The sequence below is a fragment of the Perognathus longimembris genome, chromosome 5, assembly GCF_023159225.1.
Source record: "Perognathus longimembris pacificus isolate PPM17 chromosome 5, ASM2315922v1, whole genome shotgun sequence".
Taxonomy (NCBI): Eukaryota; Metazoa; Chordata; class Mammalia; order Rodentia; family Heteromyidae; genus Perognathus; species Perognathus longimembris.
The window spans coordinates 36,588,756-36,732,934 of NC_063165.1; the positions used below are offsets into that span (position 1 = coordinate 36,588,756).

The window sequence follows — 144,179 nt, forward strand, 5'->3', positions numbered from 1 at the left end:
TAAAACATTTTCTAATCTTACACGTCCTTGCATACCTGAACTAAACTTATTTGACCATTACTTTATATGTGCATATGTTCTTAACTAGATTTGATCAGTACAAAGAGTTTTGCCTCTATGTTCATACCAGAAATTGGGCAGCAAATCTTATACAAATGTTTCAGCTATTTATTGCTCATATCAAGCTACTTCCAAACACAGACATAAACTGACAATAACTATTTATCTCCTAGTTTTGTGGGAAATTTGAGCAAGATTTCTCTTAGACATTTTTCAGTTTTTAGGTATTTGTGTTGTTTTAATGCTACTCTAAGTACTATCATATTTTATTTTCTAACTCACTATTGACATATGAAAGTATATTTTCCTACTGGAATTCATGTAAAAAACTTGATGAGAATTTATTACTGTCTTAAAACATTAGTGATTTTTTTTTAGTTTCTAAATACAAACTTATGCATGCATGAATGAAATTCTTCTCTTAATTATGGTATCTTTTTTTCTTTCTTCTTGATTTATTGCACTAACTAGAATCTATTGCATGGTGATTGAAAGTAATGGTGTCTAATACTTTTACACTGTTTCCTATCTTAAAATCTTTTCAATTAACCATTGAATTTGATGTTTACTATAATTGTTTTGTTGTTATTTTAGAACTTCTGCTATCATATTAAGGAAGTTTCAATACAAATTTAGATAAGAATTTTTAGCATCAGAATCATTAAACTTAATAAAATAGTTTTCCACATTTATTGAGATAGCCAAGCCATTTTTTATGCTACTCTTTAGAAGTAGAGACAATTTCAAGCTTGTTTCAGTCCCTACAAGGATTTACTTCATTTCTAGTTAACCTCTCATCCTATTAAGCTGTTTAGGGTCATAGCCCAAAACATTCTACCACTTCCATGAATCTACCACTTCCAAAATCCTTAGCTAGAAGAAACAAATAAGAACCTAAACTTAACACGCTACCGTCTATAGAAGGATTAAATTTATTTCTTCCAAAACATCTAGTACTATTGACTGGTTATTTTGGCAGTTCAAAGAACCAAGCTAAATCTGGGACCTGGAATCAATAACCCAACATTATTGCATACCTAAGGCATAGTCTTCTTATCTTGGCTCAGCATTGGCTTTACCGTCAGGGTAACTCCTCCTTTTTGCAAGAGCTTACTCCTCATTGCTTTAGTTTTATTTCCCACATTATATTTAGTGTTTTCTTTGTCATGGTTGGACTACCAGACATTTTTCTTCTCTTGTTGTGATCCTAGTGATATGAGAAAATTTCTAATACCCAAAAGTCTCTAACTTCTTTGTTCCAAGTTATCCTTTTCTAAGCTTTTTGAGAACAATAAGGTTCTTAAGGTATTTAATATACTGGTCAAGTTTAGACTTGGAATAATTATGAGAAACAAACTATTAATGATGAAAAGCACACACTTTTGTTAATGATAAATGCATGTTTTTAATGCTTTAGGAGTAAACAAAACCACTAATCCCCTCTGCTTTTTCCTTACATTCTAGTAGCATTGCTGATGACTAATGAGTCTCAGATGAGTCTTTGACATAAGATTAGATCTCCTCTTGGAGATCTATAGGTTACCTAAAGGAAAGATTGGCATAATGCTAGCCATCCCAATGTTCTTATTCACAAGCTTTAGAATTGCCTGCCTGTACAACGAATCAACTGACTCAACATGATTGGCATTTTTCAGGAGGTGTTAAGTGGATGTGAAAATAAAAAAGCTATTCTACAGTCTATGGAACAAATTATGCATTTTTTAGGTTGCAGAGAAACATTTTCTTTTCAAGATTAAGACAACCGGAGAGTTGGAATATGTAGAAAAAAAAAAAGGGAGGTATTTCAATATCCTTGCAGCAAAGTTTCAAATGGCTTCCTGTGACAATAGTACCACCATATCCAAAATTATGGATAACAAGTGGCATAAGGTAGAGGTTTGAACTACCACTCCTGTCGGGGGTTTTTAGCCACCCCCCACCCATGCTCCCCTGACGCGGGAGAGACGGAGGAAGGCACACCCTGACCAGATGAGCCAAGAAAGGAAAGCATAGACAGACCGCCCATACCCAGCCCTCCCTCACCGGAGGACAATCAGAAGTGTCTGGGAGTCAAGTCAGTGCAAGATCTCATTTATTGAGGGGAACACATGTAACTAATATAAGGCACAGGAACCAATCAGATCAAAGATCGGCAGGAAGGGGAGGGGTGTATGTGCACCTATAAGAGCCGAGGACCAATCCTAGAGGTGGGCAGATTAGCCACATGTGGAAACAGGCAGGGCCAGCTAGTTGGCTTTCTCTTTCTGATCCAGGTGTGTCCCACAAACTCCCATCAAGGTGGAGCTGCAGACTTACTTCAGTGTTCAACTCATTGCTAGTAACATAACTGGATGAGTTCCTTAACTTCCATAGTCTTCAATTTTCCTGTTAAAATGGTGTTAGCACTTGCCTTGTGAGATTTATGAAGCTTGACCAAGTTCCTGAATACATTCAGGACTCTGGAGAATCAAGTTATTTCTTCCTTCACTAAAATGTTCTTGTCCAGGAACAGTAATAGTATTCTGAGGGGCAAGTGCTCCAGCCAACTTCCAGAACAGACTTCATGGCGTGTGAGACCACTACAACCATAAGGAATACTAAACATAATAGTATTAAGCTTCAAAAACTTGTTACTTGAGAGAAATAAATACTGAATTACAGGAGAAACAAAACACCGAGAGAATGGAAATGTTCAGAAAGCAATTAAACCATATGTGGCACGTTTAACTCTGGCAACTCAGGAGGATGACACCAGAAGATCTTGGGTCCAAGATCAACTTTGTTACAACAGTGAGACTCTCATCTCCTAAAGAAAATAGCAATTAAACAAATTTTTGCTGAAACAGTTAATATATACACTAAGGGAAGCTTTAAGAAAATATGCAAAGTTCTAATATATATAGAGATAGAGAGAGAGAGAGAGAGAGAGAGAGAGAGAGAAACATTCAGAGATCTAGCCAGAAAATATACCCTTGTTTTACTAAAACAGGCCAGTTGTTCCTTAATGTATAATCACATTTGGAAGCTATTTGCTCATTTTTAATATTTACATTTTCATTTGAAAAATATAGTATTTAAATACAATATTTAATAAGAATTCACTGAGCATTTAGCTGCTATCATGTAGCAGCATACTAATATTTTGCTGGCTCAGCAAGTCCCAAAAAGTATAGGACACAGTTTTGCCCTCAAGCAAAGATGTGCATAGCAACATGATTTTAATGGATGTACAGGCTAAGGGCTTACACTGCCATGAAAGACACAGTAGATAGAAAGGATATAAAAACTGAGAAAGAAAAAGACATCTGAAAACATCAAGGTAAAAAGGTTGGTACCAAATTGTTATCTGAAAGCACAAAGATCTGTTTTTCTAATCCACCCTAGCAAAAATAATAGATTACATGTATTGATTTCTGCCCAATATGTGAAGCAGACACTGTCAAATTCTTCAGATATCTTATTTAATGTCCACAATAACCTTATAGTATCAGCACTTTTAAAATTCCATTTTCTAGATAAAAGGGATTAAGAGATTGACTTGAGCTCATGCAGCAAGTAGCCCAGCTAAATCCTGAACTTAGGCAGTCAAATCCAGGAAAGAGCACTTCACCGTGCACTGTACCATTGCACAAGCAGCCAAGCGTAGTCCACTTCAGTCCAGATGAAAACTCATTAGAAAACCAAAGGCAACACTTACTGTCCTGTTCTTGTTCATCTTATTTCATTCTTTCTTGCTGCAACATAGCCACATTATCTGTATTTTAAAGTTGACTCGAGAGCCACTAGGCTCCTCCATTCCTTAGCATCCTCATCTGTCGTGTGTAGCATCCTTATTCTGTGTGGAATAAATGCTAATGTATTTCTTAATGACATGCTGAGTGCTGAGAATATGCTGGTGAGTCTGTGATATATCTAGAGCACATTCTTACTCTGGTTAACTTAGTTGACATACATAATGAGATTCAGTGTATACAGCACTGATTTGGATTCTATGAGAGACCAATGTTTAGGATATAGTTGCTGTTCTCAAGTTTATAGTTCAGCTGCAGAGAGATGTAAAACAAACACGTAAAAGGTAAATAATTCAAGACTTATTCTACACAAAAGAATAAAACAAGGCTCATCATAGAGTATTGTGTGTTGAGCAGCCTGTTATGATGTTATGGAAAACAAAGAGGTTCTGTAGACTTTTTTTTAAAATGTGAAGTTACTGGCTTATATTTATTCAAGCAAATTTCTTAAAATCTTTATTATGGCTGTGTGCATTGGGATGTTCCAGAGGAATCTTCATATTTTGCAGCATTTTCTAAAATTGATTTAAAAACTGGTAGGGCCTAAATGCTCTCACCCAAACTCCCTGCTAGCTCTCACCCCAAATCCAGCTATTGTAACCATAATCCCTAAAGGGGTAGATGATATGAGAAGGTGGAGCTTTGTAGGGTATGATTAGAGTTCTGCTAACAGATCAATGCCATTATAAAATATGTTCAAGTGAGCTCCTTTGCCCCTTCCAGCATGAGAAAACCCAAGGAGTAGGTATCTTTCTGTGAAGCAAGAAATGGGCCTCAGCCTGACAATGATTCTGCTAATGACTTGATTATGGATTTTCCAGCATTGAGACATAAATTTCTGCTGTTGATAAGCTGCTCAGCTAAAGATATTTTGATATAGTATATCCAACAAATCAAGATAAACAACTACTTGTTTTGTACGATTGCATTACTTCTTTGGAACAAAAGCTATTTATTGTGGAGAATTTTTCTTTAAAAACTTAGTACACATACATGTATACATATATACATATATGTATATATTCATATACACATAGCATATTACATATAATATAATGTTTTATATAATATTGTCTTATATTACATAACTGTGTTTATATTAGGCATGTTATTTATTATATTATGAGATTATATTATATGTCCATTTTGCATATTACATGGTATATATTATAATAAAACAATGCATATTATGGTATCTATATTATAATATATTATAATACACGTGACAACCTCTATACACTAAATTTGTTAGCCATGTTGCTCATTTGCACAGGAGTTTGGACATGAAGTCAGATTCAGAGTTCCCAACACATCACTCTTGGTGGAATAAAAGGCATGTGAAAAAAAAAAAAAACAAAAAACAACATTTTGTCATCTCCAGACCCAGACAATTAGTTGTAGGAGTTGAAGAAGGAAGAAACTCCTGTGATCTGGAATGAATCAGCTTCAAAGAAGAGAAAATGTTGAACTGAGCTTTGTAAGAAATTCCCTTACCAAGAAGAACATTTTTTAACCTAGACAAAATTATTTGCATACTCGGTCTTTCTTTAAGTTAGGTATTAAGGAGGAAAGAAAACTAAAGGGGGAGAGGGGAGGGCCAGAAATAGATACAGTATCAACTATAATTTGGTTAAAGCAGAATTATGGAATATAAGCATTTGCCTACTGGTAGGGAAATTAATAGTCCAATCTCAAATTTCTTCCCTCAATTCTATATAAGGAAAACTCCAGTCCCATGCAAATATCAGCCCCCATATCCCTAACTTAACAGGTTCCAAAAAGTTATCTCAGCATTTTCACCTCATCATTTGGCCGTGGCCCAACTTCCTATAGTCAAACACCAAGAAAAGCCAGTGAAAATACTGATTCTCATGCCAATGCTGTGTCTTAGTACTCTTTAGATTTCAAACACTTGAATTGCCTACATGGTTTTGCCTCAGGAATTCTAAGTTAAAGCACAGCTTTGGGTCTTCGCATTGTGCTCCTTCTGTTTCAAAGTCATTAATGAAAATATTTCCTTGTGTTTCCATTTGAAACACCTTCTTAGAAAGTGATTCTCCCTGAAGACTTGCTTTTCTGCATCCCTTGTGAGCAGAAGCAATGTCTACTTTCCTTCTGGATTATCACTTTAAGGATATTTGTATGGCCAACAGCCTTGTGAAATATTGTATCTCCCTAGGAACAAAAATTTCATTTGTTTATTGCCTTTTGGGGCAAAGGTCAGGAAGGTGGTCTGTTCTTTATAAAAGATTAAAATACTGTAAGTTCTGGGTTCTGAATATTACCCATTGAATGTGCAGGCTTGACCTAGCTCCTTTTGCATCTGCTTAGAGCAGAGGAATCACTGTGCCATTGTGTAATACTGTAACACCTTTTATCTCTCTGACCTAGCTGTCCCAAGTCTTCCATCAGCAACCACAAACTTGTTCCAGGCTATCTTCTCAGCTTGTGAGAAGAATCTCAGATCCTTCCAAGTTGTTGACATTCTCATTACATGATTCTGACATAAGTCCTTAGACAAGAAGCACTAAGACAGACATTGCTGTCCTGAGTTAGTGTTCACTAATAGCATCCAACAAGCCTAATCACATGACTGACCAGTTTGCCTACTAGAGGACTTGTGAATAACTTTTGCTCCAGAAATCCTTGGCTGAGACTGTCAGACCTCTAGACTTTCTTTATCCAGTATATTTCTTCTGCCCTTTATCTTTCTCAGTGTGAAACTGTTTCTAAGTCAAACTTTGTCTCCAGAACCCAGAACCCAGCTGATAACCTGTGTCCACTTACAAACAAAGCTTCCTTTCATCTCTATGAACCAATTTACAAAGATTGGCATGCTACAGACAGAACTAACCTGTCCAGACATGTTAAATCCTAGTTTGGGCCCTAGTTTTGTAACTTTCATTCAATAAACATGCATGGCATAACTTTGTGTCACAAAATAATTAAGATATAACAGGCTCACTAAACACTCATTTAAAATGAAAGGTTAACATACATAATGCACATATTTAAGGGTAGGAAACCAGTCCTAAATTTAGGTATTTATTATACATTATATGCATGTATTTCAAATGTAAGGTGCCATTACTGAAAGCATCCTCTCAGTTTAAGTATTAAGAAAAGCATCCCTGACAGGTGCTGGTAACTCACACCTGTAATCCTAGCTACTCAGGAGGCTGAGATCTGAGGATCATAGTTCAAAGTCAGTCTGGGCAGGAAAGTCCATGAAATTCTCATGTCTAATTATCCACTGAAAAGTTAGAAGTAGAGGGCTAATTTTGAGCAAAAATGCTTAGGGACAGCACCAGGCCCCAAGTTCAAGTCCTAGGAAGGGTGGCGGATGGAGAAGAATGAGGAAGGAAAGAGAGATAATGAAAATGAGGAAGGAAAGAGAGATAATGAAAAAAATAGAGATGTGTTTTTAAAAATAAAGCTTGGAAACCTCCATTTCTGGGAAGGCATTGGGACTATTAGAAAGAGGAAAAAGTATAAATTGATTTTAGACAATGACCTTTCTTCTTCCCAATGCATCCCAAGGAAGAACCAACAAAATCAATTATAATAAAGATATTGTGAAATCAGAGAAGTGGTGACTCAAAGAACCAACTCTAATCTCTACTCTCTATTCTCCAAACCCATAGCTCAGGCATCCTTAAGAAGTTTGGTAATGCTGTGGGAATTTACATAAAAGAAAATAGGGAAATTGTGTGAAGGTTTGTTTTAGCTTCAAGATGAGCAAGAGAGAAAATCAGGAATGATCTTCAAACATTTTTACATCTCTCCTTTTGCCCCTCAAACTCAGTTTCAACTAGTTTGACAACAATGAGCCATCTTCAATTCCTCCCCCTTTGAACTGGAATCAGTTATTTTCACAGAACAATGAGGAGGCTACCAAAATATCTAGATAACACTTAGCTTTCCTTCTTTCTTAAAGCTCTAATCGCAGTTTTGAAAGGACATTCTAGCACCCAGAAATGAAAAACTATTTCCTACAAGATAAAATTTCTCAAGTGAAAAGTCATCACAATCAGTTAAACTATGTGCACAGAAGAGTAATGTCATATCCATAAAAATAAAACAATTATTAAAGTATATCATTGGTTTAATTAAAAATAAAAGACAGCTGGGTAATGGTGGTCTACTATCTTAGCTACTCATGAGGCTAAAATTTGAAAAGCCAGAAACAGCAGAAAAGTTCATGAGACTCCTATCACCTATTAACTGTCAAAGCGCCAGACTCGGGGCATTGCTTGAGGTGCGGCTCTAGTGTTAGAGTGCCAGCCATGAGCAATAAAAACTGAGTGAAAGTCCAGGCCCTAGCACAAAAATATATTCATACACATGTATATGAAGAGGTAAATGCACACATACACATTACATAAACATGTAGGAAAAATTTAGAGAATAAATATGTTTAAAAAGATGAGATCATGTACAGTTAAGTGATTTCTATTCCCCACCATTACAATTGCTCTATCTTGAACAGCAAAATGCAGGGTTATGTTTATCAGTTCATAGTACCTAACATGTGATAGTAGTTATTTGTTAAATAGATTTCCAAAATGAATCAGATAATGACCTATTTCCCATGTATATTTCTCATTTAATCTCCTTGACAACTTTGTGAAGTACTAGCATTCCTGTATCAAGCTAAAAAACTAGAGTATATGAGATTTACAGATGGAAGTGTCCACAACTGGCCATTCCAATTAACTACTTATATACAGCGGCCTATTCAAAATGCAAGTGTAGGTATTTTTTCTCTCATGTTTATGGTAGAAATGATAAAAAAAAAGATGCATGGCTAAATCTAAATTATGAACATGAGGCTTGAAATTACAATTTGAAACTCATAGGCTACTCCAAATGTAGCCCATAACTAAACAGGATTTATTCCTGGCTTCTCCCAAGTAATACCATCCAAAATGTGTTGACTACTCAGGAGCCTATTTTGTTGAATGTATGAGAAAGTGAACAAACTTCACTGTTTTTCTCGCTCCCATTTCCTACAGAAATGAAAATAGGCAGAAAAGTATAGCAGAACAGAGATCAACATTTCACCCTATGATGAATGTGGATGAGACCTGTGGCTGCCATTATACCCAATGCCAGAACTGAATTGAAGCTCCAAACCTCAGCCCCATCTGACCCCTGATTTGTAGGTGCAGCTTTCTCTGGCTTAGCTGATGACACGGAGGGTAAGATGAAGAGCCTTCTTCACAGACTGGGAAAGGCCAGAGGTGAAGGAAAGGAGGAAAGAAATCAGGTACATACACCTAGCTCCCAATCCCAAACTCAAAAAACAAAGCAATGGTTAGGCCTCCTCATCTAGGGGATGGAGAAATAACACTAGTAATACATTAATTCTTGTCCTTCCCAGTAGACCTAAAAAGTCTCAGAAAGGACATACTGTCATCCCACCCCACTCACTATTACTACTACTACTACTACTACAACACACACACAATCATGTGACTAAGCCATAATTTTCTGCACTTGATACATGCTGATATTCAGGCATTTCAGTACATGTTCATCTTCTTCATTACAATCCACAAGAAATAAGAAATGAAATGACACAGTTTTGATATGGGTAAAGTCAAGACTGAAAAAATGAAGTGCTTCATTGGTACTTATATTCTATGTATGAAACAAATATATATACCCATATGTAAAGCAAATACCCAACAGTTACTCAGGATTAAGTGAATTAATTGAATGAAAGCAAGCCTCAAGCTGCCTCATTACCCCTAGAGGTGACTCAGCCAGTAGGAGCCCACGTGCTTATAGGTAGGAAGAGGAAGGAGTAGGAAGGGGTGAGGGGAGGAAGCAGGTTCTGTGTTTGATAATAACACCCCTTGTAAAATGTGACTGAAAGGCAGAGAAGAAAAGTCAAAATTAAAAATAACTTAGTCGCCCCAGAAAGCCTCTCTTTCCCTCCCCACGCTGGGAAATTAGGCTCAGGGCTGGGTGACAAGTACAAGCTGGAGGAGCCTCTGTGAAAATGTTAGCTCCCCACAGCTACAGGGGATTTAGGTCTGAGGGTTAATTTAGTAGATTTAAAGTCACTGTTACCAAGTTCTATACCTATGGGCTATCCAAATTTCATAATAAAATACTGCATATATCACTTGGGTTGTTTCTTAGCTCCTTAGCAATAAAATCAAGATAAAGAATTTTGCAGTCTGACCCCCTGCATAGTTCTTCTAAAAATATTTACCATGTTCCCAGCTGGTTATCAGATGTCTAGACCAGCCACAGATAGGCATAGCAGTTGCTCTACTTCAGATGCTCAGGGAGAATTCCTGACCTGGGTTTATACCATTTTTCTTTCCTCAAACTCTTTACCAGAAACCATATAGAGAACACTGTATAAATATTTACCAAAAGCCTAGTGGCTGGTAGCTTGCACAAGCCAAATGAGGTCCTCAATTTCATGTTGAGAGAAGTGAAGACTCTTAATTTCCTGTGTTATACATCCCTCCCTCCTCCCTGCCTCTTCTCTTCTCTCATTCCCTTCTTCCTTCCTTCCTTTCTTCCTTGCCTCCTTTATTCTCTTTTATTTTCATTTTTTGCACTACAGAAATTTTGAACTCAAGACCTCATACCAGCTAGGCAGGCCCCCTCCTCCTCCTCCTCTTCCTCCTTCTCCTCCTCCTCCTCTTCCTCCTCCTCCTCCTTCTTCTTCTTCTTTTGCTTTAGTTATGTTTCAGATAGGACTTCATGGTTTTTCTCCTGAGGTCAGCCTCAGATAGTGATCCTCCTACCTATGCCTCCAGCATAGCTAGAATGACAGGAGTGTACCACCAGACCCAGATCCATTGTTCCCACTGGAACCATCCCCATGCCTGTTTTCCATGTTTGAAATCTACCCCCACCCCCGCCTGCCCACCCAATCATTTTCCTTTACTCTGTGTACTTTATACATTCTAAATTCTTGAACCAAAATATCTAAAGGCTCTAAGCCCCTTCAAAGCAAAATACCCATAAAATGAATCCTGGAACTTGAATAGTCCTTCATCCTCCCTCCTTTAGTGTCAAATTTTAATCAGAGAAATAAATTATAGTGTCATAGATGGTTTGGGGATGAGGTTTTGAGAGACCTCTGAATCCTCTGAAATTATGGCAAATCTATATGTATATGCTATTTTCTAAGAATGAATGCAAGGCTTCTTACAGATTCTTAAAAAAAAAAAAAGGAAGAAAGAACCAGAGAAGTTCAATTCCTCTGTGTTACCAGGTCTTTAAGTAATTGTCACTGTCTGGGTCATAAAAAATGAGCTTGTGAATTCATTTTACTTCAACTCAACTTTCTAACAACAAAGAATGTGATTTCCAGCAGTGCTTTTAAGTGTTATTTAACATTTTCAATGCAAATTCCCAGTAGAGGTTATGGTAGAAATTTTAACCTATTTTAAGATGTAAATTGCCCAAGAGTTTAAGCCAGCTTGCTATCATTGTGAAGGAGAAAGTTGAACACCTCCGTAGGAGTGGTAATAAATTCTCACAAGTTACAGTGAGAATTACAGTCAGTAATACCCAACACAGATGCTGATAATTATTAAAATATGTATTTCATAGAACTGCCTTGTTGCTCTACATTTCTGTTATTTGATACTTAAGAGTACTTTAAGACCATTTCAAGAAAAAGCTGGATCAAAATAAATAAATAGAATTATCAATATTGCAGTTTAATTTTCCCAAGTAACTTTGATATTATAGTTGCTTTTGACATACTAGAAACATCCGCAGTAGTGTAACTGTTATACAGGAATTTGGTCTCAAGAAACAGAGAAGCCACATTTTGAGAGGTTGAGTTAGAAATCTTTATTAGAAAGCCAGCAACTGCAGGCAGACACGTGTCCCCAGAAAGCTTGCAGCCTCAAATCCACATAGCACCATTAGAAAACTGAGCCAAGAGAATAGTAAAGTAACGAACGAGCAAAAAAGCAATACCAACAAACCAGATCAACTCCAATGGAGAGTCACAGTGGGATGCCATATTCACCTGAGAGTCAGCAGACATGAGCACAAATAGGTGCCTGAGCTGATCTGGGGGCCTACATTGGGTGGTGGTCAGGGAGCAATGCTACAGAGAGCTGGAGAGTCTCCTGAGTTCATGGCTCAAGATTGGCAGGTCCAATAACCTACTATCCAAGTCCCACCCCTTCCTCTAGGAATTCAGCCACACCCATCACCTGTAGGTGCCTCTAAGAAGAAGACAAGATGGTGCTAGTTAAACTTCATTTCGTATCACCAACCACATTGCCAAAATGGTGCTGGTTAAACCCAGTATCCTTATTTCATAACCATTTGATGAGTCCATGTCAGAAGAAGACATACTTAATCTCTAACTTCCTGGTCAGTGTGCCGAATACATTACTAGAACGTTTAGGGCAGCTAAACTACCTCAGTCCTGTGGCAAGAGAAGAATTCAGGAGAGACACAAACATTGTAAAGGTAATAGGAAAGTTAATTAATAAAGAAATATGGCAGAGCTTTGGCATGCAGCATAGTCAATTTAAACTTGCCCTTTCACAATTAATCAGAGCCGGGAGATCAAGAGGAATAGTTGTTTACCCACCTAGAGGAATAGTTGTTTACCCACCTAGAGGAATAGTTGTTTACCCACCTAATGTCCATACCTGTCCATTTTCCATCTGGACAGAAACTTGCATTCTTGCCTTTGTTACTTGCTATTTGTATATGTATATATACATTAGCCTCTGACTTGTTACTCCCAACCAGTCCACTATCCCTAAACACTTCCTTCCTAACCTCAGTCCAGTTATTCCTCCTTCCTTGTAATGGGCCACAATTGGGTTTATGTTCCAAATGGAACGTTTCTGGCTTGTGCCCAGGGTGTGTTCTCCCATGTTGTTCATGTTAACTGGTCCTGTGAACTTGTCAGCCTTTTGCCTGACCTTTTCAAAAGTCTCTTTTAACAGGATAACATCCCTCACCGAGGTCGCCACCTGGGAACTTGCAGTTCAAGGCCATCCTCTTACTACACTGCTCTGCCCAGTGCAGATCTGGACCCTGAAGACCCCAGGCCCAGGGACTCCTTGATGTGCCCAAGCTGCAGGAGGCAGCCAGAGGAGACCATGACACCCATGGGCCCTGATAACCATTTTCATGGAAATGATGAGGACTTTTACCAACCAAACTGGATGGTACCAAGCCAAATGACAAATCAGGGACCCCTGACTACTTCACCCCTTTTCAGCAGGAAGTAGTTCCAGAAGAGACAACCTCCGCCCATACTCCCAGCCTGGTACCCCTCCTATGTTATTAATAAACAACAAATGGGGGAATGTTAGCATTTCCCTAGCCTCAGGTCCTCAGTTTCTCCCACTAGCCCCCAGATCTACCCATACCTAATGAGCCAGTCCTACTCACTACTTCTCCTTTACCCCCAGAGAGAAGCTGCCACCTGGATAAGGTGCAGATGCCATGTAGCTCCCTCTCCCGTGGGAACTATGGCCCCACTAATAAACCTCTTTATGAACCTTCTTCTCCTGTCTGTGATTATCTCCGTATGGTCCTCTGGGATGGCTGATACCTATGCTTTCACTCCAAACCCATGTAAAGGAAAGAATTGTAAGATCAAAACACTGAAGAATAAAACTATAGAAACAGTTTGTAAAAAATAATAACTTATTGTTCTTAAAGATGTGGTGTATTATAACTTTAAAAATTAAGTGCCATACACTCATGTTGATCCTTATGACCCCCTTCAGTATCTGCCCATGTACTGTTGGTATAAAGTGGTGCCTGAGCTGGTTGGGGCTCGAAATGGGTCCTGGTCGGGGGCCAAGGTCACAGGGAGCTAGAGAGTCTGGAAAGTTCATAGCACAGGATTGGTAATTACATACATATATATATATATATATATATATATTTATTTACTTCATAGAGATAATGGTGTAAACTCCCTTGGAAATGAAAATGTCATAATAACAGGTGCCTTCAAAGGTGAACACTATTAAGAAAAAAACATCACAACTTTTTATGCATCTTTTACATTTTACAGTAAGGAAGAATATGTCTCCTTGGATTTTATAGTCTAAAGTATGATGAGGTGTTATGACAAGTGAAATCCCAAACAAAGAATTGTTGTTAAATCAAAGCCCCATTAACATATTTACATACTCAGCTAATATGCTGCAGAGTATTTCTAATTAAAAGGGTAAAAACTAATTTCTCAAATTTTTATGGCTTATGATTTCTATAATCATTTGACTCATAGCTTTTCATTTTTGTTGTTATCTAAATGAAGTACAGGATAATTCAGAAACAAGACAGAGAGCTAATACTCTGCTATAGTCATCATATAATGGTTTCTCAAAAATTTTCTGCTAATAATAAGAATCTCATGACATAGAGATATTTAAATAGACTGACTCACTACATTTATTCACCAGTTTCATCAAAGGAGGAAAGAGGGGTGAATGCTTATGCAAAAATACTTCTCTTTGATTTTCTCCTCTTTTTACAGCAATTTCTTTGTATGAGTACATCATGTGTTCACATCAGGATTTATAAAGCACTGTAAGTGGACTGTCAATCATAAGCTAAGGGAGCAGAGGTCTGAAGATAATATTTGAGAAGGGAAACCAAGAGATGAAGCTGAGAATTACAGAAACCAGGCAACCTCATGTAATATATTACTAGGGAGAGCCAAGCATAACAGAAAACTGGAGGGAGACAACAGGGGGAGAGATTGCATATAATACTAATGTGACCCTAGGGTTTGGGAACTAAATGGTGAAAAGTATGTTTAGATAAGCAAAAGAGAGTTCATTTAAATGTGGAGTGCAGAGTATAAAATGACATTAATAGAGACAAGTACTGGAGTACTAAACTGAATGTAAATGCATTCCAAGGCTAGGAAAGCTGGGAGAATTCACTGATTTCTTGTGGTTCTCTGGAGGCCTGAAAGACTTAATATGTTGCACAGGGGATATTTGCTAGGTACTTCAGTCACCTCTAGGATCAGGTCATTAACATCAGCCCTGTTACCATCATTACTATGTTCTGTCTCTTACCCCCATGCCACAGCTGTTTCTAGGCACATAATTACCTTCTTCTCCCAGATCTCCATTTACCTCTCCTGCCACTTAACTGCTTCAGGTCTTTGGGGAAGCAATTATTAAATCTCCATTCTGAAATTGCTAAATAATCCCTCAGGAACTAAGAAAAGTCATTTCCTTTCTGAGGTGAGCAAGATATTTTCTGCCACCCACAGAAGTAGGTTGAGGAAAGAGACCTCACCAGATGCCTTGACAATCAATCACTGGCACATTCATTCATTCTTTGAATAAAGATTGATTAAGCAACGGTATTGGACCGGTTTGCATCCTGATGACAACATAACATACCTGCCCCATAAACAACTTAAGGGAAGACTTCTTTTAGCTCTTGGTTTCAGAGATTTCAGTAGAAAGTCAGCTGGGATCCATGGATTTGTGTCTGAGGTGAGGCAGAATATCATGGTGATGTAGGAATGAGGAGACTAATCTTATGGCAATCGGAAAGCAGGAAGAAAGAGGAAAAGCTGAGATTAAGATACACCCTTCAAAGGCACCTTCCCTCAAGCAAGCTGATCTTCTCTCTCTCATCAGGCCTCACCCTCCACACTTTCTACCACTTCCCAATATCCCATTCAATTGTGAATTCATGGATGGATTAGCTCATTGATTAGGCCACCTCCCTCATAATATAATCACTCTCCAAAACCTATGGGCTGACAACAGAAGACTTAACCATGTAAGCCTTTTTAGAGGAATGATTTATATCCAAAACACAAGTATTAACCATATGCTAAGCTTTTTGACATTGGGGACACAAAAGCATTTAAAGAAAATCTTGCCTGTCTAGGAGCTTATATTCTAGGTGTTCACCAAAATCAGTGCATTATGTGAGCCAAGCCTAAGTAGAGACTCAGAATGGTTGGAAGCATTGCTAAGATAGGAGAATCAAAACAAATGGGAAAAGTAAGTGTTATGGATGTCTGGAGGACTCCTAAAAGACAGGGAGATAGATATCTGCCAGAGTGATAAATAGAAGAAAGCAATTCCAGAAAACAACTGCACAGGTTTATCCATAGTGAAAAGATAAACCATCATTACCAAGTATTATATAAAAGAAAAATATCACCACTTCATCATTCACCATGTTCTTTTGACTTGTGGTTTTGTAGGATTTTAAATGTCATTATTTTCAATGACATTTTTGATACCATATATGTCCCATGTATCTTTAGAATTAGTCTGTCTTATCAACATCACTGGGCTCTAATATTTCTTTTGATTGATCATGTCATCTCTACTTCAGAGTGTGTTTGCCATACAAACAACATGCCTTTGTTTTCTTTTCCTTCCCTTTATCCCATATAGCAGATCTATTTCAACCTTATTCTCTATATTTCTCATGGCTAAATAAAAAAGTATAAGTAAAAGATGGTTTCACCTTTGAGCCCTTCATAAATATCTGCCTTGTGTAACAGAAGATTTAAACTCTCCGATTAAGGTATTCTAATTCCCTGGAGGGGTCAACCACTCTAATTAAATTTGAAAAACTTCCTGTTTCTTGTTCCCTTAGTCTGTTATCCTATCTTGCATCAGACAGGTAATATTTGATTGAAGTGGACAGGTTCTTGTAAACCAATCTCCAAAGTTTAGTGGGGAAAGAAAAAGACTCAATAACTGTTTATAATTGCAACTACTAAAGGCACACAATGATAAGAGATCACTACAGGTGTAGTATGAAGGCTCTAATTAATGCCCAATGCTACTAGGATATCCAACTACCTTACTCTCTCCCACTTGTGAAAACTTATTGTCAAAATGCAAGTTAGGGTAACTTTCAATAGATAATCTTGACTTTACCAATTGCTATGCCCAAACACAGTAGCATTTAGGAAAAATATATTACTTATTATGCCATCTCTCCCATCTCTTCCATGCTAGTGTACCTGAGCCAATAACTAATATAGGAACTGTGCTAGGAGACAAGAGTATTGGTTTGTCATCCCTGTTTGATGCTTTCTGGAGTGCTTCTAATTCTAAATGCTCTCTCTGTGGCCTACTGGACAGTGAGCATCACATGCTTTATATCTTGGTCATATTGAGAGAGGGGGTGGAAGAAGAGAGAAAATACAAAGTGGAGTCAGAGTGAGCTGAACACACAAAGCTCTGGATAATTTTTTCTTTAGTTTGGAAGAAAGAAAGTGAGAAGGAATTGATTAGAGAGGGGAGGAAATTGGTTTGCCCTTCTGTAGAGCACTGGAATGTCCAAAACTGCTCTATAAAACAGGTGCTATTATTATCTCATTTTACAAGCTCATGGGACATCAGTAACTTGCAAAAGAGCAGGTAGTCATGGGATAGCCTTGAACTCCAACTCTTCTGGCTGCAAACACCATTCCTGGGAAAGCTGACCTTCCAGAGAACACTTTACCTCAGGATATTCCCCATGAGGCTCAGTGTATGATGCTATTTTATTTCTAAATGTTTGTACCCCTGGCTGGAGCCCTAAGAGAGCAAGTTAGTTATTTCCCAATTTCCACTCCCTTTTTTACTGCTCTCCTAACTTCTTCAAGATGGGCTGGCATGGGTCTTCCTGTGACATGCCCAAGGTTCCAGGGTTCCTTTCAGTGATATTGAAGTGCCAGACTTTGAAGTCAGGCCCCACTTCACCACGCGAACCCCACTTTACCACGTGAAACTGAGATAAGCAGGCTCTGTGAGCAAACCCAGGACAAGCTTATTAGGGCCCAGTCGGTCAAGAACTCTAACCACTGGGAATGCTTAACTCTAACTGCCCCCAGAATTCCTCGAGCCCTGAGCCAATCAGATTTGTACCTGTGTCCTAATCTTGCTTGCTTGAACACCTCATTGTTGTAACTTTGTTTTTTGCCTTTATAAGCCCTGTGTAATCGCAGCTCGAGGCTTCCTCCTAACCTCCGTTGTGTTGGTGGGTAGGACGAGGCCTGAGTTGCAGCTTGCTTGAATAAACCCTTGCCTTGCTTTTGCATTTCGGAACCTCTGGCTCTAGGTGGTCTTCTTGGTGGTCTTTTCGCGACTTGGCATAACAATATATACACAGGAACTATAGGGAGACACCCAGATGGATTTGTGCTTGTGTTATACTTACTAATGTTTCATAGAAATAATCAGCACACATGAATATTTTACTAAAATTTTAAACAAACTACTGGTGTGTGTGTGTGTGTGTGTGTGTGTGTGTGTGTGTGTGTGTTCATTGTTACTTATCAATTAGAGATCAACTTCTAAATTTGTGCTTTAAACAGTCTTGGCAAATAAAATAACCAGCTTTTCTTATATTTCTAAATAAATAAAATTTTAATTAAGAGAAATCTGTAAGTGTATAGTGCAATTTTTTTTTTAAAGAATGCTCATCTCTTTCTGGGTTGTGGCAAATAAACTTTTTTTTATCATATTGAAGTGCCAGACTTTGAAGTCAGGCCCCATTTTACCACGTGAACTCCATTTTACCACGTGAACCCCATTTAAGAATTGAACCCTGAGCCAATCAGATTTGTACCTGTGTCCTAATCTTGCTTGCTTGAACACCTGATTGTTGTAACCTTGTTCTTTGCCATTATAAGCCCTGTGTAATCACAGCTCAGGGCTCCCTCCTAACCTCCGCTGTGTAGGTGGGTAGGACGAGGCCCGAGTTGCAGCTCGCCTAAATAAAGCCTTGCCTTGCTTTTGCATTTTGGAACCTCTGGCTCTAGGTGGCCTTCTTGGTGGTGGTCTTGCGACTTGGCACAACAATATGACAGTAAAAATCAATTTTTTCCTTTTTCAGGAACTCCAGAATATAAGCATGTAAGTTCATATCTGCCTAAGTTTTATCTACATCATCATAATAAATTTCTTCACTTCTCTGAACCTCAGTTAAATAAGTTACAAGTTAAATACTTGAAACTGTGTCTGGTAGACACCAAATAAGACCTGCCTGTTATTAACCTGGAGGGAGTAATTACTACAAGCAATTGCTCTAATTTAATTAGGAATTCATGTAAAGCAAGAATATCTTATCTGTAAAGCTCCTCCAAATGTAACAGAATACTAATAATACTAAATTTAATAATTAATGAAGATGATAGTGTACATTTGAAAGATAGTTAATTAAACATTTATTGTTTCAATCTTTCAGCTTTCTTTCGATGTTCTGAGTGCCCCCACCTTCCTTGCTTTCTGGTCTGAGATTTTTTTTTATTATTGACCCTTGAAATTTTTACAGGCCCTAAAGATTGTACCTGTGGAAGCTAATATATGAAATGGCTTTGGCCAGCTTTGAACCTTCACCTTTTGTGCCTTGACTACTTTTCCTGTAGTAGCTTGATTTCTAGAAGGCAGAAAAAGTTTCAAAAGGAACTTGGGGAAAACTACAAAATCCTAGATAGTGTTCAAATGCCAATATTCTTAAACTACTTTTGGCTAAGTATAGAAATTATACCAAAAGTTGGACACTAAGATTGACCCTTCAGTTTGGCAAAAATATGACAAATATTGATTTAACAGAATTTTGAAACTGTCAGTAATATCCTCAAAAGAATTATAAAGACATCCTCTGGATAGAAAGTGATCGCTCTGTAAAAGATATATGGGTATCATGACATTTTTAATTCCAAAATACTCAGTCTTAGAATTTCAAAGAATAAAATAATGGAGAAAGTATTTAGTATTTCAAAGATGCTATTTAGAAAGACCTATAAGAAGACAAATGATAAATTTATGATGTTATTTTTTTGATTTGCATTTTATTAGCATAAATGAATTATACAAGAGTTCATTATGATATTTGCATACATGCATCTAATATACTTTGATTAAATTCACCTCTATATTATTGTTTCTTAACCCCTTTCTCATGTCTTTTCCCTTTAACAGTTCTCAGTGGATTTCATCATATTTATATAATGTGTGTAATGTATTCCAGTCATATTTATTCTTTATAACCCTTTCCTTGCTTCACCCCCATTGATTCCTCCATCTAACTGTAGCCTTTTATAATCATGTCATTATTAATGTAGTTGCTGTTATTGATTTAAGGGGTCTAGATTCCACATGAGTAAATGTGATATTTGTGTTTCTGAATTTGTCTTAGTACTAGGTTATTTTTAGACTCTAAGGCAGTGGTTCTCAAAGTGTAGCATGTGGTAGACTTTTGTAGTACTAAAGACTGAACAAGGCCTTGTGCTTGCTAGGTTGGCACTCTTCCACTTGAACCATGCCCTCAACTCCTTTTACATTGGCTTTCATGTGTGTGTTTGTATTTTTATATGTGTGTGTGTCCATTTGAATTCAGGGCTTGAACTCAGGGGCTTCACATTCTCACTCAGCTTTTTTGATCATAGCTATTGTTCTACTACTTGAGCCACATCTCCACTTCTGGATTTTTTTCTGGTTAATTGGAGATAGGAGTCTCACAGGTTTGTCTACTCTGGCTGATTTTCAGCCTTGATCACAGCCTCCTGAATTTCTAGGATTATAGGCAGGAACCATCAGAGCCATCTTACATTGATTATTTCTGAGTCTGGCTTGGTCTATAATCCACTTAACATATACTTCTCCCTATCCCTGTATCACCATGCCCAGCTATTGATTGAAATGGAGTCTCAATGACCTTTCTTTAGTCCTTTTCCCTTGAATTGCTATCCTAAGTAACTAGGAGCACAAGCTTGATCCACATAAATAATTTTAAATGAGACTAGAACCAGGCAACAATACTCTACGCTGGAAATGAACTTTACAACTTGTGGGGGAGGGGATCCAGGGGGAAGGGAAAGCAGTAGAAAAATGAGGGAGGAGGTAACACTGTTCGAAAAGAAATGTACCCATTATCTTAGTTATGTAACTATAACCCCTCTGTACATCACCTTTACAAATAAAATTTGAAAAAAATTACATCAAAACAAAAAAAAGAGAAAGAAAAGACTAGAGCCACTTGCCTCTCTACTCCGTATTTTTAAAACTGTATCCCAAAAGCAATGGTGAAATAAACTGGTGGTGCCTTAGGCTATACATACATAAAGAAGTTCCACTTAGAAAGGTTCTTGATGAAACAAGGAATGCTGGTGGTAATCCTAGTTATTTAGGAGATTGAGTTCTAAGCATTGCCATTCAAAGCTGGCTTGGGTAAAACAGTCCATTGTTATGCCAAGTCGCGAAAAGACCACCAAGAAGGCCACCTAGAGGCAGAGGTTCCAAAATGCAAAAGCAAGGAAAGGCTTTATTCAAGTGAGATGCAACTCAGGCCTCGTCCTACCCACCAACACAACGGAGGTTAGGAGGAAGCCTCGAGCTGCGATTACACAGGGCTTATAAAGGCAAAAAACAAAGTTACAACAATGAGGTGTTCAAGCAAGCAAGATTAGGACACAGGTACAAATCTGATTGGCTCAGGGCTCGAGGAATTCTGGGGGCAGTTAGAGTTAAGCATTCCCAGTGGTTAGAGTTCTTGACCCACTGGGCCTTAATAAGCTTGTCCTGGGTTTGCTCACAGGGCCTGCTTATCTCAGTTTCACGTGGTAAAGTGGGGTTTGCGTGGAAAAGTGGGGCCTGACTTCAAAGTCTGGCACTTCATCCATGAGGCTCTAACCTCCAATTAATACCCAGAAAACCGAAGTGATGCTGTGGCTCAAAGTGGTAAAGTGCTAGCTTTAAGCAAAAAAGTTCAGGAAGGTACACAGGCCCTGAGGTCAATCCCCATGACCAAAACAACAACAACCAAAAAAACCAAACAAAACAAAAAACTCACACAAAACATTAAATCTCAACCCTTCAAAACAGAATGTATAGTATAGTTTCTTTAATATTATAAGTGATATATGTATACAACTCTCCTGCTGCATACCAAAGTAAGATGGGTGACTTCAGACAAAAGACACATGTTTGAGCTACAAATGGAAATGGCTGCTTTTTTGTTGGGAGATGCCATTTATACTTGAAAAACTAGCTAGCAACAAACTGGTATTCATAACTGGGCATTCATCAAGCATTTTCTTGAAAACAGGTATTGGATACTTGTCACTTCAAGGAAAACAAACTTGATAAACTTCAAGCTTCAAAGCCAAAACTAGAGTTCTAGAAAATTTATATTGACCACACTGAGGTTAGATACTTCCCAATATACAAAGACCTTTCTGATGAAATTGGTGGTGATATTAATGTAACTGACATTTTGATACTCAATTATAAAATAAATTAATATTTAGAAGATCTGCATAATTCAGTGAACTATTATTTTTCTAATGATCCATGCCTGTTGTCATTTGTCTATTCAGATGAAATGTAGGCCAATGAATTTTAATATAATGGAGTATGCAACTTCATTGATCTGTCCTAAGAGTACACTGTGCACTGATTTCTAATAAGTTAGCCTCTGTCAATTTTGGTAGAAGAGGAAAGTATAATAACAATAATTATCTGAGAAGTGTGGTAATATACTTACTGTCCCCTTTTTACTTATATGGACACAGAGCCACATTTTGAGGGGGGGGGTACTTCAAGGAACAATTATATTATCACCAAGTACAGAAACAGGTATGAGAATGTACCTATCATCCATTAATCTAGGTACCTAAGCCAATAAGCCATTCTTCTATTGTTCTATAGAAAACAGAATCATTTTTAATAAAAATATGTCCTTTATGTTAGCATGTAATAAATGTTTACTTACCTTAATAAATAAATATCTGGAGGCAGGTTCTTACCTTTAATTTCTCACATGGATTATTAATAAATGCAACTCATGTAAACAAAAGCTCTGTGGTATAAGTGAATAAAAGAATCCTGTGGGGAAAGTTTGAGAACTACTATGTGATGTCTATGTGTATTCTAAGCCAAGAGCCATTGTGACATCAGAGTCAAATGTACAGCTAACACAGGCAGAATTCCATGTCATGTACAGAGCTCTCTACCTGGTCTTCCTTAGAGGAAACTAACCACATAAGGATTCTTGTTTCTGCTTATGATGCTTGCCTAAGGGAATTTTATGATGTTCCCAATATTGCTTCTTCCTATGATTATAGTCTCATTTGTCAACACCTTGTGTTTTGTTTCAAAAGGAAAAATGTAAAAATTTTATACCAAAAGGGCAAAATCTACGGAAAATATGTGGAATACAAAATTTGTACAAGATCTTAAAAGGGTTTGCCAAAAATGAAGATTCCACATCTGTATTCAACAATGGCTTCTCATGGTTGTGACAAACCTGATCCTAACTTGGACAAAGAAATAAATATTAAAGTAATATTCCAAGATATTAAAACACCACAAGTTGAACTCCTCAATCAAATGAGTGACATCACTATAATATCAAAAGTCCCAAGTTATGAGAAGCAAATGGAGATCCTAAAAACCATAACAAATGTTAACAAAGACAAATAAGCCACAACCACCAAAGATCTCCCTCCATGAGGAAAGACTGATGTTTGGCAGAAAGAAGGTGACATGTTCTGGAGGGAGGAACAGACAAAGAAATTATAGAACTGCTTCATAAATTTGTGCAACTAGAAACTCAGAAGAACATATCAGCTTCAGCATCCTCTGAAATCCCTTTAGCAAACCCAGAAAAAGTTCCAAGTTATCAAGAGGCCACTGATTATTACCTTGAGGGAAAAAACAATTTCCACCAAAATTAAACCTCTCGAAGTAAACAAAGACATACATCAAGAAACTTTATAAGGGCAAAATCAAATATTTACAATTACCCAGACTTTGGAGCATGGGTCAATTTAGCTTTTGTTGATGGTGGAAAGCTTTTCTTCAATACTACCATGTTAGAAGAACTCAAGAAGTGGCTTTTTTTTAGGCCATGCATCTGTTCTGAGGAACCACAAATAATACCCCAGGGAGCCTATCCCTTCACTACACTTGCTGCAAGCTTAACCACAATCCTTTTGTTTTCAGCTATAGTTCCTGCCTTTTGGATTCCTCTAAAGTGGAAGTAATTCAACCATAGAGTTGTCTTCTTCTTAGCTTGGAACAAAATTTAAAGCATTCACACTTCTTTGTGGTGGCTGTGAACTACTTGGTAATTTTTTCCTTGTGGGCCCACTATCTTCAAGGTGTGTGTGTGTGTGTGTGTGTGTGTGTGTGTGTGTGTGTGTGCACATACAATAAGTCCAGGCACATCATCCCTTTGGATGATTTAGTAGGAGCCACTTTCTGTCCCTGTTCATGTTCTCTCAAAGGCAATTTATGAGGGCTTCCCTCATATCTATTCTCACACATAATTGGAATCAAATAATGAAAGGGTCAAAGGAAATGTGAAACATGTGGAAGTCCCCAAGACAGGAGTGTGTGTGTGTGTGTGTGTGTGTGTGTGTGTGTGTGTGTGTGTGTGTGCACATATTGGTATATTGGTACCCAGGTCTGAACTCTGGGCCTTGCACTCTTGCTCAGCATTTTTGTTCACAGCAATACCACTTGAGCCACGCCCTCCAGGTCCAAATTTGCTAGAAATGGAGTCATAAGGACTTTTTTACTTGAACTGACTTTGAACCATGATTCCCTAGGTTTCAGCCTCCTGATCAGCTAGAATTATAGGAAAAAGTCTCCAGCACCAAGTCTGAGTCAGTTCTCTACATATTTCTGTCTGGTGCCTTTTATAGATAAAATTTGTAATGAACAAACTTTTTTCTGGTACTGGGACTTGAACCCAGGACTGGGACTCTGCCCTTGGGCTTCTTTTGCTCAAGGTTAGCACTCTACCACTTGAGCCACAGATCCACTTCCAGCCTTTTCTGAGTAGTTTATTGGCAATAAGAGTCTCACTTTCCTGTCCAGGCTACTTTCAAACCAAGATCCTCAGATCTCAGCTTGCTGAATAGCAAGGATTAAAGCCATGAGCCACCAGCTCATAGCTATATTAAAAAATTTGTAAACAGTGTACAGTGAAAAAGACTACTGAATTTAAGCAGTATGAAGATGATGGAAATTGAAAGGCTATGTTATTGCAAGGAAAATATTAATTGCAAAAATGAGATTTTTCTTTCAAATTCAGCTTCATTTCTACCAGACAACTTAGGCAAGAAAGAAAAGGCTGAATATGGCTCTGTATAACTTTTAGTTTCATGAAAGGAAACAAATACTGTATCCTATACATATGTGATAGATGAAAAGGAAAAATCAAAGGAAAGATGTGTAAAACAAATCTTAATAGCATAATATTATATGTGCTTATATGACAAGGTATTTTGTGTAAATGATTTATCTATATTAAAATTCATTTTTAGGGCTGGGAATGTGGCTTAGCGGTAGAGTGTTTGCTTAGCATGCATGAAGCCCTGGGTTTGATTCGTCAGCACCACATAAACAGAAAAAGCCAGAAGTGGTGCTGTGGCTCAAGAGATAGAGTGCTAGCCTTGAGCAAAAAGAAGCCAGGGACAGTGCTCAGGCCCTGAGTTCACTCCCCAGGACTGGCAAAAAAAAAAAAAAAAAAAAAAAAGAATTCATTTTTAGACATAAGAAGTGCTTGCCACTGGAGCGATTTAGGGAAGACGGCGGAGGAGCGGCTGAGCCCTGCAGAGCTCCCTCCGATATCGTAGTTTTCTCACCTCATAGAAACTGTTTCTCCGAGAAAGACAGTCTAAGTAAGTTCTAACAGTACAGGGATTCTGAACAGGAAGGAAAAATCGACTTTGCTGGTCTGAAAACACAGTTTTGAGCTCCAGGCGGCGTCCCGCCGCGGCGCCAGCGCCAGCTCCGGCACAGTGCCGGGCACAGCCCCCCGCACTCCGCGCAGCTAAAGCGAGAAATACTCCAGACGGCAGCCGAGCACGGAGGACCTGACATCGCAGAGACAGCGTGAGTACCCCGCAAAAAAAAAAATTATTCTCGCTTGTGCCCACAGTCCAGCTTCTGGAAGGCATCCCTGTCCCCACCGCCAGAGCAAAGCGCCATCTTTGCCACTGGCATAGGGTCAGACCAGAATGGAAGTGAAGCGGGCCTGGGGAAAGCGAGGTCAAAAAAGCCATCTTTGAAAAGGGCAGGAGGGGCGGAATCAGTGAGAACCAGCTCCGCCCAGAAGAACGCCCCCTGCCCTGGCGGGAGGCGAGTCCGGGGATTATCCAGAGATGCCCCGCCCTGCCCGCCGGAACTTCTAAACTTAAAGCAAAAGCTTCGAGCAGCTACCAGGGGCACGGAAACAACAGAAGGAGGAACAAACAGTTCCGGGGACAGCTAAACGGTCCCGTCACAGAGGAAACTAATTCCCAGCCCAAAACGGAGCTGCATTCCATAGCTACCTATGCCAAAGAGGCCGCCTCCCTCAGGCAAGCAACTCTTAGTGGAGCAAAACAGGCCAGAGGCACCACACTCTGCTGAGTTCACAGTCTAGTCAAGTCCAGGCATCAAAGGCAGCGGCCCCACAGCAGACAGAGGAGCCACAGTTCCTGTGACTGCCCACGTCCCCATCGAAAGAGGACGCCCAAGGCCTGCCTGCAAGCTGTGCGAACCTCAGAGACCCACGATTGCACCAACAGGGGAGAAGGTCAGAACAGATCCACCACTTGCCAACTGAAATCAAGTCAAACCAGCCAATCAGGAAAATAGACTGCAGTCCATTGCAGAACCAGAGACTGGTTTCTTTTTCTTTTCAAACATTTTTTTTTAACTTTTCTTTTAAATTTTCTTTTTAATTTTTTCACACCTGAAACATCATTGGCTGTTTTTTTTTTTGTTTTTTTTGTTTGTTTGTTTGTTTTCCATTTTTACTGGTTTGTTTTATCAAGTTTTTTTTTTGTGTTTGTTTATTTGCTTGGGTTGTCCCTTTTCTGTTATTTTCCTTTTTATTTACTTATGCTTCCTTGTTAAATAATTTTTCTCTGTTTTGTGTATCTGTGTTCCAGTATTTTTACTTCATTTCTCTCGTTGCGTCCTCTTCCTTTAAAAATTACTTTCCTATAAATAACACCTACACCCTTTTCTGCTAACTCTCCAGTGTCTGTCATTTTATCAATGTGCTTTCTACTGATTCTACTCTTCTCCATATTTCCACGTCACTGAAACTAAACCAAAATCACCACCACCCCCCAATACACTTTACTCTATTCTCTTTACTAACTCCAACTTACCCTCCTGACTTACTGCCTGGACCTCCAGGCTCCAATGACTCCTGGTTATTGGATAGAGGATATCCCAGCTTAATACGAGTGAATCAAAGGGGTTCATAGAGAAAGCCAGTCCTAAAAGAACTTAATATAAAAACAAGAATTGCGTATAAGGTTGTAACAGTAAATAAGTAACTACTGAATACAGGGCCCAGGATCAGATGTTATATTGAAATTGTATTCTTTAGGAACCCCAAATCTAACTTTATAGACAGGTATACAAGTTATCTGTATATAATTGTGAAATTGTAAGATTTACACAACAGTGCTTGGTAAGGGCTGCTTTGGGTCTTAAACAGTGCTCACAGGTGCTGGTAGACTGGCATTCCCAATTCAAATGGGCAGAAGAAACACAAGAAAGATGGCAAATAATGAAGTCTTATCCCCCACCCAAAACAAGCAGGAAGCAGAGCAGTCAATCAAAAACATAGAAGAAAACCCCCAAAATGCTCTACAAAGTTTACTGATAAACATGATAAATGAAAAGTTTGAATCTCTTCAGTCAATTATGTTAGAGCGTGAGGAGGCAAGGCAAAAATTAATGGAGAATTTCATGGCATCCACAAATAGAAAGATAAGTGAGCTTCAAGAGTCAAATGAAAAGATAGCTACCCAACTTAAAGATTTGAGAGACAACACTCAAAACCAAAGTAATGAAGTTAATGAAGTAAAGAAGTCCATACAGGACCTAAGAAATGACATGGAAATCATCAGGAAAGACCAGTCAGAAGGAAAAGAGATTCGAAATCAAGTAGCTAGCCTACAGTCCCGACTAACTGAAGCAGAGGATCGAATCTCAGGAGCTGAAGATTCCTTAGATTCTATGGAGAAAGATCAAAAATCAATACAAATCCAGTCCAAGCAACAAAACAGATCGCTACAGGAGATTCAAGACACAATCAGGAAGCCCAATTTAAGGATAATAGGTATTGAGGAAAACTTGGAGAAAGAGGTTAATGGGATAGGCAACCTATTTAACAGAATATTAGCTGAGAACTTCCCAAACATCCAGAAGGAAAGGCCTATACAGATACAAGAAGCATTTAGAACCCCAAATCGACCAGACCAGAATAGGACTTCCCACCGACACATTGTGATCAAAACAGCTTCAGCAGAGTGCAAGGAAAAAATACTCAAAGCTGTTAGGGCAAAGAAAACAATCACATATAAAGGAAAAGCAATCAGAATTACCCCAGACTTCTCAGCAGAGACCATGAAAGCAAGGAGAGCCTGGAATGAAGTATACCAAACTCTAAATAAAAATAACTACCAACCAAGAATTCTGTACCCCGCCAAACTCTCCTTCATAGCCGAAGGTCAAATAAAAGTCTTCCACAATAAGGAAAAACTGAAACAATATATCTCCACCAAACCAGCTTTACACAAAATCCTTAAAGATGTACTATACAGGGAAAATAATCAAGATCCCAACACAGACAGAGAAATGAACCCTAATTAGTAAACACTAGATCAAGAAATGGGAAGACACAGCTTTAAACAAGACAGTGATAATGAAAGGAACAAATGATCACCTCTCAATCCTAACTGTCAACATTAATGGACTTAATTCTCCAATCAAACGACATAGGCTCATAACTTGGATCAAAAATGAAGATCCATCTTTCTGCTGCCTCCAAGAGACACATCTATCCAGCAAAAGTAAACATCTTCTAAAAGTGAAAGGCTGGAAACAAATCTATCAAGCAAATGGCCCCCATAAGCAGGCTGGAGTTGCAATCCTAAGACAAAATTGACTTCAAATTAAAAAAGGTAAGAAGAGACAAAGAAGGTTACTACATACTAGTAAAAGGATCTCTCCAACAGGAAGAAATAACCATCCTAAATATCTACACGCCAAATGCAGGAGCACCCAACTTCATCAAACAAACACTACTGGCTCTAAAAACATTCATAGACCCAAACACAATGATAGTGGGGGACTTTAACACTCCACTATCACCTCTGGACAGATCAACATGCCAAAAACTGAACAAAGAAACCACAGAACTAAACAATTGCATAGACCAACTAGACTTAATCGACATCTACAGAATATTCCACCCAGCAAGGACAGAATACACATTCTTTTCGGCAGCACACGGAACATTCTCCAAAATACATCACATCTTAGGGCACAAAGAAAATCTGTACAAATTCAGAAGTATCAAAATCATTCCCTGCATTCTTTCAGACCACAATGGAATAAAATTAGAGCTCAACTCATTCAGCCACCACAGAAAATCCCACAATTCATGGAGACTAAAGAACACACTGCTGAACCATCAGTGGATCATTGAAGAAATTAAAACAGAAATTCAAATGTTTATGGACTTCAACCAAGTTGAGGGCACAAAGTACCAGCTCCTTTGGGACACAGCAAAGGCAGTACTCAGAGGAAAATTTATATCTCTGAGTACATACATCAACAAACTGGAGAAACAGCAACTCAGTAATTTAAGGAAGCACCTTAATTTTCTGGAGAGAGAACAGCAAGCCAAACCCCAAGTCAATAAACGGAAGCAAATAATTAAAATCAAATCAGAATTAAATCAATTAGAGACGAAAAAAACCATCGAAAGAATCAACAAAACAAAGAGTTGGTTCTTTGAAAAAATCAACAAGATAGACAGACCCCTGGCAAACCTGACCAAAGAACGAAGGCAGCACACTCAAATAAACAAGATAAGAGATGAAACAGGTAGCATCACCACAGAAATAACTGAAATTCAGAAAATAATAAGGGACTATTTTGCAAACCTTTATGCCAACAAATTCGAGAACTTGGAAGAAATGGATGATTTCCTAGAAAAAATTGATACCCCCAAACTCAACTATGAAGACTTAAACCTTCTAAACAGACCCATATCCAGTATTGAAATAGAAACAGCAATAAATGATCTCCCATCCAAGAAAAGCCCAGGTCCAGATGGATTCACCGCAGAATTCTACAAGGCCTTCAAAACAGAACTCACTCCAATATTTCTCAAACTCTTCAATGAAATTGAAAGAGAACGTTCACTGCCAGACTCATTTTATGAAGCCAGTATAACCCTCATCCCAAAACCAGGCAGAGACTCATCACGGAAAGAGGACTACAGACCAATCTCCCTGATGAACATAGATGCAAAAATTCTCAACAAAATTCTCGCCAATCGACTTCAACAGGTCATCAAAAAAATCATACACCACGATCAAACTGGATTCATCCCAGGGATGCAAAGCTGGTTTAATATACGCAAGTCAATTAATGTAATCCACCACATCAACCGGAGCAAGGTAAAGAACTACATGGTTTTATCGCTGGATGCGGAAAAAGCATTCGATAAAATCCAGCACCCATTTATGCTAAAAGCCCTGGAAAAACTGGGATTCCAGGGAACATTCCTGAATATAATCAAAGCAGTTTATGACAAACCAACAGCAAGCATAACTCTAAATGGTGAAAAACTAAAGCCATTCCCTTTAAAATCAGGAACAAGGCAGGGATGTCCACTCTCTCCCCTGCTCTTCAACATAGTACTAGAATTCCTAGCCAGAGCAATTAGGCAAGAAGAGAATATAAAGGGGATCCAAATAGGAAAAGATGAAGTTAAACTTTCTCTCTTCGCAGATGACATGATCCTATACCTAAAGAATCCCATAGACTCTACCCCCAAGCTACTAGAGCTGATACAAAACTTTGGCAAAGTTGCAGGATATAAAATAAACCTTCAAAAATCAACGGCCTTTCTCTATGCTAACAACCCGAAGACCGAGGCTGAAATCAGGAAAGCAACTCCTTTTGCAATAGCCCCCAAAAACATAAAATACCTAGGAATAACCTTAACCAAAGAAGTGAAAGACCTCTTTGAAGAGAACTTTAAAAGCTTGAAAAATGAAATTAAGTCAGAACTAAGAAAATGGAAAAACCTCCCATGCTCCTGGATTGGGAGGATTAATGTAATCAAAATGGCAATATTGCCAAAGGCTATCTACAAATTCAATGCAATACCCATTAATATCCCAACACCTTTCTTTAATGAAATAGAGGAAGCAATCCAGAAATTCATATGGAACAATAAAAGACCTAGAATAGCAAAAACAATCCTAAGCAGAAAGAACAGTGCTGGAGGAATTACAATACCCAACTTCAAGCTGTATTATAAAGCTATAGTAATAAAAACAGCTTGGTATTGGCACCGGAACAGGCCTGAAGACCAATGGAACAGAATTGAAGACCCAGAATTAAACCCACAGAACTATGCCTACTTAATCTTTGATAAAGGAGCTAAAACAATAGTATGGAAGAAAGATAGCCTCTTTAACAAGTGGTGCTGGCAAAACTGGCTCAACACATGCAACAAACTAAAACTAGATCCTTATATATCACCCTGCACCAAAATCAATTCCAAATGGATTAAAGACCTTGAAATCAAAACAGGCACCCTGAAGACACTAAAGGAAGGAGTAGGAGAAACACTTGGGCTCCTTGGCACAGGACAGAACTTCCTTAACAAAGACCCTGAAAGGCTACAAATCAAAGAAAGGTTGGACAAATGGGACTGCATCAAACTCCAGAGCTTCTGCACGGCAAAGGACATAGCTCTCAAGATAAACAGAAAGCCCACAGACTGGGAGAAGATCTTTACCGGACATTCAACAGACAAAGGCCTCATCTCTAAAACATATGCAGAACTAAAAAAATTACCTTCTTCCAAAACAAAACTGCAAAGAACCAATAGCCCCCTCATCAAGTGGGCTAAAGAATTACAAAGAAACTTCTCTGATGAGGAAATGAGAATGGCCAATAGACATATGAAAAAATGCTCTACATCACTGGCCATAAAGGAAATGCAAATCAAAACAACATTGAGATTCCATCTCACCCCAGCAAGAATGTCATATATCAAGAAAACCAATAATAACAATTGTTGGAGGGGATGTGGCCAAAAGGGAACCCTACTTCATTGTTGGTGGGAATGTAAACTGGTTCAGCCACTCTGGCAAGCAGTATGGAGATTCCTCAGAAGGCTCAATATAGATCTCCCCTATGACCCTGCAGCCCCACTGTTGGGTATCTATCCAAAAGCCCACAAACAAAATCACAGTAATGCCACCAGCACAACAATGTTCATCGCAGCACAATTTGTCATAGCGAGAAGCTGGAACCAACCCAGATGCCCCTCCATAGATGAATGGATCAGGAAAATGTGGTACATTTACACAATGGAATTTTATGCCTCTATCAGAAAGAATGACATTGTTCCATTTGTAAGGAAATGGAAGGACTTGGAAAAAGTTATACTAAGTGAAGTGAGCCAGACCCAAAGAAACATGGACTCTATGGCCTCCCTTATTGGGAATAATTAGTACAGGTTTAGGCAAGCCATAGCAGAGCATCACAAGGCCCAATAGCTATACCCTTAGAAACACATAAGATGATGCTAATTGAAATGAACTCCATGTTATGGAAACAAGTGATATATCACAGTTGTAACCACTTTCAACGTCCTATGTGTATGTGTAGTTTCTATTATAGATAATGTTTTGTATCACCTTCCTATGTTTGTACCTACACTATCTCTGTAATCTTATCTGAGTATATTGGACACCGTGTTTACTGGTATTGGAAGTAGGAAATTCAAAGGGAATACCAAATTCGAGAGACACAGGGTAAAAAAAGAGAAATAACTACAAAAGCAATACTTGCAAAACTGTTTGGTGTAAGTGAACTGAACACCTGGGGGGGAGGGAAGGGGGGAGGGAGGGGGGCATGAGGGACAAGGCAACAAACAGTACAAGAAATGTATCCAATGCCCAACGTATGATACTGTAACCTCTCTGTACGTCAGTTTGATAATAAAAATTTGAGAAAAAAAAAAAAAAGAAGTGCTTGCCACTGTAATATAATTGTTCTAAATATGCAGAATAATTATTTAAATAATGTTTCCCTCACTACTTAATGCATGAAATCTACCTATAGTCATTCCTTTGGGATCCTAGGCTGTTAAAGTACAAATATTCTTAGCAAATGCACTAGTTTTAATTATTCTTGGTTAACAATTTGAAACAAGGGCTTTGGCAAGAAGCTAAGAACAACTAAGTTTCAAAGAAAAGGAAAGAGCTAATGCAAGTATAGCAAAATCTCAGGGAGAAAAACATAAGACACAATGTTTTCTGGTACTCAATCAAATCTGTACCCAACAATTTTTTCATTTCCAAATTCATTTTATTTGATTCTACAAATATGCAGAAATGGCATGTACACAGTCAATATGTGAGATATCTAATAAAAGTCAAGATATTATTAAATGGTTTTGCTTTGAGTAAGATAACTGTGTTTACAAAGTGAACTGTGGTTCTGGTAATGGCATTAGTAAGCTTTTTGTTGTAGTCACTCTCAGAGAGAGATCACTAGTTCAGCATGTCAGCTCTGATACTCATATCAGACAGGTAGTAAGAGAAGGTGGGCCATGGCATAGACAGCTGACATTTAAATGATTTTCACAAGAGAAAACAGTGATTCCTCTCCTGTAAGCTTGGGTCACCTAAGCCACTCTGTGTTATGATCATGCACACTGTCACCTTTCTCTCACGTGTCCTCTCAGCTAGGTTTCAAAAAGGACAGCAGGAAGAAAAAAACAGGCTCAGAATCACAAGTTATACATTCTGAACCTAAAGTTCTAAATTATTTCTAGTACATAATCACAATTGGATTCCTTTTGTCCCTGTAACTACACTGTTGTGCACATACAGCAGCAAAGAGAGATAAATGTGTTTACAAATAGCCCCCCCACCCATCCATGACAGATGGGCAGCAGTCAGAAATGTTCAAAGTCCAGCCAGGATCTGAGGAGAAAGAGTGGACAGAGCTGATCTTGGAGAGGTGAGAAGCCAGGTGAGGGAAATAGATCAGGCAGAGAAAAAAAGCAAGAGCATGGGAGTGAGGGCTGATAGGAAACAAGGGAAATAAAAGCCACCAAGTCTTACACACATGTCAGGTACTGACAGACTACTATTTCAAACCTCTTGTAGATTTCATTTTCTCTTCACAGATCCCTACCATGTTCATTTTAACCCTTTTTTTTTAACCTACATAAGATTATTAGAGGGACAAAGATGACTCTACTTTCTCAGACTTTGCCTAAAGATCCTTCTGTTTGTCCTAGTAATGACAAACATTCCCTGTAAGCAAAGGGAGGATTTTCCTTTTGAGTCAGTCATCAACAAGTAGACAAGTTCTCACATGACTTCTTAAAATTATAACTCAGTTTATATGTGAGCAAATAATTGTTTCCGAAGTCTTTATTTTAATTCACCTACATCTTCATAATTCACCTCCATCACTCCTGCTTCAGAGAAAGTGATGTCTCTTGTCCACATTCCCTCTGTGGTATTGATTCAAATGACTACTTTTCTTCTTTATTTGAATATCTACAAAAATATTAGATACAAATGTAGCTAGGTAATGGTCTACTGTGTTCATAAGCCAGACACACAAAAACAAATGCAAACCATTGTTTCTGTGAAGGTCATTTATTGGGAAGGCAGAAGTCAACTGAGAAAAGACCTAGACTTTGGAAGCAGAATAGATCTCAGTATAGTTACGATGGAACATATATTATGCAGTGGGCACTGTGCTAGCTGTTGAGTGCACAATGGTGAAGCTCATAACTATGTGATTCTGTCAAAATCCATGCTCTTGACATTCTCCAAGGATTCTTTTTTTAATTAAATTTGTTTATTAATTGAACACAAATTTTTTGACAAGGTGTTGTGCAAAAAGGGTACAGTTACATAGTAGGGCAGTGTGTACATTTCTTGTGATATCTTACGTCCTGTTTTTCTATCTCTTCTCTAGGTCAGGTAGACATATATACAATATACAATGTATCAAGAACATATACAGTAGCCACGTGGCCATGCCCAAGAAAGTTCGCCTAGGGCTTTAAATGTAATGTCGATATTAGACCATATGTCGACAGTAGTCTTATATGAACGTACATACCTAGCTTTTGAGCTATTGTATTCCACTGAGAGGTCAATTTTTGACCTTTACATGTTGAGTAATTGTTTGGTTTTAGTTACATACTGTTGGGTCGCTGCCCCAATCCTGTGGGAAATACTATTTGACAAGCAGTTTTTGGTTTCACAGACTTGGTCTCTACTGTCTCTCCATCTCCCTTTGTTAACAGTCATATATCAGGGAGATCATGCCCCTTTGTTTTCTGTGTTCTAGGCTTGTCTCGCTCAACATTATTTGTTCGAGTTCTGACCATTTCCCTGCGAATAACAATATTTCACCATTCCTAATCGCTATGTAGTATTCTATTGTGTGTAAGTACCATATTTTTTGGATCCATTCGTCTGTGGAGGGGCATCTGGGTTGTTTCCATATTTTGGCTATTGTGAATTGTGCCGCGATAAACATGGAAGTACAAATGTCTTTTTGATACCTTCTCCAAGGATTCTTATTTCACTCTGAGTTAAGAACAAATTATCTCCTCAGACTTTTGTGGTAATTTAGTGGGACAGCGTATATAATCTGCCCATAACAGTGCTTAATTGAGTAGATGCTTAACAAATGGTGATCATTTTACTTCCCTCTTGAAGTATGTGCTAAAGGGGATTGATAGGACGCACAGATTTAAATGGGAGAGGGGCCTTCCTCAAAGAGCTCCCATTCAGAAACTCTAACTCCTTTTATCAGCCACAAAGGACTACAGACAAATAATGAACAAAGCAACATACTAAACACAAAAGCTTTAAACCAACTCTTGACTCCTTCATCCAAAGATAGTGTGATAAGAATAAGACAGGGTGTGCATCTCTCCTCCTGGTCTGGGCATTCAACCAATATTCCATCATCTACAACAGTCATTTGCCAACCTTTAATTGCACACTATATAAATAAGCAAGCAAAGGACTTGGAGGATATGAGGAAGGCTGAGTTTAATATAAATAATTTAGTTCCGTTAGGAATACTTGCTTGAATAGACACAGACACCAACAGCATTCTGTTTATTTAAAAAAACAACATTTATCAACATTTTAGTGAAATTTGACTCTGTGCCAGGAACCTAGCTGAGCTGGGCATGAACAAATTGAGATGAAGAGACATTAATCTTGTCCTGGAAGGAGCATAATTTCAAATGGTGTTCTTTCCAGTTGCCAGTCCTGTTGGCTAATTACTTAGATTTGGATTTCAAAAATCCACACATACCATGTAAAATCCAGTTTTCTTACATGACACAAGTTAAGTCTTATATACAAAAAAAAATCACTATTCCTTAAAATCTCCCTTTTCCATATTGTTCCCTGATCTCCCAATATATAAACCAAGCCCCACATACCAATGGATATGATTTGAGTCTTCAGTTGTGAATCTTTAGTTTTCAACTTAGAACATAAATCATAAAGTAGTGTTAGAGTTGGATTTTTACCAACCTGTGAAAATCGATCGAACTAATAGAGGTACTGATATGATAGTTTCATTAATGAATGAAACCACAGAACCAAGTCTATGTGTATTACAAAGACAGTGTGGGTCAGGGCCCCCCTATCTTTGCTCTGACTATATCTGATTGTAGAGTAAAAATTCCACAGATTTATAACCCCAGTAGAGGACACTGAGGATCAAAGAACATAGACAGGAACTAAGTGGTGACCCTAGAGATGAGAAGTTGAACTGAGGAACTCTTGGTACTGAGAATGTCCATAGAATAAGGGCTTCTGGGGGCTCTATCTCCTTTACAGTAATATAGAATTAAAGGAGAGACAGAAAGAGAGAGATAGAGGTGTATACATGTAAAACCCATAGCACATAGTTGTTTCCAATAAATTGGGATGGTGGTATTGGAAATAATGGGGTAAAGCAAAACATGGAGGCTTTACTCCCTCATTTGTCTTTTGGAATTCAACCTTGCACCAGCCAATTTTGACAAAAATTACCTGAGATAATCAAACTGTAAAGAAGTTTGTTTTGGCTCATAGTCTCAGAGATTTCAGTCTGTGTCTCTCCACCTTGGGTTTTTTTGTTGTTGTTGTTTGTTTTTTTCCAGAGCTGAGGACTCGGGGCCTTGTGCTTGCCAGGCAGGCACTCTTCCGCTGAGCCAAATCCCCAGCCTCCACCTTGTATTCTTTTATCCATTTTCAAGGATGTTGTTATAGTGGTGCAGTAAATCATGGCAGGGAGTAGGTACGTGGTAGAGCAAAGCTGCTCACCTCTTGATGGCTGGAGAAAAAAAAGACAGAACAGAGCCTTATCTAAAACTTTCAGGGACTCTTTAAAAAATGGGGCTGGGGATATGGCCTAGTGGCAAGAGTGCCTGCCTCATATACATGAGGCCCTGGGTTCGATTCCCCAGCACCACATATACAGAAAATGGCCAGAAGTGGCGCTGTGGCTCAAGTGGCAGAGTGCTAGCCTTGAGCAAAAAGAAGCCAGGGACAGTGCTCAGGCCCTGAGTCCAAGCCCCAGGACTGACCAAAAAAAAAAAATTAAAAAAAATATTTTCATTGTCTTTAAGTAGTTACACAAAGGAGTTACCATTCAACAGAGCACGGGGGAAATTTAATTTTCAAATATAAAAAAGAATGTTTGGAAGATAACTATTTTTGAGAAGCACAAAACCCCAAGGTTTTCTGAGCTTTCAAATAGGAATGGCAGACTGTGTTGGTGGAGCAGGCAGTGTTGGGCTCAAGGAATGGTATGGATAGAATAGTGTTGCTCTAGTGGAGCTCTCTCAACAACACTGTATACTTGTGCTTATTCTCTCATCTGTCCCATTGCTACCTCACTTTTTCCACCTAAATCTTTTTTTTTTCTCTTCAGAATAAGGTTTTATGTTTTAATTGTCAAAATGATATACAGAGGGGTTACAGTTATATACTTAAGGTAGTTAGTACTTTTCTTGCCATACTTGTTACCCCCTTCCTCATTTCCTCCCCACCTTCCCTCTCCCCAACCCCCACCCCCTGATTCCATCATTTTTTTCACCTTCCCAATGATGGATCCACCTGAATCTTGGGTAAAGATGTGGAATATGTAGAGATGCATTCCAGCAAGAACAGGGATAGGAGATAGATGGAATACAAGGGAAATAGGCAAGAAAACACCTAAAAAGATGAAGAATCACCTGAGGTCTGAGTTCAGTGCTTCCATCTGTGAGGATGTTTCTACCAGTGAGAGGAAGTATATTCAAGGAAATAACTACAGGAGTGATAGACCTGATAGCAGGAAGAGAACACACCATGCTCTCTGAAAACACTACAAATAAGCTAGTACCTCTTCTCACAAGTGTCATCCCTTTTCTACCTTTGGTTATGTTTTAGCTCTGAGGAATCTACCCAAACTTCTAAGAAGTTTTCAACAGGACTCTCCCAATCTCTTCCTTTATTCAAGTCTTCCCCCTATATTTAGACATTCTCCTCTCCTCTAGGATAGAAAGCAAAATGCATGAAAACAGGGCCAGGCAACAGTCTGATGATGTATTCTTTCCTCTAGTTCTTTTGGAAGGTTTTTTTTTTCTTTCACAAGCTAATACAGTGATGAAATGTGTGATCTTCCAGATATCAAAAAATTAAAATGTGGGCACTACACTCACTTGCAATGACCCTCAGTCAACTTACATTTGTCAGCTATAACAAGAATAATTGCTTGATTTTCAGACTGTAATTAGATTACAGCCATCAGTGGCATGGTTATTTGTTGTTAGCATACTGTTAAGGAAATCATGCCAGTGGCAGCCTAATTAGAGGATCACCATTGGTGACCCAGCTGGCATTTTCACTGTGTTACACAGAGGTCTGACTAAAAGACAAATCAGAGCCAACTTCATAAGTTTCCAATCAGAGGCTGCTCTGAAAATAATGAGTTACTGAAGAAGACAAAGAGAAACTAATGATTGGTAAAAATAATGTATGATATCAGAGAACAACAAAAAGCAATGGGATTTACTAGATTCAACCTAATGCAGGTGGTAGTCATGAAAGATCAGCTTTGAAAAGAAGCTTACATATTACTTAATATTGTAATATTCAAATGAAAGGGCCCTAAATCACGCTTTAAAAAATCTCCTGGTTGTAAGGGGAGCTCTATGTTTAGTGTTCTGAGGAACCTCAACACTGCTTTCCAGAGTGGATGAACAAGTTTACATTCCCACCATCAATGTAGTAGGGTTCCCTTTTGGCCACATCCCCTCCAACATTTGTTATTATTAGTTTTCCTTATAATGGACATTCTTACTGGGGTGAGGAGGAATTTCAGTGATGTTTTGATTCGCATTTCTCTTATGGCCAGTGATGTAGAGCATTTCTTTGTGTGTCTCTTGGCCATTCTCATTTCCCTTTCAGAGAAGTCTCTTTTTAGGAGGCCATTGGTTCCTTGAGGATTTGTTTTGGAGGAATTTAATTTTTTGAGTTCTACATATATTTTAAATATGAGGCCTTCGTTCGTTGTATGGCTGGTAAAGATCTTCTCCCAATCTGTGGGTTTTCTGTTTATCTTGCAAGCTATGTACTTTGCCATGCAGAAGCTCTGCAGTTTGATGCAGTCCCATTTGTCCAACCTTTCTTTGGTTTGTTGTGTTTCTGGGCCTTTATTAAGGAAGTTTCATTCTGTGTCAAGGAGCTTAGCAGTCCCACTTTTGGGCATCTACCCAAAAAGATTATAAGCAAGATCACACTAAAGCCACCACCACAACTATGTTCATCACAGCACAGTTTGTCATTGCTAAAATAGGGAACCAACCCAGATGCCCCTCAGTAGATGAGTGGACAAAGAAAATGTGGTACATATACATGATGGAATTCCATGCCTTTATCAGAAAGAATGATACTGCCCCATTCATAAGGAAATGGAAGGTCTTAGAAAAAATCATACTAAGTGAAGTGAGCCGGACCCAAAGAAATATGAACTCTATGGTTTCCCTCATAGGGAATAATTAGTACATCTCTAGGATAGTCATAGCAGAAGATCACAATAGCTCAATAGCTATGCCCATATGAACAAATAAGATAATGCTAAGCAGAATGAACTCCAAGTTATGGAAATAATTGGTATATCATTGTTGTAGTTATCTTCAACATGCCATGTGAAACCATACCTTTTTTTTTTTTTTCTCTTGTATTCCTTTCCTGTGGTTTAACGTCTGCTGTTACTGTAACTGATCTTAGTACCCCGGATACTATATACATGTATTAGAATTAGGGAAGGGAAAGGGAATACTGAAATCAAGAGACAAAGTATAACAAGACCAACCATTGCAATAGGGAAACTTACAAAACCAATTGGTGAAAACCAACTGTACAACTCATGGAGGAGGGAAGGAAGTGGGGAGGAGGAGACGGGAAAAATGAGGGAGGAGGTAACAAGTTGGATAAGAAATGTACTTGCCTTACATATGAAACTGTAACCCCTCTGCACTTCACTTTGACAATAAAGAAGGAAAAATAAATAAATAAATAACCTCCTGGTAGTAGGCACCCATGGCTCATGCCTATAATCCTATCTATTCATGAGGCTGAGATTTAAGGATTGCAACTTGAAGCCTGCCCAGGGCAGCTTTATATCCAGCAAAAAGCTGGAAGAGGAAGTGTGGCTCCAGTGGTATAGTGCTAGCCTATCAAGCAAAAGAGCTCAGGGACAGTGCCCAAGCCCTGAGTTCAAGCCCTAGGAGTGTCACATACACACGCATGCCCCCCCCGGCACACATATGTGAACACACATATTCACACACACAATCTCCTGCCAAACCACTAGGAATTAAACATATTAATCATCTCATCAATATCATGATATATGCATGGGTGGGTGAGACTTGACCATGTCTCTCTCCATTTGATAATCACAACTACAAGGCGCAGCACAATGTAGAGACTGAGTACAAACCCCTAGGTATTGAATAGATCCAAATTCATGGATAATATGTTACTCACTGAGTTTCTTAAATTCCTTGAGCCAGTTTTCTTAAGTAGGGACAACAGACTCTAATGCAGAATTATGTCCTAAAGATGAAATGAAAAAATGCTTAACTCCTGATACATAGTAAGAACTCAGAGTTCTATATAATTCTACTATTACTAGTCCTACTGAATAACTGAGCTGCAGGTATATATTCCATATGCTGAGGTAGAAAAGACACCAAGAATCAAAATGCTGGTCCGATTCTCTGAGAAAGAACCTGAGATTCAGAGGCAGTAGTGACTTTCCTAAATTTACCCAGGTTATGAGTTCAGACCAAATTCCACGACTCCTGATGGTGGGTCTTGTGCCTTTCAGACCACACTGAATAGACTACATTGAATCCCTGAATTCTTATAGTTAAACAAAGAGCCAGAGTAGGAGGGAAAACACTGGTCGAGCAGCCAAAGACACATTTAACAATGCCCTCACCCTCCACTCATCCTCTGAGTGGACTCTATGATACGCTGTAAAGGACAAAACTGCATTGATCAAAAATAGGAATCTGGGCATGGCTCTGGTGGCTCACACCTATAATCCTAGCTACTCAGGAGGCTGAGGCAGAAATATGGGGATCATGGTTCAAAGCCACCCTGGGCAGGAAAGTCCATGAAACTCCTGTCTCCAATTAACTACCAGAAAACTGGAAGTGGCACTGTGGCTCAAAGTGGTAGAGTACTAGCCTTGAACTGAAATGCTTAGGGACAACACCCAGGCCCAGAGTTCAAGGCCCATGACTGACAAAAAAAAAAAAAAAAGAATCTTAGCCAGGTTGTGGTAGTGAACATCTATAATCCCAGCTACTCCAGAACTAGAGGAAGGAGGATGAAAATTGGAGGCCAGCCCAGGCAACGGCAGTAGAAGACCCTACCTCAAAGGGAAATTGAAAAATAAATAAATAAATGAATAGAAGAATGAAAGAACTGGAGCTTTAACCAAGTTTGCCTAGCATGCTTGTTATCCTAGGTTCAATTCCCAATACTACAAAAAGAAAAAAGCAGAAAAATGTCATTATTACTACTCCAAAAATACTTCCTCCTAGCTCATACAGTCCCTGTCCCACAATCTTTGGAACTTTGCTCATTATCACCCCAGATTTTTGCACACTAATCTTTCATTATCTGAGTTTTAGATTAGTTGCTAATATTATGTAGCAATTAACCATGTGTGTATGTGCACACATATGAGTGATTATATGTACATACACACATGCACATATGAACAAAAATAGATCAAATGCTCATGAATAAATATTAGAAACAGAGGTTTATACTGTTTTATTGACTTCCTTACCTAGTGACAGAAATGTTGATCTCATAATATATAGGTTAAAAATAGTAATAATAACCAGACACACATGAATGCACACTTCCAGTAGAAGCTTCAGATGATACCTCTGAATGTCATTTTTTAAAAAGCAGCCATGAGTAATTTTCAAGCTGTTTATACAAATTGTAAAGGACAACTGAAACCCACTTCAAGAACTGTCATTTGTGGGAATGTTAGAATGTGACAGAAGACATTATTAATATAGTTAACATAAAACCTAGTGAGCCTTCCTTACCTGACTTCTTTCTCACCATCTTTTTTACAACAGCAAGGTCTCTCTTCTCACTTTTCCTGGGGTTTTGATAAGGTTTTACTATTTCTTTTTTGTTTTGTTTTGTTTTTTTGCCAGTCCTGGGGCTTGAACTCAGGGCCTGAGCACTGTCCCTGGCTTCCTTTTGTTCAAGGCTAGCACTTTACCTCTTGAGCCACAGTGCCACTTTCAGCTTTTGTGTGTGTGTGTGTGTGTGTGTGTGTGTGTGTGTGTGTGTGTGTGTGTGTGGTGCTGAGGAATCAAACCCAGGGCTTCATGTATATGAGGTGAGCACTTTACCACTAGGACATATTTCCAGCCCCAAGTTTTACTACTTCTACTGATGGGTTTCTCATACCCTTTTGTCTCTTCCTCTCTATATCTGGCCCTGTGTCTCTCTCCCCCAGCCCTATATCTTCCTTCCCTGCTAAGTTTTCCTCAGGAAGGTGAGGTAACTCCTGTGGTCACACAGGTCTCGTTTGCCTGTCAAGAGCACAAGCAGGTGTGCTTGCTCTATCCTTCATTTATATTGCCGTTTTGAACTTCATTGTTGACCTGCCCTTTTAAAAATCCTGATTGTGTTCTAGTTAGTCCTGACTTCCTGTTCCAACTTCCTATTTCATCCTAAATCCATTCCCCAAGTCTTTTCCCCAAAATCCTAATTTCTGTGTCTAATTCAACCCAGCAGTCACACTTTACCCAAGTTGTCCTCTTCATGTGGCTGCTTCCACGTACACAGCAGATCCTAGGTACATCTCCACCCTGATCAGATATTTTGACTGATCCTCTATGGTATTTTTCAAACACCATTCCTCTTCTTTTTTTGTCCTTATTTCCTAGGCTACATATTTACTCCAATCCCAACTTTTTCAATTGAATTGATCATATACAAAACAAAATCTGCAGAATTTATGTTGTGTAATAGAGACTATATATTCCTTAGTCTGAATTTCAAAAGCAAAGGAGTAAAACGAACTATAATTTGCTGAGAAAATGACTTTACCTGTAGGTTTACATAGTTATTATTTTTCTCATAGCCCATAAACTAACTGTCTACTCTGAGAAAATATGTGAGAAGGGGTCTTAATATAATGTTCTTTTTTACTTGCTCTTATATTCTGGTCTCTCTGTGATTTCAAATAAGTGGATTTTTTGAATTCTTAACAGAAGGTGGGATTTTTTTTAATTATAATTAACTAAAAATGACTTTTAGACTAGGCCTGTTTTGCAGAAATATGAATTATATAACTGTCATCTGCAACAATGAAATGTAGGAAAGTCAAGAATAAGGTTGAAAAATAATCATACAAACATTTCAGGTTGTTACAGGTTACCAAGTCTGACACAAAATAGCTTTCATAGCTCCACTTTATGCTCTGTGTAAAACAAAACAATTTTTAAGTTTTTCAAATTAATTTCAGTGTACTTAAAACTTTGGGACTTCTGCCATGAGTCAGCAGCCTAAGGCAGAAAAAAAAATCAAAGATTCAATTCACTATGACTCACCTAAATGAGGCAAAGGACTAGGTAGGCTCAGAGTAATTTCTCTTTCACTTTATTGAAACAAGCTCAGCTCAGAGACAAATGGAATTTTTAATCAGGAGTGAAATTTCCTCAGCCAAGTATTCTGGTCCCTCATTAACTGAAAGTGCAGAATACTCTTTAAGGACAAGGACCAGCACACATAGTCATGATGGAGCTGATCAGCACCTGCCTTTTCTGAGCTGAAGTCTTTCACAATTACTGAGTAAGGATTAGCATGGCAAAGCCCTGTAACTGAACTCCATCCCAAACTCCTCAGTTCTATGTTTCTTTTAAACAGGTCCCTTTCCAAAATATACATTGGAAAGGTCATGAAGATAAATCTTCCTCCCAGTCTATGAAAATTAACCTTTTTTTTCCCCTTCTGGGGACCAGGACTTGAACTCAATGTCTGATATTTCCACTGAAAGATGGGTGCTTTACCACCTGAGCTATGCCTGTAGCCCTGAAAATTGATCCTTTCTTTTGCCAGTCCTGGGGCTTGAACTCTAGGCCTGGGCGCTTTCCCTAAGCTTCTTTTGCTCAAGACTAATTCTACCACTTCAGTTAGAGCTGAAGGATTGACCCCTACCCTGTTATCCCAGGCCCATAAGGACTCAGGCAAATCCTAGGAATGCACTGACATGTTTGGAGCAGGCAGGGCAACCTGACCTAAGCCTGGTGACCTAAGCCTGGAGGAAAACATTCCATTGTGGACCTAATCTGTAGGGAACTCTGAGGTCGAGCTGTGAGACCAGTAAAGGGTTAGGAGGTTGGAGTAGGCTGAGAACTGGACCCAGAAAAGGTCGAACAGTCAAGGCAAGACAGCTATGTAAGTTACTACCCTAAGTGTGTTTAAGTTGGAAATGTTTGGACAATAAAAGCTTGAGACCTTGAGAATAAGATCTCTCCCCTCTGCTCCCTAATGATAAGGGACTCAGTGATCACTATGTATACAAACTGTACCCCAACCACAAGATAGATTGATACCCTATTTTCTGCCTGTACCTGTAGTTACCTCCCCTGTACTGAACTAAATAACTTCTGTCTCCTTGCTCAGACCACATAAAAGCTTAACTCCCACCCCACCTCCTTGCACAACCTCCATTCCTGCAAGAAGGTTGCTAGCACCTCACTGCTGTACTATCCAACGAACAGACCTCACCCGTTGCCATCAAGTTGGGCTTGTTCTTTCTCCTCCACTTTCCTAAAATAGCATCACTTCTCACTTTTTCTGAGTATTTAATTAGAGATTGAAGAGTCTCACTGACTTTTCTGCCCAGGCTGGCTTCGAACGGTGATCCTGAGATCTCTTGCCTACTGAGTGGCTAGGATTACAGTGATCCCTCACCCATTGAGGGAGTTATGTTCCAGGGACCCCTGCGACAGGTGAAAATCCACCAAGAAGCAGTTAGTCGTCCCTCATTATACCACAGTTCACTTATTGCTACTTCATGCATTTTTACCTATAGCCAAGGTCTTTGGAATGTAACTCCCCCGATAGGTGAGGGATCACAGTTTCTGTATTTAAAATTAAAAAACAAAACAAAACAAAACTGAGGCCTAGTGGCAAGAGTGCTTGGCTCATATGCTTGAAGCCCTAGGTTCAATTTCTCAGCACCACATATATAGAAAAGGCCAGAAGAGGCGCTGTGGCTCAAGTTGGTGGAGTGCTAGCCTTGAGCAAAAAGAAGCCAGGGACAGTGCTCAGCCCCTGAGTTCAAGCCTCAGGACTGGCCAAAAAAAAAAAAAAAAAATCTGCCATACAATGAAGCCACAATAAATGAACCATGATATAGCGAGAGACAGTTGTACAGGTGTGAACTGCCAGTGCCAGGCCAGAAAATTTACCATTTTGATATGCCAGAACAGTCATAACTCCAATGAAATAATCCCAAATTGAGCAAGGAAGCACCAAGTTCCTATTTCTGCCATCTTGGGTCTATCTCACCATATTTTTTTTAAATTAATGCTACATTTGGTTGATAAATCATAATTATATACATTTATGGGCTATAAAAGTCATGTTTGCATAGGTATATGCAATGTGGAACAATTAAGTCAAGCTAATTAACATATTTCTCTCCTTACTTGTTCATTTTGTTTCTATAGTGAGACATCTGAAATTTATTCTCTAAGTTATTTTGAACTATGTTCGTATGTCAAATAGTTGAGAAACCTCCATGCTGTTTCTGTGATGGCTTTAGTGACTTAAACCTGTGATGATAGTGTCCAAGTTTTCCCTTATCTCTTGCCAAGACTTACTCTTTGGTACATTTTTAACAGGGCTGAGATAATACCTCATTGTACTAAAGTATGATATTTCATTTCATTTGTACTTCCCTGATGGTCAGTGACATGAAGCATTGAACATTAAGCGTTGTTCATGTACTTGTTGCCATTGGTATGTCTGCTTTGTAGAAATGCCTGTTGAAAGTCTACAAATCCCTTTTAGTAATTGTTTTTATATTAACTCTTTACGGCGAACATTTTATTAACTCTTTGCATGATTTGTAAATTTGGCATGAGAGAGTTCTTCACTTTGTTGGTTGTTTCCTTTCTCACTAAGTTCTGAGATGTGTCATTTTTTCATTAATTAATTTAACATTCATTGAAAGTCTAGTATAAAATAGGCAATATGCTGAATTCTTGATAATGTATTGACAAAAAATAAAACAGATACAAGACTGATCATGTCTTCCATTTGCCCTTATTACAAAGTTCAGTGATTTTACTTTCCTTGAACACTGTTCCATTCCCTTAGCATGCTTACTTGGCCTGTAGTTGTTAAGTGCTACTGTTGTTCTCTATGCTACCCAAAGATTATTTCCCACTTTCTTCAACTATGCCTGTAGCTACAGTGACCATGTAGTCAAATAAGTCAAATATTATACTTTTAACCTCCTTTTATCCTCTGGCCCCAGATGTAAGCACTACCACTGATCTGCTGGGAAATTCTTGAAATCTTGCCTTCTTGATTTAAAAAAAAGGGGGGGGCAGTAATAATTTTGTTTCAAGTTTCTTCTTCATGCCATCAAAACAGAAGAAACATCTGATACTTTAACATTTCATCACAGACAAAAGGAAAGGCAAAAGAACCACAAAGGCATTCACTGAGCCACTAAAACACCAATAACTTGAACATCAGTATGTATCATTTTGGAAGAAATAACCTTGTACTGACTGAGTCAATGCAGTTGGATTTTTTGTTCCTAGGTGATCCTGGGGCTTGAACTCTGGGCCTGGGCCGGGGCTCCATTTGCTCAATGCTAATGCACTACCACTTGAGCCACAGCACCACTTCTGGCTTTTTCTGTGATTAATTGGAGATAAGAGTCGCTCAGACTTTCCTGCCCATGCTGGCTTCAAACCATGATCCTTAGATCTCAACCTCCTGAGTAGCTAGGATTGCAGGCATGAGCCACTGGCGCCCTGCTCAAAGGTAATTCTTACAGACACAACACCATTGCTGCTATGACAGCCATAATTGCCTCTGCCTTCCAGATTTAGTGCATCATAGAGATTTACTGGATCTATCTACTCCTACAAGGTCCAGAACACAGGGTGAAATCTGATCACCAAATGCCCTCAGTTCCTAAGTCTACTGACACTTTAAGAGTCTCATAGTTTTCTGGTGCTCACCAACTTTTATTTTGGTTTGTTTAGCTGGAGTTCTTAGGCAAAGTCTCTGATAGAGAAGGCAAGATAAATGAAAACAGCATGTGTATCCACTATACTGAGTGCAATATGTGATGTCCAGCTATGTCAATCCCCATGCCAGTGAAATGATATATGCCAACCCAATGCAAATAAGTTTATGGCACATTGTCTATTAGTCATAAGGCATCCACGGTGCTTAATCTCCCAGTATTTGTGGAGATGTATGTACAAATGAACTCATATCACTAAGATTATTTATTTGAAAGAAAAATCACACTTGAATAACCTATATTTCATACTAATTATCGCTTTCTCTCCTGTTGCAAAATGGAAGTGTTTTCTATCACAGAAAAAGCTTTTGCTATGTTCTGTGAAGTTTCTGGGCATTTCTGGGAGTTTCTGGGAGTTTCAGGAGAAACTCCCCTCTGAGTGATACCCATCTTCTCTTACGTAACCCATCCTTCTTTACTGAACCTTTTTCTTTTATCACCAAAGCATATGATTGCCTCTAAGCCTTTTCGCTCTGGCTATTATTTGAGATAACGTCTTGCTTTTTGCCCAGACTGGCCTGGACTGTGATCTTCCTATTTGCATTTCTCATAGTCACTGGAATGACAGTTACACAATTATCATGCCCAGCTTCTTCTGTTGAGATACTGTCTCTGAAACATCTCCCTCACCCCTAGGGATAGCCTCAAACTATGATTCTTCTACAAGCTCCACATAGCTAGGATCACAAGCATGAACCACCATCCCCAACTATTAGATGAGATATGGATCTTACAGATTCTTGCCTGGGCTGGTCACAAATTGTGATCCTCCTGACCTCATACTTCTCAGTGGCTAAGACTATAGGCATGAGCCACCATAGCCCAGCAAGAGAAATCATGTTAAACTTAAATCTCATCAAATAATTTCTATACTTAATTAATTCAATGAATTCTCAATACTAAAACTAAAATTCTTCTTTGCATATCCTGAGCAAAACAAGCAGTTTCTTGCCTGAGGACATTACATATGCCTCTGGCAGGAATGCTGTTTCTCCCACACTGTGCAGTTAACTCTTATTCATCTTTCAGGTATGAGCTTAATTACTAATTTCTTACGGAAATCTACACTGATTAGAGTATAAATAATACAAGGTCCCTGTTTACTTTCCTACCACCTTGTGGTTTTCAATAATAAGATCTGTCACCATAACAATAAAGTCTCACTTAAGTGATTACCTACTAAAAGAAACCTAACCAAAAAAGGTAAGCTCCATGAGGGTAAACTGAGTATAATGTATTCACTAGTGCCATCTCAAAGGCTAGCAGAGGAGATATAGATCATCCTTAGCAGCACAAACTTGAGTTTTATGTAGTTTTAGCAATGAAACCTATGCTGACTTCCTGTTCTGATCCCAGACATGACATATTTGACTATATGCTAAGTACTTGTTTTAATTATGACAAGTATTTAATCACGATAATTATTTAATTTATTCATTTAATAGTGATAATTTTACAATTATTGTACTTATTCTTCCAGAAGTATTTAGGGTGAATAAATTTGTAATAACAAAGAAATTCTAAGAAATTTATTTTAGGAAATATTATTATTTATCACTGGCTATACAGCTGCCATGTATTTTTAAAAGAAAAAAATGAAAATTCAAATACCAACTTCTTCAGTAAAACAAGCTTATTGCCCTTCAAAATATATTAGAATAACATCTTTCACTTTATTGAGGCATTGTCTAAATGGAATAAAATTTTAATTTCAAATCCACAAGTGTGAGATTAAGTAAAAAAAAAAGAGGTTGAACAGTGACAGTTCCAATATTTCTACTCCTACAAAGACTTAAAGGCCAACCTGTGTCCCTAAGGTCCATGATTAATACATGTGGGAATAGAATGATTAGCTTATAATCAGAGATATGGGGGAAACCCTACCAAAGAGGAAAAAGTCTGATGAGGACTTAATTTCTGAGCAAGTCCAAATTCTCAAGGGCTCTGATTTATTGACGCATGACTATTTTGGCAGATAGAGTTAGAGGAAAAGGTAATTAGAACTGATTCTCAACATCAGCTCTCCTGACATTTTATACTGGGTAATTCTTTGTTGCAGGAGATAATGTGCATTGCAGGATACTTAAGAATATCCAGATCTTTACCTAAGAGACATCAGCAGAAATACACACACACACACACACACACACACACACACACACACACACACACACACTCCTTCTTCCAAAGAGTGACACTCCTACCTTGAGAAAGAAAGCAACACCGTTGCCCTTGGGCAATCTTCTGAAAGCATCTTAAATCCCTAGTATTCTTACAAATGTATATGAAACTTATTTCTTGTATCACAGCTCATCACACTTAAAATAGAGTCAGTTCTACTTCTTGTACACTAAGGCCAGCAACTCTACATAACAAAGTGTAATAGCTCAGTAAAACTATCATATGCACTGAGATCACACACCCACTGTACTGAAACAGATCCTAAGTTTCCTCAGTTAAGCACCAGATGAAGAATTTGGCTCCCATGTATGGGCCAGGCTGCATGAGAAATATGTTTGCTTTTGTTTGTGTGTTGTAGAACTGACACAAGTAAAAATATAAGACTGCACTGCAAGTACAGTGCCAGAGATAACCACAGGGTACAATATGGAGTTGGTAGAGAGTCAGGGAAGATTTGTTAGAGGACTGATGTCTGAGCTGGATCTTGAAGTCGAAGTAGGAGTGAGCCAGGAAAGTTGTATTTATGTATGGAAAAAAGAAAGAGCAGACTAAGCAAGGATGTGTATTAGTATAGAAAGCATAGTGTCTTCCCAGAGGTGGAAATTGTTCATTGAAGCTGGATTGTATTTTGAGAAGAAAGGAAGATGGCAGAATTCTTTGCAAAGCAAAAACAAGATCATGAAGGATGGAAGCAATACAGCCTTCCTTAATTAACAGGCCATTGATTAGAAGATACACCATCCATTTTTATAAGAGCATTTCAGGAGAAAATAGAAGCACTAATCTAAGTATACACACTGCATTTTAAATTAACTAAAAATGCCATTCATTTATCATTCTACACTCTTCATTTTTAATACCTAAATGAGTTTGTATTTAAACCTTCTGGATAAATGTGAAATGTAGAGATCCTTTCAAGTCACTGTTGGTCATTGGGCAGCTATATTTAGCTTTTTACAATGCCTGTGGTCTTGACTTTTTTTAAGACTGACAGTAAATTTCAAGACATATCAAATTTTATTAGGATTTCTTTCTCTGCATTTCTTATTTGATTAAACTCAGAGTTTTGGTTTTTTCATAATTGAATTGCACATTACTGTAGGTCAAATAACTTCCCTGAAAAGTTAGCTGAATACTTGACAAATGGATACCTCATAACTGAGTAATGGTCCTACATGAATGCAAAATTACCACAGTAATTTCTCACTACATTAAAAAATCTACAGAATTACAAAGCTAGCTCACTTATAGATACTTGACTAACAAAATCAAGGTCTTATATTCAGTCCCAGTGCCAAAGAAGAGAAGAAGAAAGAGAGGAAAGAAGGAAGTGAGGGAGGAAGGGAGGACCAGGTAGGGATGGAAAGAGGGAAGAATGGAGGGAAGGAAAAGAGTGGAGTTTATTTATAAAGTATTGGAAGAGATTTGGTAACTTCAATACTCTGAATGTAACTGTCTGGCATACATATAATAGGCTATCTTTTGTGTCCAAAACACATTTTCATTTCAGTCAGTGCTGTATCATAAACGTAGATGAGAGATAAATTAGAGAGCCAAATTCAAGTTTTAGTTCCCATTTATTATCATTGCAAAAATGTGTAGCTAGAAAGGAAAGAGAATGAGGAAAAACCTCAAAGCACAGCTGAGTTTCTATATACTCAAGAAGTGACAACTGTCATCATCCCACACTCTCTCTGGCCGGAATGTTTAACATTTTTTTGACTAAGAATTTTCCTTTCTTCAGAAATCATCAACCCAAAGGGGAAAAGTTGGGAAAGTGGAATCTGAAATAAAGTCTACTGTGGGCTCCCTCCATACAGCAACAGTGAAACTTAGCAACTAATTTTGCATCCTTTCTCCTTCAAACCAGGAGATCTGAGCAAGATTGCACAAGAGGATGGCTTTGTATGAGAGGTAAGAGCAGAGAATAAGGAAAAGAAAGTGGCAGGAGGCCTTTTACTTGCAAGAAGGGATGATTTTGTTTAAAAGGAAATAAATAGAGGAAGGATTGTTAGGGTCTAGAAGTGGACAGGAAGAAGAGAGAAGTGAGGAGGTACAGAGAAAGTAGAGCAAGTCTAAATGAACATGAGCAATGCACAGTGTATGTAATACAAAATACAAGAGATCACATTTATTTTCACAATCAATATTTATTAAGTGTAATAAATATCAAGAAAGAAAAACAGGGCAAGTAGCTAACCACAGAGCACTCAGATATATTGCAATGCATGGTTTGTTTCTTTGATCTCTACAACATATTTAATATTCCTTTTGAACTATCATTCTGCTAAGCAGAGGCAACAATGTAAGCTTGTTATTCTTATAATGTCTTTATTTTCCTGACTTAAACTATCACCATATACTTTACATACTCAGCCTACCAGAAATTTCTTCCCTTGTCTGATTTGTTTCATAATATCCTGGATGGCTTAGTTTTCTGTCTTTCAGATTCCCTCTTTTTCCTAAAATGACATCCAGAGCATGTTGTAAAGGAACTCAGTCAAAAGAAACAGTTGCTACCACTTAAGAGATCAAATTGGGAGTCCTTATCGGATAGCTAATGGACTGTGGACTCTTGTCTCAAAAACCAGCAGCCAAACATGCTACTAGCACAAAGTTTATATAGGACAAGGAACATAATGTGTGAGGAATCCATCTGTACAAAAGTGTTATACATAAGCAAAGAAAATCAAATGAGGACAGATAAACATAATAAAAGTATTAAATAGGGGCTGGGAAAGTGGCTTAGTGGTAGAGAGCTTGCCTAGCATGCAAGAAGCCCTGGGTTAGATTCCTCAGCATTACATACACAGAAAAAGCCGGAATTGGTGCTGTGGCTCAAGAGGTAGAGTGCTAGCCTTGAGCAAAAAGAAGCCAGGGACAGTGCTCAGGCCCTGAGTTCAAGCCCCGGGACTGGCCAAAAAAAAAAGGGGGGGGGGTTAAATATAAGCAAAGCAAACCATCTAAGGAAACCATCAGGGGAAATCAAGGGCCAATTATCTAAGGGAAGTAAAACTTTCCTGGAATTTAACAACTCAGGACACATTTGTAATCTAAAAAATGCCCTCTATTACTTCTAGAGTTTTTCAGAAAGTCCCCTATACCCAGCAAGACACCAAGATGGCTGTAAGGACAAGTCATATTGCTTAGACCCAGTCTCCTTCAATATATAATATGATAAAAAAAAAATCTCCCAAAATAGGAGTAGAATGTTCCTCTAATCATCTCTGTGTCTGCTGTCTGTCTCCATAGAAAAATTTGAATTGCACATAAATAAATAAATAAACATATTAATACTTTCAAAAGATTTCCCTTCATGCAAAATTATTAAAATGATGGATGCTGCACTAAATACTTCTAACAGTGCTCAAGAATGTTGACGAACTGAGCCTGAAGGAGACACCATATTCCTCACAATAAATTGGGCTCAAATAGAAGCTGAAACCCTGAGCTCTTAGGTCAGATCAATATTAATCAAATCTATCCTTATCTAACAGCCTTTGGCCTTAGCAAGATCATCCTAACCATGCTTACCTCTGACCTCAGAGTGGTTCATGTAGGAGCTTGAGATTTTCATCTCACGATATACTGGGAAAGTATATTTACATTACTGAGAAACATGGGTATTAGCTTAGGAATTCTGATACCCTGTTTATAAGAGTGTTTCATTCAAGGAAGAAATGGCATCAGAATTGTATTGATAACAAAAAATATTGATTAGCATACTAATTGGATATGAGAAAGGAGCAAAGACCACATGGATGATTATCATATGCCTAAACTGAAAGAGTGAGAAATGATGTGACATTCTTCATGACAATAAAGAAGTAAAAGTTTCAATAAATATTATGTTGTATGGTCATATGCACATAGATACTGAGCCTTTGTAATCCTCTCCTAAGAATATGCTCCTTTGGTCTCATTGTATGAATGTGTAGAGACCTGTATAATTTATCATGTCCTAGTGTGTTTTTTGTTTTTTGCCATCCAGTGTGTCTACTTGTAGATTTATAGGCACATTCTAGTTACCATAAGTGAGGGAAACCATGCAGCCTATCACTATACACTATGCTGAAAATGAACTATACCACTTGTGGGTGAGGATGGAAGGAAAAACCTGGGAGAGAGGGAGGGAAGAGGTGACACAGTTCAAAAAGAAATGTACTCATTACCAGACTTACTGTAACTGTAACCCCTCTGTACATCACCTTTACAATAACAATATATATACATATATATATAAAGAAAGGGAGGAAGAAAGAATATAATAACAAATGTAGATTAAAAGAACAGTTTTTTTTAAAGAAGTAAAAATTGAGAGTGAAGACTTTGGATAAGTTTATCTGTCCAGAAACATATGTGGTATATCAAAGAAGAACTGTTCATTGAGCAATTCAGTATGTGGATTTGGAGCTTAGAATTGCCCTGGAGTAACTAGATGGATTTGAAAATCTGTACAGTATTAATGGTAGTCAATGTTATGAGACCAGAGGAGCTCAGTCCTCATAAGTATATGTAAATGAAAAAAAGAAGAGGTAGGAAAGAGAGTATAAAAGTCATCAATAATAAAGAATTTGCAGGGGAAAAGAAGCAAAGACTGATAAAAAAAATCCACAAAGTAAAGAGATAAATGAAACAGAGTTATATAGTTATCAGGTGAGGTATATACTTAGATTAAAGAAGCAAACAAGAATATGAACTTTATATCATATACCTTTCTGGGGTTTGGGTGAGTCTCTGGAGGTATTGAACTAGTCTCATTCAGATTTTCCATTCCTTTAACCTGATCAGAGTTTTCAAAGACTTGCTCTTCTATTATAGATACTAGGAACTGTAGGGAATGAGGGCTTGTTCATAGAATGAGAATATACAGAGTTTGAGTTTCAGCAAAGACTGCAAATGCAGTATGGTCACCAGGAAAAATCTAAGGCTGGACCAAGACACTCCCTAGATACCAATGGAAAAGACAGCTAGTAAAGTCTCTGGGAGACAAGTAGACAGACTCCATTGTCCAGTGGTTGATAAATACTTGACAGTGTGTCACCTACAGCTGCGGAGAGGAGAAAGTCTCATGTTGGTTGTAGCTGGATTGCCCTCTTGGATATTATCCCACTTGGATATTTTCCCCATTTCTTCCTTCTATCTCTCTCCATCTTCAGTTACAGATTCAGGGGTAACATATTTTCCTTTGGGGAGTCATGGGAAGAAAGCCTTCTCTTCACTGATGATATTTCCCTAAAGAACCATAGGAATTTTTAACAAATCCAAGAAGCCATTTTTGTATAATCTCTTTTTTTTTCTCATTATGCTCATCCCCTGAGACAATGTCCTTGAAGAAAATAGCTGATGAATTTAGAGTAGGGGAGGGGAGGGGGAAGGGGAGGGGAGGAAAGAATTCCCTATTTGTGAAGAAAAAACAGCTCTCTATATCAAATGTGATTCACATTCTAATTAGTTCGAACAACCTTATTTTATAATTGAGTTTGCTCCAGAATGCTCATTTCACAGACACAGGAAGATATCATTTGTCATAATATAAAACTTATTATCATGTTTCTTCATAACAAGATAGGAAGTCAATTAATCTAACAAATTCATTACAATAAAAAATAGGGATTAGTAATAATCTGTCATCACCAAAAATCATTTTAAAAAATTTTTTAAGAAAAAGTCAACTCATAATAAAAGTAGATCAGACAACATACTCTAGGGCCAAAGATTATGCTCAGAATGTTACTCTAATGGAATTTATTGTGATGAGTGAAGAAGAATATAGAATTTGTAACACAAAGAGATAACCACTCTGACACTTAGACCCAAAAGGCTAAAGAGAAATATCCTTATATTAACTGAACATAGTGACCTCATTATGCCTTTAGTCAGTGTGATCTTTAGCCATTAGCTGAGATATAGATTTTTATACGAGGGTATTGTTCTCCCTAGGAAAGAGATGCCTTTAGAAACATTTCAGATAATTTATTATAAAAGCTTTTGAGTATAGCTGTGGGGTAGTGGTAAGAATGTGGAGGTAGAGAGAATGCTATTTTTAAGACTCTAAAATGACTTTTGATGTTGAGTATAAAATAGCCTGGTTTGAACTTGAGATTTCAAGAAGAGTTTTCTCTTGAGTAATTCTGTATTTAGTTGAAAGACAAAAGCAGTTGGTGGCTGTCAAAGTTCTGCATAAGGAGTAATAAGCTGTATGTGTATAGTGTGTACATATATGTATACATGCATGCTGATACTTGTGTTTGAATCTGGGAGTGTATATATACAGCAGGAAGCCATACAGATCCACCTTTCATGACCCAGGTACAAATATTTCTGGAGGTATTAGGGTAGAACTCAGGGCTCTGAGTTTATTTTTATTTTTTTATTTTTTATTTTTTGGCCAGTCCTGGGCCTTGTACTCAGGGCCTGAACACTGTCCCTGGCTTCTCTTTGCCCAAGGCTAGCACTGAGCCACAGCGCCACTCTTGGCCATTTTCTGTATATGTGGTGCTGGGGAATCGAACCCAGGGCTTCATGTATACGAGGCAAGCACTCTTGCCACTAGGCCATATTCCCAGCCCAGGGCTCTGAGTTTATTAGGCAGGCACTATACCACTTGAGCCATACCCTAAGCCCTGTTTGGGGGGTGGGGGATTTAGTTCTTTTTCATAAAAGATCTTTTTTTTTTTTTTTTGGTACTGGGGATCGAACCCAGGACGTTGCACTTGCAAGACAAGCACTTTGCCACTGAGCTACCTCCCAGCTTCATATAAGGTCTTGTAGTTTCACGCACAGTTGGTTTCAGACCATGATACTCCTATTATCTGCACCTCCCACAACAAATGTTATTCACCACAATGTTGATTTGGCTCCTTCCAATCCACCCTCTGAAATTGGGACAACAGGTATAAATCACAATACCAATCCCCAGCTACATGCTGAGGGAGCTTTGAGGGAGAAACTGTAGATTACTCACAGCGCAGGCCTCACTGGCATTTTCCTTCAGGGCAAGAAAGATGCATCACTGGGGCAGCCGACCTCAAGGACTGTTCAAGATGTGGGCAGAAAGACCAGATTCCACTCCCTCAGTGCAGATCAACGATAAGACTGGTCTCAGCTCCAGTGCTCTCTGGAAAGGAGCCTTTTTTGCATCATCATGCCTTCTCACTCCCTCGCGGGTTACTTTATTCTGGACAGCATGCCCCAAACAACTTCCTGAACACAACACTCCATCTTAGAGTCTATGTTCAAAGTTAGTGCCACTGTGAACAAAAATAATTAATTTGTGGATAAATTATTGATGGAAATCAGTAAATAACTAAAATGAAGAGATGATGGCTTAACATTTTGCTAGCCTGATACCTTATGCATCTTGTCCCAGGGCAAATTCCCAAACAATTGCCTAAATAATTAAAAAATAAAAATCCTTTTAGTCTAATCATGCCCATCTTCCTCTACCCATCTACACTACCCCCATCTTTGCCTTTCAAAGGTAGTAATATGGTAGTTCAATGATCCTTTGATTGTGAAAGAGTTTAGGTTTGGGCCAGGAAGAAAACACTGCAAGGAGGCTCCTGGAGATAAGAAAACTTGTTCTCCAACATAGTGATGGGCACACTATGTGATATAGATAAGACAAAGGTGACAAGAGGCCCAGCAATATATATCAAACAGACCAACCACTGAATCTAAGTTCAGAGCATGAATAACCTAGAGATCAAAGGAGTTAGGCAGTCAATATCAGAAACATCAGGAAGCCATGCAGCTGAGATTCAGAGCTGGGGTCTAGAACAGTGCACATAGAAAGCCTTGAGATCTAGCTTGTTGGGAGAATAAGGGGCAAGAAAAGAGCAACTATTTGGCTCTCCCACCTGCTCAATATTTCAAGTTGCCTCTATTCTCACCATGTATTTTCAGCATAACAACAGTCATACCTTTAAAAAATGTGTACAACTTCCAGTTCCCAGTAGATCAAACTATAATCCTAGTCAGGAGGCTGAGACCTGGAGATCATGATTCAAAGTCAACACAGATATTCAAATCCATGAGACTCTTATCTCTAATTAGCCACCAAAATGCCACAAGTAGAAGTGTGGTTCAAGTGGTAGCATAATAGCCTTGAGCAAAAAAATCTGAAGGACAGAGCCAATTCCCTCAGTTCAGTCTACAGTACCAGCACACAAAAGAAAAACTGGACAATTTATAATCCTTGTAGAATATTTTTATGGAAAGGACTTCAGTATAGCTTGGCAACTTAGGGTCCAGCAAGACAGAGTCCAGTGGCCACAAATATAAATAACAAGAATGAACAGATCTTTAATCAAGTTTCTTTGTCTAAAAACAGGGCTGATTGATTGCAGATGCTGCAGCAGGCCACACAGATAGGGGTAAAGGATATCACAACTTTGGAAAAGCAAGTCTATGAAAAATAGCAGGAAAGTAACACTTAACCCAAGTTCAGAGCATGCATAACATAGAGATCAAAGCAGATAGGCAGCCAATCTCAAAAGCCTCAGCAAGCCATAGAGTTGAGGCTCAGAACTAAAGTCTAAGATGAGGACAAGTCTTTAGATAGTGAGCACTTGTCGGGTACTGAGAAGCATTTGTGTCCCCTTCAAATTCACACATGGACATTTAGTCATCAGCCTGATGTTATTAGAAAATGGGGCTTATCTTTGGAGGTGATTAGAAATGGGTTTAGTGCCTGCATAAAAAAGGCCCTGAGATCTGCCTTTCTCCTTACAACTACATGAGATGCAGTCAAACTCCTGTATCAGTGAACCAGAGACTAGGTCCTGACCACACAACATAGCTGCAGGTCCCTTGATCTTGTGTGTGTGTGTGTGTGTGTGTGTGTGTGTGTGCGCACATGTACCCTTACTCTCACTTGGCTTTCTTGTTCATGGCTGGCACTCTACTACTTAGCTTCTGCTTCATGCTTCTGCTTCAGCCCAGCATTTATGCTGGCTAGTTAGAGATGGAGTCTCACAGACTTTTCTGCCCAGGCTGGCTTTGAACCATGATCCTCCAGGTCAGGCCTCCTGAGTAGCTAGGATTACAGGTGTGACCCACTGATACCTGGTAATACTAAGGCAAAGCAGAGATGGCTATTTCAAGAAAAGAAGAGCATGAAACTTCAGTTGTACATACAAGACAAAATGATATTTGTAACATAATGATTACTTATTTATTTGTGAAAACTAAATTTACTCACAAGCATATAGAGTGGGTAGATCCTCTTCCATGTAAACCTCTGGAGTTCTTCACTAAAGATTTAGAATATATTATTTATACTTATTCACCAGCCAGAAGAGAGTTAGATCATTCAGGATTTCTTTCCATCTGTGGTTCTGATAAGTCCAAAAAACACTGGTAAACTTAATCTACTTTGCCCTAAATATATCTAATACATTTGGTCTAAATGTATCTAAAAATTGCTTCAAAAGACAATGATTCTTGATAAATTATACTTGATAAAACTGGATCATATACTCTAGCACTTGAGACATTGTTGTTATTTTATAGACAATGAGGCTATAAGTGTTTTAAGTAGCAGACATTTTGCCATGTCCTGTTGGGGGCAAAAAAAGGGGGGGGGCATCAGGACTCCTAGGTTAATTCTCCTCAAACAATGCCAGAAAAGCTCTCTAAATCTCTAATGCCAAGACAGAGTCACAGAACCTGACCTATGCAATCCATGTTAATTAAAGGCACATGCTGCGATTAGAATTGCTTACTTGGGGCATGACATTTTCTGCCACCTAGTGGTTTGCTAGACCTGAGCATATGAGGCACTTTCTGGGGTTCTGGCTCTAAAGTGTAAAATGAAGAGCTCTGGATAGCTTTCTAAGACTCTACAAGTGGGCTGAGAATGTGGCTTAGCAGTAGAGTGCTTGCCTCGTGTATATGAAGCCCTGGGTTCAAATCTTCAGGACCACATATATAGAAAAAGCCAGAAGTGGGGCTGTGACTTAAGTGGAAAAGTGCTAGCCTTGAGCAAAAAGAAGCCTGGGGCAGTGCTCAGGCCCTGAGTTCAAGCCCTAGGACTGGAAAAAAAAAAAAAAAAGAAAGAAAGAAAGAAAGAAAGAAAAACTTTAGGAGTACAACATCTAACAGGTTTTACCTCTAATGCACAGGCTTTTACTATGTGATACCCTGTGGAGATGAAGGGGTGTGTGTGTGTGTGTGTGTGTGTGTGTGTGTGTGTGTGTGTGTGTGTGTGTGTGTGTGTGTGTGTGAAAACCCACAGCAAAACTTCTTTATATCACAGGTGTAAGCTATCTCATAAATAAAAAAGTATATGTCATAATTACCCGGCCATGAAAATGGCCTTGATTGTCCTCTAACATACAATTGGGCCATGGAGGAGAGGTAGGGAAGGGACATACCCTGTGCTACTGCTCAGTTTATTGAACTCTGACTCTTATGAGTGCCAGTGGCTCATTCCTGTAATCCTAGCTATACTCAAGCAGCTGAGAGCTGAAGGATCACAGTTCAAAGTCAACCAAGGCAGGAAAAATCCATGAGATTCTTATCTGCAACTAACCACAAAAAGGCAGAAGTGAAGTAGTGCTGTGTCTCAAGTGGTAGAGTGCTAGCCTTGAGCACAAAAGCTCAGGACAGCACCCAGAACCTATGGTAGTGCTCCTCGTAATCCCAGCTGCTCGAGAGGAAGCAATCTGGAGGATCATGATTCTAGGCTAGCTTCAGCCAATAGTTGATCTCCAAATAGAAGCCATGCATGGTAGTTACAGAGAAGCATAGATAGGAAGGCTAAACCTTAGCAAGTTTGAGGCTGAGTTCAAACCCAAGCTCCTCCTAACCACCCTCCACCACAAAAAGAAAAGAAAAGAAAAACCACGTTGCCTACATTTCTAATATTCTCAGACATTTTTCCTACTATGACTTTCCTCATGTATGCTTAGGGGCTAACTTGGTTAATAAGGCTTTCTAGTCATAGTCATTTTAAGGCATATCTTACACAATTGTTAATAATCAATCACTTAATGGCACTGATATGATCTATGAACCAGGCTTTACGAAAACTTATTAAAGTATATCTAGATTAGTACTTATAAGACAATTGTGTCATAAATATAACCACTCAATTGCAACCATATATGTAAAAACATTGAAACAGATAAACTGTAAAACACTTGAGTCATGCAATTTTACAGTATGGTGCATTTCGATGCAATCACAGTACATTTGTTCAACATTTATGTGACTTTTGAGTCATTCCACATAATTCTTTGCCTAGGCCATTGAAGGATTCTAGCTGTCATAAATTCTTTCCTCAGTTTGATGTTCTTTTTACAAACAACATCCATGAATTTTAGAAATATGTCTACTACCTAGATGATTGAGCATGATGCCTTACAAAAATCTAAAAATGGAGACAAGTAAGTGACCTCAATTATCTGAAGTATTCCAGATTCCAAAACCATTCAGCTCTTTGTAGAACAGACCATTTGTCTTCATGAGACAGATGGACTGTGGCATTCATTTGACAGAGTCATGTTACTGATGGAGCAGCCTGTTTAGTAACAGGAAATTTAGCTTTAGGAGATTCCGGAAAATAGGGATTAGAACACATAACACTGTTTCTGTTCCATTGCTGCTATTCTAATAAAAATGTGTTCATTCCAAGAAATCACTGAGAGGCTGTACTCATGCAGGAGTTAGGACTGGCTTTCAATCTACTGATACTGCCTATGTGAAATCCAGTTACAATTTACAGTCAAACTAACTGTTCATGTATTTCTTTACATATGCCCAATCATTTTTAGTGCACATACATTTGTTCTAATTTTTCTTCTTTTTCAGACTTGGTTTATTCTTATTAATCTTGTCATTTTCATGGGTTCTTTTTAATTTAATATTCTTATTTCTGCAGTCTTGCATAGTTACAAACCAAAAAAAAAAACTTTTTGCTGAAAATAATGCATTTATCCATGGATCCATGTTTAAAGATTTTTTTGTGGTACTATAGTTTGAACTCAGGGTTTTATGCTTGCAAGACATTTATTCTATCTTGTGAGTCAAAGCACCAATGGTTTTTCAACTTATTTTTCAGTTTTTCAGTTTAAGTTTTAAGTTTTTGCTTTCTTTTTTGTCAGGGGCTAGCCTTAGGACATGATCCTCCAGTATAGCACTAATCTAAACTCTCAGTATAGCTTGGATGACAGGTGTTTACCACTATGTAGAGCTTTTAGTTGAAATAGGATCTCACTAACATTTTCTCCAGCTGGACTTAAAACATTATTTTACTTATCTCTGGTTCCCAATTAACTGGAGTTACAGGTGTGACTACCATGACCTGTCTTAAACTTTTGTAGGATATTATCCTTTATTATTTACTTTGTCTGAATTTGATCTTCAATTACTGAAGTTACTTTAACTTATCCTAATTGTTTTCACAACCTGATTTTTATTTTGCCGCCACTTCAATTTCCTTGCTTCCTCTATTGACTTTTGTCCAAAATCAATTATTTATTTAACTAGTGCAAAAGATACAAAATCTTTTCTGTACAATTTACCTAGCTGGTATACAACAAAAGATAAAATCAGCCCACTTATAAGTCAAAAAAAATGGTAATGTCCTTAGAGCCCATTTTATACAGTTTTAAAATAGAAAAATATCTTTTAGTATCTTTATGTAAACTAAAATTAGTATATAATCTAATCATCCATTTATGTTAGCATTGAAATAAATCTAAAAGCTCAAAAAACAAGGAGAAAGAAATAAATGGCTTTTATGGTGTCACAAAGATAGAATTATTTTGCTGTCTTACTTAGTTATCACTGAGATGAATTTCTCTATTATACCATGAGCTGGGGCAAGATACCATATATATATATATATGAATGAATTGTCATCTTGCATTAATATTCCTACAAAGAATGTCTCAGAAACTTGGGGGAAACCCTGAAAGACTCAAAACATTAAAAAAAAAAGAAAGAACAATTGAGTGAAAATGTAATTCCTCAAGCAACATAGAAGAAATTAATTTCAAGGGGAATTCTTTTCTGTCCAAAATATTTTAAAAGATTCTCTGCTTTGAGAAATCATTGTACTCATATTCATTGCATTTATTGTTAATGTATTTCTACATAGTGGAACTGGGATTATCTAGAAAGTATCCTCTCCATATATTTCTGAAAAATGAACTGACAGCTATTGAGAGGCAAATATTCCCAACTGCCCTAGAAATACTTCTGGAAATGTTTCCTCATAAACTTCACTTCTGATCAATGTCAAAGTCCAGTGAGCAGAAAAATACATGATTTAAGCCAAATTAAACCTTTGATTAAGGTCCTATGGGCCCAGAAACAGGAGACTATGAAATTATAGGATATGGTGTAACATCCCATCTTCCTATTGCTCCCTCTTGGCCCTTGGTCCTCCATCACATGTAATCTGGTAAGAATGTGATTTCCCATGTGTATGTTCACTTGATCCAATTTCAGACTTCTAAGAGCTTATCCAAGATCATCACAGAGATCAATCTCAGCTTCACTTCCTAAAATGACTCTTGATGGAACCATGGATACGTAAGCTGCAATGGCTTATGCACAGAACAAAGATAGAATCTATTTCCAAACAAGGCTATTTTTGAGAGTATAAAAGAGTTCAGGGAGGGGGGAGGGGGGAATGAGGGACGAGGTAACAAACAGTACAAGAAATGTATACAATGCCTAATGTATGAAACTGTAACCTCTCTGTAATTCAGTTTGATAATAAAAAATACATAATAAAAAAAAAGTTCAGTGTTAGTAGCTACTCTACTACTTGCCTGCTGTTACTGTGACAAATTACCACAAACCTAAAGATGTAAGGCACGCATTTATTATCTTAAAATTCTGGAGTTCAGCAGTCCAAAATCTTGGGCTAAAGTCAAGGTGTTTGCAAGGCTTGTTCCTTCTAGAAGGATGGGAGGTGAAAGAATGTTCTCTTGACATGTTAGGCCTCTAGAGACCACCAGCAAAGCTTGGCGCAATGCCTCTTGTCTTGTCATTCCAATCTCATGCTACCATTCCTTATCTCCTACTACTACCTTGGAGCTGCCTGCCTTTTTGCATAGATATTCTTGTGATTACAATGGGTCCACCCAAATAATCCCAAATAATCTCTCTAGCTCAAGTACCCTAATTAAGCATATCTGTTACCTATATAAGATAACAAATTCACAGGCTGCAGGAATTATGATATAGGTATATTTGAGAGAGATTATCCAAGCCTAACATCCATAGCATAGGGTCACATGTATAAACTGGAAAACACCAACAAGACTAGAATATGGGATCACTTTTGGTCATGAGAGATCAGAAGGACATCAAGTTATTTTAGTCTTCATTTACTCAGAGGCAGGAGAAGGGAGTGGGAGAAGGGAAGATTGGCATACTTAAAACATCTGGAGGAAGCCACCAGCCCTGGGTCTTTACTGGTGGACCCAAAGGTGCTGTTGAAGACCTCGATCATTCCTACAGACACCATGAACATCGCACAGCTCTCACCAGAAAGGATCACACCATTGTCAATGTCATACATCACAGCCACCTGACTGATAACACACTGTGCCCTCTGAACCCAAGGCTTCCACATATCTCCATACCTAGTGCCCTAGCCCCTGGGTTCACTGCAGACACACACTTTAGTGTGCCTCTATCCTATAGATAAAATGCTTTTTTCATCACTGGTGAAATTCTCTTATCAACGGTAATCCATAAAGTCTAGAAGAAGTGACAGTGTCTTTAAATGCGCAGAAAACCACAAAAAAAGCTATAAGAATCATAGATAATCAGAAAAAAGAAACTTACAATCACCAACCTCAAAGAAATAGAGGTCTGCAAACTATCTGACAATGAATTCAAAATCATTATCCTAGGGGCTGGGGATATAGCCTAGTGGCAAGAGTGCCTGCCTCGGATACACGAGGCCCTAGGTTTGATTCCCCAGCACCACATATATAGAAAACGGCCAGAAGCGGCGCTGTGGCTCAAGTGGCAGAGTGCTAGCCTTGAGCAAAAGGAAGCCAGGGACAGTGCTCAGGCCCTGAGTCCAAGGCCCAGGACTGCCCCCCCACCAAAAAAAAAATCATTATCCTAAAAAAGTTTAATGAGCTTATGAGAAGACACTGATAGATAATTTAACAATATGATGGAAACCATACATCAATAAAATTAAAAGTTCAACAAAGAGATGGAAAGTAAAAACAAACTAATTTAGAAACTGACCAATACAATGACTGAACTAAAAAGAGCTTCAACAGCTGATTTGGTCAAACAAAGGAAAAGACAAGCAAACTCAAAGACAGGATAATTGAAATTGTTCAGAGAAGATTAAAAAAGAAAAGGAAAAAAGTAAAGAAAGCTTGCGGGACTTATTTGACACCACTGATAGAACCAAAGTATGAATTATGAATTCTAAAAGGAGAAAGAAGAGGTGAAAAACAGAAGGTTCATCTAAAGAAATAATGGCTAAAAATTCCTCAAATCTAAGAAGCAATCTGCACATGAAATTGAAGTGCCAGACTTTGAAGTCAGGCCCCATTTTACCACGTGAACCCCATTTTACCATGTGAACCCTATTTTAGAATCGAACCCTGAGCCAATCAGATTTGTACCTGTGTCCTAATCTTGCTTGCTTGAACACCTGATTGTTGTAACCTTGTTCTTTGCCTTTATAAGCCCTGTGTAATCACAGCCCAGGGCTCCCTCCTAACCTCCGCTGTGTCAGTGGGTAGGACGAGGCCCGAGTTGCAGCTCGCTTAAATAAAGCCTTGCCTTGCTTTTGCATTTCAGGATGTCTGAGTCTCGGTGGTCTTCTTAGTGGTGGTCTCACGACTTGGCACAACAAAATGACCACAGTAGGAGCAATAGCACATGAAATTCAGAAGTACCCAAACCAATTCAATGTAAAGAAGGTCTCACTGGGACACATTAAAATCAAAAAATAAATCAACAATCAAAAATAAAGAGATTCTGAAAACAGTAAGAGAAAAAAAGGTTTCTACAAACAAGGGAATCTGAGTAACATCATCAGCAGATTTCTCAGCAGAAACCCTAAGGGCCAGGAGAGTGGATAGAAAGAAAAAAAATCTGTCAGCCAAAATATTTTGTCCACAAAGCTGTGCTTCAGAAATGAAAGAAGGAGGGGGGTGGGAGAGAGAGGAGAAAGAGAAAGACTTCTCCAGATTAAAGACTTCCTCAGATTAAAAAAAAAAAAAAAAGAGGAAGAATTTTGTTATTTGACATGTCTTACAAGTACCCTAAAGTGAGCTCTTCAAACTATATAAAGCAGACACTAATTAATAACATATGAAAGACTCAGAGCAATTATGTAAGCAGGATGTCAGTGGTTCACAGCTCTAATCTTATCTATTCAGGAGGCTGAGATCTGAAATGTCTGAGAGACTCAACTCCAATCAACCACCAAAAAGCAGGAAGTAGAGCTGTGGCTCAAATGATAAAGAATTCTAACTGAGACAGTACCTAGGCCGTGAGTTCAAGCCTTAGGCACCACGGGGGGAAAGTGTACATACTTATACAGTCAAAATTAAGAGTGCTTTAAGTATTATATAAATGGCATATAACTCCAGTAGAAAGGTTCAAACTATTTTTAAAATACTGTAACTACAATAATACATTAATGAATAGAAACAATGAAATTACATAAATTTTGACACAAAATAGATAATGTGGAGATGGGTAAAATTATACGACTTTTGTATGTGACTGAAATATGGTTGTCAAGTTAAAATAAATTATCACAATAATATGTCTTATAAGTCTCACAATAACCACAAAATCCAAACTTGTAATAGAAAAGAAACAGAAAGGCAGCAGAGTGTGCTAGTGCAGAAAAATCATCAAATAATAAAGGACAGCAAAAGAAGAAAAGACACAAGCAACTAGAAAACAATGAATGAAATGGCAATAAGTCCTCATCTACAAATAGTTACTTTAAATCTAATGAAAAGTCAGAGAAAGAATTGATGGATGGAGCACCTGTTGCCTGCTACCCTCCAAGTTTATGTGCAATGCCACTCCAAGTCCCTAATACTTTCCCTTTCCCTACCTGTAACCGCATGTCTGCTTTTTGAACAGTTCAAAAACTGTTCAAGGCCCATTTCCAAAGCCACTATTGTCATGAAAACAACCTAACTCAGATTAACCTTATCCTTCCCTGCTTTTTCAACAGGAATTTATATCATCTCACACTGCACTTGCCACACAGCCTGAGGAACTTGATAGAAATATATTTGTGAGTTGGCCTTTCTCTCCAATACCAGAAATGATAGCCTCTCCAGACATTAAGCCAAACTAGAGCAATGAGTCTTTAATACCTGAAGTGCAAATACGTCTTCCAAATGTGTCTCTCAGGCCTGTACCATTAGTGCAGCTTCCCCAAGCCAAATTCCCACCAGCTTGTCTTGCTTACTAAGAGTAGGAAGTCACTGGACAATTAAAAAGAGGTCTCCACAGCACGAATAAAAACATTTCACCACATCTACCTTCAGAGCAAATTAAAGCCAACATTCATTAAATTATGTTTACCAACCAGAGTGATTTTAATTAGTAGGATGTTGCTATCCACAACTGTTTATTCTGATTATTCACTGTAGAAACAAAAATAAAAATTAATTTTGGAAATTTTATTTGTAAACTAAGTACTTGGAGATGTTCATCAACAATTAAAACTCAGTGACATTGCTTTCTGGTTTGGCTTGGAGCTTTTTGTTTTGTTGGTTTTTGTTTTGTTTTGTTTTGTTAATGACTAAAGGTGATAGAAATGTCTTTTTGCTAAGGGGAAAGATAACAAAGCTGTTAGGACCCCATTCATTTAGCCATCCCTCTAGAAATTATGTGTTATAACAGGAGTCACAAAAAGTCATATTATTTAGCAGACACTAACCAAAATAAGTTTATAAACAAAAATAGCCCTTAAGTATTTGCTTTATATAGTCTTTATAGCAAAGATCCCCAATAATATTTTTCTTCCCGATTCAGAACTTTCTCTTGACATAAATTAAATTATACATACAAAGGCATTTCATCATGATATTTCCATATCTATAATGTACTTTGATTATGTTCAACCCCACTGTTACTCCTTTTTATCCTTTCCTACTATACATTTTTGGCCAGATATTGGTGTGTTTAAAAGTAGGAAAGCAGTAGACATGCATAATGACGTTATGAAAAAGGCCCTAGAATTAATTCAGACCACTTTTTCTCTTTGCATTAATAGTCATTCCTGGGTTTCTTTACACCCAAAATAGCCATCAAATCAATCCTACCATGAAGCAGCTGTTTCTGGTGCATCAAGTCAAGCAGACAATTGGAATTCCAAGTACCGATAGTAAATAAAGATTGTAGTACAACAGTAATCATGCTAATCACCATTTTGTTAGCAAATGTGATGTATTTCATATGTTCAAATCATTGTGTCATCATTAATTAATTAATCAGTCATCTGTAATCATTACTGCAGCAGCACACAAAATTATGAGCAAGATTGAAAAGAAATTGTTTTGTATAGAGTACACTGTATGAGTGAAATATGAGGGGTTTTTTTTCTGATCTGTTGGCTTCTAATTTGTTTGCTCTTTCATCGAACAGGCTGTACCATGTTCTCACTCACTCATCTGACTGAGCTATGCTGTTCCTTCTATCTAGAGCATCTCCCCAGATAAGGCCTAGCCGTCTATTAGATGTTATCATTTTAAGGACTCCTGCAGTCCCTGTTCATATAAATTTTTACCCTCTGTTAAACATCCTGTTTAATCCTGACACTCATGCTGTGCTGCAGGGTATACAAGAACAGAGCCATACATGCTCAACAATGTATCCCTAGCATAGTGCTGGTAAATCAGCATTACCCAATAAGTAGTTGTTAAATCAATTTTAAAAAGCCCTCTCTCTCATTAGTTCTCCATGAGAGAGAGAGAGAGAGAGAGCACGCGTGAGAGAGAGAGAGAGAGAGAGAGAGAGAGCTAATGAGTCAATTATTTCTAACATGACTTCTCACTCTAGAAGAAATCATCGGCTCTGCTGTCTAGATGGTTTATCTCACTTAATGCTCACTGTGTACCTTAGAGGAACGAACATGTTCCCTGTTGCATATAAACAATCTCACAGAACATCAACATCCAACAAGTACGATCTGACACCATTATAAAGTGAGATAGAACAAGACCACTTCATTATTTTGTCTAAAAGGCCAAAATAAGATCACAGTGGAAACTCCACAAGAAACCTCTCCTCATTAATAGAAGCTCCTTCTCATTTTCCTTTACCCACTGTACTTTTAGGCTTGCTTTGCTTTTATCTGCCCTCTCTGCAGATGGAAGATTTATTGAGATATTCTGCTATAAAACTGACCTCACTTCCCAACAACAATCATGTACAACAAATTCTGTTTCTTCGGATCCTTCTCCAAATGACCCATCCACAAACTAAATCCTTGGATAAGTCTCTCTCAATATCCTCTGCACCGCATCCCTTGCTACCGTGAGAAACAACTTGATCAACTTATAGGTATGTTCCCAATGATTCCTAGCTAGACAGGATTGTCATGGCATTATACAGCACAATAAATTAGATGGGAGGAAGAAAACATGAGAATTTTTACTTACAAGGTATTGTTTTAAGAAATTAAGAAAAGTAATTTTAATCAATGTTTAGCATATCCTGTAAACATGTCTCCGCGCCCTCAGCTGCCCCTCTGTAAGGTAGCTTCTTGGTGATGAGTCATCCCATAATTGGAAGGCTACAAGAGGACATATTACTCCATTTATATGTGACAGCTGGAGTTATCCTAATCATGGAAATAAAACAGTGAATGGTGGCTTCCTGGAGCTAAGGAGAGGGGAAAATAGGAAATAACTGGAAAAAAATGGCATAACTTTTTCTATTGTTAGTACTATTGCTGGCCTTAAGACACCCATCTTCAATGACATCAGCTTCATCGACTCTATGGTTTCAATAACATGATTGATCATTCAACCAGAGGTAATTTCACTCATGTATGAATGTTATAGCAATAATAAAAGTTTTCATAGGAAACAAGAGCCTCAAAAACAATTTTCTGAGATTTTTGTTATGCTACTCCTTGAAGAAAAATAGACATCTATTAGTGAAATATTTTATAGCTTAGGAAGATTTTGTTATTTCAAAAACTTTTTAAAATATTTGAGGAATTTTAGGAGAAGAAAAGAAAAAAGAAATGTAATCTAGGGTTGGTAGACAAAGGGTTAGTGAGATCTCATCTCAAAACAAACAAAAACAAAAAAACTGACCATGGTGACATGTCCCTGTCATACCAGCTACTACATGGAATACATAAACTACGAGAGTCACAGTCTATGTTTGTGGGGTGCGAGAAGCATATCCTATCTGAAAAATAACTAGACCAAACAGGGCTAGGGTGTGATTCAAGTGGTAATGCACCTGTCTAACAATCACATAGAGAACACCCTGAGTTCAAACTTAATTACTGAAAGAAAAATTCAAGTTTTTCTACCTTAGGATTTATTTACCAGTATAAATATATCTTCCTGCTCTTGCTGTGCTTTACCTCAGAGGAATATAAGTATGATACTGAATTGTTTTCTCCAAATGTCTTAAAGTATTAGGTATAAGGAGTAAATGGATATTGTTTCATTTTCCCTATGTATCTATGGTTAAAAAGAAATTGTGGAGGGCTGGAGATATGGCCTAGTGGCAAGAGTGCTTGCCTCGTATACATGAGGCCCTGGGTTCAATTTCCCAGCACCACATATACAGAAAACGGCCAGAAGTGGCGCTGTGGCTCAAGTGGCAGAGTACTAGCCTTGAGCAAAAAGAAGCCAGGGACAGTGCTCAGGCCCTGAGTCCAAGCCCCAGGACTGGCCAAAAAATGTAGAATTTCCATTTCTATTTGGGCCTAGAAACAACTCAAAACTTGCTATCATCCCTAATAAGAAGTGAAAAGCTGACCAACATGAAAAATCAACAACTCTTCTTAGGTTATTCAGAGAAATAGGAAATAGGGTCACAGGGCAAACCACTGCCCTCCCAAATTAGAGAAATAGAAAAATTCAGAGAACTAGAATTTATAAGAGCTCAAACCACAATAGCAAGAGTAGGGAAATCTAAAATTCTATCCCCTACATCTTCCCACTACACCGCTAAAGGAATATTTACTTCCTTTTCACTCTACATACCAAGTACAGATTTCAACAAAACATTATAAAGCATCAGCTGGGTAAGGTGGTACATGCCTATAATCCTAGCACTGGGGAGGCTGAGAAAAATTGCAGGTTCAAGATCAGTGTAGGCTAAATAACAAATTCTATCTGACATTTTACTTTGAAGTAAAATAAAATAAAAATAAGACTGAGCTTCAGCTGCTCATACCTCTAATACTAGCTACTCAGAAGGCTAAGATTCACAGTTTGAAGCTATCCAGGGCAGAAAAGTCTGAAAGACTGTCAATTAATAAACAGTAAAAAACCAGAGCTACAGGCATGGCTCAAGTGGTAGGGCATCAGTGGAGCAAGCAAGACAAGCAAGTGTGAAGCTCTAAGCTCAAATCTGAGTAACACTAAAAACAATTTAAATATTAAAAAATAAATAAAATAATGGGCTGGGCTCTGGTGGCTCACAACTGTAATCCTAGCTACTCAAGAGACTGAGAGTTGGGGATCACAGTTCAAAGCCAGTCCAGCCAGGAAAGTCTTATCTTCAAATAACTACTCAGAAAAAGGCAGAAGTTGTATTATGCAGGAATTCAATTGCGAGAAACAGAGAAGCCACATTTTGAGAGGTTGAAGTGGAAGTCTTTATTACAAAGCTGGCAACTGCTGTGGTCACATGTCCCCAGAAAGCTTGCAGCCTCCAATACACTTAACACTGTTAGAAAACTGAGCCATAAGGGTAGTAAAGCAAGGAAAGAGCAGAAAAGTAATACCAACAAACCACATCAACTCCAATGCAGAGCCGAAGTGGAACACAGTGGTGACCTGAGAAGAGTCAACATACATGAGGCATGGCTCAAAGTAACACTTGAGCAGGTCAGGGCCTAAATAAGGTCAAGGGCAAGGACCTCAAGAGTCTCCTGAGTTCGTAGCACAGGATTGGCAGGTCCAGTAACCTATTTTCCAAGTCCCTGTCTCTGCTTCTAGAAATTCAGGCATGCCCATCGCCTGGAGATGGGACTTCACCTTCCTCCACCATGAAGACAAGATGGTGCCAGTTAAACCCAATTCCTTATCATCCAGTGTATGGCCAAGACAGCACCAGTTAGACCCAGTATCCTTATTTCAGTGGTGTTGTGGCTCAAGTGGTAAAGTACTAGCCTTGAGCAAAAAGAAAAAAAAAATGCCCAGGAACTGTCCAGAATTTGGAGGAAAAAGGAACAGACTGGATATTCAACAGGTGAGAACTGTTCATTGAAGAACAATGAGCGGGGCAACCTCTGATCCTGCAGGAAGTTTGCTGTCCCTCACTGTTCCTCAACAAGCAGTCCTCACCTGTTGAAGACTGAGTCCAGCCTGTTCCTCCCCCCCCCCACCAGAGTCCATGGAGCACAGGCCCTCCCCACCCCTCCAGCCCCCTGCCTTCCATCAGGGGCCTCTCCACCTCCTGACCACCTCTCCCCAAACTTCAGTCTCTGCCTCTCTAATCTCTTTCTCTTTTTTCTGTACCTGGACTCTTGATCTCCACGTAGAAGGCCCATCTACCATCCAAAAGCCATCAGGACAAGCTAACTAGCTGCAGTCCATGGTGAAGGCACCCCAACACAGACCTGAGTTCAAGCTCCAGGACCAGCAAATAAACAGACAGACAGACAAACAAATAAATAAAATAATGGATGGTAAAAACAGTTTGGAGATAGAGAGCAAGCATCAGGATGAGTTGAGTATAGTAGACACCATGGAAGCATCAGGGAAGAAATGTAAAACATTTATGAGTAATATGCTACAAGTTAATGGCTAAAATAAACAGTATGCAAGAAGAGATAGACAATGTAAGCAGAGATAGAAATTCTAAGAATCTAACAAGAAATGCTGTAGAACAAAAACACTATAACAGATGTAATAGAGGACTTTAATGGGTTCGTTTGTGGATTAGATACAGTGGATGAAAAAATCCTCTGAAACTGGGGCTATAACAATAGAATCTTACATAACTGAAAATCAAAGAAAGAAGAACAATCAAGGAACATACCATTCCACTGTGGGGTGTTGACAGTGTAATAGTGTATACAGGTGTGGGGTACAGAAAGCATATGGGATTTCTTTGTGCTTTCTGCTCAATTATGCTGGGAACCTAAAAATGAAAGTATTAAGTTGAATGCTTTAATACATGCTTTCTATGGAAGAAAAGTGAGTATCAATCTTGCAGAAATCAATAGTAGACAGTGAAAACTACGGGAAAAGGTTACATACAGTAACTACTTATGATGCAACAAAAAAAGCACTACTTCACGACGGAGACTAAGAAAATACCTGCAAGGTATCTATAAATATAAGAATGAAATCTTTGAAAAAGTAGCACAACTTTTTTAGGACTCTACTCATGAATGGAATGTCAGTGTAAATTAGCATCATTTATTTAGTTAGAACAGAAAAGAATTTTGAAGGTGATATTATTATACATAAAAGCATTTGTAGTTCCACAGGGGTATATTTTGACACTGCATTCATACAAAATCTAAAGGAGAAATATTTAACGAGAATTTCTATGAATATTACAAACTGATAAAATACCATAACAATACCAAGCTGTTGCAATGCCAAGAACCGGTTTCTCTTTATTGTTGGTGAAAACTTTGGAAAACTGTAACTCCTAGCATTGCTTGGGGCTTTGTTGTTTCTAGTTCTTTTGGAAGAACTATGATCCAGATATATTCATCAGATAATATTATAAATAATATAAGCTATTTTCAATTTACTAGCCTTGACTAGTCAAAGTAAATTAACATCAACACACATCAATGTTTACTGAACAGCTAATAAGATAGCCCATAAGACTAAATAGTGCAACAAATTTGAATTTTACCTTCATATAAGTTTTGCTCATTTGTATGTACTTTCATTTTTAATGCTTGTTTATTTCCCCAGGTTAGTTCATACATACATACATACATACATACATGTGCATAGACTAAGGAAACTGAGTCATAGGGTATTAGAATAAAGAAATAGCAGAAAGTGAATTCCATAGACCAGATTAATGGAAAGTTGAAGAGAGACACCATGGTGACCTGAGGAGTCAGGGGATGCAAGGTAATGGGGACAGGGGGGTAGGGACTTAAGGAGGGTTCTAGGTGGGGGTGGGGGAGAGAGTAGGAGGTAGCTAAGGAATTGTGAGGAGTTTCTGAACATGTATTGAGAGTTCAAGGCAATGGTCTGAAATGGCCTGATTTCCAGAACCTATTGTGTAGGTTAGTGAGTCAGCCAGAGGAACTCGGATGAGAGGTACCTGATTAAGATTAAGATTCTAGACTGGAGGCATATCCCAATTGGGGGTGGGGGGGTAGTCAGTGGGCCAACCCATGGGAGTAACACTGACTTAGGAGAACAGAGCAGATTCCCATCAGACTTTTTTCAGAACTTGTTGCTTAAGATATATAAAATGGTTTATTTTTTATTACTAATATATTCAAGCCAAAGCCTGCTAATGCTTTAGGGGTAAAATGTTAATTACTGACAAAAAGTAAGGTTAGTTTACATATTCATTTATTTGTATCAAACTGTTATACAGGAATTTGATCATGAGATACAGAGAAGCCACTTTTTTTTTTTTTTGCCAGTCCTGGGCCTTGGACTCAGGGCCTGAGCACTGTCCCTGGCTTCTCTTTGCTCAAGGCTAGCACTCTGCCACTTGAGCCACAGCGCCACTTTGGCCATTTTCTGTATATGTGGTGCTGGGGAATCGAACCCAGGGCTTCAAGTATATGAGGCAAGCGCTCTTGCCACTAGGCCATATCCTCAGCCCCGAGAAGCCACATTTTGAGAAGTTGAATTGGGAGTCTTTATTGGAAAGCCAGCAACTCCAAATGGACTCATGTCCCCCGAAAAACAATCTCAACAAACTAGATCAACTCTAATGGAGAGTTGAAGAGATAATCATGGTGACCTGAAGAGATTAAGGAGATACAGGCTGAGAGGGTTGGGACTAAATACAGTCATAGTCAGGGGGCAGAGTCACAGGGAGCTTGAGAGTTCAAGTTCATGGTATAGATCTGCAGGTCCAGTAACCTATTGTCCAAATCCCCACCCCTGCCTCTAGGAATTAGACACACCCAACACCTGGGGATAGGACTTCACCTGTAAGACTTTTTTTGGGAATTCACTTTTACCCACCATATTGCCAAGATGGTACCAGTTAAACCCAATTTTCTATCATCCATCACATTGCCAAGATGGCATCAGTTAGATCCAGCATCCATATTTCAAAACATGTTTTGCTTTTATGTAACAGTAAATATCGATTATCTTCTTTAATTCCACTGTCAAAGATGGAGTCTAACAATCACAAGACCTGTCATTTCAACTTTTTGTCTCTTTGCAATGAAATAAGGATGCCGGGTCTAACCAGTGCCACCTCGGCAACTTGGTGGATGATAGGGAATTGGATTTAATGAGCACTATCTTTTCTTGGTGGATGAAGGTGAAGACCCACCCTCACTGATGAATGGCTTTCTAATAAAGGCTCCAGATTCGACCTCTCCAAGTGTGGCACCTCTATTTCTCACAATTGAATTCCTGTATAACACCATTTGCTACTTTACACTTAATTATAAATTTAATAATAATCTCACCAAATTTTCTTCTCAATGCCTGAGGAACAAAAAGGCTATTTACTCTCCTGAGTCTCTAATTAACCATTGCTCAGTTGGTTGGCAGAATATATCCTTACGATTGAAACCAAGAAATAGAAAGTTTTGGTGAAATATGGACACTGTACCATGAACTTACCAGACTCTGAACTCTCCAGCTTCCTGTGACCCTGCCCCCTAACCATGACCCTATTTAGGCCACTCCATCTCTGCACCATGCCTCATGTCTCCTGACTCTCTTCAGAACACCATGGTATCCCTCTTCAACTCTCCATTAGAGTTGATCTGGTTTGTTGAGATCGTTTTCTTCTCTTTTTTTATTCTTCTACCCTTGTGTCTCCCTTTCCTAACAGCATTAAGTGCATTGGAGGCTGCAAGTTTTGGGGGGTGACATGTGTCTTCTCACAGTTTCCAGCTTTCCAATAAAGACTCTCAAACAACCTCTCAAAATGTAGTTTCTCTGTATCTCAGGATGGAATTTCTTTACATTGAGACTTCCCCATCAATAAGTGACACCTCCATAGAACTAGTAATCAGCTTGCTATCGCCATTTTAGCCACTGAAATACTGCCACCTCCAGAAAGAAATTTGAGCATCTGCCCTCTGAGTGAGGAACCTTACATCAAATGGGACACTATTCCTGGCCTCTCTTTAAGCACCACTATGAAATAAACATTGGTAATCTATTCCTTAGTTATTTTTATCTTAATCATTTTTTCTTTCCAAATATTTAGACAATTAGTGAAAAGCTGCCTAGAAATATTCAATTGAAGAAAATCCACTTGTACTTCTAAAGATATCTTACCAAATAATAACATAAACATCTATGTAGCAAATGAACAAAGATAATGGACAGTCTGAAAGATAATTTTGCATCTAATATGTTGAAAATGTTCAATCTCATTATTAATTTTAAAAAATAATTAAAACAAGAAGTTTTGTTCTCAACTGGTGAACTACCACTTGAGCCACATCTCCACTTAAAGATTTTTTTCCCCTGCATTTGTCTGCCCATTTGGGTCTGAATCACCATTTTCAGATCTCAGCCTTCCTGAATAGCAAGGATGATAGGTATAAGTCAACATCACTTGGCAATTCCTTTAAAAAAAAAATTTATGCTCTTTCAAGTTTTCTGCAATGATATGAAATTTTAAGCCAAAACATTATTGTATCAAACCACTAAGATGCTCATGATTCCATTTTAAAATCAAGAAAACTAATAGAAAAACTGAAGTATCATAGGCAATATACATTTTTAAATGATTTCTTTGTCTTACCCTCAGAATGCACAGCTCCAAAACTGATGAACTCTGAAGTAATCTTTGGATTTCAAAAAGTAAGTTGTTTCAAGGTAGGCTTATTGATGGCCACAAATGGGCCACCCTGGAATAGAATGTTGATTACAAGAGAGACTGTGCATGTGTAGGAGTGGGGGCACAGGGGAACAACAACTGTATGGAAAATTATTCTAGCCCCACGTAGTACAGAAATATAAAACACTACTGATGGGCCTGGGAATATGGCCTAGTGGTAGAGTGCTTGCCTCGCATACATGAAGCCCTGGATTCGATTCCTCAGCACCACATATATAGCAAAGGCCAGACATGGTGCTGTGGCTCAAGTGGTAGAGTGCTAGTCTTGAGCAAAAAAGAAGCCAGGGACAGTGCTCAGGCCCTGAGTTCAAGCCCCAGGACTGGCAGAAAAAACAAACAAACACTACTGACTTAGTGAAGGAGCTTTGGAAATATGCTGAATAGCTACCTAATAAATTTTGAACAAATCTACAACCTACATAATAAGTGCAAAATTAAGGTATAATATCTTTTCATTTCCTTTCTTATCCTTTGGATGGAAGAAGGTTACTTATAATGGCTCTGTCCACTGAAATATAAAAGGCATAGGCATACTTTTACGTTATCTAGTAGCTACTACTTTTAAAAAAAAGTGAAGGAAGGGAAGAAATCCATTTTGATAATATTGTTTATTTAACTTACCATATTCAAGTATTTTAATATATAATAAATATTATTTGATTCTTAAATTTTCAACATTTAGATTTCACAGAATTTACTGCTGTAAATGTAGGTTAACTTACTCAAGATTTTCTAAAATAAATTTTCCAATAACTGTCTTGAAATTTTTATTCTGAAATTTCAATTTAAATGAATTAAAATTAAGCAAAAATAAAAATAAAAATTCTTAAGCGGAAAGGTATAGCTCCGTGGCAGACTTGAAATTTTTATTTTGAAATTTCAATTTAAATGAATTAAAATTAAGCAAAAATAAAAATAAAAATTCTTAAGCGGAAAGGTATAGCTTAGTGGCAGAGTGCTTGCTAGCATGCACAAGACATTTAATGCAATCCCCATGAAAACACACACACACACACACACACACACACACACAAACACGATTAGCAGTTGCACATTCAGTTTTGTTTTTTTATGTCTGGCTCTTTCTGTCCTTTCTCCTCTTGGAAGGGATTAGTGGTAAAATAGTAATATTGGTAATGGTATGTAATGGGGAATAAGCCTGTATATACATCTATAACTCAGAAACAAGTTGCAAAGGATGGAAGGAAGGAAGGAAGGAAGGAAGGAAGGAAGGAAAGAAGGAAGGCAGAAAGAAAGAAAGAAAGAAAGAAAGAAAGAAAGAAAGAAAGAAAGAAAGAAAGAAAGAAAGAAAGAAAGGAAGGAAGGAAGGAAGGAAGGAAGGAAGGAAGGAAGGAAGGAAGGAAGGAAGAAAGAAAGAAAGAAAGAAAGAAAGAAAGAAAGAAAGAAAGAAAGAAAGAAAGAAAGAAAGAAAGGAACGTGTGTGTGCTTATCTACTTTCTTGGCCTCTCGTTTATTTTATTTTATTTTTTGTTATTATAAAGGTGATATACAAGGGCTGAGAATGTGACTTAGTGGTAGAGTACTGGTCTAACATGCACAAAGCCCTGGGTTTGATTCCTCAGACCCACATCAACAGAAAATAAATAAATTAAGGTGATATAGAGGAGTTACAGTTACTTAAGTAAAGAGTATATTTTCCTTCTAGACAATTTCACCCCTTCCTTTGTTCTTTCCTGGGTTTCTCTCCCATCCCCCCACACATGGCCTCTATTTTTTATCATGAGTAAATCTGTCTATGAAGGGGACAGAGTACTGCATACTGGAAATTAGATGTTACTTTCAGCAATTATAAGCTGCACAATTTTGTATTTCCTCCTCTGATTAAGAGATACTACTGTCACTGTATAATTTGTCACAGTGAAGAGAGTGAGGTAAGTGGAAAACACAGGCATGGTGCTTGGTTTAGTGGATATATCTGTGACCTCACAGACAACAGAACTTTCTCACATATTGGAGAAGTCTTGCATGACTTGAAGGAATGGAGCTAATGAACTGTCCAAAGCTCAGCTGTGCTTTCCAGCTTGTCCATACAAATTGGACAAGCCCTTTACTGCTAGAAGCGATTCCTCTGGTGGTGCTAATGAGTTTAGTGTTTACATTTATTACAAACTAGACTCAAGTTCTTCACTGGCATGTGAAGCTGTGTCCGTGTAGTAGCAATAAAATAGGTAAAACAGATCCACATCAGCACAAATATTTCTTTCCATGTTTTGAATAAATGTATCCTCCAAAGATCATTATCCTCCTCTAGTCACATAAGAAAAGAGTAAAACATACTAGAACATGACATAAGATATAAACAAAACATGGATTTTAATGTGTCAATCAATCATCAACAAACTTAATCATACCTAGTATTCGATATTTCAGGAGTTGTCAGGAAACAACTATGTAAATGACAAAGTTTTTTTAATAAGACAGATTATGTTTATAGAGCATAGAAGATACCTAGCAACAAAAAGTAGTATAGTAAAATGATATTAATAGTTTTAGTTGCATGACTACCACAGTGGTTTCTCACAGTGAAGACCACAGATTCCTAGGGGTCCCTGAGACATGGGTCCTGTAAGATTAAAACTATTTCCATGAAACATGAAAGTATTACTTGTCTTCTCATTGTGTTTCACAGATGGTGGATAACACAGTGGTTCCTTTAGCAAAAGCAAGACAGTGGCACCAAATTGCAAGGGTACAATAGTCTCCCCTCATCCAAAGGGTGTACATGTGGTTTAGTGGTAGAGAGTTTGCCTAACATGCATGAAGCTCTGGGTTCGATTTCTCCAGTATCACATAAACCGAAAAAGACAGAAGTAGTGCTGTGGCTCAAGTGGTAGAGTGCTAGCCTTTAGCAAAAACAGCTCAGGGACAGTGCTCAGGCCCTGAGTTCAAGACCCAAGACTGGCTAAATAAATTAAGTAAGTTATGTGACTGGGACTGGTGGCTTATGCCTGTAATCCTAGCTAACTCAAAAGACTGAGATCTGAGGATTGCAGTGTGGAGCCAGTCATAAGCTCCATGAGACCTTTCCTACCACTAACCATGGCTCATGACATATGGCTCAAATGGTAGAATGTAAGCCTTAAACCAAAAAGTTAAGAGGCAGTGTGCAAGCCCTGATTAAGGCCCCAGTACCAGCACACACACACACACACACACACACACACACACACACATACACACACACACACATTATGTGAGCCAAGCTTGGTGGCACATGGCATATACCCTAGCTTCACAAAAAACAGATAAAAAGATTACAGCCTCCAGGTGAGCTTCCAGCAAACATATAAAGCCTGATATGAATAACAGCTAAAGAAAAAGGTGCTGAAAGAGAGGTTTAAGTGGTAGAGCACCTTTTTAACAAGTGTAAGGCCTTGATTCCAAACCCCAAGCATGTATTTGTGTGTGTGCATGCGCGTGCATGCACACACACACACACAGAGCTTATATGAATGAAGTCTCTCAAAATTTCTTACTGTAGTATACTTCTTGTGATGATATGAAATGGTACAAAGTCTATATACGAAATGAAATGAAATAGTTTAAGCACTGGGTGTAGTCTTAAGCTACTTACTACATAAGGGTTTTTTTTTTTTTTTTGGTGTTTTTTGTTTTGTTTTTGTTTTTTGGTTTTTGGGTTTTTTTTGGCCAGTCCTGGGCCTTGGACTCAGGGCCTGAGCACTGTCCCTGGCTTCTTCCCGCTCAAGGCTAGCACTCTGCCACTTGAGCCACAGCGCCGCTTCTGGCCGTATTCTGCATATGTGGTGCTGGGGAATCGAACCTAGGGCCTCGTGTATCCAAGGCAGGCACTCTTGCCACTAGGCTATATCCCCAGCCCCGTTTTTTTTTTTTTTTTTTTGTGGTTTTTTTTTTTTTTTTTTTTTTTTTTTTTTTTTTGCCAGTGCTAGGGCTTGAGCTCAGGGCCTGAGCACTGTCCCTGACTTCTTTTTGCTTAAGGCTAGCACTCTACCACTTGAGCCACAGAGCCACTTCTGGCTGTTTTCTGTATATGTGGTGCTGAGGAATCGAACCCAGGGCTTCTTGTATAACAGGCAAGCACTCTACCACTAGGCCATATTCCCAGCCCATAGTAAAAATAACTACATAAGGTTTTATCTAAACATTAGCACTGTGGTACTGCAACAGTGGATCTGATAACCAAAGTGCCTACTAAGAAATTAAAGGGTAGGTAGCTTATACAGCATGGACATACGGAGTGTAAAAATGATTCACATCCAGATTAGTATGGAGCAAAACAGTACTTGTTTTTCATGCTACAAAGAAGGACAACTATTTAAACTTCTGATCTGTTCGTTTCTAGAGTATTACATTCAACATTTCAGGCCACAGTTGACGTCAAAGAAGTGAAATGATGGAAAGAAAAGCTTGATAAAATTGAACCACAGATAAGGAGACCACAGATAGTCATTGTATGTTTCAGTACCATACATTTGCAATAATAATAACAACAACAAAAAGCCAGATTTACTGGAGAATGTGCTTGACAATGTAGAAAAACACTAATTTTACTAAATTCTGACAGTCTAGGAAATGTCTTTTCTGTATTCCAAGGGATAAAATGAGGAGTACACAGGAGACAATCTGCACTCATATGAGTATGACAGCAAAGAGAGCTGGTACAATTGGGTTGCAAGGTAAACTAGGCACATTTTTGTATAATAGCATCTTTATTTGCAAAATAAAGTAACTGACGGATAAACTATGGGTATCTAGTCTTGACTATTCAGCAGATGTTTTCTCAGAAATAAACAAAATGAGCCTGTCACATGAAGAAAAAATAACTGACAATGTTTTTCAACAATGACAACATTTTAACTTACAAGGAAAACTAGAGGTAGACACTGGTGATGGCTTACATAAGTTTCTTGACAGGCTGAGGTTTGAAGATCATGGTTCAAAGCCAGCCAGGGTAGGCGAGTCTGTAAGACTCTTATCTCCAATTAACCACCAAAAAGATGGAAGTAGAGCCTTGGCTCAAATGGTAGAGCAACAACATTAAGAGTTTAAGCTAAGGGTCAATACCTGGCCAGGAGTTCAAGCTCCAGTACTGGCAAGATTTGCGATTCGAATAGTTGGAAGTGTTCATCTTAATGCATACAGAAGTTTAAACTCAGAACCTCATGCCTACAAGGCAAGCACTCTACCCCTAAGACACACCTATTATTTCTGAGATAGCATCTCACTTCCTGCCAGGACCTGTGCTGTTTTAGGCTTCCTGCTGCAGCTGGATTGACAGACAAACATCACCAAGCCCAGCTTCTTCTGTTGACAGGGAGTCTTGTGGACTTGTGTGCCTAGAGTGACTTGGATCCGTGATCCTCAAGCACCTAGGATGACAGGCTGAGATGCCCACCTAGCTAAAAGAAGCTTTATTGATTGGTCCTTGGCAAGGCTGTTGCTCCTATAAAACATAAGGGGGAAAAAAAACTTGCACTTGCTCAGCGCACAGTTGCCTTAACACCCTGTATTGGCCCTTGGCAAACTTAATAAACATCCAGGTTTATCTTCAGACACAAAAAGCAAACTTAGATCTTAGGAAACGCCCTGTCTCCTGGTTCAACAGCATTAGGACTTTCCACAGGAGTTCAGCCTCTGTTTTCTCTTAGGATTTTCAACCCAATGTGGAAATGCTCCTCTCTAGATTTATTCTTCATCCTCCTTCCACTGGTACCACAAGGTAGTCTTTTTCTCTTCATCTTCTATTTCCTGCTCACCCCCATCATTTACAAATTTAATATATCCTTGCCACATGTGCTTCAGTAGCTTAGTAGTATCCATCATTATTTAAAGGAAGTGTCTATACCCTACCATCATGATGTGGATTTTCATGTTGATGAAATTTCTGTCCACTAAGTGCACTAATGAAATTTTTCCCTTTCTTTAGTAGAATTTATTACAGCCTTGGAAAAATTACTGTGAAAACAGATATCAGTATGTTACGTTACTCATTATAATAAAATAAAAACATCTGAAGTGTCAGGTTGTGAAAAATCCTATTACATTATAATCCTTGTCCTCATTCCAAAGGTATATCATGGATTGGCTATAGTTTTTAATTGTGCACGAGATTTAGAGTAGAAGCACAACCTTGCTACTATTTTAGACTTTTGGTTTGAGTAAATTAACATATAACAGCTTTAATTTAAAAAAAAAACTATTTAAAAGATAAATGTAATCACCAGACTCAATTTTTATGTTAGGGGTTTTTTTTCTTTGACAAAGAAAAACTGCTGCTTCACAAATGTAATTTAAGTTTCGAGGAAAATCGCTTCATTCTTGTGGATTTGGAAAAGGTAGATCATTTCACTCTTCCACTATTCTGCACACGGTCCCAGATGCTGTTAAGTCTCCAGATCCTGACCAATGGGAGCGGCCCCAGCCCGGAGCTCTCCGCGGGGGCCACACTGCCAACGCCGGGAGGCGCTCGCCGACTCACACTCCGTGGTCCTCCCGGCTTCCACTTTCCAGATGCTTGGTAATCTTTCCTTCTGCGATCTAGCGATGCCACGCCATCAGTAGTTCCCGACTTCCATCGCGTTCCAAACGCAACATGATTTTAACAGACACGACCAACATCCAGACTGCAGTGTGTGTGTGTGTGTGTGTGTGTGTGTGTTTATACCACCCGAAACTCCTAGATGTTACACTTTCAAGTGCCAGTGCGTTAATGTATTAATAGTGATATTTGCATACATTTGCATGTATGCCGTACGCGAAGTTCACCAGGAGGCAATGCCCGGTGCACTGATCGATGGCTGGAGCCACCTCTTCCTAAGGGAAACCCCGAGTTGCTCGGGGCGCAAGTCCAGACCACGCAGCAAAAGGTTCCAAGTAGCCGGCTTCCCAGGCGCTAGCCAGGCGCAATTCCTGCGCGGCGCCCTGGCATCCGAGTGCATCGCCTGCCCCCTATCGGCCGCGAGCATAACCCGAAACCGCTTTGAATCAACTGGAAGAGGCCTCGGGAAGAAAATCATATTCCAGGACTACGCAGTCGCAAGAGGACTCTTTTAAAAAAAAGAGAGAGAGACTGTGTTACGCCGTCAGCCGGCTCTGACTGCCTCGTTATTAACGCTCTTGTTCGCCAGAGAAGGTTGGATCATGAGGAACTGACATGGCTTCTCTAGGGGAGGGGTGTCTTACACCCAAGGTTCAATGTGTTTCCTACCCTCTCACTCAGGAACTCACCTCCGAGTAAACAGTCCTTAAGGAAAGCACTTACCCTCCCAGCATGGTGGCTCCCAAACCCTTGAAGGAAAGAGCTGTACTTCATTAAACCCTCCCATTAAACCTTGGGAAGATAGAGGCCAGTGACCTCCGCCACAGAGATGTCCAGAGCCACTCTTCCATGAGAACCTGGCCACCACTGTATCCAGATGTGGCCTTTCCAACCGTGTTATGTCTCCGATCCTTTAAGTAAAAAAGCAAAAAATCACAAATTCGTTTTAGGAAAGTGAGGTTATTACTGCGAAGGAAGCTCACCTTCCATAGACCACGGCTACCTGTACGTAGCAAATTTCTCCTACGACTGAATACTTAAAATCTGCATCCACTTAGACATAGCCAAGACAGCTTTGCAGGCTGGGAATAGTGTGTGTGTGTGTGTGTGTGTGTGTGTGTGTGTGTGTGTGTGTGTGTGTGTGTGTGTGTGTTGCACTCCCGGGTATTTTATTTCTAATTTTATTTCCATTTGCTCCCACTTCATTACCACCCTCCTCCCAATACACGCATGGCTTGTCAGTATCCAAACTTGTTCACTCCTGTCCATATTTGCCTCGGAGCTTTGGGGAAGAAGGTAAGATAGATGGAGGCGGGTAAGTGGAAGAAGGGCAGCCGGGGCAGACTACAATCGGCTTCCAGCCCAGACGCCTGTTTGCTTAAGTGGCAATAGTGGCAGGGTGTCCCCGCGAAAGGCGGCGGGAAGCGCGGTGCAGCCCGCCCGCACAGCGAGTGGAAGCGCCGCCGGTCTGCGGGTGGCAGCAGGCGATCGGGGAACCAAACGGAACCCCGGGGACTCCCACCCGCCCGCGTCGGGAGCCGGCCCCTCCGGGGTCTCTCTGAGTCGGAAAGAGGAAGGAAGCTGCGCCAGCTCGGTGCACGCTCCCCACCCCCGGTGGCGGCGATCGCTGCCCAGTTCCCGCTCCCTGGAGGCCTCAGGTGCCCATTCCAGGCTGGAGCAGAACACCGGGGCTGGCCCACCCCTCCTGCAAACTGCTCCTGGCGTCACCATCGCAGAGGCCCCGAGGACCAGGAGCCCTCCTCCGGGTACCCGCGGCCTCTGGGCGCGGAGCGCAGAAGCGCGAGCGGAGGGCGGCGGCGGCAGCTCCCAGGCGGAAGGCGCGGTGCAGACACGGTCGCGGCCGTCACCCGGTCCGGGGCGGAAGCGCTGGCCCCCGGGGGGAGGGGCTGCCGCGCCCCGCTGAGGCCCAGGACTCCGGGCTCCCGGTGGCGCCAGCCCGTGCGGGAGCCCAGCGCAGGCAGCATGGGCCCGGTCAGGTTCAGCGCCCACCCCGCCCGCGCACGTCGGCGGGGCTGAGCGTCTTCCACTTGCACACCCCGAGTCCCCCTCTCCTCTCCCCCGCACGCAGGCCCCAGCTTCCAGGCCCGCTGCCCTGGCGTCGGCCACCTCCAGGACGGCGAGTCTGCAGACGCAGCCTCCCCGCGAGCTGTGACTTCCCGGATGGGGCCATGCTTTTCTTCCAGGACAATCGGGGCTCCTCCCCTCGCAGCGATCTTTCTAGGAGGCGATCTCCTCCCTGCCGGCGCTACACTGCCAACTCCTGTCACCAAAAAGGCCAGGGAGAACCACAAGCTGAGTGTTGGGCGAAGGATCGCCACCGCTGGGGCACACACACACACACACACACACACACACACAGAGTGCAAGACGTGCGGATTGTTTTGATCATCGGGTTAGTAGGCAATAGAAGTTCTCCCAGTACGCGAGACGCCTCAAGCTTCATAAAAGTTACGTTGTTCTGGTTCATTTTTGCTTGGCCAACGACTCGGGACGCATCCTGTTACTTTTTCTGTGTGCTTCAAAGCCAACGGTAATGACAGCGGCTGGGAATTTCACAGCATCTTCTGAGACGAAGTGCAGATGGAGACTTGAGCCAGAGTCGTCCCATTAGGTCGTGGCCGGTTGGATCCGGCTCACAGAGACAGCCTGGCCTTCCTCCCAGCTCACCCACTGTAATGGGAGTTTTTATCTTTTGATTTATTTCTTCACTACCACGAGGCTGCCAGCCTAAGTACTGAGTGTGTAAAATGTAAATATTCCTCTCAGTAGCTTTACCTTTGTTAGGGATATCATTCTTAGGCTAATGAGAAGTGGAGAGTAAAAGAAAAAAGCTTACATTAAAAATAACTCCAATTACATATTCAAGATATTTAGGGAGAATCTGCCTGTATCACTGCCCCCCCCCCCCCACACACACATAAACACGTTTGCTCTCTACATGCTGTGGACTATACAAATACTATATAACATCTGTTGAATGCTAGGTATAGGAGAGGAAATATACTTGTTACTTTTTGTGCACTCGCGCAGTCCTGGGGTTTGAACTAAATAAGGGTCTAGGCACTGTGCCTTAGCCTTTTTGCTCAACTCAAGAGTTTCGTGGACTTCACTGCCTTGGGCTGGTTTCTAAGGGACCCTCAGATCTCAGCCTTCTGAGTAGCTAGGACTACAGGGGTGAGCAATGGGCACCCCTCTTTCATTTTGTTTTTATACTTTCTCCTTCAATATAGACACTGTTGTCATGCCTGCTTAACACAGGAGAAAAATGGGATACAGTGACTGGAAATAACCCGATGCGGCTCAGTGAAGAGGCAGGGCCAGCATTGAACTCAGTTTAATACATTCTACTGGCTTTTCCACTGCATGATATCCTCCAATGGGAATTTGTATAATTTGAAGCACGTCTGGGGGTTATGATGAAAACCAGAAGTCAAGAAGGACTGACACAATAACATCTCCTTATTTTCCTCATCAGAAAACTACCCCAGGGCTGGGAATATGGCCTAGTGGCAAGAGTGCTTGCCTCCTATACATGAAGCTCTCGGTTTGATTCCCCAGCACCACATATATAGAAAACGGCCAGAAGTGGCGCTGTGGCTCAAGTGGCAGAGTGCTAGTCTTGAGCAAAAAGAGGTCAGGGATAGTGCTCAGGCCATGAGTTCAAGGCCCAGGACTGGCAAGATAAATAGATAAAGCATATTTAAATTAAAAACAAAAAGAAAACTACCCCAAAATATATATCCAAAGGAAATGACGTCATTATAAGAAAGAGATGCCTGTAGCTTGTGTGTACTACAGCACTATTCACAATAGCCAAAATAGGGAATTAACCAAAGAGTCCTCACAGGAAAATGTAGCCCAAGCACACAATGGAATGTTATTGACTCCGAAAGAGAATGGAATCCTATCCTATCACTGGCAGCAACATGTATGGAACTAGAGATTAATAAAGGAAACCAAGCCAGACACAGAGGAAAAAGTACCACATATTTTCAGTCATTTGTAGAAACTAAAAAGTTGATCTTAGAGATGAGAAAGGATGGGGCATGGCAATTAGGAGGAATTAATTCTGATTTTCTACAGTGAAGGGTAACTATTGGTTATAACTGTCTATGATGTATTTCAAAATTACAAGAAGAGTATGAAGTATCCAAAAAGGTAGAAATGATTAATGTTTGAGGAAGTTAATGTGCTTTTTACTCTGATTTGACCATTACACATTGTGTATATGTATTGAATTGTCATATACTCCCCAAAGATATACAAATATTTTCAGTCAAAAATTATATGAATAAAAAAGAAAAGTCCAAATAAACTATTTGTCTGAAGACACACACCTAATTGCAAAATAGGATGCAGTAGGCTACCTCCTGATTCCTTACTAATGTCCTTTCTACCACATTGAAATCACATGGGTTCTATCCAAGAGGAGTGAAGGAATGTAAATAATTCAGCAACTTCAATAAATATACAGCCAAATCTTGATTATTCTGAGCTTTCTCTTCTAATGGTTTGCCTTCTGGATATTTGACTTTTATTAAGCTTCTCCTTCAAAGGGAGAGAAAAACTAGGTGAAACTTAATTATTATTTCCAAATTTTAACTTATGAGAACTCTAATATTAAAAAGAAAACAAAAACAAAACAAAAAAAGCGAAGGAGGTCTGGTAGGAGCAATGACTAGAAAAAGCACCTAGAATAAGACTTTCAGATAGTTCCTGGATTTTTATTTTTATTCCAATTTCCAGCCCATTGTTGATATTTGAGAACTTGATGAACTATCCTAAAATATTTCCACTTTTGTTTTGGAGAGCTTGAGAGATACAGTACTAAAAGAGAAACAACAAAGCCACTGTTCCTCTCTCCTTATCCTTAAGCACTGGACATATGTCATCATAATTGTGATTAAATAAATTGAGCCTTCTCATGTCATTTCCATTTCTACTTTCCATTCTTTGTCTAACCATTGCATCAGAGGAATAGTGGCATTCTATAAAAGAACCACAGAGCTTTTCCCTCTTCTCCACAATGCCTCTCAAATTATTTCCTTCCTTAAAATCATGCATTCATTCCTTATCAATCCTACAGGATCAAATTTGACTCATTAAGAAGCAAAACTGAGGACATAGGATATAGCACAGTGGCAGAATGCTTGCATAGATATACAAGGCATTGTTTTCCATCCCTAAAACCAAAAGGAAGAAACAGAAGGAAGAAAGGAAGGGAGGGAGGGAGGGAGGGAGGAAGGGAGGGAGGGAGGAAAGGATTCATTATATTATTTGTATAATGTCCTGGCAACTTCTCATGTGACTGAAACTTTGAGCAATGTTGAGTGAGCTATAGTAGCCCTTTGAACAAACAACACCATCCCTTGTGTGTTCTCTAACTGTCCTGTCAGTAAATGCCTATGCATTGCCCCCAAACCCTGCTTGGGCAGCACTATATCTATGAATTCTTTGCTGAATCTGGTACATCCCTCTGAGTAATAATCTCTCATTCATATGGGCTGCCACTTTTGTTCCTCATATAGTCTCCACTACAGCTTGTAGTTGGTGTTGTGATTTCTTTCTGTATCTATCTTTATGGACAGATTAAAGAACCCTTTGAACCCAAATTTAAAAACTTCAGTGTGTCTGAAAAGATAGGTAACAATGGATAATCTTGTTTACATATAAACTGTTGATTACATTTTGAAATAATGTGCTTAGTATATTAAATTAACAGATTCATTTGTTTGTTTTTTTTTCTCAAATTTTTATTATCAAACTGACGTACAGAGAGGTTACAGTATCATACGTTGGGCATTGGATACATTTCTTGTACTGTTTGTTGCCTTGTCCCTCATGCCCCCCTCCCTTCCCCCCTTTCCCTCCCCCCCCCAGGTGTTCAGTTCACTTACACCAAACAGTTTTGCAAGTATTGCTTTTGTAGTTATTTCTCTTTTTTTACCCTGTGTCTCTCGAATTTGGTATTCCCTTTGAATTTCCTACTTCCAATACCAGTAAACACGGTTTCCAATATACTCAGATAAGATTACAGAGATAGTGTAGGTACAAACATAGGAAGGTGATACAAAACATTATCAATAATAGAAACTACACATACACATAGGACGTTGAAAGTAGTTACAACTGTGATATATCACTTGTTTCCATAACATGGAGTTCATTTCAATTAGCATCATCTTATGTGTTTCTAAGGGTATAGCTATTGGGCCTTGTGATGCTCTGCTATGGCTTGCCTAAACCTGTACTAATTATTCCCAATAAGGGAGGCCATAGAGTCCATGTTTCTTTGGGTCTGGCTCACTTCACTTAGTATAACTTTTTCCAAGTCCTTCCATTTCCTTACAAATGGAACAATGTCATTCTTTCTGATAGAGGCATAAAATTCCATTGTGTAAATGTACCACATTTTCCTGATCCATTCATCTATGGAGGGGCATCTGGGTTGGTTCCAGCTTCTCGCTATGACAAATTGTGCTGCGATGAACATTGTTGTGCTGGTGGCATTACTGTGATTTTGTTTGTGGGCTTTTGGATAGATACCCAAAAGTGGGGCTGCTGGGTCATAGGGGAGTTCTATATTGAGCCTTCTGAGGAATCTCCATACTGCTTGCCAGAGTGGCTGAACCAGTTTACATTCCCACCAACAATGAAGTAGGGTTCCCTTTTGGCCACATCCCCTCCAACAATTGTTATTATTAGTTTTCTTGATATATGACATTCTTGCAACAGATTCATTTGTTATACAATCAAGAATATTCCCAAAATAATTTTTGGAATATAGGAAACAGTGTATAAACTAAACTTTTTCAAATTCCAAATTGCTTTAAATTTAGAAGCGCTTAACCTGAAAATCTCTCCTGGAGATTGAGGGAAAATATAGCATACTATCTAAACTTCAACTAGAATATTAATGAAATACACACATATCCTGATTGATGATTTTCAGAGGTACTCTGTAATTCCAACAATGAGCACTCATCCCAGTACATGATCCATAACGATATCTGTTGAATTGTTAAACTAAACTGAACAACCAACCAGCTTAAATACCCTTGGTCCAGAGGGTTTCCATTGTAGCTTAGCACAATTCCCGCTTCTTTTGTGTCTTTGATGAGATCTTAGCAGCATCAGTCACTTTGTAAATCACACCCTGGTAGTCACTTATTCTCTCAGCTTGTATAAATGCTTTTGGCTAAATTATAATTACTCACATGCTTTTGACATTTATTAGTGAAGTCATTCCCAAATGTTCCCTATTGGTAACATAAGTTGTTGAGAAATAGAGATAATTAATAGAGCAATAGAGCAGATAAGGCCTCCAAAATAAGTTAGTGGAACAGTCATTCACTTATTCAACAAATATTCTTTCATCATTCATTATGTGTCAGGTTCTGAGCCGAGCAATGGCCTCTCTGACCTGAACAGGAGCACTTTTGTATCCAACATTTTCAATCATAAATGTTGCAGAATTTCCAATTGCCAGAACCTTATCAGTGCGTAAATACATTCCATTAAATCTGGGACCACAACTATGGAATTAAAGTATTTGGCACTCCAAAGTATTTTTCATGCCAGGTTAACTCTTTAGTGAATAAGGAATTTTGTGTATGTTTATGCAAAATTGAATAAATAATTGAAAAATATTTAACAGCAACTCAGGAACACAAATATTTATAGCCTTAGACCACTTCTCTGAAAGATGGTCTCACATTTTTTATCATTAAAAAAAGATTTAAGATTTATGTTTTATTACATCAATCTCATATGCAATAAGAGATCTACAACACTAGTAATACTTAGCCTATCTAACATTTGTTTATTTCGGTATATCAGTAATGTTCACATACTCACTATAAGTAATTAATTAGAAAACACACCTGGGAAACAGTAGGTACAGCATCATTTTTAACAAGATTAAAGTGTTCCATGTACATCACTAGGGAGGAGAATGTACAACTTTCAATTCTTTAGTCCTGAGGGAAGGGAAATGTAATAAGCCATGAAGAATTAATGAAGTCCGTATTTCAGAGGTGAGCTTAATATTCTCCAATAAAAACATGTTGGGAACCATTGGCTCAAGAGACATTTTATTACAGATTGAAAAACCAGGTTTACAAAATTCTCATTTTGGGAAGTAGACTTGTGGCTCAAGAGGTAGAGCACTTGCCTAGCAGGCATATAATCCCAAGGGTCTGCCTGCCCGCCTTCCTTCCTTCCTTCCTTCCTTCCTTCCTTTCCTTCTTTCCTTCCTTCTCTCTCTCTCTTTTTTCCTCCCTTTATTTCACTCTCTCTCTCTTTTGTTCCCTCAAGGACACCAGATCATGTCTCTGTTTGCAAAAATCAATCTTAAAATATCCAATTATCTGAGTGATTCAATTCCTCAAATAAACTTTGAATTATCTCAGTAGTTACCATTCTTGTAATTATATTAGCACAAACTAGGAGAGGTAATTTCCACATTGTAGTAAAAATATTTAGAGCCAGATATTTTGGATTCAAATCCTACTTTCCCATTGATTAGTTCTGTGAGCTACAAACACCCTCCTCCCCCCCACCCCCATCAAATCCCATGCTATGCACATGCACATGCTAACCAAGCTCTCACCTACTGGACCCCTGTACCCAGTCCCTCTCCCACTGCTTCTTTCCTCTTTCTTTAATCCTTTGTGAGACATGTGGATTTCTACTGCACTGCTTACCATTAGGGAGGGATTGTGTGAAATCAAGCAATGTACTGCATGTGAAATTCCTATGTGAGTTGTACAGTGTTCCAAGTACATGTTTCTGATGTAGCTTATAAAAGTTTCAATTAAAAGAAATGCTTCTTGAAATTTAATCAAAGAAATACTCAAATTGATTCTTGGAATCACTCACAAAGTAGAATTTTCTGAATTAGATACCAATAAAACGTTTTTCAATATTTGTCCACTTTGTTTTGCTTTGTGTTTGATCAAACTAGTTCCGATGCTGCTACAGCTACTAAGAAATTTTTATTTTGATCCTAAATTAGTGAAGGAAGCATCATAATAAAACAGTCATAGTAAGTATGAAGCACTTCTCTTTACATAATTTCTTTTACTGTGATTTTTGTATAATTTACGTTTACTGTTTTGTTTTATGGAATTCATTATTAGCATGTATGTTCCAGACCTCAACAAACCATTTATGTGGGAAATGGAGACATGCACATCAAAGCGTACAAACTTACAGCTGTGCAGAATTGATAAGCCTAAAAATCTAATGTACAGCATGAGGTTAAAAATTATAGTTAATAATACTGTGCTGTATACTGGAAATTTGCTAAGAGGAAAAATTATAGGGACCTTCACTACATATACAAAAAATAATTATGTGAGCTGATCAGTATGTTAATTTGTTTGAGTGCAGTAATCATTTCCCTATATATGTATATATATATATGTGTGTGTATCAGACATCATGGTTGTCTACTTTAAATATACACAAGAAGAAAGCTGTATACGAATTTATAAATTCTGTAACTGTTTAACAAAATATCTCTGCATGTATATACAAGATGGGTCAGAAAACTTCACATTTGGTTGTGAAACTATTTTTTCTCCAAAAGGAAAATTCTAGACTAATGCTGTTCAACGTGGAAATGAGAGGAAAGTGTGTATGGATATATGTGTACATTCTAAATATATATACACACATATATATATGAATGCATATATATGAATTAACAAATAATTTCATAATGCAAAAGAACACCAATTTCTAACAAGTATCATATATCTTTTCCTATAAATTTGTTGACTAGTAATTCAGATGTATATATTTTTCATAGTAACTGCATTAGTGTTTCCCTTTTCATCGTACCTACTTCAGTAAGCAGAGAGAAAATACTGTAAAAAAATACTTTAAAAACAGTATTTTTTGTTTTGATTTTGAATAAGAAAAGGAAATGTTAACAACTTAGCATGTCCAAGTTGGCATGGAATTCCAAGATCTCAGCCTCTTGGGTAGCTAGGATTGTTGGTGTGAGCCAATACTGCCTGGCTGGTTTTCTGTTCTGTGTTATGTTTTTGCTTTATATTTTGAATAAGAAAAGGGAAATTTACAATTATAATTCTAAATAAAGTAAATAAAAAATGGCATGTAAGCCAGGCACTAGTGGCTCATGCTTGTTAGTCCTGGCTACTCAGGAGGTTGAGATCCAAGGATCATGGTTCAAAAGCCAGCAGGAACAGGGAAATCTGTGGTACTCTCATCTCTAATTAACCTCCAAAAAGTCAAAGTAAAGCTGTGGCTCAAGTGATAGAGTACTAGACTTGGATGAAAAAGCTAATCGATAGGCCCTGAGTTCAAGCTCTAGTACCAGCATTATCTATCTTTCTATCTATCTACCTACCTACCTACCTATCCCTCTTTCTCTCCCCATATGTGTGTGTGTGTGTATGTATTTAAAATTAAATCTTTATTTCTTTTTAAACCCTAGGAAGTCACAATTGTCTCAATTGAGTTGCTGAGTCAGGCTCTTTCCTAGCAGGCAAATAAACAGGATTGAGAGAGACTGGATCTCTGCAGTGGAAAGGACAGAAACTGGTAACTCTCATCTCTTTGCAAATAAGAAGTGATGTTCTCCCAAGATTTCCCTGGGAAGACTGACAAGTGAGTAATATTCACTTACTGGGTTGCAAAGGTATGCAGGGGTTTCTAATATGAGTATCTGTCTGTGTAGGCATGCTAAAGAGATTCTTCAGAGGCTAATGTTCAAGAACACTAGAAAACACCCACTAAGATTATTAATGCCTCTCCAGTTTTATAATTATATTTTCCTGATTAACTTGGTAAATTAAATTGTTCTTAAGTGGACAGAATAAAAGATGGGTTCATGTCTGCACCAGAGTATTAGAGGTGACAAAAGAAGGAGTTTCATGATATACTGTGTCAATTAGCAAATTTCATGAGGTGAAACAGTTGAAGCATCATCACAGGACAAGGATGATGGGTAGACAAACACTCACAGCAGCACCACCACTCCAGTTCATCTGTTTCCCATCTACCATGAAGAACAGGGGGCCTAATGCCTTGTTCCCTAGTTCAATACTCAGCGCTTTGGGGGAGAGCTGGGTTTGCCAGCAAGATTTCTGCAGCCACACACTTGTAGGGAATTCAACAGTGAGACCAGAGACTGGAAAAAGAGGGCTTGATTATGTGCCTGACTTAGAACACTGCATCTCTGGCCTCCATACTGTGACTTCTCCTGACTGTGGGTGTATAGATCTGATTACCATGCCTTTTAGCATATAAACTTCCAGAGAATATAGGAAATTCATACCTCTCTCTCTCCCTCTCTCTCGTTCACCCATGTCTGTCTGTATATATGTCTGTATGTCTATATGTCTCTCTGTCTCTCTTTCTGTCTCTCTCTCCCCATGTTCTAGATCAGAGTTCAGAGCTGTGATTAGCTAGTTGCTCCATTTTTTGAGATTTTCCTTACTGCCAATGAATTTTAAGTAAAATTTTTAAATAATTAAAAAATAAAATAGTAGAACTTTTTGAGCTGTTAGCCTTTTGTTCCAAGGATGAAATCATCTAGCAGCTCATTCCTGAGCACCCACTACATACTAAGCAGTGTTCTATGCCCTGTGGTTACGGCAACAAACAACACTGACAAACTCTGTGGATGTAAACTCCACAGCAAGTCAGGTGGTTATAAGTGCCGTGGACAAAAATAACACTGGGAAAGGCAATGGGGTGGGGATTCTGGTTTATTAAGAAAGGCTCCCTAAGAGGGTAACCTTAAATCAACGACCTAAAGGAGGCCAAGGGCCGGCTATGTGCAGCAGGGACCAAGAACTAGGCTTGAAGGGAAAGCCAGAAAGCTTGGGAGGTTAGTGTGTGCCTATAGAAGAGCAAGGAGATCATGGTGACCGAAAGGAGAGATGGGAGAGCAGTAAGAAATGGGTTCAGAGGTACTGGTGGACAGCATGGGCTAGGTACATTGCAACTCCAGGCTACTGTAAGGACTTGGCCCTTTGCCTTGAATGAAGTAGGAAGGCTCTGAGAAGAGTCAGCATCAGCTCTCTCATGCTCTATCAGGATCTCTCTCTGCTGTGCTGGACAATAAGAAGAAAGATACAGGGTGGATTCAGGAAAACAGGAATCAAGGTGAGAGGTGATAGTGGACAACAGCAGTAGTAGGAAGTAGTAGGAAGAGCAAGGACCGGTGGATCTTGAATACACTGTGAAAAGTACTTACTCATAGCTTGGATGTAGAGCATGAAAGAATGTGAGGAGTTTAAACAAGCAAACAAGAAGGGAAGAAGAAATTAGAAATGCAAGCCAGGTAGTCAGGGGTCTGAACTGAAAACATAGGTTTAGGAGTTCGTTTAGAGCTTTCACAATATTTAACAGTATAGTAATGGTACTAACCATTCTAGATTGACAATATAATTCTAATGGGTACAGAAACAAGTCTGTGGGTAGATATGAGGATCCTAGAGTGAGGGAAGGTTGGTAGGGTAGGAGAAGTACTAGAAAGTGTGAGGAAGAGCACTTTACTCTCTGAGCAGGAGTACTTTGACATTTCTTTGAGTAATATAGCACACCAATGTACAGTAGTAGGAAATTAGACTAAAAATAAAAAGACAGGAGAAAGATAAGAACAAGAGGAGAGAACTAGGATAGTATGCTTTGATTGATCTTTACACATTGTATGCACGTACTAAATTATCACATTACACCCCATAAATATGATATTAAATTTTTACTTAAAAATGAGACTGAAGAAAAATTTGCCTGGAGGCAGAGGAAGTCAAAGAACAGTAGAAACAGGAAGAAGTCATCCTGGGCAGTCAATATTTAGAGGCTATGCAAAAAGGAGGACCCACATCGGAAACTTAAGAAGACACACAGCAAGATGGGAGAACCAGCAGGACAGGATGATATTTGGGGCAGCTTGTCTGTGATGGGCTGTATTTGACTTTTTGTCGCCATGACAAAATACCTGATTTAAACAATTTCAGAAGAGAAAAGGGGGAAGGATTTGTTTTTATTTATATATGCAGAGTTTTCCATCCATTGTGGCAAGAAGGGTATGGTGAGCAGCGCGGTTCATATCTTGGTAGCCAGGAAGTAGGGAGAGAGAGAGAGAATATTTTACACACACTGCATACATTGGGTTCTTTTCTATTCCTCCTTTTATTCTACCCAGACCACTAAGCTGTGGCACATTGTTGCCCATACTCAGGGTAGGGCTTCCCTTTAGATGATCCTCTGTGAAACACCCTCACAGATTTACCCAAAGGTATGTGTCATTTATCTCCTGGGCTATCTTCAACTAATCAAGTCTACATGCAAGATTAACCATCATAAACCAGGCATATTGGTACATTCCCATAATCCTAGTACCCAGGAAGTAGAAACAGAAAGAATGTGTGTTCAAAGTTAGCCTGGGCTACATAACCAGACTCTGTTTCCAAAAAAAAACAAAACAAGAAAACAGAAAGGATTAACCATTGTGTGATTGACACTTGTGTCTCAGTAGTAGTGCTAAATTTGCACTCCCCACCCCTCATCTATCTTAGGACTTAAACTCAAGGTGTAGGCCCTGTCCCTGAGCTTTTGTGCTACCACTTTGAGCTACAGCACCACTACCAGTTTTCTGGTAGTTATTTAGAGAGAAGAGTCTCATCAACTTTCTTACACAAGCTGGCTTTGAACCACAATTCTCATATCTCAGCCTCCTGAGTAGCTAGGTTTACAAGTGTGAGCCACTAGCACCCGGCTCAAATTTTCACTCTTACTGATGTTTTTATGTCAATTAAATATTTTGTGGTAGCCAAGAAGAGCAAATGGCTTAATTGAGAAGAATAATCAGATCTTTACAATGCACCCCCAAGAGGAATAAAGAGGAGGACTGAGAACCGCCCTTGAAGGAAGTATGATGGGGAGTCATTGGGAAGTTATCTAACCAGTTTCAGTGTCATAACAGCATGAAAACCTTAGGGCAAAGGAAAATGGGAGGAGAGTTAAGTTTGTTGTTAAAAAAGAGGCAGAAAATTGATATGGAATGGTTGGTTGTCAAGACAAGATTTAGGTTAGGTGGGAAAAGGTGCAGTGAGCTTGCTCAACAATGGTGCCCTAAAGGTAGAAAGTGCTGTCTGAAGGGACAAAAATTCAGCAGTGATAGCCAGGCTGCAGTATGACTTGCATGTGATCCCAGGCACCTTACCATCACATAAACAATAACCACAACGATCATCATTATGACTGCAATGAACATATTAATATTATATATCTTTCTTTTGATCATATTTTCCTTCTAATTTCAAAGGGAATTCCTCAACATAGGGGCTGCACCTATGTTTGGGCCCTAGGTGCTGTAACCACTGTGCCTTTGGTTTCATCTGTTCTGAGTGTTGCTAAGCTGCTGAGAGGGGGATGGAATTAGTCACAAGTTGAAGGCTCGCCTGAGGTGGAAATGCTGGCTATTTACCCACTGAATAGGAGGGAGGAAGATGATGGGGCCACAAGTAAGCAAGTTGGTATTCACAGGGATGGAAGCTGCAGATTTATGGTGGTGTGGGGTTTTTGTTGTTGTGGTTGTTTGTCTTTTGTTTGTTCCTAATTTCTCAATGGAATAGTAAGCACAGTGAAAAACCAAAGAGGAGGATGGCAGAGGAGGTATGGAGGACTGAGGAGAGGGAAAAGTGTGAAAGAGCTTCTTAGGTGTGTGGGAGAGTGAATGGACTCAGAAAAATGTAGTAGGGTTCCAGGGTAATACTAAAAGCCCACCTGGGCTGAGGCAAAGAATTTCAAAGGAGACTAGTCAGCATGACTTGTGTGGGTTCCCCCCCCCAGCCCTATTCAGCTGTGTAACTACAGGAGCAGAGTAGGAGGAGAATTGGACTCAAGCAGAGATAGAGTTTGCCAAGGAAGTATGACAAAGAGGGAACAGGGCTGGAAAGGGTATGCAAAATGGTTAGAATGACAGACAGTGAAATTTGGAGCCAGGTAAGACTGAGGTGTGGGTATGAAGGGAATGAGGGGCACTAAAATGACGGGCTGTTTAACTGTAGTTCCTGGGATGTCAAAAATAGCTGCAGTTAAGCCCGAGAGGAATTAAACTGGAAAGATGGCCAGTGATGGTGTGAGAATGGGATGCATGAAATCAAGATGATGGTGGAATGTGCAGTTATTATCAGTAAGGAGGCCTTAAGGGAACAAATGAATAGTTTACTTACTTTGCCTTCATAATTGAATATGCTTTAGACCCTACAAAACTTGGATCTGTTCCTACAGATTTAGAAATTATCATTTATAAAAAGACTTCCACTACTCCTACTACTAGTAGTAGACTACTACTTTCCAGGAATACCACTCTTGGGCCTATAGCTGAAGTAATGTAAGTCAAGATACAATAGAGGTGCTTACACATCTCCATTCACAACGTTGACATCAGCTGAGCTACAGACACAGCCCATATGCCTTACAACTGATGACTGGAGAAAATGTGGTATAAATATATATACACAATGGAGCATTATTCAGTCATAAATAAGAATTGAAATTACATTATATTCAGGGAACTAGATGGAATTAGTGATCACCATGTGAACCAAAGTTGTCACACTATTTGAGGTTGTTAGAGCGGGAGGGAGAGGAAAAGAGAATGTCAAAGGGTGAACAGCACTGAAGTACATTGCATCTGCAAGTGAAGATAGCAAAACAAAACACACTGAAAGCTGTTGAATAATAATGGTCCTAGGGACTGGGAAAATGAGAGTTGGTATACATGAGTGGGTGGATCTGATTAAAACACGGTGTATGCATATGTGAAATCCATGATGAAACCCCTTTGAACAATGAACATACATTTTATTAAATGAATGATGGGACTACAAAACAGGTCCTGCCTGAGCTGTGGACACTACTGGGGGGAGGGGGATGGTGAACAAAACAGAAAGAACGAAGGAAGTTCAATATCGTCAAAATACTTTATGCACAAGTATGAACATGGAAATGAAACTTGTTCCAGAAAAGAGGGAAAGTGGCAGAGGCTGTGAGTCTAATAAAGGTACATTGTATGTATATGCAGGATATGTCAAAATACAACTTCCTTTTATAGCAATGCCAATATAAAAAAATGCGGGGAAAAAGTATCATCTTTGGTCTAGTCATTTCATAACGAAGACACTATCCTCTGGAAACTAGAGTATGCCAGGAACCATAACAAAAACTTTACTATCACTTTATAATAACAAACTCTGGAATACATTTAAAGAAGTACAATTAAGCTGAGTGCCAGTGGCTCATGCCTGTAATCCTAGCTATTCAGGAGGTGGAGATCTGAGGATCACAATTCAAAGGCAGCCTGAGCAAAGAAATCTGTGAGACTTTTATCTCCTACTAACCACAAAAATAAAAGCTGGAAGTTGAGCCATGGCTCAAAAAATAGAGTGCTGGCCTTGAACACAAAAGCTCAGGAACAGTGCCCAGGGTCTGATTTCAATCTCCAGGATGGGCGCGCACAGACACACACACACACACACACACACACACACACACACACACATTTTTAAAAAGAAGTGTAGTTAAAAGAATGGTCAAGTGAACCAGATATGTGTGCATTATGAAACACTCTCTGTATCTATTTTAAAAACACGTTAGAAAAGTCACGTTTGCTCCCATAGAAAATGTGTGCAACAAGCACAATTTGATCGGCAAGCTGTGGAATGTTTACCAGAGGCAATAGTTTCATGGTTTTGCTTTCTGTTTTTCTGTTAAAGCATGGGCACTGGGGATTGTCTGGAGAGGGCTTCTTGGGGGTATGCTGGTAAGGGGAATGCAGAAGTTCTGGGTTAAGACAAAAAGGCTCACAACCTGCACTGATTACTTGAAATTGTGAATCATAAGAGCCATTTCCACAAACATATTATTTTTATAACAGCACAAAGAAATCAAAGCATTATTGTTCTTTTCCTTCAAAACTTCTTAAATGTGTTGCTTTTCATATATAATTCTGCAAAAGAAATCAAAATACCCAAAAATCAACACATTTAAGAAAGTATCGTTCAAAGCTAGCTTCTTATTGGTCAAGAAAGGTAGATTGTACTCATAATCTGATTTGTTGAATTGAAACTCTTTTGTACAACTACTTAAATATAATAATAATGAAAATAAAATAAAGCCTACTTCATTGAGGATGTCTGCACCCACACTATTTACCTCTGCTAAATCATATAGCAAAAGTCTCCTCTTCCCCCTCCTCCTTCTTCCCTTCCCTGCCTTCTCCCAAAGCCAGTACTTAAATGGCCAGGAGACTTTTGCTTTCCTGGATTCATGCTCTGTTACCTAAATGATATTTTGTGCAGTTCTGTACCATAATTGGTACAAAGTTATTGACCCTTAAACTGATTTTAAGTAGTTACAAAAACATGCAAATAACTCTAGTTGTCTCCAGTGGTATAATATGGAGTGTTTATTTCTATCATTGCTGCCTTAATCTCTGGCTCAGAGCAGATAATCATTAACTCAGATTTTTAGATGTACATGATTAATTTACAGATCGTTTTGTCCCATCCTCTCATTTTACAGCTTTGCGACACAAAGCAGAAGGACCTATAAGAGAAGGATAGCCATTTCTTAAGGAAGACCCAGTCCAATGTTAAGTGTAAGGTGTAAGATGAGCAGATCAACCAAGACAGAAAGCTGTTAAGCACATTCTATAATAAAATTCAGACACATTCTCTCTTGCTAACAGACACTAATGATTGCAATAAATTAAGAAGAGTTTAGTTAGACAGTAAACAATTACCGTTGACACAGGGTGTAATCTTGATGTCCTAATTAATCTACTGACCGAAAGTTCTTTCTAGGCTAAGAACTCTGGCTCTAATTTAGCCATTATATTTTGTGTGTGTGTGTGTGTGTGTGTGTGTGTGTGTGTGTGTGCAAGTGCAAGTGCGCACATTTAATATTTACTAACTGAATCATATTCAACAATCAAGAAACAGTTCTAAAGAGCTAAGCATTAGCATTAGAAAAACACAGAGTCAGAATAAACCCAAGTTTTGTTACTCTTTCCTCTAAGAGTGATGATACTCTGACTTACTCATAGTATTATGAAGATTAACATGATTATATCTATAAGTATTCTAAGCTGCCTGGATTTAAATACTGCAGTTGGCTGGCAGTAATATTTTCTTTACATCTGATCTGTGTAGTTCGTTTTGTAATGAAATATGACTATAAAGCACAGTAACTAATCTTGGACAAGCATAGCCCATCAAGACTCATGTATCCAAACCTGCTTTCTTCTGCCATGTAGTCACCATGGGAGACTATATTTATTCTGATGAGATTGCCATTGCTTAAAACATTTTCTGAACTGCTCTTTGGAGACTGCCGTGGTGCCAGCTTATGAGGCACTGGAGAAAAACAGCCTCCTTATGGCTTAGGGAAATTATGGAAGTATATAAAGGTCTTTAAAAAGAACAACAGGGCTGAGAATTTAGCTCAGAGGTAGGGTTCTTGCCTAGAAGGCACAAGGCCTTGGGTTCAATCCTCAGCATTGCCAAAACAACAACAACTATTCAGTTACCAGGTATTTCAATACCCTGCAGAAACAATGTTCTACATAACTTGCAAAGAACTGATTTCATAAAAAGACAAATGTCAGGTTAAATTCCTATGGAGTTATTATAAGGCTCCTCAAAAGTATTTTTAAGCACATCTATGCATATTAAACTATCCTGGAAGATAGGAACAGGAACTTTGTTAATATGAAAAGTCAGACATCTAGTGTTCATTTATTTGACTAGTCATATCTTGGCCAATAATTTCAGTAAGTGATTATGTTGTACACTGTAACTGTTGAAAGATTTTTATGAACATTGGTTCATTTTGCCATTATGACCACCCAAAGATATTGCAAAGAAAGATAATATCACCTCAATTTTACTTAGGAAAAAAAACAAACCTCAAGTTCAAAAGCCTAAGAGAGAATCCCAGGATAATGAAATGAATTAACTGAAACTGTTCTTGGGACACTCTTTTCTTTTTAATTTCAAACCTTCTCTCTTTCAACATTAATACCATTGTTTTCCAAAGTATGTTATCAAGAATTCTTACACTGATCCAGGAATGATGGATTACACATGCAATTCCAGCCATTCTGGCGGCTGAGATCTCATCTCAGCAAACAAGCTGGGCGTGGTGATATGTCCCTGTCATTCCAGCAACTCATGAGTCATAAATAGGAAGATCATGATCCAGGCCTGCCTGAGAAAAACATGAGACCCTATTGGGAAAAAGGCTAAAGCAAAAAAAAAGAAATTCTCTAGTATGCTGACACATATGGTAAAGCATTTACCTAGCAAGCACAATGCTTTGAACTCAAATTCCAGTACCAAGCACACAAAACATTATGGATTCCAAACATACTCTTATACTGTGTTGTTTTGCTTTGTTTTTTCAGCATGTCTACAAATTCTTTGAATTACTTTCATCAAAGTTAGAGCCTATCAAAGGGTGTAGATAACCTGATTCTTGTTTAAGGTAGATTTGGTGACTCCATGTAAAAGTGGTAACTGTGGCTTTTGAGACTGGGTTATAAAAGGCATAATTATGGCTTCCTCCCTTCCCTCCCCACCTCCCCACCCCAGGTCATTCATTTTGGCAGAAGGCAGCTCTTCTGTCATGAAGACAGTCAAACTGCCATCTAGAAAGATTCATTTGGAGAGGAACTGAGGCCTACTAACCTTAGCATCATGAGTATGCCCCCTTGAGAGCAGTCAGTCTTAGACATACCTTCAGATAAATGTGTCCTAGCTAACACCTTGATTACACTCTGAAGAGAAACTCCCATTCAGTATCACATGCTGTCCCACTTCCAGATTCCTGGTTCTCAAAAACCTGTGTAAGGAGATGGAACTGTGTTGTTTCAAAGCCCATATATTTCAAGTAATTTGTTATTCGGCACTTCATGACTAAAAAATTCCTCCAAGTGTTCTGTGTTAGCTAAGTTTGGAAAAACTTAGTAGTCTACTCCTCATAGCCACAAAATGTACATTCATAGATTCAATCACCCGCAGATGAAAAAAATTTTTAAGTATTGGTATCAATGTGTACATGGTTGCATTTTTCTCTTATCAATATCCCTAGAGAAGTAGAAGAATGCTTTTCATAGTATGGTACTCACATTATATTAGATATTGTAAGGAACACAGAAATGATGGAAAATATAAAGAAAGATGTCTGGGCCACTTGCAAAGGGATTTGAGATTTTGGTACCCATGGAGATCCTCTCCTGCTATATTGTATAACCAGCCCCCTCCATTTCCTTGGTTGTGTTTGTTGGTGTGTTTTTGCAATATTGAGGTTTAAATGTAAGACATTATACTTTCTAGATGAGAGATCTGCCATTTGAGTCCTGTCCCTGGCCCTTTTATGTTTTAGTTATTTTTCAGATAAGCTCTTATGATTTTGTCAAGTTCTGGCCTTGGGATCCATCCTTTTATCTAAACTGTACTTCTATGTAGGTAGAATGACAGGAACCCTTATTAGCCACTATGCCCTTATTGGTTAAGATGGAGTTGTGCTAACCAGGGCAGACCTAAACCCGCATCTTGATCTTCATCTCCTAAGTAGCTTGGATTACAGGTTTAAACTTCATTGTCCAGACTCTATAACCTTCTTAAAGATGCATAACAGTTATGAGGGCATCAGGCTCTTGAGAAGCCCTACAGCTATGAAACTGGTTTTAAGTGTTTTTGTAATGCAGTCCCAATCCCCCTTTAAGGGAATATCATTCATACCAACATGGAAGAGATGGGATGCTTTGAACTGTAGCAGCACAAGTTGATACTAGCAATTGGAGTTGGCTGCAAATTTCCAAGTGAGCAGTGGGAAAAAGTATACCTCAGGTCCAGAGTTATGTTTGGTCTCTGGTGGACATTTTGTAAAGCAATGACTTGAATTCTTTAAAAATATCAATGTCATAAAAAGTAGGAGTTTTACTGTTATAAATTAAAGAAGACTAAAAAGGTAAGTCAGGTAAAAATAATCTTTGAATATTGATGTGATTCTGGATCAGGAAAAAATTGAGAAACCTATAGTAGACAGTATTTAGACAAATGGGGGAATTAAAATTAAAGACTCTAATTTGATAGTATATTATATCAACATCAAATATTAATGTCAAATAGTATATTAATGTCAAATAATAATACATGGTAATATAAAAATGGATCTTTTTCTTAGATAATATATGCTGAGATTTGTAGAGTTAAAGTATCAAAATATATGTGATTCCCAAATCATTCAGAAAATAAGTATGTGTATGTGGTGTGGTATGTGTATGTATGATGTATATGAATGTAGTATGCACATATGTATACATGTGGCTTGTGTGTATGTGTATAGTGTACTGTGTGGTATGACATTTGTGATATGTTTGTGTGTACACTTGCATGTGTGCACACACAGGGGAAAGGATAAGCAAGAAGAATAGACTGTATGGGCCTCTATCTAGACATACAACCAGACAGCTAAGGCATGAGAGAGAACATGCAAACCCTCTTCAGAATTACTGTTTTGGACTTGTGCTTGAAAAGTCGAATCAGGAGCCTTTATTAGAAGGAAGTGAATGCAGATGGACTCTTGTGACAAAGACTTGCAGACCCATGAATACTCTTAATACTGTCAGAAAAATAAGCCATGAAAGCTGAAGAGGAAAGAAAAAGCAGAAAAACAATACCAACAAACTAGATCAGCTAAAATGGAGAGCTGAAGTGGGACTGAAGAAGAGCCAGGAGACAAAACACAAGCAGACAGAAGACACATGGCATGGTGTAATTGTGTCTGAGCTAGTCTGGGCCTAAATAGGGTCAGGTCAGAGGGCAAGGTCACAGAGAGCTTGAGAGTTCATGACCCAAGACTGGCAGATCCACTAATCTATTGTCCAAGTCCCCTCCCCTGCCTCTAGGAATTCAGGCATGCCCATCACCTGGGAAGTAGGACTTCCCTGCTTCCACCATGAAGACAAGATGGTGCCAGTTAAACCCTATACCCTATCATCCACCACGTGGTCAAGATGGTACTGGTTAGATTCAGCATCCCTATTTCAGTAGCCTGAAAGAAGTAAAGAAGGAAGTGACATGACTGTTTCACACTCCCCCTATTATGGCTGAATCCTTCTTTTCCTTCAATTTTATCATGTAACTGTTTCTTCCTGACCATCAGAGTAAGGGCTTGAGTTATTCTCATTCACAAACCATCCTGTAAATCAATGTACATTCTCAACTTTCACGTGCCCAGGTATTTATTTGTTGTATACTTTATTTCTTATTTCGTACTTCTTTACAGCATATCTTTTTCTGTTTACCTGTTTGTTCCCTGGGAACATGAATAAGATACCTCATTTATTTAGCACTCTTTTTTTTTTAAGTCCTTTACCCAGGAATTGGCCCGTAATATGTATTCACAATATTTTTGGAGTAAATTTATGTCTTTTTTTCACTCTCCCTTTCCTACTATGTGGTACTTCTTAATTACTTCTCCTAAATTCAAGAAGTGTCAAGTACCTTTACATTAACACACACACACACACACACACACACACATACACACATACACACACCACTGCAGTGTTAGTGCTTCAAATCAAATGACTTGCCTCTGACATCAGACTTCCCGCAGGGCCTAGTTAGATGTTTCACAATAACCAGTGGACCTTTGGGTTGAATAGTCTTCTCCGGAATTTTATGTTCACCCAGAACATCACTATGCAATTTCACTTGGAAGTAAGGAATTTTCAGGCTGTCATTAGTTGTGTTTAGTTCATACTAGGAAATATGGATATAAACAGAGACAACAGAAACACAGAGACATAAAGATATGGAGGCAGGAATGGCACATGACAGAAACTGGAGAGTAGTATCACACAGACAAGTAACAATTAACGATTCCTGGTAATCACCAGGAGCTAGGAAAATGCAAGGAAAGATCCCCCCTCCTCTCCTACCTCCATTGAGAGTGTTCTACTGACACCTTCATTTCAGACTTCCAGCCTCCAGAACTATGAACCAATAACTTTGTTATTCTAAGCCACCCAGTTTGTGGTAGTTTGTTATGGTAATTTGTTGTGGTAAGTTGTTATACTAGGAGACACATAGTGATGATTTACACACATTTATAAAAATTTTATAGGTGTGCTCCATATACCCTTCCTTGGTAAGCCACCAGTCTAGGTCTTCAAAACTAATCACAATAACTGGCCCGGCGAGTCAAGGCACAGAGAGTCAATACAAAGAGGTTTGAGAACAAATCCCACTATTTACTGCATTATTTATGTGAGAAGCTGCTATGTAATGAGCTTCATAATGTTTACATTGTGCTTCATAGAACCCAAATTCTAGTTCTGGTTTGAATATATGTCTTCCCTTCATTGTTGAAGACTTAGTCTCTGGCTGGTGTTACTATTTTAGGAGGTGGGACTTCTCCAGAGGAAGTAGATCACTAGTGGTTTGTCTTTGGTGCTATTATCTTACCCAGGGCCCCTGCCCCTCTGGCTTACTTCCCTCCCGCTTTCAAGCCACCATGCAGATGGTAAGAACCCTTCCACCACAGGTTCCCATTGCAATGATGTTCTGCCCAAGTACATGGGGCCAATGAGCATGGACTGAACTCTCTGAAATTATGAGCCAAAATAAATCCTTCCTCATTTATGCTGTTATGTTCAGTGTTCTGTCATAAAAATGAAAAAATCTAACACCCTAGGTGCTCTGATTTTGTGAATATGTTTTTACTTCTCATTAGTTGATCCATCACTTCTCCGTTCAGATTATAATCTTAATTTCATAGTAAAGCTGCATTTTTTAGGACTGTTGTAATTACCTTGGTATTTTCTAACTATTGTAAATACCAAGAAACAACTGAGGGCTGGGGATGTGGCTTAGTGGTAGAGTGCTTGCCTAGCATGCACAAGCCCTGGTTTAATATCTCAATACCACATATTCAGAAAAAGCCAGAAATGGTGCTGTGGCTCAAATGGCAGAGCACTAGCCTTGAGCTGAAGAACTCAAGGAGTGTACCCAGACCCCTGAGTTAAAGCCCCGGGAGTGACAGGTTAAAAAAAAAAAGCCTAAATTTCTAACAATAGACTTATAGTTGTTTAATGTTGACACCTCCATAGGAAAAATCATGTTCTGGATCAATTAATAATAATCTAATAATTTTTATGATTGAATATAATGAAGATTAAGTATTAAAACTATACAGGATGTGATGATGATTTTTGTTCCAAAACCAAAATGTGTAGAGAACAATTATTTCAGACTGACAACATTTACCTTTATTCCTTCTTGAAATTCACACCAAAAGGAAAATTACATAAAAGAAATAAATTATCTCAGGGTGGTAACCCTAGAAATGAAGTAAAGGGAAATCTCCCAAGGATACGTGGAGATCTGTTCTCCAAAGGCTAAGACTAGAGAGAAACATACTAGAGTTTTTGAGAATTGACCATCAGGAAACACGGCTGAGGGGCTTCAAGTTGACATAATCTGATTCATCCTTGCATTTCTGATTGACAAAGAAGCTTTCTTAGAGGTTAGCAAGAATAGCAACAAAAGGGAAAGCTACCCTCATTATCCACATGACAGAGGGTACAGTTTAGGGAACAGCTGTTGAGATTTTCACTTAAGAAAGAGATATGTTTTAGAGAATATGTTTGATGATATGTTGATACAGTTTGACATATGTTAATATATTTTAGAGGTGTACTTTGATGATATGTTTAGATATTTCATTCTATAACATATATGTATATTTAGATGATCTATCTTATTTAATCAATAGGACTTGGATTTGGAGGTTAAGTAATAGAAGTCAGGAATGTTTTTAGCATCATCAGTGTGATAAAATTTGTGCCATCTACTAGGATGTTTATATTGTTAGGTATATACCAGAATTTAGTTTGATGAGGGCAGAGATATATTTAAAAGTTGCATCTATCATTCTTATGTCTTAATGTATAGACTACAAATTACCTTCCAAAATACCTTTTATTTCAAAGAATTATTTGAAAGAACATTCCTACTTGTATACAGAACTATGTGTTTATGGTTTTAAAAGGAAGGTGTAAAAATATTTTAACCAAATCTCCCTCATTGTTTCATTTAAAAAAAAACATATCTTACAAGGAGATGAACTGATTTGCAAAAGATCTAAGGCTTCTGTAGCAAGTGGATCTCTTTATTGACCTCTGCTTCCTCAGAACCTAAGGTAAGAAGACTCAGACAAGTAGACAGGGAGGTGCTGCCTAAGGTTTAGGAGTTGAAACTGTCAAGAAAGGGTCCTTCTCAGGGGATACCCAGGCTACAGTGTGAAGTACTTTCCACAGTGACATGAGTCATCACAACATATGACACACACAATATCTAAATGTGCTCAACAGTACACAAGATCTAGGAGCAACATTAGAGCTGTAATTTCAAAGCCTGGGTTCAGGACCCCATTGTCATTCTAACAGGCATTGAGACCAGCAATGGGCATCACACTACAGAATAAACAAACCTTTGCTGGTTTTGTGGCACAGTCTTCAGAAGTGACCCTAGTTATTAGCCCGAGGAAGTGGCCATCCTGAGTTGGTAAGTCATGTTATATCACTTCATATTCAGCACTGGGATTAGTAATGGCTCTGCTTCTCACTCTATCCTCTGCGTGAGTGAATTTATCCCAGTATTCATGGAAAATTGGAATTGGCTCAAGTGAATTTTCTGCTAATAGGGCACTTAGCAGCTTGAGTTAGTCTCATAAATAAAATAAATAAATTCTTCAGGGTGTAGTGGCCTATGCAAGAACTTTTTAAGTTCAAGGTAAATCTAGCTACATACCTTGTCTCAGAAAACAAAGAAAAAAAAAGGAAAAAGAAAACAAAGATCCCATCTCAAAAAACAACAACAAAGGTGTGAATTTGTGGAACAAATCATTCATTCCAATTACACAGAGATACATGATAAATATTATTGTGTATGTGTATTTAATCTCCCCACCTTGCAAATAATGTTCTTGCCTTTGAATAATAAGATACATAATTTCTCACATGGATTTTTCTTATCAAAGTTTTCCAAATGTAAAAATGATATCAGAAGCCAGGTACCAGTGGCTCACATATATAATCCTAGTTAGTCAGGAGGCTGAGATCTGAGAATCATGGCTAGGGTAGGTACCTTGACACTCTTATTTCTAACTAACTACCAAAAAGCCAAAATTGGAGCTGAGGCCCAAGTGGTAGAATGCCAGCCTTGAGCAATAAAGCTAAAGGACAGAACTCAGGCCCTGAGTTCAAACCCCAGTACTGGCACAGGCAGGGGAGTATAAGGGGAAACACACATAATTTAACTGAAAAAAAAAAGTTAAGAATCCTTCCCACCCCCATCAAGGCATGGAGTACCATAGAAAGTTTAATATAGTTAGTTGAAAAACTTTTCCAAGTTTCAGTCATGCCAGGTTACTCAATAATTTGCATCTTAGTCACTTAACTAAGGAATAAATTCCTACTTTGTGGGCAATGCTGATTTTTAAGATGATGCTCAGTCATGGTAAGCTCTTACTGTGGTTTGAATATGTCACTTCTAAAATTGAAATGTTGCCAGTAAGAAAGTATTAAGATGTGGACCCTGAAAGAAATGATTAGGTCATGAATCTTGAATGGGATGAAGACCCTTATAGAAGAGTTTTCACATTATGTCCAGCTCACTTAGCTCTCTCCCTTCTCTGTGTGAGGACACAGCATCCCTCCTCACTGGAGGGTGTAGCAACAAGGCACCACTGATAAAATAGAGAAGAGCCCTCACTAGACATCTAGAAATCTTAGATTTCTCAGCCTCAAACTGTGAGAAATGAATTCCTTGTCTTTACCAATTATCCAATCTGTAGTATTTTGTTACAGAAGAATGAACAGACCAAGACAGTGACCTGTTTATATTCATGACATGTAGTACCTGCACTCCCATGCCAGTATTTCTAGAGAAGTCATTAGTAAGATCAGGTTGTACCAAATAGTGGTCATTGGTTTCTAAGATCTTACTTCTACGTTAATGACAAGCTTTTGATTCACTTTAAAAAATGTTAACAGCCACTTATATTATTAACAAAATCTCTTTCTTAAAAAGTTTCCAAATGCTACCCTTTTCATACAAAAAAAAAGTTCTTTATTTTTCAGGAGAGAGGGAAATTTTACAATAATACATGGAATGAGTCATGGAAAGAGCTTGAATAAATTGTAGACACATTGCTCTTGAGTCATCATGAATGATACAAGACCACTTGAATACTGATGAAGCTAAATCCTTTATAATCATAAAGGAATAAAAATACTATTTTTTTTTTACAAAGCTCCATTTCAATTTTGCCCTAGAAGAAACACTGGGACTAGATGTTATCAGTTCTTGTGCATAAGGAAGATTTGTTCCCTAAGAAGCTAAGTAGGATGTTGCATCGTCACTAGAGAAGAAATGGGAGCATAATATAGCCTTGAATGCATTACTTCTCCCTGTCCAAAACATTTCCTTTCTTTCACAGCAATAGGCAAAATATTAGATTAAATGAAATGAACTGGTCCAATTATAACTAACATACTCCAGGATCTTTGATTCTAAAGATTTTAAGCACTATGACTGACAGGGTTTGATAGGTACATTGGAATGCTTGTGATTTATTATATAATTTAAGTGCCCATCTGTGAAGCTTGGTAAAGCTAGCATTGATGAAAATATCAGCCATCCAGCTGTTTTCTCTGCTCCACAGAGGTCATGAGAATTGCTTGCCTGGCTTCCACCACCACTCTAACCACCCTACCTTCTGTCACAAGGACCCTTCATTTCCATCTTCTCCAGGAAAAGCAAGGGCAGCCCCGCTAGTCCTTAATCTTGAAGAAGTTTCCAGTTATTTTCTAAGCTAGTTGTAATTTAATGATCCATGACATAGATTAAAGAAATCATTCAACTTTTTTGTCACTGTGCCTCATCTCCCAGATAGACAGCCTGGGATGAGGAGAAGCTGTGCCTTGGCCTTGTCTCCTAGGTTAAATTTCTGACTCCTTCCATTTGCCTTTCAACCCTTAAAAAGAGAAAGGGGGACTGGGGATATAGAGTTGTGGAGTACCCTTGGCTTTGACCAAAGGGGGTGGGGATTATGCAGCATCCAAAACAGGCAACACAATATTACCTTCTGTATTCTGTATTAGGGTTTCCAAGGAAGCAAAATGATTTGGATATCTACATATACAAGAGGAGGTTTATTAAGGGAATTGGCTCACACAATTATGGAAGCTGAGAAGTCCCATGACAGGCCATCTGTGGGCTGCTGGAGGCTCTAGGATGTTGGGAATGTGGGTCAATCTAAGTCTTAAGTCCTCAGAACCAGGAAAACTGATGGTGGAACTTTCAGTCCAAGTCCAAAGGTTTGAGAACTCAAGGACCTACTTTGTATAAGTTCAGTAGGCCAAAAACTAGGGGTCCTAGAGTTCTGATATCCAACGACAGGAGAGGAAGTGGGCTGTATACCAACTTCCCAGATAAATACATCTGCCTTTCCTCTGTTTTTTGGTTTTTTGTTTTGTTTTGTTTTTTTGCCCTGTGGGCTTTTGCTGGTTGGAAACCGCTTATCTGTGTTGAGAACTGATGATACTCCTCACTCAGTACATTCAGACCCATATGTTAGTCTCCTCTGGAAAACACTGGTTTTTAGGTATTTCTTAATGTACTCAAGTTGACACCTAAAATTCCCCATCATACCTTGATCTTGCAGGAGTGGTTTAGCACATTGTCTGTTTGCTATGGCTCTTTGGCTATCGATAACCAGGGTGAGTATAACAACTAAAGCAGTAAATGGCAATAGGCCCTAGATTATTTTTAATGTGATTCATTTGATCCACATGGACCTTAGCAACTGCTTTGCTAATCTCTTCAATGAAACAGTTACTCCCTAAGTATAAGGTATTATGGGAAGTATGAATAAGAGATGAACAAGATGTGGACAAGATAAGTCCTACTGGTTAAATAGAACTTGAAGAGAGAATTGCAAATATATAAGGAGTTTATGTAATATGCTTCATACTCAACAGAAATGGACAAGAAGGAATCCTGAAGTCACTAATACTAATAGACTTCCCAGTCTTGACCTTTGGCCTTTTAAGTGAATCATACAATCAGGCTGTCAAATTTAATTTGTCACTTGATTGGGGAGAGGGGATGATAAGTAGCAAATAACTCAAAATTGTGCACTAACTTTAAGAATCATTCATTTTTAATATAGGGTCCCTTTCGCTGTCAACATCACAAGAAAAGCTCCAATTATCCTATTCAGTGTTGGGTGCTGAATTTTGCCCTATAATTGTGAATGAGAACAGAGCTTTGAGAACAGCTATTGAATGCTATGCTTTCAGGACAGGTCTTATATACTAGGCAAACAATCAGCACTTCTGCAACATTGAAATTCATTCCTAGTAATCATATGAATTGTTAATGATAAAACTTCTTCTAGGTAACTAACTCATTCAGAACATACACATTTACCAGTGATGTGAAAATTTGAGTAAACACAAGCAACCATAAGAAAGCTAGATTTTATTTAAGCACCTATTCTTTTAGAGGGAATTATCCAGTTCTGGAAGCTTCTTTTTGAATTTCTCCCTAGCTTATCACAATAAAATAAATTATATTTGAACACAGTTTTGCAATTGTTGACAGTCATTTGACCATTATACTTTCAATGCTGAAGAAGCTAACATCCACTTTTATAGAAAATGGCACCAAGACCAAGAAATTCAGTGATATAGCTAAGGTCACCCTCCAAATCCTCGCTTTTTCAATTCTATCCAGAGGCATTTTGTGATCCGTCATCTTAAGTTTAGGTATGTTTGTCACCTGAGCACTGAATTCTTATGTGAGCAATTATGAGTCAAAATTGTTGTAAGTAATATCAATAAAATTAATTAAAATTAAGTAATTTCATAATTACTTATTCTTTCTTGCCTAGTTTTATAAACAGAATTATTCAAAGCAAAATTATTAGCATGATAATAAAACAAATGTGTATTCCTAGGAGTTTCTTTGTGTTCAGTATGCTAAAATTATATCCAGTCTTGACATATAAAGTATGTTGATAAGGAAGCAAGATAACTACTATAGGCTTAAGTATGCCCTGCTTCCTCTAAATTAGTATGCCCTTACCCCTGTTGCTTAAGAATGTGACTCCAGTTGGGGGGTAAGATCTTGAGGAGGTAATAAAATTCCAATAAGGCATTAGGTGAATTCCAATTCGAAATAACTTTTGTCCTTACAAGAAGAGAAAATTTGGACACTGACATACAGACGAAGGACCCATATAAAGACGAAGATATGTGGGCCATTTACAAAGCAGAGACCTCAGAAGGAAAAAATTTCTTTGACACTTTTGTTTCAGACTCCCAGCATCCAAATTGTAAGAAATAAATTTTCTACTGTTAAAGATACCCAGTCTGGTACTGTGTCATAGCAGCCTTAGTAAATTAATAAAATAGTTAAGTTTTAGTTACTTACATAAGTTAATTAATAGAACTTCTAATATAATTTATGGGTATTAAAATAGTGTTACTCTTTCAATTTTAAAAGGAAACCATAGGTATACATGGTAAATTTTTAGTATGCTTATTTGTTTTGAACACAGACATCACTCACTAGCCATCATATTCAATCACATGCAAGTTAAAATAACATACACAGTGTTATAGGCTAAATTGGCAGTTGAGTTTCCTGGCAATCAATTTTATACATAGCATATGGATTTTCATTCAAGTGGTTGGATTTATGCCAACGTTCAGGAATGGATGAGGTTCTTATATAAATAGTTAAGGTGCAAGATAAACAAGAGACCAAGCAAAAAATCACAAGGGACATCAAACAGGGCAATTGGGCTAAAACAGAGGGATGATATCAAATCAAATTTTTTTCTGAGTGAGAGAAAAGGTTGAAAAGTAACTTATGGTTAGAACAAAATGTGAGAATAAGCTAGGCATATCTGGTAGATTAAATTCTGAAACCAGAATGCTCTATCCTCTGCCTACCTTAGGCAGTTATTCTTTTCCAGAATGTCCAGGGAGATACATGTTTCTTTATACAGCAGTGCAGGTCCCCAAACCACCTGGAGGGGCTTGAATAATTGTTCTCATTCTGGACAAAATAAATACACTCTTTAGTGTAATCTTCTCAACCTTGGCTTTATATTATAATTGTCTAAGGAATTGTACAAAATTCTGATATCTAGGTTATGATCAAAACCAACTAAACAAACAGTACACGAAATGTATCCAATGCCTAACGTATGAAACTGTAACCTCTCTGTACATCAGTTTTATAATAAAAACTTAAAAAAAAAAACAATTAAATCTGACTTGTGGTAAGATGCCAGGCAACAATATTTTCGAAAGCTTTCCCAGTAAGCCCAATAGGGAGCCAAGTGTGAGATCTACTGCTATAGACAGCAGGCCTTGGTATCGCTGTTTATCATGGGCTTTCTAAGTGATTCTTCCTAGCCAGCCAATGAAAAACATTTAATCTTCAGCACTGACATGGCTATCTTCTATTTCCGGTTCTTTAATTCCTAAGAAAAACTAAAATATAGGCCATCTTGTTTCTCCTCTCTTTCTTACCAACAACATCATCTTCCTGTAGTTATTTACTTTTAATTTGTATTTCTGAGTGTGTGTGTGTGTGTGTGTGTGTGTGTGTGTGTGTGTGTGTGTGATGAACACAGGGGCCCTTTACTGCTTATACTAAGAAGCACTAAGTATAGGGAGTGTGCTGGAAAATCAGATTGACATAGGCCAAATTTTAATGGGACAGTTTTTCAGCTACAGAACCAGTGGTCCTAAAAATTAGTTGAGCATATTAGCAAGATCAATATATATTTTAAACATATAGAGAAAAAGATCAATGGAGCAGAAAATTATGAAAGATGGTGTAAAGAAGGAACAATTAAAGTTGACTGATTGATTAGGTATGTAAGAAGGTTGGGCACAGAAATTGTGATTCTGAGATTATCAGCCTGAATAAGAGAGATTATAGACATGGGAAATGAAGAGAAGAGGCTAGATATTTTTAAGAAGAAAGGAGAAAGAAGATGATTGAGCTATGTTTCAGACTTGCCTGAGAATTTTTGACATGTAAAAAGTAAGGTAAATAGAGCCCTATTAACACAAACAGCATGGTACTGGCATTAAAAATAAACACATAGAAAGATGGAGCAGAGTAAAAGACCTAAAAATAAGCTCATGCAGCTATAACCATCTGATTTTCAACAAAGATTCCAAAAATATATGTTGAAGAAAAGAGCTAATAGTGCTGTGAAAACTGAATATTCCCATGTAGAACATTGAAACATCCTTATCTCTCACACTGTGTTTTTAATTTTAACTCAACTTGAAAATAAATCAAAGACCTTAAAGAAAGACCTGAAACTTTGAAATTTGTACAGGAAAACATAAAGGAAACATGTCAAGACAGAGGCATAAACAAATCTTTTCCTAACATGTCTTCAACTGCTGAGCTTCTGCACGGCAAAGGACATAGCTCGCAAGATAAACAGAAAGCCCACAGACTGGGAGAAGATCTTTACCGGACATTCAACAGACAAAGGCCTCATCTCTAAAATATATGCAGAACTAAAAAAATTGCCTTTTTCCAAAACAAAACCGCAAAGAACCAATAGCCCCCTCATCAAGTGGGCTAAAGACTTACAAAGAGACTTCTCTGATGAGGAAATGAGAATGGCCAAGAGACATATGAAAAAATGCTCTACATCACTGGCCATAAAAGAAATGCAAATCAAAACAACATTGAGATTCCATCTCACCCCAGTAAGAATGTCATATATCAAGAAAACTAACAATAACAATTGTTGGAGGGGATGTGGCCAAAAGGGAACCCTACTTCATTGTTGGTGGGAATGTAAACTGGTTCAGCCACTCTGGCAAGTAGTATGGAGATTTCTCAGAAGGCTAAATATAGAACTCCCCTATGACCCAGCAGCCCCACTTTTGGGTATCTATCCAAAAGACCACAAACAAAATCACAGTAATGCCACCAGCACAACAATGTTCATTGCAGCACAATTTGTCATAGCTAGAATCTGGAACCAGCCCAGATGCTCCTCAGTAGACGAATGGATCAGGAAAATGTGGTACATATACACAATGGAATTTTATGCCTCTATCAGAAAGAATGACATTGTCCCATTTGTAAGGAAATGGAAGGACTTGGAAAAAATTATACTAAGTGAAGTGAGCCAGACCCAAAGAAACATGGACTCTATGGTCTCCCTTATTGGCAATAATTAGTACAGGTTTAGGCAAGTCATAGCAGAGCATCACAAGGCCCAATAGCTATACCCTTATGAACACATAAGATGATGCTAAGTGAAATGAACTCCATGTTATGGAAACAGTTGTAACTACTTTCAACGTCCTATGTGTATCTGTAGCTTCTATTATTGATGATGTTCTTGTATCACCTGTATCACCTGTTCTTGTATTCCTGTGGTTGTACCTACACTATCTCTGTAATCTTATCTGAGTATATTGGAAACCGTGTATACTGGTATTAGAAGTAGGAAATTGAAAGGGAATACCAAATTTGAGAGACACAGGGTAAAAAAAGACAAACAACTACAAAAGCAATACTTGCAAAACTGTTTGGTATAAGTGAGCTGAACACCTCCGTGGGTGGGGGGGGAAGGGAAGGGGGGAGGAGGGAGGGGTGTATGAGGGACAAGGTAACAAACTGTACAAGAAATGTATCCAGTGCCTAACGTATGAAACTGTAAGCTTTCTGTACATCAGTTTGATAATAAAATTTTTTTTAAAAGCTCAGAAAATAATAACAAGAATTGATAAATGGAATTGTATCATAGTGCAAAGTTTCTACATATTCTAAATAAGTCTAAAGGAAACTATTAACAGTGACATATAACATGAGAAGTAAAATGTGCCTGCTCTTCGTTTGACAAAGGATTAATCCTGAATACATTAAGAGCTCAAAAACTTAACACCAATAATAATAATAATAACAATCCAACCAATAAGTGGACAAATAAATGGAACAGATGCTTTCAAAAGGAGTATAAATGGCTAATAAATATTTTTAAAGCCATACAGTATTTTTGGCCTCCAGGGAAATGCAAATCAAAACTACAATGAGATTTCATCAGAATGGCTATCTTCCAGAAAAAAAAAAAAAGAAATTGTGGCAAGGATGCAGGAGAATAAATAACCTCTGTTTATTGCTGATATAAATATAAATTATTCCAGTCACTGTGGAAATCAGTATGGAGGTTTCTCAAAAAAACATGATACTCCTAATTTATTGCCAGGTGTATATTTGAAGGAATTAAGACAGAGCCAGAAAGACAATACTGCATATTTTCTCCTATATGCAAAATATATAGAGGGAAAAAGAAGGCATGAAAGTAAAGGAGACTACTAAAGACAAGGGGGGGAAAAGTAGGATGATAAGAAAGGGAGCTGGAAGTGGTGCTGTGGCTTAAGTGGTAGAGTGCCAGCCTTGAGCTAAAGAGTTCAGAGACAGTGCCTAGGCCCAGAGTTCAAGCTCCATGACTAACCAAAAAAAATAAAAAAAGAAAGAAAGAGAGCTGGAGACTGAATATGCTCCAAGTACATTATATGCATGTATAAAAATGTCACAATTAAATCCATTATTTTGTACAATGAATATATGCAAATTAAAAGGAAACAAAATAAAATAAAGTAAGGCTGATCCAGATACAGAAATTTTCTGCCAAAGAACCTCAGTTGCATCCATGCAAGAGTATTAGAAAAAATATTTAGGAAATACTAGGGCAAAATTATTTACTCTGAAGTCCAAAAGGAAGCATCTTTTAAGGCAGAGACAGGAGAACCTAGAGAGAGTCCTACAAGAACAACAGAAAGAAAAAAGGAAATACCTGTTGTTAAGTGGCTGAGAAGGACTGAGATAACAGAGTTAACCATTCAGAGCCATCACTGGTTTTCTCTTGCTTGCATCTTAAAATTAACCCACTTGCTAGCATGTAAGAGGCCCTGGGTTATAGCACAAGTTCCATTCATACACACTTGGTAAGAAGAGGCCTTTGTAAGTTGGCTCTAATATACTTTTGTAATGTTTCCTCTCCCAATAGTATGTAGTTCACTACACAAGTAAGGTTTTATTTGCTAAATAAATAAAGGCAGGTCTCCTCACCCCATTAAATAAATTGTGGAACTTACAAGCTAGGAAAAATAAAAAGAAGAGATGAATTAGTAAGATTAATCATGAAGATTTAAATTGAAGCTGGACAGCCTAAATTGGCAGCAGGCCAGATCAACATAGTACTGGCAAGTATAGGAAGAGATTAAGGTGACCAAGGAAATTGGGGAGAGAGTGGAGAATGGAGAGAGGGGTGTGTTTTGAGAGTGGAATCTAGGTATTCATTCAGCTTTTTTTACACACTTTTTTTACACACTTGAGGTCAATGCAAAACATATACAGACCACAAGAATGTCTTCATAAATACTCTTTCAGCCAATACTTAGAATCCCATGAATATTATCAACTCCATTTTAGATATCTAAAATAAGAAGGATATGAAGATTGAACTTTTCAGTGAGAATGATGTAAGGAGTAAGTAGAAACAACTTTTAACCTCTAGACTATTAAGTTCAATACATTCCACCAAATGCTAGTTTATGAAAATGCTAGTTTATTTCACTATGTGAAATATAGTAAATATTACATAGTAGGACAGAATTGGCTAGTTTCATTCCCCTAGAAAGAGAAATTATATCTTATCCAAATATTTGGTTGCTAGAAGTGTCAGTCTATACTTCCATCAATGATACTAATATCATCATAGATATTGACCAAAATGGGCCAGCACTTTAGGAAAATAAAACCAAATGTAATTCTAAAGCAATATACATATATATTAGAACTATTTACACAGAGGCACTGTTTAGCATACATAGGATTAAATCATTAGTAGCTATTCTCATATTTTTAGGAATTTAAACTTACTCACTATAAATTAGAGAAGTTGGACACGGGTGACTCATACCTGTAATACTAGCTACTCAGGAGAAAGAGATCTGAGGATCACATTTTGAAGCCAGCCAAGGCAGGAAAGTCCATGAGTCTGTTAGCTCCTTAATAGGAGCTAACTGGAAGTGGTACTGTGGCTCAAGGTGGTGATTTTGATGCTTGCTTGTTTTGTTTTGTTTGCTTGTTTTTACAGGCCTAGGGATCAAATCCAGGCCCTCGCACATCCTAGGCAGGCACTCTACTGTTAACACCATTCCTATCCCAGTTTTGATATTTTAAAGAGCTTAATTTTACTGATATCAAGGAGAAAACCAAGTACATCATGTTCTCTAAACCCCTCCAAATCTGGAATTTCCTCTACCTCTACTGCTTACTAGCCATGTGGTCTTGAGGAAAGCCATTTATCTCTGGGTCTAAGTTTCTTTAACTCTACATGAATAACTTCCTCCCTCACTGACTTGCTTGAAAATTAAATATGAAAATATAAGTGAAGCATCTAGCAAATAATCTGGTCTTTGAAACTATTAGTATTTTAAGAGACTTGCAAATATTTACTGGGTTTCATGCTAACAACAACATGTGCACACAAACATACACAGAAACAAAAACCACAAGTCCTTCATAGCCACTTTTATCTGACATTAAAGAGTGGACAATCTAGTACTTCTATGTCTTTTTCACAGCCAGGAACTTGGTAGAGACCCAATAAATGTTAGCTGAATTAAACTGAAATCAAATTACTCTGCCCCCTGGGGTCTCAAGTATTTAGAGAAGCCCACCATAGCCAGCATCTCATTGGCCAGTATCCGGCTAAACTATAAAAGGATGTTGTCTCTGCACCATTTCTCTTCAGTCTCTAGGCCCTGCCTTTTTGTCATGGTTCATTCCAGCTGAACTAAAATTTCTCCAAACATGACTGAAGCAATGGGCTGAATCTAACAAGATTAAGTTTAATAGGGATAAATGTAAAGACTTATACTTCAGTCCAAAAAGAATCTAGTACAAGTGCTAGATGGGGAATATGGGGATTAGTATCAACATGTGTGAAAAAGACTTAGGGATTTTAGTTGAAGTTAAGCCCAATTAGTTAAGAGTGGGCTTTTGCTAACAAGAATGTGCAATGAACTGTGCCAGCATTAACTCTTGCCCTAGACTGGTGATTCCCTTACTGTATTGGTTCTTAAACCTCAGCTTTATCAGAACCACCTCAACATCTTCTTCCAGGTAATACCACAAATCATAGGCCTACCTCCAGAGTTTTTGATTCAGTGAGTCTGGGGTGGGGCCTGAGAATGTGTGTTTGTAGCAAGTTGCCAGATTAGCGATATTGTTTTTGGCCTTATAAACATGCTTTAGTGTTAACTGCTCTCCTCTGGCCTGCCTGGTCAGTTAACAGCCTGAAGAGACTGAAACCACAGTAGGGACAAAGAAATTAGAGGGATGGAGGAACTGTTATATGCTGTGGTATTATTTTTTAAAATGATGATAGTGACTAACGTTTGTGAAGGGTTTACTAGATGCTGGAAGTTGTCCCAAACCTATGATGTGGAAATAACAATAATAACCACTAACTACACAGTATAGCACTTACAGTATGCCATGTTTCATTCCATGTCCTTTACATATTTAAGTCTTATTGCATCCAAAAGGGTATATATTCCTATGCTCACTTTTTTAGATAAAGACACTATAACCCTGAAAACAAACTTACCAAGGCCATATTCACACAAAAGACATGACTGGAATTTGAGCTAAGATGTGCTGAATACAAAACTCCTGTGATCTTAGGAGTCTTTCTCCAGGGCCATAACAGAAGTAAAGATGTGTTTTTAAACTAAAATCAGAAGCCAGACACCAGTGGCTCATGCCTGTAATCCTGGCTGCTCAGGAGGCTTAGATCTGAGGATCATGACTAAAAGCAAGCCAGGGCAGAAAAGTCCATGTGAGACTCTTGTCTCTAATTAACCACCCAAAAATCAGAAGTGGAGCTGTGGCTTAAAGTGGTCAAGTGCTAGCCTTGAACAAAAGAGCCCCTGAAATTGATCCTGAAGTTGGTAAGATATGAGATATAGATAGATATAGAGGTATACATAGGGATAGCCCCTGGACCCTGAGTTCAAGCCTCATGACAGAGAGAGAGAGAGAGAGAGAGAGAGAGAGAGAGAGAGAGAATGTGTGTGTGAGAAAGATAAATATAAAACATTTAATGCTGAGTGGTTAGACATGATACAGTTTATCCATACAATGGGATCTACCCAACAATAAAAATGAAGCAACTATTGAAAGCATGCAACAACGGGAAGGAAATTCAAAATAACTATGATGAGTGAAAGCAGATTAGACAATGTTAACTGAGAGTGGCAGAAAACAGATCAGTGGTAGCCTAGGGAGGGGGGGAAGAGGATCTGGAGAAGAGGTAGGAAGGAAGGGATTACAAACAAACACAAGGAAACTTTTTCTAGTATAAATATATTCACTACTTTTCAATGAGTCAAAATACATCAAATTGTACACTTAATGTGTCATTTATTATATATGTTAATTATTGTTCAGTAACGCTATTACAATGTAGTCCAGTATTGTTAGTCTAGTAAAAATGAACTGAAAATTGTGTTTGGTATAGGTTCATACCCATTTAGTAGGAAATTTTGGTGAATGATTTCTTCATTATATCTAATGTATACTCTATGTATACCTGTATATCTATCTATATCTAATATCTTACCAATTTCAGGATCAATTAGTTCCAATTCTATGAAAACCTAACTCCATGGAAAAATCTAATACTAAATCCTAGCCTATCAAAAACAATTTGGATTTGAGGGCTGGGGATATGGCCTAGTGGCAAGAGTGCCTGCCTCGGATACACGAGGCCCTAGGTTCGATTCCCCAGCACCACATATACAGAAAACGGCCAGAAGTGGCGCTGTGGCTCAAGTGGCAGAGTGCTAGCCTTGAGCGGGAAGAAGCCAGGGACAGTGCTCAGGCCCTGAGTCCAAGGCCCAGGACTGGCAAAAAAAAACAAAAAAACAAAAAAAACAATTTGGATTTGAGAGGTTATGTACTATATAAACTAAAAAATAAGGGAGGGTGATAGAGAGGAAGAGATTGATTGAAATGATCTGTGAACAAAACCTAGTCCTGTATAACTAATAGAAGTGAATTAAAAAATTCAAAACCCAAATAATATATTTACAAAAGTAGTAATAGGAGTAAAAGTAATACCAATTCCTATTAAATTGCCCATTTAAAGATAATCCAAAACAATCTAAGGCATTTTCCTTCTGAAATAAATAAGGATAGATAGAATTATTCCAGCCTAATAGACATCAAAATTTAAGATATATAAAGAATGCTTTTTAAAACTTTTATTCATAGCTGCTTATAACAACAAAAATCATAATGTTTGCTTTGCTCAGCAACATCGCAGTTTAAAATTTAGCTGAATGCACCATATTGTCACAGGAGCTCACTAACAAGCATATTGGCCAGTGCTTAAAAAAATAATTAATTAGAAAAAGTACAAAAAAACATTAATTCACACAAGATAAATGTTTTTTGGGCTTAAGAAAATACGTGGCATCAGTATGCAAAGAATTCTGAGTAGATCTAGAGAGATTCCTATAGAACTGCTCTCAGAATTTTTCGAGATTATTAACACAATGTTGTTCTCAAATGACTTGTGTTAGTAGATGCCTGAAACTGACTTGTGACAGTAATGCAAAACCAATTCTTTTGGCAAAGGTGGATGGCATTCCCACATCTTTATTGTATGTTCAAGAGAAAAGCCTAACTTGCTCCATCTCCTCACAGTGTTCCCAGAGAGAATAAAGTAACATAAGTCAAGGATAAACTCAAGGATACAGCTGGGCCTCCAAGATAAGGAGAGAAGTAGAGTTAGGGGCAGGAGTGAAGACTTAGTTTTGTAACACAAGTAGATTTTTTTCTCCTCCCTCTATCGCCTCAAGGGGTCATGGGGAGGTAGAAAGAGGTCCAGTGGAGACTGCTCAAACCTGCTTAGAGGGAGGCCCTGAAATTATAAGAGCTATCCACTCAGTTCCTGCAAAGGCAAGAAGTCAGGCAGGTATTTGGGGGAAAGGCCACACTTTAGTAATGCAGGAACTCCAGCCTTAAACACTGGGAGGGCGGGCAGGGAAGGGGGAAATATGAAGCTTCAGAACTCTGTGGGCTTTTAACAACTGATAATAAAGTGGGAATGAATGCAAAAGTACCCTTCTAAAGATTAATGTTGGAACTCTACTAAAAACCCACACTATCTCAAAACTCTTTGAGGCTTCCCACTGTGGAGTGCATAGGAAACTAGGATATTAGGAAATCACAGAAGCATGTTTACAAAGCTCCTTTTATAGGTGTGTCTTAGTCTGTTTCCAGTTATTTTTACAAAGTACCTGGGATTGGGTAATTTATAAAGAAAAGAAGTTGACTCTGGATGATGGCTTTGGAGGCTAAGGAGTTCAGTATCAGGGAGTCACACCTGACAAAGGCAGCATACAACATCAACTTGAGGCAAAAAGCAGAAGAGTCCATGGGCTTGTGCAGGACAGATGAAACAAAAGAATCATATTTACTTTGTAATAATCTGCTACTTCATTTCATTTCATTTGTATCGGTCCTTGGGCTTGAACTTAGAGCCTGGGTGCTGTCCCTCAGCTGTTTTGCTCATGGCTGGCACTCTACTTCTACTTCACTTCCAGCATTTTGCTAGCTAATTGGAAATAAGAGTCTCACAGACTTTTCTTCATTGGCTGGTTTTGAACCTTGATCCTCAGATCTCAGTCAACTGAGTAGCTAGGTTTACAGGTGTGAGCCATTTGTGCCTAGCATAATCTGTCCTTGAGACAAGAATTCAATCATACGAGAAAGGCATTAATATCTTCATGAGGGCTTTGCTCCCATGACCTATCTTTTAGTAGGCTCGACTTCCCAAGACTGCCATATTTGAGGAATTAAGGTCCCAATACACTAGGCTTTGGGGAGACACACAAACCACAGCAAAGTTCAATCTAAATTTCAATTTAAAATGTCAATTTTCATTGTCCAAAAGGAAATGTTCTTGTTACCTGACTTAAGTAACTGCAACCTTTATACATCCTTTGCACATCCGTCACCTTTATAAGACAAAAAATATTCCTTTTTACCTTGTCTCTAGCAGTACTACATTTAGTCACCAATCATTAAGAACAAAAGGCTTTGGAGAAGGATAAAAATGAATGGAGTGTAGTGAGGCTTTGCTTTACTGATATAAGACCAGTAAAATTGCTAAGCCCTCTTCTTCCCTCTACTCAGTTATAAGAATATTTAGTGAGGGAAGGAGTGTAGCTTAGCATGGAGCTCTTGCTCATAGTATGGATCAGTCATGAGTTCTGATCCCTAACACATTCACACACAAATACCCCCCCCACACACACACAATCTTAGTATGTTTTGATCAAGAGTTCTACATTATCATTTTTGTACCAGGCAACAAAGTTCATAGCAAGTCCTGAAGTAACAACTAGAGATAGGAATTACAGATCACTCCTTGTTTGTTCCCAGTCTTCTCAGGCACTGTTCCGAGTTGCCATATTTGTCAGATATTACTAAAAAAACAGAACATAATTCAAAGCACTGGTTTCTTCCTTGCCATCTATGTGTTCTATAGTTCCTTAATAATAATTTTTAAATCTTAAAGGATTCAAATTTATTTAAACCATAATTAGTTTTACCTTAAAGAAGAAGTATCAAAATTGTAATCCTATGAGAATAGTTTCATGGAGAATGTTATAAAGATGCATGCATAGATAGATAGATAGATAGATAGATAGATAGATAGATAGATATCACTTTGTATCACATTCCTGTTTTCAGGATAAGTGCATTGGGAATTACAGCTACACCCACAAGCCTTCCAGCCATAACCATAGGCATGATCTATTCAAAAGTGTTTGAGGCTGAAAATGTGGCTTAGCGGTAGAGTGTTTGCCTTGCATGCATGAAGCTCTGGGTAGGATTCCTCAGCACCACACAAACAGAAAATGGTATTGTGGTTCACATGGTAGAGTGCTAGTCTTGAGCAAAGAAAGCCAGGGACAGCACTCAGGCCCTGAGTTCAAGCTTTGGGACTGGCAAAAAAAAAAAGTGTTGATTGACTTTTATCTCCTCTTATACAATCATGTAGATATTTGGATCCTCTAGAGAAGTAAAAGTTTGTATTTATGACTACAGACGGACCCATCAGCCACTGGCAGAGGAAACTCGAATGCTATTTCCTAAGGGACCAAGCACAAGAGAAATTCTGACCTACTAGGACTTGTTGATGATTAAAAAATAAAGCCAGAAAGTGACTTTGCAAAAATCATATGAGTAAGTCCAGGCCCAATACAGCACTGAATTTTTTTTCCTGAATTGTTTGGTGTTATTTTGTTTCCTTTAACTAAGCTTAACTTTTAAAGGGTTATGTCTACAGCAGCCTAGGGAACACACACAGCTGTGTCTGATACAGTGAATTAGATTTTCTGGCTGCAGGAAAACTTACAAGATCTCTAGATGGCCTCTTTGGGGGGAAGAGAGAGCCAGCTAAATGTGAATAGATGCTGCAGCCAAGGAGATGGCCAGATAGGTGGAGGATGGAAATGACACATTTAGCATATCCAGAGACTGTCAATTTGCATACTCTCTATAGGAAATCATGATGAGTTCAATAATTGCTCAAGTAATTTCCTAAGTACAGTAGAACCCAGCCAGCTTAAAATTTTGCATAAGCAATATGATTGAACTCTGTAGGTTTATCCTTCTATAGTGAGTATAAAAATGACTAGCATTAGGATGATTATCGAAAACCAAACTATGTTTAAAAACATTTTAAGGCACTCTCAGGTGCTTTATAACTCTTAGCTTTATTAAAAAATATTCCTGGAGCTGAGCACATACTGTGTACAAGGCACCAGGTGAGGGGGTTTTATTATAAAGAAGCATAAATCAAAGGCCTGTCTTCAGGGAGCTTAGAGGCCAATGGTTGAAACAAGACAGGTATGTGGAAATAGGACTCCCAATCCCAGGTAACTTGAAAAGTCTGGAAGGAAGGCTAGAGATAATTCATTGTACTCATTAGGGCATAGCTCCTAAGGAATGGTGTGCTGGCCATAACTCTATTGCAAATACTTGCAAGTTTTAACATTTTCTTTCTTGTAAGTCCCCAATGCAGATTTTGCTCAACTATTTTTTATTTCCTGAAATATTTTTATTCAATCTTTCAATGCCAAGCACCTATTTGAAGTTGGAGCTTGTGCTAGGTGTTGAAAAGAGCATACTCAGGGAGATGCTTTTCTTAGCCTGAGGGATTTACCCTAGTGGATATTTCCCAAGGATAATCAAGTTCTAAGAGGAAAGACTAAGCACCCACTCTGACGGCCTTGATAGCGCATTTCATGGAGTTCCCCAGAAGCTGATCCTAAGACAAGGATCTGATTGCAAATGGGTTGTTTGGGAGGTGATCACAGAAAGCATTAGGAGGGGAGTAGGGAAGTTAGACAAGGAAACAACATTGCTGGCAATAAAAGGTTCCTGCTGGTTCCTGCTGTGAGCAACAGGGGACTCCTGGGAAGGAAGATGCTTCAGTTAGGCACCTGAGGTGAGGTTTTGTAGCCTCCTGCTTGTTCCTCTCATTGTCTGAGTGCTCCTCCTAAGGAAGAAAATGGATACTTGTGGCCCTCTCTGGTTGCAGTGGAGAGGAAGCTACCTGTAGGCAGCTGTGCACAGCTGGAAGCCCAGGTAGGCTCTGAAAGGATGTGCCCATGGGAAAAGGGCAGGGTGTATCAGCTATGATTGTGAAAGATGACTTCTAGAAGGGGTGGTATTCAGGAAGGCCACATAAAGTTGGTGTGGGGGCTACACAAAAATAGTGACGAGGAAAAGGACCGTGACCAGAGTAACTGAAAAATGGAAAACCAAGTTAGAGAAGGTCATGAAATAGTCACTAGACACAAACATCCCTGGAAACAGAGTTCAAGGTTCACCCAGGAAGAAAACTAGAGGGAATGTGGTAAAAAAGAAAAAACACATCAGAATAAGGCCTCATTAGTCACCATTCTAGCACCTAAAATGTTTGACTACTGTGGAGATATGATTACATTTTTATTTTGCAAGATTACTTTGGAATTTTCTGAATATTCAGAATAACCTAGAGATGGTGGACAGGAAGCTATCATTAGGGCCAAGGTAAGACATCCTCAGAACTCCTACAAGGGTATTGACAGTGAAAACAGAGAAGAGATACAGCCCGGGGACATTCAGAGAGGCTCCCTGGTTACAACTGGAGAGAAAAAATGGAGGAGTATGGGAGGGTCCCAGGAAGCTGGTGACACAGTGTATTGACATTGACGTGGTCTCTTTCTGAGGTAATAAATTACAACAGGAACATGAGGTATTTGTAGTGGGACTGAGGATCTGTTTAATTCAATGAGAATTGATAATCTGGAGAAATCCAACGGAAAGTTTAAAACAGCTATGACTGAAACCTCAAGAGAAAATTGGAGCCAGAGGTACACAGCCGGGCTTCCTTATTAAGGAAGAAGATAAAGTGAGACAACTTTTGGTGGTCTTGCAAACCTTCAGAATTAGTATTGTTTTTCTATTTAAGTATAATTTAGAATGATTATCTCCTGGTACTTGCTCATTAGGATTTAGAATTCCCTTTTCTAATTTTTGCTTTAAGTATATAGGTAGTGAAAAGCTTATGGAAATAAAAAAATATATAAAGTCTTCTCTTATTGAATATAACTTAATATCTATGAATCAGAATATGAGAATTCAAGTGGAAATTGAGGATAAACCACAAATGCATTATTCAGATCTTTGGGTGATGAGTGAAAGTACCTGATTGCTACATCCTAATGGCAGTGACTGATTCCAGAGACAATCCAACTGTGTTCCAGGAGGAGAGCAGATAATTTATAATATGAAATACAGCATGCAGCCTAGCAGAAAGCTAGTGATAAAGACATGCATATGAAGGTATGTGGAGGTCCAGTAAATAACACTACTGTTTTCATGACTGTTTTCCTCACTTGAGTTTTGAATCAAATGACGGTAGTCTGATAGAGATCAACCTACTGCCTTTATCATCATCATTGGTAAAGGTCACAGGAGTAACAATAGGAAGAATAACAATAGTTATCCTAATGGTGAACCCTTAAATTAGGCAGCTGTATCCACCAAGTCATCTGCAAAAGTGGACAGCCACAAATCATCCTGCATGGCAGCTCACCTTGTAAGATCAGTGTGAGGCCTACCAAAGACAATCAGAATCCACACTCCTAGAAGTCTGTTCCAATCTGTTCTTAAGAGTAGCGGAAGGAAAGAAGTAGAGCATGTGTGTTCAGTTCCTTATCCTGTACTCACAACAAAATGTTTCGTTGTTTTTTTGTCTTTTGGTTTTGTTTTTTGAGAGGAGGGTTGCTTGCTTTCTGGCTTATTCTTCTCTAGTACTAGAGACTGAACTCAGAGCTTCACACTTGCTTTACCATTTGACTCTAGCCCTTTGGCTTTTAGTTTGCTTTGACATAGGATCTCATGCTTTTGTCTGGACCAGCCTTGAACCCCTTACCTACATATCCACATAGGTAGGATCACAAGCATGTGCCTATACCAGCTTGCTGTTTTTTTGTTTTGTTTTGTTTTTTTGTCTGTCATGGGGTTTGAACTCAGGGCCTAGGCACTGTCTTTGAGCTTTTTTGCTCAAAACTAACACACTACCATTTTGAGCCAAGCACCACTTCCCATTTTCTGGTGGTTAACTGGAGGCAACAGTATTACTGACTTTCCTGAACCTGCTGACTACGAATGGTGATCCTCAGATCTCAGCCTACTGAGTAGCTAGGATTAAAGGCGTGAGACACCAGCGCCCAGCACCAGCTTGTTTTTTTGAAAGCATTTCAGGAGCTTTTCTCCCAAGCTGGATTTCTGACTTCTGTCTCTGCCTCCAAAGCTACTGGAATTACAGGTATATGCAACCAAACCCAACCCTCTTAAGTCATTTATACACTTAAATGTCTCATGTACTATAAAATAAGAATTCATCTGAAGACATTTTCTCTTTTGTCATCTGCCTGTCTTTCCCATCCATCCATACACCCATGGACATGGTCTTAAAATTAGAAAACAGAGTTTAAAGTTAGCCGAAGTCCTCAGATATCACACACAAATCCATCAGTACAAGAAGGTGAAAGGATTTGTCCATGGTCACACAACTAGTGAAGTTCTGGGACAAATATCCATTAAGTTAAAAAAGGTACTCTGGAAAAATATAGCGTCATTTGGTTCGATAATTTTGATACTACTCAAAAGGTGCCTTTGAGCAGAAATACCAGCCAGATGGTGGTAACTTTTCAAAGAATCTCTAACCCAGGGAGGGAACTTAAGCAACAGACATTCACTTTCACATGGCCCTTATTTATCCTGAGCTGAGCCATGTCTTCTGGGACCATGCTGTGTTCTTTCTCCTACTCTGCAAAATGCAGCCCTTTCTACGCAAACAAAGGCAAGAAACTACTTCTGTTGATGAGCTTATGTGAAATCACCGTCCAAGTAGCCCCATACTTGGCACAGAGCCGGCAGCTAAGAAATGATAAATGAGTAGAAGTATAAGTGAAAAACAAGGTTTCCTTCTCCTTCAGAAAGAGGGAATAGGAGTTTTTTTAATCAACACTTTTCAGTTCTGCCAATAAAAAAGAAAAATCAATTTTATGATGTTGCCAAAAATATTTTCTAAGTATTTTGTTCTGAAATGAATCCAATTAGTAACAATTATTATTTAAGTTGACTTAAGTGGAGAGAATGGAAGAGAAAGAAAGCAGGAAACATCCAAATTAAACCAAAAATGAGGTAGAGTAGGTAGAGTAGGTATGATACTCCATGCTTATAATCTGAGCACTTGAACATTGAGATAAGGATGACCAAATTTGAAGCTAGACTGGCTTATATAGCAAGAACCTGTCTCAAACATAAGAATAAACAAAGAAAAAAATTGTAGCTAGGAGAGTTTCATTCTTTATAAGAAACAATTGTAACCATCTTACAGTTCTCCAGACTGACATGAGAAAGAGTAACACTAAATCATGTTCACCCCTGAGCAAACTGTCCCTCTTTTGAATAGCAGTCCCTAAGCATTCAAATTCTATATTTATTAACTTAATGTATCTTATTTTAATTTTACAACCATTTCATCCTATAAGAGCATCATGTTAAGTGAAGTATGGCAGACATAGAAAGAAAATTATTGCATAATCCCGTTAATAAGTATGCTATAGTTAGGCTGGCCCCCCTTCAAACCTCATGTTGAAATGCACTTGCCACTGTTATAATACTAAGAGGTGACACTTTTAAAAAGTGACTAATACTGTTACTTCTCGTGGGTTAGTTATTGAGAGTGATGTTAGTATGCGTTGAGCCTCCTCTTGCTCTTTCACACATGTGTTTTCACTGTTTGATGGTTATTACTACATTATGATGGACATGTAAACTATCACCACATACATACTAAATATATGCTGGTAGCATGCCTTTGGGATTCCCAGTCTCCATACTGCTGAGCCAAATGAACTTTATCAATTATAACTTACCCAGCCCCATGTATTCTGTCATAGCAGCAGAAAACAGGCTAAGGAAAGGTAGAGTCTAATACTGTAAGTCATCTATTAAGAAAGAATAGTCACCTATAAATCCAGAGGCCTGGAGTTCAGACCTACTACATTCAAAAAACAAAATAAAAGTATTTATTAAACAATAAGTGGGCCTGGAGAAATGGTCAAAGTGGCAAGCATCTATCTAACAAATATAAGATCCTATGTTTCATCCCTAACACTGAAAAAACAATAAGCCCATTAATTATAGTACATAGTAGCATATAAATTGGTATATATTAGTATGGACAATTCATAATGAAGTTAAGAATAAATGTTACTGAAAGTAGCATCACAAAGAATAAAAATGTAATGAATAAATTTGATAAAAGACATGCAAGACTTCCACAATGAAAACTCACAAATTTTGAGGACACCAAAGATCTTAAATAAATGCTAAGACCCCCCCCATGTTTGTGCAATGGAAAACACAATATTATTAATTTGACCTTTCCCTGTAAATCGATCTGTGGGCTTCATTGAGATTTCAGCATGCTTTTTTTAAGAAATTGACAAGTAGATCCATTTATATGGAAATAGAAACACCTGGAAGACCCAAAAGGATTTTAAAAATAACCAAGTTAGAGTGCTTTCCCTTTCTGATTTAAAATCCTACCATAAATCAACAGGAACCAAGGCCATATAGGACTATTATACAGATAGACATATAGATCAATGAAACAGAATGGAGATTCCTAAAATCAGCCCTTACATTCACAATCAGCAGCGTTTTGGCAAAAACGTCAAGGTAATTTATTGGGAGAGGATTTTATTCAGAAGTGGGTACTGAAAAACCAGATATCCCATGCAAATAAGATGAACTCAGACCTTCAGCTCACATCATAGGCAAAAATCAACTAAACATGGAGCATAGGTTTAAATGTAACAGCTTAAAACTTTAACTTTGAGAAGAAAATCTAAATGAATACAAGAGAAAAATCTAAATAAGACATAGGAGAAAATCTTCAAAACCTTGGGTTAGGTCAAGATTTCCAGAAGCATCCTCCACATAAGAGAAAACATAATAGCCAGGCACTGTTGGCTCATGCTTGTAATCCTAGCTACTCAGGAGGCTGAGATCTAAGAATTGTGGCTGAGATCTAAGAATTGTGGTTCCAAGCCGGCCCAGGCAGAAAAGTCCAAGAGACTCTTTTTTTTTTTTTTTTTTTTTTTTTTTTTTTTTTTTTGCCAGTCCTGGGCCTTGGACTCAGGGCCTGAGCACTGTCCCTGGTTTCCTTTTGCTTAAGGCTAGCACTCTGCCACTTGAGCCACAGCGCCACTTCTGGCCGTTTTCTATATATGTGGTGCTGGGGAATCGAACCCAGGGCTTCATGTATAGGAGGCAAGCACTCTTGCCACTAGGCCATATCCCCAGCCCCCCCCCCCTTTTTTTTTTTTTTTGGCCAGTCCTGGGGACTGGACTCAGGGCCTGAGCACTGTCCCTGGCTTCTTTTTGCTCAAGGCTAACACTCTGCCACTTGAGCCACAGCGCCACTTTCTGTATATGTGGTGCTGGGGAATTGAACCCAGGGCCTCATGAATACGAGGCAGGCACTCTAGCCACTAGGCCATATCCCCAGCCCTATGAGTTGGGTTTTTTTTTGTTTGTTTGTTTGTTTGTTTTTGGCCAGTCCTGGGCCTTGGACTCAGGGCCTGAACACTATCCCTGGCTTCTTTTTGCTCAAGGCTAGCACTCTGCCACTGAGCCACAGCGCCCCTTCTGGCCGTTTTCTATATATGTGGTGCTGGGGAATTGAACCCAGGGCTTTGTGTATACAAGGCAAGCACTCTTGTCACTAGGCCATATCCCCAGCCCCCAAGAGACTCTTATCTTCAATTAGCCACCAGAAAACCAGAAGTGGTGCTGTGGCTTAAAGTGGTAGAGTGCTAGCCTTGAGCTGAAGAGTTCAGGGACAGCACCCAGGCCTAGAGCTCAAGCCCCACAACTGAGAAAGAAAGAGAGAGAGAGAGAGACAGAAAGAGAGGGAGACAGAAAGAGAGAAAGAAAGAAAGAGAGAGAAAGAAAGAAAGAAAGAAAGAAAAGAAGGAAGGAAGGAAGGAAGGAAGGAAGGAAGGAAGGAAGGAAGGAAGGAAGGAAGAAAGAGGGGCAATGAGGGAGGAGGTAACAAACAGTACAAGAAATGTATCTAATGCATAACGTATGAAATTGTTACCTCTCTGTACACCAGTTTGACAATAAAAAATTTTTTAAAAAGAAAGAAAGAAAAAGAACATAAACCTGATGTAATAAATACTACATAATAAATTTAATACTTAATCTTTTTTCCAGTTGGAAATAACAACAATAAGAAAATTGCAGCTACTCAGGAGGTGGAGACAGGTAAAGGCAGGAAGAAGTTTGAGGCCAGCCTGTGTCTCAAAAAACAAAATTAGAAAATCTAAAAGAGCTGGAAACATAGCCTATGTGGTAGAGTGATTGCCTGACATGTTCTAGACCCTGGGTTCAAGCCCCAGTACCCAAAGAGAAAAATGGGGTGGGGGAAGGAGAGAAGGAGGGAGGAAAAGAGGGAGGATGGTAAAAAGGAAAGAGAGGAAGGGAGGGAAAGAAAGAGAAAAAAGGAAGGGTAGGAAGAAGGGATGTAAGAAGACAAGAACACAGAGACAAAATGTTTGAACGATAAAATGTTCTGCAAGACAAAGTAAAGGACTCGAACTAGGAACATGTAAAGAGCTTATGAAGCTCATTAAAAAGACAAAAAAGAAAAGAAGAATGAAAAACCACCAAAACATGTACAAAAGATATAATCATTTCACCAAAGAAGATATATGAGTAACTAGTAAGCACATGAAAAGACACTCAACATCATTATTCACTAGACTGCAGCAAATGAAAGCCATAATGAGATAGCACTTCATATCCACTAGAAAGTCTAGCAGACAGAAAGCAACAGAGATTGCTGAGGATACAGTAAAGTAGGAACCTCCATCCCATCCATCGCTGATGAGAATATGAAGTGGAGGGCTACTTTGGAAGAAAATTGGCAGTTTTCACAGAGTTAAACATGAAACCTACCATGCAGTCCAGCAATTCTACACTGAAGTATCTATCCAAGATAAATGAAAGCATAATGTCCCCATGAAGTCTTGTATCAGAAAACCCATAACAGCAAACACTAGAAACACCTCACATGTTCAGCTGGTGAATGGATAAAAAAAAACTGTGATCTATCAGTATTAAGAAATATCATTTAGCATATAAAGGACCACTTGCTACGTGTGTCATTACATGAACTGGGTGTAGTAAGATAACACCTGAAATCCCAACACTCAGGAGGCTGCAGTAGTAGAATTTCAAGTTTGAAGAGAGCTGGGGGGAGAGGTGGGGGGAAGTAGCTCATTGACAGAGTACTTGGCTAAGGTATGAAAAGCCTTGAGTTTGATCCCTACCAGTACCAAGAAAAAAAATTCATTATATGAAGAAAACTGAGCCAGACAAAAACATCAATGTTTATGATCCATTTTCACATAATATATATGTAAAATAGTTTTCATGCAATACATAAATACATGTTATCTCATACTAAATATATTTAAGGGAAAGAAAATAGATCAGTGGCTGCCTGGGGAGAGGGTGAGGGCTGGGACTAACTCAAAATGAACATGAGATATCTTATTGGGGAACAAAAATGTTCTGCAAATGAGAGTGAAGATGGCATCACCCAGGGAAGTTACTAAAAAAACTATTAAATTTTATTCTTGAGACAGCTGAGTGATGTATAAAAGATACCTCAATAAAGTTGTTCCAAAACAATTGTTAAAATAAATTAGGAAAAGCTAGCCAGCCATTGGTGGCTTACACTTGTAATCCTAAGTACTCAGGAGGCTGAGATCTTAGGATGGAGGTTTAAAGCCATTCAGGGCAGGAAAGTCCACGAGACTCTTACATTTATATAGCCAGCAAAAAAAACGAGAAGTGGAGGTTTGGATCCAGTGATGGAGTGTCAGCCATGAGTGAAAAAGCTTAAGGGACAGCGCCTAGGCTCTGAGTTCAAGCGCCAGGACTGACACTAACACATACATACATACATACATACATACATACATACATACATACATACATACATACTACATTACTAGATACACACTCAAAGATACTTTAGTATGTGTATGTGTGCTGGTCCTGTATTCATGCAGGGCCTAAGCTCTGTTGCTAAACTTCTTTTTTGCTCAAGACTAGCACTCTACCACTTGAGCCACTGAGTAGTTCATTAGAGATGAAAGTTTCCTGGACTTTCTTTCCTGAGCTAGCTTTGAACTGCAATCCTCAGTTCTCATCTTGCTGAGTAGCTAGGGTTACTTGGTGCATAATCTCTTGTAATATGCATTATTTGAACATGTAACAATCTTGAAGTCTTTACTGAAACTTTCCTCTTCATTGCCATACAGATCAGGTATCAAGGCTTTTTTGTTTTGTTTGTTTGTTTTTTTTTTTTTGCCAGTTCTGGAGCTTGGACTCAGAGCCTTAACACAGTCCCTGGCTTCTTTTTGGTCAAGGCTAGCACTCCACCTCTTGAGCCACAGTGCCACTTCGGCTTTTTCTGTTTACGTGGTATTGAGGAATGGAACCCAGGGCTTCATGCATACAAGGCAAGCACTCTACCACTAAGCAATATCCCCAGCCCTCAAGGCCTTTTTGTGCTTTCTTATGTGAACTGTATTGCAGGAATCCACTTGCAATTTTTTCTTCCTGCCGCCCTCTCACTAACATATATTTGACTTCCTTACATGACTTAATTTCATTATAATTGCAGGTGGCTTCTCTAACTCCACTGATATCTTACAGGTTACAGGGCATTAGCTCCATGATTAGTCTGCCAGTTACATTTGGCTGATCAGGCTGTATGTTTCTATTGCCAGATCTTAAACCATCCTCCTGGCAGGCAGTATACTGTGTGGTGGTCAACATTGCCTATCAGCTTGACTAAATTAAAGTATAGGTACATACCTAGTATGTCTGGTGTGTCTTTGAGCAGCTTCAAAAAAAAAGGGATACACATTTGAATCCACCGAAGACCTTCTCATACATGCCAATGGGCATCATTCAGTCTGGTGAATAGAACATAGAGAAGGAGAAAGGGTTACTTTGTTCTTTCTTTCAGAGTGGGACATTCATTTTCTTCTGTTCTCTGATATTGGAGCTCTCCAGGTTCCCAGGCCTTAGGCCTCATACTAAGTTACACAATTGGCTCTCACGGCTCTGCAAGTTGCAGATAATACATCTTGAGAAAACTTGACTTCCATGACCAAGTGAAGCAATTCCCATAAATCCCTACTAATAGATCTAGATCTAGATCTATTAATAGACATATAAGGAGAGAGATGGAGAGATATTTATATAGATAGTGATATCCTATTGTTTCTGTTTGTTTTTCATTCTTTTCATTTTTATTACATCAGTACATTAGTATATCAGTATATGAGGGACGATTTTACTGTTACATTTTTACGCATTTATTACAATGTATTCCAATCCATATCACCTCCTCTATCACTCGCCCTTCCTCCCTTCTTCCTCCTCAAAACAATTTCAATGGGTTTCATTGTTCTATTTTTCATAGTTGCAAATAATCTATTTCCACTGCATTCTACTTTTCATCCCCCTTGTTAGCCCAATCCCCTCCTAGCTAGTTCTTACCTCCCTGATTTTCCTGTTTATTCCATGAGATTGTTTTCCTCTTCTAACAAAAGATTGAAATATCCTTCTTCTACTTTTTCTTCCACCTTCTCCCTCTGTCACCCGGATACTATCATTCATTATCAGGCATGAGCTCTTGACAAAGGTGCCAGATAACTATTCCTGACAATTTTAGAGGAAAAAGAATGTAAACTTCTCAGGGCTGTGGTTTATCGATCATCATAACCAAGGTGGCTCTAAACCACATTATGTTTGTTCTCTTACAGTTCTGGATGCAAGAAGTCTGCTGTCCTGGCATGAGCAGGACTCCCTTCTCTGCGTGAGCAGGACTCCCCTCTCTGAAGAGGCTAGACAGTTATCTCTACCTTTGAAATTCTCTGCCACTGTTTTTTTCCAAATCCTGCCCAGTTTCTGCAACCAGCCACAAAGCCTCTCCTAATCTGAACACACTGTATTGGTTTCTCCTTTTTATTTTTTGAACTCTTATAGCACTTGCTGCTCCATTCACCTATGTATTGTTTATGTTCATGCTTGTAGTTCCTGCCTGCCAACTAGATTTGAATCTCCCAGAAGAGATATCTTAAATTCCAAAGAAGTGTTTCTCAACTTTGACTGTATGTTGGAATCATCTGGAAATCCTTACAAAGACCACCCCTACAAGGTTCCAATGTAACTCCTCTGGGGTGCATCCAAGGCAGAAGTAGTCTTGTAAAGTTTCCTTATTTCATTCTAAAGTGCAGTCAAGGTTGAGAACACACTTTTTTAAAGCATGCTTTCTAACCAGGAGGGATTTTAAAAAATAGATCCTTGGTGGGGAGGGTGTATAAAAATCGTAGATATTAACAATTATTTGACATTCTTTCAGTGGCCAAGTACATTAAGAGATATATGGGAACAAGGCTAAGATGTTATGGGGGACAGAAGAATAAATGTCTAACATGACTTTTTAGGGGACCATAATGCAAAATAGGCTTCTCTAAAGCCTATCAAATCACCAGTGGAACTTGATAAAAAGCTTATGGCCCAGAGATTCTGAATTTGAAGTTAGGGTTATAGCCCTGGATTCTGTATATTTAATCACCATTGACATTTCTCATATGCTTACTATATATGAACTACTGTCCTGAGAGCACCGTGTATCCTCTCCACATTGCAGATCAAGAAACAGACCAATTTGCTCAAAGTCAGCCAGTTAGTAAATGTCAGGGGAAAAATTGAACTCCGACACTTGTGTTTATGTAATAATTACTCTCTTGGTAAAATCACTCTCTTGGTAAGAAACATATAGTTTCCATCCACAAGAAGCAGAATGCTTCGTGGTATGGTAGAAGGACCAAAGTGTTCTTGTTAAGCTAATGACCAAAATATAACTAAAGAACCAAAGAATTGCCAGCTAGACAAGGGCAGGACATCCAGGCATACAGTACTGAAATTGTTAGTCAGGGTCCCAAAGGAGGCAGACTCTGTGGGCTGTACAGATTGGTTCTGGTAAAGCTGGTTAAAGGAACAGGTTAAAGTCTGAATGGTTTAGGTTGTACTTGGGAAACTTCCAGTTTATTATTGGTGATGATTAACATAGAGCTAAACCAACCAAAATCTCAAAATCCTCATTGCTCATTGTTCCAAAAACCACATGAATAGAAAAGAATACAGATTCTTTTCTTAAGTTTCGTAGCCTCCTTTGGAAATCCTCTATGAAGTCATGTAGTTTATAATTAGAAAAATGCCCTGGAGCCAGGTGAAGCCTATATACCACTGCTCAGAATAATATTTCTCAATGTATGTAATAAAATTATAGGATTATAAAACCAACCAGCTATACAGATTTATAATTACCCAAATATTTTTAAATGTGTCATAGGGTAATAGCTGTGCTCCTTATTAACATGTTAAAAAAGATCTAGTGACAAGTCTAAAAACAACTTAATTTGAAGTTGTGATGAATGTAAATGGTATTTCAAGCTCCTCATAACAACTGAAATGTGATAACGGAAATATCTGTAATTTCTGTCAGAGACAGAATCATAAGTACTGCTAACAGTCATCCAGTTTGTTGACAAATTCACAATAGAAGAAAATGCACATTTTTAATTAGAGAACAGCAACTATAAGGTGCAAATTTCCCCCATTTTTTAATCTCTCATAGGGACTCATAGACCCTAGGTTAAAAACCTCATTTATTAGCTCATGCCTGTAATCCTAGCTACTTAGGAGGCTAAGATCTAAGGTCAAAGTTCAAAGCCAACCCAGGCAGGAAAGTGCCTAAGAATCTTATCTCCCATTTAACACCAAAAGTCCAAAAGTGGAGCTGTGGCTCAAGTGGTACAGTAATAGCCTTGAGGAAAAGGCAAAACAAACTAAACAGGGAAACATGCCCAAGTCTTGAGTTCAAGCCCAGGGCCAGCAAAACAATAATAAAAACCAAGAAACAAAACAAAAAAAGAACATCATTTATTGACTAAGAAAATACATAACGAAATATTCAGCACCCATAGCCATAAAGAAAATACAAGTTAAAAGGATGGTAAGATTCCATCTCATCTAAGTCAGAATGGCTAGTAGCAAGAAAACAATCAAAAAGTATTGCTGCTGAGGATGTGGGGAAAAGAAGTGTACTATTAGTAGGAATATAAATTAGGGTACTCACTATGGAAATCAGGATGGAGGTTCCTCCAAAGCTTAGAAATGGGTTGACTGGCTGGAAACTTGAAGTAGCTCACTCCTGTAATCCTAGCTACTCAGGAGGCTGAGATTTGAAGATCGAGATTGGAAACCTGTAGGCAAGTCCCTGAGGTTCATCTCACTATCCACCCAAAATATAGGTAGAACTCAAGTGGTAGAGCACTAGCCTTGAACATAAAAGTTTGGGAATAGCTATCAGGCCCGAGTTTAATTCCCATGACCAGCACACACACACACACGTACACACACAAAATGCAATCTTGGATTCACAACTCCCACCCCCCAACAACCTATATTGCACTATGTTGCTGAGAGCTTCTAGTTCAATAAGTTTGTGTTGAAAACCAGGAACCTGCATTTTAATTGTTCATGCAGATGATTTAAGTCTGTTAGTAATGGACATTGGCTTGAAGTCTAGCTCACTTGAGACCTGTTTTTCAGAGAACAGTTTGTGTTTCCAAGGGTAACAGAAAGAAGCATGCAGCAAAGGCTTCCAGAGTGTCTCCCGACAGTAACCAGGTAAACACATCAGGTGAGTATCTGGGGCTGCTGCTGGTTAACTCTAAGGACCCACCATGATGGCAGAGCATCTGGTGTTCTCATACGCAGTGAAATTCTTTACTAAATTCTCCTTTTGCAAGAGAAGAAATAACCTTCCTCTTTTGAGCACTGAATTCTTTACCATCCCATTCCTGCTCCCAGTCCTGTAAAAACAAAAGCAATACCAGCATTCACCATGAGGTTTGAACTCCTGACAAAGCAACTGGATAAATGTTCTGATGTTTCAAAGACCACAGATCTTTAGAACAAATCTCTTAAACATAAGGCTTCCTTCCACCATGCACGGGATAACTTCTTTTTAATTGACTTATCTGCAAACTGGAAGATAACTTCAGATTGTGTTCAAGTGAACAATGATTTTAGCCATTCTCTGTTTCAGCCATTCAACCTTTGACCTTTTTTTCCTGGAAGAAACAGAGCGGGAGGGAGTTGTGTAGTTTCCCCAGCCTTTTATATCTCTAGTCTTTCCAGTCAAGACTTTATGAGAAACTTAAAGGCAGTTAGGCTCTTTTTAGTAGGCAGATAATAAGATTCTTCACTCAGGTTCAATTCAACTAAACCGATGTTATGGCTTGTGATCTCTTTTCATGTTCATGTGAAGCCAATGACATATTTTTCTAGAATACTAGATACATCTTGCTTTGTTGTGCTTGTGGGTTTTTTGTTTATTTGTTTTATTTCAGATAGGAGCTTACTATGCAATCCAAGATGGCCTCCAATTTGCCACCCTCTTCGTTTAGCCTCCTAAATATTTTGTTATAACTGAGATCGGCATGCTGAGATTACCATGCCCAGCCGAACACATCTTTTATATAAAACATTATACCAACTTACAGTTCTTACCTTCTGATTTATTTCCCCCCTACCTTGTTATAGGGTATTTATATCTCCAAACAGTTAATTTATCTATGCTTTAAAAATGTTAAAGTTTCTTGGGCTGGGAATGTGGCTTAGTGGTAAAGTGCTTGCCTAGCATGCACAAAGCCCTGCATTTGATTCCTGAACACCACATAAACTGAAAAGGCTGGAAGTGCTTCTGTGGTTCAAGAGGTAGAGTGCTAGCCTTGAGCAAAAAGAAGCCAGGGACAGTGCTCAGGCCCTGAGTCCAAACCCCAGGACTGGCAAAAAAAAGAAGTTAAGCTTCTTACTTAATAGGTGGCCAATGAAATATAGAGTTTATGAATCAAAGTCTTGTTTTCCATGTGCCTTTCAGAAATAACAATAGCACTTATACTAATTTCCTGTGGGGTTTTCCTTTCCTTGCTATTTCTCCAGTGCTTAGAAGTTTGAAACATACAATGTTTGCCAAATACAATCTGTGATAGGCTCTGCCCTTACTCCTTCATTATAGTTAATCTCAATTAATCTGATTAATAAAATATTTCTCATCAAACTCTAGGTGGCAAAGTAGAGTTACTTTTACACCCCCATTTTGTCAACTAGAAAACCTGAGTTTGAAAATACTGAATATATTGCAATCTCTCAAAGAATCTCTGAAAGAACACTTAAGTTACTTATACCCAAAGGTTTATATTACCTACTCCAGGGTCAGCAAATTACAGCCAGGGGACTGCAAAATCCAAGGGCAAGAATTACCAAGTCTCACACCTGGGATAGACTAAGAATTAGAAAGCTATCAGAACTGGGGGCTGGGAATATGGCTTAGCGATAGAGTGCTTGCCTTGCATGCATGAAGCACTGTGTTCAATTCCTCACTACCACATAAACAGAAAAAAGCCAGAAGTGGCACTGCAGCTCAAATGGTAAAATGTTAGCTTTCAGTAAAAAGATGTCAGGGACAGTGGTCAGGCCCTGAGTCCAAGCCCTAGGACTGAAAAAAAAAAAAAAAAAAAAGCTATCAGAACCCATTGCCAGTTATTTCTCCATCTCTTCCTCTTTCCAAAACCTATTAACCACACATCTAAGTACTCCCTGCCTGTTTATGATGACACACTTATGGCCCACAACTAATGGCCCTCACTGGTGAATGCAGTTGCTATATAATTGTGTGTGTGTCTGTGTGTCTGTGTGTCTGTGTGTCTGTGTGTCTGTGTGTGTGGTAGTTTTGTGGCTACTAACCCAATCATGGGGTTGATTACCTGCTCCAAGCATCTAATATCCTATTGCTAAAGGAATATATGAATAAGAATCTATCTCTCCCAGTCTTATGGAGAGTCAAATTCTTCAGGAAAGCTGTGTAAAGGAGAATGAGTGCTTGTCATCACTAACATGCCTTATTATAACAGTTCTCAGTGTGATGCGAGTAGGTGTCTACTTTTCAGAATAAGTTCTGTAATGGACTACTATTACTCATGGAAATACATCATGTCCTTCAGTTTTACTTATGTGAATAAAAGGTGGAAAGCTATGTGCTCTTTTGTAATTCATAATAATTTATCATGCTAAGAAAAAAACAAGCTTTGCTATTTGCAGATATATTTGGAACTAATACAAACATGATAAATTTTGTCTCTTTAAAATATTTAATTTAGTATATATTTTTAAACTCCAACTGATAATTAAATAGATCATTGACATGATAATTCACATTAGTTTGATGTTCTGTAATGTAACTTTTCTTTTGGTTCCTTATCCTGACCTATGTATTTATTTTCTTTCTGTTTGTTTCTTGTAATATTTCTGCTTTGCAAAACAGGAATATAATAAATAGCACAACTTTATTAGGCCTATGGTACAACAAAATATCTCATCTGTTGATAGATTTTAATGATGTTATCTTGTCTCAATCTCAGTGTAGCTAATAGCAATTTTCCAACACCTTCTTAGGGTTGTATTTATAGTGCAGAATAATCCACTTAGAAATTCACATCTGAGGTTATAATGCTGACCCGCAAAATGAATAGTATACTTGTGCTATTCATTCTGCAGCTAAGCATAACCTCCAATTATTTTACAATTGTTTTGATTGGTGTGGTCTCTTTTGTACATGAAAATGACAATCCTTTCTCAGAAGAACTTATACTTCGATTATTCCTTGTGTGAAAAGACTCATATTTGTCAATTAGATGGTCAGATTGGTGGTGTTTTTCCAGATCAAATAACATTGTCTTCTTCTGTAAACATCCTTCTAGTTTATTTATTGTGTGTGAATGGGCCTGCAATTTTTGGACTGTGAATTATCAAGTAAATATTACTGAACACCTAAGAAATTGTGTTAAAAGTTTAAGATACAAATGAATAAGATAGGGGCTGTCTTCTCTTTAATATGGAGACCTGTTAATTTGTGACACATGTTACAACAGACTAAGAGGATGAATAAATGCCAAAAGAGAATTTTTAATTATACTGGGATAGAGACAAGAAAATCTACACATGATATAATCTTAAATTTTGGACTTAAAGAAATTTTTAAAAAGAGAAAAATATGGGTAGATGAGGCAAAATTACTAAATTAACACTTCAGTAATTAAGTGTCAAGGATAGCTGCAATACATTGATAAAAAAGGTGAAAAAATAAGGTTATATAAGTAAGCCAGAGCCATGGTATAGTTTTATATGCTACTAGAGGTGGACACTCAAATGTATGATAAAGACAATGGAAAAAAATACTGAAAGTTTAATCAATAGACTTACACAAGTATGTATGTATTTTAGAAAAACAAAATGTGTCAATATGGAAAACCAATAAAATAGAAGTGACTTCTAGGGACATTTATTCATTATCCACCTAGTTTCCATTATTGTATAATTCACATGTTTATTAATATTTTTGTGCATTTAACAACTCTCAACCTGTCAAGAATCCTATTCTGAGTTATCATGACCAAATCTATATTAGTCCTCCTCATTCTTACTGGAATTC

General features: G+C 38.5%; 1 protein-coding gene across 1 annotated transcript; it reads left to right on the forward strand.

The window, feature by feature from the left end:
* The first annotated feature begins 23,077 nt into the window (after nt 1–23,077).
* On the forward strand, nt 23,078–83,652 carry Ccdc54 (coiled-coil domain containing 54). The gene is given in 5 exon segments (XM_048345808.1): nt 23,078–23,297; nt 23,300–23,318; nt 23,577–23,769; nt 79,782–79,841; nt 83,374–83,652. Coding segments are annotated over 5 exon segments (771 nt in total).
* The last annotated feature ends 60,527 nt before the right edge of the window (nt 83,653–144,179 follow it).